The 141,885-nt window shown below is 41.7% G+C and overlaps 13 protein-coding genes, 1 non-coding gene and 3 pseudogenes across 20 annotated transcripts; 8 read left to right on the top strand and 9 right to left on the bottom strand.

Annotated features, from left to right (window-relative positions):
• Positions 1–10,327: 10,327 nt before the first annotated feature.
• Positions 10,328–16,789, bottom strand: si:ch211-216l23.2 (uncharacterized protein LOC565061 homolog). Its single transcript, XM_063896791.1, has 9 exons — positions 16,581–16,789; positions 16,365–16,448; positions 16,043–16,119; positions 15,693–15,834; positions 13,599–13,798; positions 12,033–12,311; positions 11,482–11,646; positions 11,057–11,302; positions 10,328–10,856 (listed from the first exon to the last, which is right to left on the bottom strand). Exons 1-9 carry the CDS (start codon positions 16,640–16,642, stop codon positions 10,819–10,821), a joined length of 1,293 nt encoding a protein of 430 aa, XP_063752861.1. The 5' UTR covers positions 16,643–16,789; the 3' UTR covers positions 10,328–10,818.
• A 1,508-nt stretch (positions 16,790–18,297) lies between these two features.
• On the top strand, positions 18,298–38,180 carry cnot1 (CCR4-NOT transcription complex, subunit 1). 7 transcript variants are annotated; one of them, XM_063896585.1, is made up of 49 exons: positions 18,298–18,421; positions 20,039–20,336; positions 20,453–20,560; positions 21,460–21,552; positions 21,873–21,941; positions 22,119–22,173; positions 22,978–23,181; positions 23,300–23,468; positions 23,609–23,735; positions 23,907–24,017; positions 24,200–24,370; positions 24,564–24,691; positions 24,808–25,048; positions 25,172–25,291; positions 25,557–25,679; positions 25,781–25,932; positions 26,087–26,237; positions 26,365–26,578; positions 26,783–26,908; positions 27,324–27,448; positions 27,563–27,849; positions 27,930–28,008; positions 28,138–28,371; positions 28,507–28,647; positions 28,850–29,029; positions 29,187–29,303; positions 29,389–29,499; positions 29,669–29,746; positions 29,983–30,160; positions 30,509–30,705; positions 30,799–31,095; positions 31,203–31,343; positions 31,453–31,557; positions 31,683–31,802; positions 32,774–32,968; positions 33,061–33,203; positions 33,404–33,512; positions 33,734–33,903; positions 34,127–34,358; positions 34,444–34,692; positions 34,777–34,940; positions 35,071–35,188; positions 35,296–35,397; positions 35,618–35,791; positions 35,992–36,141; positions 36,230–36,410; positions 36,649–36,781; positions 37,054–37,188; positions 37,270–38,180. In XM_063896585.1, the coding sequence occupies exons 2-49, from the start codon at positions 20,235–20,237 to the stop codon at positions 37,346–37,348; spliced, it is 7,188 nt and encodes a 2,395-aa protein (XP_063752655.1). In that variant the 5' UTR covers positions 18,298–18,421; positions 20,039–20,234; the 3' UTR covers positions 37,349–38,180. The 7 variants fall into 7 exon arrangements, with proteins under 7 accessions (XP_063752655.1, XP_063752641.1, XP_063752670.1 ...); XM_063896571.1 differs by having other exon boundaries at positions 28,129–28,371; XM_063896600.1 differs by having other exon boundaries at positions 21,454–21,552; positions 30,551–30,705.
• Positions 38,181–38,701: 521 nt separating this feature from the next.
• setd6 (SET domain containing 6, protein lysine methyltransferase) lies at positions 38,702–41,539 on the bottom strand. The gene is made up of 9 exons (XM_063896768.1): positions 41,412–41,539; positions 40,947–41,027; positions 40,693–40,837; positions 40,473–40,614; positions 40,067–40,261; positions 39,799–39,949; positions 39,395–39,575; positions 39,177–39,313; positions 38,702–39,086 (listed from the first exon to the last, which is right to left on the bottom strand). Exons 1-9 carry the CDS (start codon positions 41,436–41,438, stop codon positions 38,793–38,795), a joined length of 1,353 nt encoding a protein of 450 aa, XP_063752838.1. The 5' UTR covers positions 41,439–41,539; the 3' UTR covers positions 38,702–38,792.
• A 459-nt stretch (positions 41,540–41,998) lies between these two features.
• Positions 41,999–42,070, top strand: trnap-ugg (transfer RNA proline (anticodon UGG)). The gene has a single exon. It is a non-coding gene; the product is annotated as a tRNA-Pro (tRNA).
• Positions 42,071–42,954: 884 nt separating this feature from the next.
• LOC134880184 (zinc finger BED domain-containing protein 5-like) lies at positions 42,955–47,252 on the bottom strand (annotated as a pseudogene).
• Positions 47,253–94,026: 46,774 nt separating this feature from the next.
• Positions 94,027–94,728, bottom strand: LOC134873472 (histone H3). Its single transcript, XM_063897110.1, has one exon. It carries the CDS (start codon positions 94,589–94,591, stop codon positions 94,181–94,183), a length of 411 nt encoding a protein of 136 aa, XP_063753180.1. The 5' UTR covers positions 94,592–94,728; the 3' UTR covers positions 94,027–94,180.
• A 137-nt stretch (positions 94,729–94,865) lies between these two features.
• LOC134873500 (histone H2A-like) lies at positions 94,866–95,762 on the top strand. The gene has a single exon (XM_063897159.1). The coding sequence runs from the start codon at positions 94,918–94,920 to the stop codon at positions 95,299–95,301; it is 384 nt and encodes a 127-aa protein (XP_063753229.1). The 5' UTR covers positions 94,866–94,917; the 3' UTR covers positions 95,302–95,762.
• Positions 95,763–96,568: 806 nt separating this feature from the next.
• On the top strand, positions 96,569–97,013 carry LOC134873570 (histone H2B-like). The gene has a single exon (XM_063897320.1). It carries the CDS (start codon positions 96,579–96,581, stop codon positions 96,954–96,956), a length of 378 nt encoding a protein of 125 aa, XP_063753390.1. The 5' UTR covers positions 96,569–96,578; the 3' UTR covers positions 96,957–97,013.
• Positions 97,014–98,223: 1,210 nt separating this feature from the next.
• On the top strand, positions 98,224–98,850 carry LOC134873607 (histone H4). Its single transcript, XM_063897382.1, has one exon. It carries the CDS (start codon positions 98,240–98,242, stop codon positions 98,549–98,551), a length of 312 nt encoding a protein of 103 aa, XP_063753452.1. The 5' UTR covers positions 98,224–98,239; the 3' UTR covers positions 98,552–98,850.
• A 7,105-nt stretch (positions 98,851–105,955) lies between these two features.
• LOC134880154 (ubiquitin carboxyl-terminal hydrolase 37-like) lies at positions 105,956–108,945 on the bottom strand. Its single transcript, XM_063906892.1, has 12 exons — positions 108,737–108,945; positions 108,357–108,557; positions 108,160–108,228; positions 107,939–108,070; positions 107,579–107,702; positions 107,332–107,483; positions 107,104–107,203; positions 106,935–107,011; positions 106,685–106,793; positions 106,495–106,555; positions 106,149–106,318; positions 105,956–106,057 (listed from the first exon to the last, which is right to left on the bottom strand). The coding sequence occupies exons 1-12, from the start codon at positions 108,943–108,945 to the stop codon at positions 106,052–106,054; spliced, it is 1,410 nt and encodes a 469-aa protein (XP_063762962.1). The 3' UTR covers positions 105,956–106,051.
• A 4,048-nt stretch (positions 108,946–112,993) lies between these two features.
• Positions 112,994–114,418, top strand: LOC134873554 (histone H2B 1.2-like). Its single transcript, XM_063897264.1, has one exon. It carries the CDS (start codon positions 113,010–113,012, stop codon positions 113,385–113,387), a length of 378 nt encoding a protein of 125 aa, XP_063753334.1. The 5' UTR covers positions 112,994–113,009; the 3' UTR covers positions 113,388–114,418.
• LOC134873623 (histone H4) lies at positions 114,310–114,951 on the bottom strand. Its single transcript, XM_063897407.1, has one exon. The coding sequence runs from the start codon at positions 114,881–114,883 to the stop codon at positions 114,572–114,574; it is 312 nt and encodes a 103-aa protein (XP_063753477.1). The 5' UTR covers positions 114,884–114,951; the 3' UTR covers positions 114,310–114,571.
• A 704-nt stretch (positions 114,952–115,655) lies between these two features.
• LOC134873538 (histone H2A-like) lies at positions 115,656–116,128 on the bottom strand. The gene has a single exon (XM_063897220.1). The coding sequence runs from the start codon at positions 116,103–116,105 to the stop codon at positions 115,722–115,724; it is 384 nt and encodes a 127-aa protein (XP_063753290.1). The 5' UTR covers positions 116,106–116,128; the 3' UTR covers positions 115,656–115,721.
• Positions 115,722–118,813, top strand: LOC134873463 (histone H3). Its single transcript, XM_063897082.1, has 2 exons — positions 115,722–117,579; positions 118,078–118,813. The coding sequence occupies exon 1, from the start codon at positions 116,430–116,432 to the stop codon at positions 116,838–116,840; it is 411 nt and encodes a 136-aa protein (XP_063753152.1). The 5' UTR covers positions 115,722–116,429; the 3' UTR covers positions 116,841–117,579; positions 118,078–118,813.
• LOC134873674 (histone H1-like) lies at positions 116,955–118,310 on the bottom strand (annotated as a pseudogene).
• Positions 118,814–119,172: 359 nt separating the features above from the next.
• LOC134882622 (uncharacterized) lies at positions 119,173–121,547 on the bottom strand (annotated as a pseudogene).
• Positions 121,548–125,667: 4,120 nt separating this feature from the next.
• On the top strand, positions 125,668–134,299 carry tgm2l (transglutaminase 2, like). Its single transcript, XM_063910753.1, has 15 exons — positions 125,668–125,749; positions 126,770–126,940; positions 127,422–127,652; positions 127,870–127,988; positions 128,422–128,550; positions 128,691–128,868; positions 129,475–129,616; positions 129,709–129,812; positions 129,961–130,103; positions 130,201–130,300; positions 131,313–131,458; positions 131,642–131,771; positions 131,918–132,078; positions 132,799–132,935; positions 133,246–134,299. The coding sequence occupies exons 1-15, from the start codon at positions 125,734–125,736 to the stop codon at positions 133,391–133,393; spliced, it is 2,055 nt and encodes a 684-aa protein (XP_063766823.1). The 5' UTR covers positions 125,668–125,733; the 3' UTR covers positions 133,394–134,299.
• The last annotated feature ends 7,586 nt before the right edge of the window (positions 134,300–141,885 follow it).

The following is a 141,885-nucleotide window of genomic DNA, read 5'->3' as shown; positions in this document are numbered from 1 at the left end:
AGAAAACAAATACAAATAGTGCCCATTCTGATTGCAATGTAAACAAAACATGTTTTTCATTAACTACTTGTTTCATTAATTCAAATCTTTGAAACCTAATCGCTATATCCCATAGTCATCATTCATGTGCATTGGCAATGAAGATATAAGTCAGAAAATTGAGTCCAATTACATTTGATGATATTCACAATGCACACTGCCGGCCTTCTATCCAAATAAAGATGAAAATGCTCTTCTTCACTAAAGACACAAGCACAACATAATGGAAGTCAATTTAATAGGGTTGGTTCATGAATGTTAGAGCATTTTGCATAACTTTTAATTATTGTTAAGACGGCAATATAAGTTGTATTTGCATTCTTGAGGAACCATGGACATCTTACACCTTTGGCCATAGGCGTGCACACTTTTACTTAACTTAAAGACAACTCTGCTGTGAAAATAGTTGATTAAACAAGTCTGCTGAATTTCTTGTGAAGCCAAAGTAATTACAGAACACTTTCTTTATGTTTTTTTAAAAAACAAAAACGTGAGTAATTGAGTGTGTTAGACTGGTGGGCACACATACAATGACAGGTTTGCATTCCTTTGAGTGTGTCTCCATCTCTCAGGCTCCTGCCTGCCTCAGTCATAAGGGGTTGTTAAAAAGAAACAGTGGCAATGTGACAGCACTACAGCGCAAACCAAATCCACTTTCTTTCGCTTTCTTTCTTTCTTCGTATTCTCCGTTCTCATTGAGCGCTAGGATCCGAACAATGGCATGTTTCCCCCGACGATGTCTTTCTGCTGGGAACCCACCCCCTTCTTCCTAATTTCCCTCCACCTAAACAGAAAAGAACCCTGCTAAAGAGCGTCATTAGTGCCAGGCCATTTTTTTGTTTTCTTACTCTCAGAAGAAAGAGGAAGTGTTATCTGTGGCGAACAAACTTAACCCAATTAAGATCTGGTGGGGCGTAGGGGCTTGGCTCAGGACACAGCTGGGGCTTCCAGCTTGCCAACCAGGCATACAGCCAGCCAGTCAGTCAGACAACCAGCCAGGCAAGCAGGCAAGTAGCCAGCCGCCCACTCAGCCAGCCAGCAGCCAGTCAAACAGTCAGGAAACCAACCAGCTGCCTACTCAGTACACTCACCAGCCAGCCTATCAGACTCCTAGGCTCTTCATGCTAGGAAGAGATTTTGACTCTGTTTAAGGACTATTCCACTAGAGTTTGTAATGGCATTGTGAGGCTGATCTCATATTCCATATAACATGTATGTCTTTGCCAACTCTTTGCAGGAAAAAAAGATATTAATTTAAGCCTATCGGATTACAATGAAATATAATTACTATTATTAAACACAGGTGTTTTTTTCTGGGTACTTACTTATAAATGGTGTGCCCTGTATCTCTTGTCTGGTTGTCACTTTTAAGAGGATGAATCAATGAAACATAAACCTGCTTGATTTTCACAACAACCGTCCATCCAATGGAATGGTAACCGCTTATTAACTGTTACATCGCTGTACAGCATTCTGGGTACAGCTTGCTCTCAGTTGCTGGCTATGGTACACTCAAGAAAAGATTTATAGACCAACAATCTAAAATACTTACTCAGTTTTTTGGGGGTTTTTTTACGTGAATCGACACCAAATTTTAGGAATTCTCTGGGCAACTCTTTATCCTTTCCACTTCACACTAGACGAGTGTACTGCTCAGGACCCAGGAAGCGTTGAGTCGAGTGAAGTTGTTTGGATGAGCTGTTTTTGGGAAAGCTGCAGTACCAAAGGCCAAGCAATCTGCCTCTTCGGTAGAATTCTTTTTTTTGGCGGACATCTTATCATCTTTAAACTTGAGCATCCCTAGAGGCGGTCTGAATTACAGTGTGATCACTTTGCAAAGGTGTCGAATCAAAGTCCAAAACTCCCCCAATGTATATATGGGGATGTGAATGTTAATGTAGACTTGAAAAAAATCTGAAAGTACCCTTTAACTGACGATGCTAGAAGCCTTAAAGGTTAACACACTTCTTCAAAATAAGCACTCAGGAATAAATAGAGGGCTAAAATTAAATGTGCTTTTACTAAACCCCACAAGAGTTATCTGTTTATTTCTGTGTCTGTAAAGCATGAATAGATGTATTGCAGTGGTATCATTTCTCGAACAGATCATTCGTAATTAACCAAAGGACAAAGAGCCCTTGTCATATGCAAATGTGGATCGAGACTGAGACATCATCACCCAATACATGAGAGCGTACACACACATACACACACACAGCAGCATATTTCCAAATCATCAAACCTTCTTCCCCTGGTGCCACACCTCACACTGGCACACACACAAACACGCTCACCCCATGATCCATACACAAGTGCCAGATACACACTCCAACCGCCAAACATGTTGATAATTAGAGCCTTGTTATTGGAAGGTGTTATCACAACAATTAACACCCTAATGTGTGTATGCATGTGTGTGTGTGATGGGGGTGATGGGAGGCAAGGTGCAGGTTGTCATCTTTGTGTGTGTGTGTGTGTGTGTGTGTGTGTGTGTGTGTGTGTGTGTGTGTGTGTGTGTGTGTGTGTGTGTGTGTGTGTGTGTGTGTGTGTGTGACAAACTTTCACGTGATGCTGGTTGCTGAAGAATTGTGGGTGCATTCCATTAATTCTGCCATGCACCGACACACACACACACACACACACACACACACACACACACACACACACACACACACACACACACACACACACACACACACACACACACACACACACACACACACACACACACACACACTGTCACACATGCAGCGAGGGTTGGATGTAACAATGAAACAGTTCCCCAGTTTGATGAAGTTCCTGTGAATTCTGACACAATGGCAGCAGGAATATTTGGAGTGATAGATTCTGATTGATATCCAGTGGGGAGCAGAGAAAGGGGAGGAGGGGGAGGGCTGTTGGGGGGGGGGTGGGGGGGTGAAAGAAAAGATGAGCACCATAGGTAAAAGGAGATAGAATGACATTATGGAAGTTAGGGGAAAAACTGGACAATGCAGAAAAAGATGGAGAAGCAGAGAGACTTGAATTGTGTTTTTAATGCAGCGTGTGTAGTCTTTTCTTCTGGTTTCTACTTAAACTACACAAGCATCCGGACAGAGGCAATGACTGGAGAAGCGAGGAAGTGGAGGAGGAATGAAACAATGATGAAAGTGCAGACAGAGGTGGGAAAACAGGAGGAACAGTGTTGGCAGGGTGGGGAGGCAGAGGAAAGGATGGGAGACAAGATATGCGATGTGGGGGGGGACAGCCAGTTAAATCAAGACTTTTGATTTAACTGGCTGTTTTAAAATGTTGGTTTATCCAACAAATACAATCCTTAAAGGTTATTGTATAGTTTTATGTTTGTACATAACTCTCTTTTCTTTTTCACATATAAATTGCTGCAATGTTGTAATTTTTTGATGCAATTTTGTAATTTTTCCACTTAAAGTATGATTTTGTTATCAAACTAATCTGCTACCGTCACTTGTCCTCACTGTACTTAGTTGCAATGTTAAGACTCGTCAGGTTAGATATTTTAGGCATTCGAAGATAATACTCTGAAGAATTTTTTTATTTAAAGTCTCACAAATTAGAGAAAGAAGCACAATCCAGAAATAACTAATCGAATTTGTCTTATACATCTTCATTTACTGTAAAATAATTTTTTGTTACATAATTTAGTTCTAAAAAGGTTAATTCAGAGGATGTTGTTGGCACTGTGTAAGTGGACGAAGTCACTCAGAGTTCACTCTTTTTTTTTGCATTTTTGAGTTTTGGGCATTTTGTTTTTTTTTTCTTAACCAGGTGACATGAGAGGGTTTTGTTTTCCTATTGTAGGCCAGGTGCTGCGCTGGATCCTCTGAGCAACAATGACAGGTTCCAGACTTGGTGAAATTTAATTTGTATATTCATGCAGGTATTGAGGGGCCTTAAGTCTAGTGTGCTTATGTGTATTTACAGCCTTGTTAACCGTCACTGAAATGCCACATTCATTTCAAAGAATAGAAAAGTATTCTGTTAGTTTTCTATTTATTCATTATTTTAAGGGTGGGTGTGTTACTGCTGTATGTGTTCCCTGTTTCTTTTCCCCTAGTTCCTCTACCCAGGTGTGCTGCATTGCTGCAAATAGGTTCAGACTAGGTGCACCTGGAGAAGGTTAAAAGCTTCATCTCAGCAGCAGAAGGGAGAGGCCTCTGGCGTGGGGACTGCTGTGGTTCTGCCTCTGTTTAGGATGGATATTTCTTTGTTTGATTATGATAAATCCTATGGATTTGATTATTTCAAAGTTGTCTTCTGTGTTATATTTGGGTCAGGGGTGGAATTTGGTTAGCCCTATAGGGCCACCTAAGTTTGGGGCATAACAGGAGTTAAGTGCATTTAAACACTGAATAGGTAGCCATGCCCTTAAGAGTTACCTGCCTTACCATCAATTTAACTCAATATTTGAAAATTATATTTAAAATGAATATCATGCCATGTTGAAGAACACCACATTCAATCATTGACACCAAAACGTTTTAAGGGAAATGTTTACTAAGGTACCAAATACGGAAAAAGTAAAGTAATTTTTTCATAGACTTCTGTAGAAACAAATTTCTTTTTGCACACTGTGGAGTCACCCCTGCAGGATAATAGAGTTCATCCAGGTGTACAACATCTTTGTGTTAGCTTCCCATTTTAGAGCCAGTTTGCCGCTTGGCTGTGATTCTGTCAAATTCTGTCCCCCTGTCTGTCAACACAAATTACTGTAGACATGATCGGGTTTGTAAGTGTATCAAGCAACTCTCTGAAAGTTGATGTTCACAGTAATTTCCAAAAAACTCAAGCTAAAGAACGTAAAAATCATCAGACAAAACAGCATACCAAGTAAATGTAAATAAATCGTTAATCAACTTGAACACTCTTGTGAACACTTTTCTCTAAAAGAAAGATAAATGCTTCACTTTTAAGATACTTGAACACCAACCGTATGCTGCTGTTGTTTTTACCCACAAACAATCCCCTCACAAACATAGTGTCCAAGCAGAGTGTGTGTCTGTCTGTAGGCTGGTGTAATGAGGTGGAGACAGTTGTCCATTACTTCCTGAGTTGATGGGCTCCTCTCAGCAGTGCGCCCACAGCTGGAGGAGAGGAGGAGGCACCAACAAGAAGAGAATATCAGACAGTGTGTTTGTCTCTTTGACTCCCACTCTTGCTTAATAACAGCAATAATAATAATATTTATTTATGTTGCAGTTTCAGAGAAGTTATGAATATTATTATTTTTTAGAGAAAATGGAAATATTACAGAAGTGAACTCCATGAAAAACTTTTTTGTTCCATAGTTTTTTACCATTGAAAATAATAGATACACTACATTGAGAACTTATGTAAGCAATATCTGTATACAAGTCCTTAAAATAAGAATGTCTTATATTTAAACTGATATACTGTACATAGAACATGTAACAATTACATACGTGACATGTATATACTTATGTACCCTATTTGTGTAAATGTTAATAATATGACATAATTGTAAAATGTCTGTTTTTATGACGGAAGTTACGGTATATTTGCTTTTTGTTGTGTGTTTTAAAACATTTATTAATAAAAAATAAAATTAAAAAATCCATACATACAACAGAATGAGCAGTGTGCAATGTTTGGCTCATTCAGTAACATAAAATAAAATAAAAATAAACAAAGCCTCACCAGGAAGCTTACGTCTTTTTAAGAATAACCAAAATGCAAAAATAACATAATTCTCATAAAGTGAAGGAATTTCCCCCCCCAAAATACCTCAATTGGTTAAATATAATAAATAAATTAATCTAAATAATATAAGAAATAATAATACAAAACAAAATAGTAAAACTAGTAAATTCCCTATACAGTGTTAATCCAGCAGACATTTCTTAAACTTTATTGTTGACTCAAATATATCTTAACCATAAGCCTATTTTGGAGTTGTATGCATAACTATACCAATATATCAAGAAGTGGAGAGTACTGTGGTTTGATGGAGGATCCTGCTCACTTCAGTCAGGTCAGTCAGTCTTTCAACAACATTATCGAAATGTTGAAATTCTGTCTTGGGCAGGAAGCAAAAGAGCAGGTGTATGTCGCCATCTAGAGTTTAAAATGCATCATTTACATTGAGAAGGTTAGTGTATTTTTCTTCCCCCATCTGTTTTGAGTTTTAGAATCCCATGACAACAGGGCTTTACAGTGTTACAAGAACAAATGTCAGTAATATATCTAAAATATAATTTACAAATAGGAAAATCGAGTTTTGTGGGCTATCTCCTGAAACACCCATACAAGGATTTTCATCTATTTTTGCTTGATCAGAGTTCCTCAGAGGAGGCCCTGTGGATGTGTAAAGAAAGGTAGGAATATACGATCTCTCCTCAAATGTGAAAATGAAACTAAGTGGCCCATATTTTATTGTTTTATGACAGAAAAGACGAGAATGGATATCTACAACGGACATAAAACAAAAGCCCCACACACTACACCAACATTTTCACTATTTGTCCCTCACTAAACCTGTTCTTATGTACAGTGGTATGCAAAAGTTTGGGCACCCCTCTGAGATTTCATGACAATTTGCTTTTCCTTTATAATAGAAGATCACAGCAACAACATTTGTTTTCCTACAAAGATGTAGACGTTTTAGTGTTTTCCAGACCAAAATTCTTAGGGTAGCATTACATAGTTTTATTATAATAAAATAAAATGCAAAAAATGGGATGTGCAAAAGTTTGGGCACCCTTATAAATAGCATTCATTTCAACACCTGTACGGATTTATAGCTGACAGGTTGCTGCACAAAATTGCTTTGATTAGCTCATTAGACCTTCAATTACAAAGACAGGTGGAACCAATCATGAAAAAGGCTATTTAACATAGGTAATAGCTGGCTGTGCCTGGCCTAGGTTCTTTCTTAGGGAGTGGCAAGATGGGGACCTCAAAACAACTCTCCACTGACCTGAAAGCTAAGATAATCCAACATTATAAATTAGGAGAAGGGTACAAAAAATTATCTGACAGGTTTAAACTGTCTGTCTCCACAGTCAGAAACGTAGTTGTGAAATGGAAGGCCACAGGAACAGTCCGTGTGAAGGAAAGATGTGGTAGGCCGACAAAAATAGGGGAAAGGCATAGGCGAAGGATGGTGAAAATGGTCACAGAGAAGCCACAGACCACCTCCAGAGAACTACAACAACATCTGGCTGCTGATGGTGTAGTTGTTCACCGTTCCACAATCCAGCGTACTTTGCACCAGGAAGAGCTCATTGGAAGGGTGATGTGCAAAAAGCCTTTCCTGAGTGTTAATCACAAGAAGAGTCGCATGAGGTATGCAAAAGCACATCTGGACAAGCCAGAAGCATTTTGGAACAAAATACTGTGGTCAGATGAGACCAAGATTGAGTTATTTGGTCATAACATGAACAGGTATGCATGGCGAAAAAAACACACTGCATTCAATGAAAAGAACTTGTTGCCCACTGTAAAATTTGGTGGAGGATCTATCATGTTATGGGGCTGTGTGGCTAGCACAGGTACTGGAAAACTTGTTAAAGTTGAGGGCCACATGAATTCCTTACAGTACCAGGAGATTCTTGACAAGAATGTTCTAGAGTCAGTCACAAAGTTGAAGCTACGCCGGGGTTGGATTTTTCAGCAGGACAATGATCCTAAGCACCGATCAAAATCCACCAAGGAATTCATGCAGAAGCACAGGTACAATGTTCTGGAATGGCCATCCCAGTCCCCAGACCTTAACATCATTGAAAATGTATGGATTTATTTGAAGAAGGCTGTCCATGCACGGAGGCCAAGAAACCTGACTGAACTGGAGACGTTTTGTGTGGAAGAATGGGCCAAAATACCACCTGCCAGGCTTAAGGGACTTGTCTGTGGCTACAGGAGGCGTCTACAGGCCGTTATTGCAGCAAAAGGAGGCAATACTAAATATTAATGGAATTATTTCTTAGGGGTGCCCAAATTTATGCACATGCCTATTTTTGTTTGAATGCACATAAACATGTTTCTGTTTGACCAATAAAAGTTATTTCACTACTGAGATGTTTCTGTTACCATAAGGTATAACATATGTTAAAATGAAGTTGCTGCTTCAAAAGCTCAGCAAGTGACAAACTGATGCAGTGGTTTTCCTAAGGGGTGCCCAAACTTTTGCATACCACTGTATGTGTGTGTGTGTGTGTGTGTGTGTGTGTGTGTGTGTGTGTGTGTGTGTGTGTGTGTGTGTGTGTGTGTGTGTGTGTGTGTGTGTGTGTGTGTGTGTGTGTGTGTGTGTGTGTGTGTGTGTGTGTGTGTGTGTGTGTTCAACAGAAGTTTATTCAGGCAGAAAAAGGTAAACACTTATAAGGGTGTGATCAGGATTTAAGTCTACGTGGATAAGTGACACGCAGGGTGTCCGGATGGTTGAAGGTGCTACAGTCTCACATCCTGCAGCTGGTGCCCTCATACCTTTACAGTCTGTGTGCACTGCTTGTTTGACTTTCTGCCTCGGGAGGACATAGGGAACTGGTTAAACCTGAGTGAAGTAACTTTATCGCTCACATATCTCCAACTGCTGGTTTGGTCAAATATTGTTTGAATCCCACACTCGTCCATACACTAAATTCATCCTTACTTCTTGAGAAAAAATATATTTTGTTATTAGGAGGTAGGTCGTATATCAATAACTATGGCAGTTTGATCCCCTGCTCCTCCTTAAATATAAATATTAGTCCAGTCCTTTTATAAAGCTTAAGCAGTTTTGTGAAGAATGTGAAAAACATAGTAGTTTCACTCAGACTCAAAGTGTACATGTTCCTTAGTTCTGAAAATGACATTCACTCCCTTTCAGCGTTGTAAAATGTTATATCAGTGAGAAATACGTTTCTTTTATATACCGTATATATATATTTACAGTATGTATCTTATAATGACTATGCTTACACCTGGCTTCAAGCAAAAATAACAATATTTTTTAAAATGTTTTAAAAAGTTCCTTTAAATTCTTTCCGGTGTCTAATCTGTTGAGTTCTGCTTACTTGTTCCTGAAAAAAAAAAAAAAAAAACGTCTGTAAATAACTTTTCAACACATTCATAAATGTAACGAGTACAACATTTAAACGGATTTACAGTGACAGGGAGATTACTTTATAACTGGTTGCTTTATATGAATTAGTATAGCAATTAATATTAACAACCAAATCAGCCTATTCTACATTTTCTGGTAAGGGGGCAAAAGCTGTAAAAAACAAAAACAGCACAAAGCCAAAAGGAGAATATACGATTGTAGTTTGGTTTTTCTCCTGATCTACCATAAGGAAGAATCAATGTAATCCCCTTTTTTTTTTTGCTTCAGTGAAATTCAAACAGAACTGTTTTTCATATTTTAGACACCCAAAACAAATATTTGTCTACTTAGATTTTGCAACAACTACTGACACAATTATGACATTTGTATTATTTGAAGTAACCTGTCAAACATTACACCCCCTTTTGCTTTAATGCAATACACAATGGCCAACGTTTTATCTTGGATGTCAAATAAAGTGTCCCTACTCTTACTTGACTCACTTTTAACTCGCAAAAGATTGACAAAAGATACTGACACCAATTAAATAAATTTAACTTTTAACCCTGTTTATACACACTCCCAATAATTACTTCTAGTTATGAGTAAAATAAATATAGAAATCAAATGAAATTGTTCTCTTTTTTTCCCATTCATCTCCTGGAGGTGTAGACAGTGTGATGTGACTTCTGTTTTGTACCTGACAGAACCTGCTTCGAGGAATGGCTAGAGTTTACCTTCTTGACATAACGTCATGACTTTTTGGGTGAATATTGTAAACACGTATTGATTGTTGTGCTTTGTGATATTTTGTTTTTCCCCAACGGTCACCAAGACTTCAAAAGACCTATTTTCTGATGTAAAGAGTCTTGTAGACTACTTTTAACTGTGGCATTTGAATATGTTTCTGAGTGAGAACATTTTCGTCTTGTTTTTTCTTTTGTATTTATGCTCTACTATTTGTAGGTTCATGTGACATCCCTGCAACCTTCATAATCTGAAAGCTTTGCTTGTCATGAATACAACTTGAGTGTAACATGATTATACAGCACAGGGTTGATCCTTTAAAAGCATCTATAAATATATATATAAATATATTATGAAGGACTGATTTGAAAACACTTTAATATCATTGAAGTAAATATACTTTTAAACCCTGATTATACAAACTCCCAATAATAACTAGTTCTTATAATCAATAAAAAAAAAAATTGAACCATGGATACAGCATGTGAAAACAAACCTTTAATTATTTAAAATCTTTTTTCATGACGAAATCTTAAGCACCATCTTGAATCACCTTATACAGCTGGTAGGCTACTTGCTTTATTCATTATATACAACAAAATAAAAAGTCAGTCGATGTTTAACCAGTGCAGCGTTTCATTGAATCTTACACACCAAGTTTATGGAGTCCAGAATGGCAGACGAGAAGTAAGGAACATTTCTTTTATGGGATGACTCCGGGTGAAAAGCGCATAATGTTATAAAGAAATACATGAACAAGGATGACAGCGGGATCATGGAAACTTAAAGTCATTAAAGTACATCATATTTAAACAATTACGACCATAGTTGTCATCTAGCCAAGTATGTTTATTATAAAAAAAAAAGGGCACGCAGCCACCAGGAGTCATCTGGTCTCCAGTTTGGGGAAATGTTCAAACACTGCTGGTATTAGCAGCCTCCTTGTGTAACAGTGTGAGTGGATGTCTGTGTTGTTAGTGTCGTGGGCCACCTGGTCGCTGAAGAGGGCCACCTGATCAGGAAAAAGGGAGAGAAAAAACTAAGTAATTGTTGCATTGTGTGGTTAAATCGATATTCTTTTTTTTTTGTTTTTGTTTGTCAGAAAACAAGGCAACATAATAACAATAAGAGCTTCACTGCAGTCTTTAAATCTTGTGAAAGTGACAACAATCATTTTATTGCTAAGGTGAAAGGAAAAAAAAAATCACCCACCTGGAGAAGCGAGAAGTGGAGGACGTGAACTTTTTAGAGAAGGCGGGGCACCTCTGCCCATGTGAGGGCCCCTGGGGCCTTGGTGGTATGGGGGAACATGGTGGAGTAGGGGCCCACGGGGCACAGAGGGGCCACCATAAGGATTGTGAGAAGAGAGCAGGCCTCGTGAAGATGAGGCCCCTAATGACGGGCCGTTAGGTCGATGCAATGACAGTAGAGGAGGAGGCTTGGTTTTGGGATAAGAGCCTGAAAGTAAGAGAGAGTAGACATCATGTAAGAAAACATAAAGATCTTTCTGCAAGGCGATTGCATTTTTCTACTTGTTAACCGAGAAAGAACACGTTCATTTGGTTCTTACACCATTTATTTATTCAATGATTAAGAATACTCTTTAACTAGTCAAGTGTTCAACTCTGTGGACCAACCTGGTGAAGGCAATAGAGGAGTGGGGGATGGGGAGTGGTTCATCATGGGCCCTGCTCCGGATGAGGATTGAGGTTGAGGCGGCCCTGGTGGAGTGGGGAGCAGAGGAGGTGGTTTCCCCAAACCTGGAGGCAACATGTTACCCCTCTTCCCCTCAGTGGGTGACGCTAAAGACAGAAACAAACATTTAAAAAACACAAGGGACAGGAAAACATTCAGTTTCCTGATGAAACAACACAAGTGTGATGACCCCAGCCTTACTCTCCCTGTGGTATGTGACCTAACGATTCTCCTTTTTGTATTTGAAGGGGACACTTGATTGCAAGCAACTGGTCGCTGCACTGCCGGGGTTAAAGCCCTGCTCCAGAGTCTCTGTCTTTTTTGGCCGACCTTCTACCCCAGTCATTTGTTTGGCATTGTCTTTGGTTTTTCCATACAGAACTTTGCTCTACATTATGCTCACTCATCATTTTCAGGGCGCAAAATACAGAAATTGGCATGTGTATGGCCCCCAAGAATAAGACGACAAACACCAGCTTATTTAGCAGCCCACCTTCTGTGTGCTCCTGCCGGGAACGGACGTACTCTGAGATGGTTTCCAGCTCTTCGTGGTAGAGATGCACCCCGTCAGCTAACAGCAGGAGGAGCTGGCGGGTTTCGAGGGGAACGGTGTGGTGCTCAATTTTTTCCCGTTCCAGGAAGTCATCCAGCAGCTGTGACGCCTGTGCCGCAGTTTCTGCGGGATCTCTTGCTGACCGTTCTTTGACAAGTCCACGACCGTACTCGGCTGCAACGAAGTCCATGGCCTGGTCTTTGGGCATGTTGCGATGGACTAGGAGGGGGGGTGGAATTAGAATGTTAATGGTGAGGTGTCAGGGGACTGACGGGGAAGAAAAGGTGAAATAAGCCAAACAACTGCACATAGCAGTTAAATCAATGATTTACACGCCATATCAGGATCAACTGAAATCTGTTTGTTTGTGATGTTGAGTTCAGCTGGTAAATTTGTAAATTGGTTGGAGTTCTTTTGAATGAAGGTTGTGTTTTTTGTGTAAGACGATGTATGGGGCCTTCAATTTGTAGATTTGCATTTATCAGTATCTTTATATATTGCTGCATTATGTTCCTGGACAGAAAGTATCGGATTTGTAAGCTTTGTTTCTTTTTTCAAAATGTGAAATCAGACATGTGAACAATAATTATAATAAAATGTAGATATGAGATATTTTTGTGTTTAAATTATTGGGTGCAATGGATATTTCCTTTACTATATTAGCTGTAAATCTTTCATAAAACTGCATTTAATTTGGGTTGTGTTGGCAATGGGAATGTATTTATTTTTGAGTTGCACAGAGTAGCATCCTGCAACATCAAATCACTGCACTGGTTTGATGTTCTTGTTTCATAAAATGTGTATTTGTGCAATTTGTTTTATGCATATTTGTTTGTACATTGTGCACTATTTAAAACGTGTGGTTCTACGTGTTGAAATATAGAAAACATAGCTCTGCATGCTATGTATGGACTGTTTTAGATCAGTATTTTTTGCATTTCATGGTATAGATATTGATAATGTCTTTGTTTCACAAAATGTGAATAGCAATGTGAATGGATTATATTGGACCTTTAAAAAAACAAAATGTTTTAAAACAAATAGTGTTTTACACTACTTTCTTGAGTACAATTTTATCATACACAATAAAGGCACTGGCTTGAGCTATGTTGAGCTAAACTTAAGTTTTCCTTTTAAGACAACGTTTGAACCTGCCATATACCTTCTTTTACATTCCTGGGCTTCATTCATTTACGTGTACTATTATTTAACGTCAATTGCAATGGAAGCCAGTAAGTGAAGTGCCATTGACCTATGTAACAGAATGAATATGGATATGTAGCATACTGTTTTTGTTGACAATTGTGGCTATAGGACTTGAAATGTTTGTGTTTTAATGCGTGTAGTTCTTGATTTTTTTATTTGGTTTCATGCTAAATGTGTTTCAGATTTAGATTTTTTAAAAGATGTGAAATAACTGCTTTGAACTTTCATTTGAAAAGGGATGGAGGGTTGTAACCGAGGTGTTTTGGCTATGTTTGAAGATATGGAGGGGCAGGGACTTACTTTTGAGGGATTCTGAAAATATGATAACAGTGCAGGAGGACAGAGCTACGTTTGTGTGCTCCACCAGAATACATAACGGCGAGCCGACTGCTCGGACATCCTGCAGAGCCCGGGTCAGGCCTGACTCCGCCTGAAGGTAGAGCATTTCCACTGACAGGCCACGCTCCTGCAAGCACTGGCTTAGCGATTTGGGGTAATCCCTTTGAGAGGAAGAGAAACATTTTGTTAACTTGACATTTCTAAGTGGCATGGAATGTAGAGAAACCTAATGTTTACCTCAGAGTGTGACTGACTAAAATAAATGTATTTCATCACTTTTGTGTGGTGAAATCGGTTTGTGAGGAGTTTTAACTAGATGCAACCGAAAGTAGCATTGTGTAGAGCTTTTTGTGGGACTTTGTGTTTTTGGCTCTCTCGTAGATGTATTTAGTTGTATGTGCTTAGGTAAAATATAAAAAGGTAACACAGAGGGTCTTATTCATATGAAAGACTTGAGTGAATTGTGGATACATGTCTAGATGTGGCAGAATGTGGTGGCATTCTAAATAACATCTCTCTGAAAAAGTGATGGTAATGTCATATTTTTTTTTAGATTGGTACACATGAATCATCGTGTCAAGGTGTTTTCAAGATTTTGCTCCAACATTCAAAAACCACAGAAGGTGAAATTTGTTAAAAGAAGCAGAGATACCATTTCTGGTAAATGTGGGGGAAAAGTAAGCGACAGAAGCAGGGAAAGTTGTTTGAGGCAAAAATGGGTAAACAACAAAAAAACAGTATCTGCATGCTATTAGCACATTAGCAGTTTGTGTACACCGATATTTGTAGCTTGACAAAAGTGTGAGCAATTGGAATGTTCCAACCACAAAAAGGAAAGAGGAAAAATGTTTTATGTTGCAGGTTATGTTTCAGATATTTAGAGTGACACTTGTTTTCTTCATTGGATTCCTTGTTGATGCAAAGCATCCAACACCTTTCAGACCTATAGACGTTTAGTGTTTACTATTCATAACAGTTTTCTAAATTCCTTTAACACCTATTTTACATATTTGATTTTGCAGATACCATTTTTGTATGGCATGAAACCCTGGCTATTAGTCATTCGGTATTTGAGTGGCCTTTGGAATGAAATGCTCTGCAATGTTACTGTGTCATCATTGGAAAATGCAGCCACAGCTGCCACATTTGGCAGATTTGTAGTCTGCATTTGTGTTTTAGTGTTTTGAATGTGAATTATTGTTTGATGTTGCATTGTGTAATCAGTGTAAATGTTTTATGCACAATGACCATTACTTTGGGATGCAACAATATAACTATTCCATGTAAATACGACAATGATAAATATGTATTCATAGGGGTCGATTTGGCATGAAGTATGATAAGTGTTACATGTGAATAAAACTAGAAAATGTTATTTATGAGAAAAGGTTGTTAAGTTAATGCGCTGAGCGACAACTAAGACACAGATCCTGATGTTTGACCTTCTTCGCATGAGCATGAATGCCACATTTCTTTCTCAGACAAATAATTTACCAGCTCCCTGTCAAATCCCATAATAAGAACAACAGTTGTCAACGTGTTTTAGACATACAATAAAATGGTTCTCATTGGCCAAAGTATTAAAGTCAACTTGCATGCAAGTGTTGCAGCAATAAACATGGACAAATCAATCAAATCAGTAGTAAAAACTGGCAGCCTGCAGAGTAAACTCAACTTAAATATGAAAAGTATTATTGTTAAGTGAAACTTAATACAATCCTGGTCTCATTTAAGCATAACACTTTCCATGCAATCCTCTCAATGGGGGAAAAGGGGGGGGGGAATAGGTCAAGCTGTAAAACAATTAATTACCCTTTAGTACTGTATGCACAAGGAGACATTTCTCTTCTTACATCATTAAATATTATATTAGTACAAAAGGTCATCTGTCACTGGCAGGTTGTAGTAAACACACTTGCCGAATGCTAACGTAGTCCCCAAATCCAAAACAAAATCAACAATCAAACAATATTCCGAAGTATAACCACTCTCTTTTTATTATTAAGTTTAATATATGGAATTGCTTGATTTCGACCTTTGTTATGAAGTACTCACATGCACCGGTTGGTGACAGAGAGGACCACGCAGTCGGCAGGCGTCTTCTCCTCCTGCACCTGTCTGTAGAACTTCTGGTACAAGGCTTTGCGTCTGTCTGCTGGGGTGCAGCCATCTGCCTTGGGTGCTTTGGCTGGCTTGGCTATTCATAAGTGTAAACCAATGGGTTACCAGCTTTTAAGGAAATCGTTTTTATTTAATGTACGAATAAGCAGCACAATGACAGAACATGTATTACATACAGAAGAAGAAAAAAAACATATAGGGTATCTTGTTGTGCAAAGTTTCTGGGAGCTTCTTTAAAACTTGTTAAGGTGATTTTTGTGATCAAAATAAAGGAAATGTCTCACCATTTTGCTGATGCTTGTTGTACCCTTCGTACTTCACATTTCCGCTGTAGTTTTGGATTTGCTCTAGTTCTTCATAGCTGAAAGAGAAGCAGTGTCTTAAATACTCTTACTACTCCAGTTGTTATATTGAGTGTTGTTGTGCTCTGTGATCCGGTCCACGTTGTGCCCTGACAGCCTTGTCTAAATGTCACTCTGTTGTACATTATTTACTCAATTAAAATAAAGCTGGCTTCTTTTGGACCCACGTAATATCCATTACCTACCACTAAAACAATGCAGACTAATGTTATAAAACAGAGGTTTTTAATGTTAAGGCAGGTACCTGTCTAGGGCATCCTTCAGCTCCTCGTTCCTCTCTTCTCTGGAGTAAGGTGTTGCTCTCCGAAACATACGCAGTTGTTGAGCACTGCACAAAACCAAAAACATGTACCAACGTTAACATGTATGTTGAGCCTGCACCGTTTTGTTTTCTGCTGTGCCTGCTACCTAGCATATTCGCTGCTAATGCTAAACTTGCTACTGAGAACACTCGGCTTACCTTCCGTTTGGGTTAGCTGCTTGCCGTCGGGCAGCTGCGGACGACTTCGCCCAGGACGACATTTTAACTGGACTGCAAATTCAGCCAAAGACACGGAGGCTCCTTAAGCTTTTAATAACAGTGGGAGAAAAAAAAAATCCTGACGATACTCCACCAGTGTTCTGCTCATAGGTCCTACTACAACCCTCCCTGTCGTAAGGAGGAGACCGAGGAAGAGAAGGAGGAGCAGCTCTTCTTCTGGTAGTCGACTTTCCAGTTTACAGGCCCATTAGAGCCCCCTAGTGGACGTTAGCTGCGAATTTAAACAAAAACAGACTGTTATTAAACGGACTGTTATGCCCTCCCGTAATGCTGCAGAGTTCTCCCAGGCCCCTCATTTTTACAAATGATGTGTCATCCATTAGTTATTTCAGACAACCCCCCCCACACACACACAACCTTATAAATGTGTTTATAAATGCTTCACTTATACTTTTACTTTTTACTTCGCTATAATTATTTGGCAGATTTAGATTATTAATACAAAATATAAATGAACTAATAACTTATTTTATATTTACCTTAAGCTGCCCCATTGTATATAACATATTTTCAATAAACTCAAATTATACAAATTGCCACATTGAAGTGATGAACACATTGGTGCAACGACATTTATAAAACAATCATTTAAAATGTATGATGCTTATATGGGCCATTGTGCATCGCGAGTACTTTTGCTACTTATTTTGATGTTTATACTTTTGTGCTTTTCCCAAATACAATTTTGAATGCAGGACTTTTTGTAACTGAGTATTTGTACACAGTAGTAGGACTATTGCTTTAGCAAATCTGATGACTTCTTCCACCTCTGCCAATAAAGTTTTTTTATTTCAATATCTAATCATCTTGTTTTTTATTTTATCACCTTAAGTTTGGAGATGTGTGAGGTCCAGTTTTTCTAGATCCTATTGCTAAAACAAATTATGCTTCAAAAACAAACTTTTATCCTACTGAGATCTACTTGAGCCAGACTACACTTTAGATTCAGTCAACCCAGTGTTATATGATAATGGCTGGCATAAGAAGAGCATTACAGTACACAATGTCAACCCATAACTTTCGACTAAAAACAATGAAATTAAGCCCATAATTATTTAGTCAGGCGTGTGATTTGGAGAAAATATGTTGCTGTTTGTAACATGAGTAAGCATGTTATATAAAAAATAGCAGATAATTTTGCCTGCCACAACAATATCAGTAACATGGGTACCAGTGTGTATCAGATCATATCTTATTTAGTAAAGTTTAGAGCAATTATGGAAAAAGCTTCGGGTATTTCTCATGTATCATTAGTCCTACATTTTGTAATACTATGGCTTTTATTAACCTATGTAAATAAGGGAAATATTTAACATTTTTTAGAAATGCATTCTTTAGAAAAGCATGAGAGAAAAATGGTGGAATGCCGCTTTAACGGTTGTTTTAAAAAAATGTTGTACTGTTGTTTTTATTTTTGTTATCCTGGTTTCCCTGAATGTAACACAAAACAAGGTTCAGGGTATAAAGCAAAACAATAAACATGATTGATTTTCATTATCTCATTTGATAAAACATCATATTACTTGATGGCATGTAGCACTGACCCAGGTGTCTACTGGCGAGCACCTTGCGTTTGTGTCGCGCGGATAAACTCACGCACTCTTCTCGAACTCGACCCGTGAGCGCGCCGCGGTGGTGACAGTCGCCATTTTATTTTGAAAATCAAACTGAACTGGAGGCAGAGCGACCCTTCCATTTCGTCAAGTTTGTTGTGCGAAACAAGAAGGGATGAACATCTGAATTACTTTCTTGGGAGCATGGTGAGATGTACAATATATTTGGTAAACAACCGTCGACATATATATATTTTACACCAAAGTAACGATGTTGATACGGGGGATGGCCGTTAGCCACCAGTACGGGGGGGTCTATTTGCTGAAAAGCAGCTGTCATATTGGTCACATTTAGAAGTAATAATTCATTAATTAAGTTACATTTCTCGTGCAAAGTTGGTAACGTACTTCTCTAAGACTTTAGTAGTCACATTTTTGCCGGCGAGATTATTAACGTTGACTCAGTGTAACATTTACGCGTCGTTGCGAGATAGTTAGCACAGGCGACTAGCATAAAGTGTTAGCAATTCCATATATTAGCCAGAGCCCATAGAGATGAGCTAACGTTAACAAGGTTAATGCTAACGTTAGCTTGCACGATCGCGCAAAACCCATCCGCATTATTTGAGGCCTTCACGCTCACGACCGCTGTTTGTGTAACGGTCCCGAAACTGTAGTAAGTGTATAGCTAGCACAACGGACTTTTACAAAAGTAAAACATAATGAAATGAATTGTTCATGGGTTTTAGCAATTCATACAGACCAGCTCGAGAAGGACTGATGTTGCTAATGTTAGCTTCACGCAAATGCTAAGTTGATAGCATTAGCTCGTAGCCTACAGGGAGTTGGTAACATTTCACAGGGGTTAGTTTTAGATATTGACCACTTGGAAGTTGATTTAATGAGAAGATAAATTACTAAAGTGTGATTAAGTAAACGACAGTGTGAAACACATGTAACAAGAAACGTTGACTAAAGCTTTAATGCTTCGGTAAACATGTTGGCTAACGTTAACTTTAACTTCTCTCCTAGCAAGTGTTTATCAGCGTCATGGTAATGTTAGCTTAGTTAGCTAGGACGCCCGACTTGCCACAGGAGTATTGTCTTCTAAAGGATTGCTGTGAATCCATTAATTCACATAGCCATTTATCATATAGGTTGTTCTAGTACATATATGAATGCCAAACGTTAATTAACACGTAAGACATATCGCTTGCTGGTAATATTGCTAACTTACGTTAGCTTGCTCTTTGTTTCGATTGGTGATTTGAACTCTCAGTCCATTAGTCAATAGACATGTGCATTTGGCTGCATTTTAAATGCTACTTATTTCTAAATTTGTTGATAAAGCTGCGACAGTGTTTATGCAATTGTTAACTGCAATGTAGGTGGGTTCGGTAAGCAACTTAAGCAACGGAACCTGTGTACCAGATTTCTGGGTACACTCGAGGCCTAGTGACGTTATAAGCTATGGGTACGGCAGGTTTTTAGTATTACAATATCTCCGAGAAGCTACTGTACTAACGTAAGTGGCTAAAACCTCGTGTTGACCCTATTTTGGGATTTTTTTAGCAGATGAATATCTGGGCAACCAACGAACAATTGATTTTACTGCTATGCACGTAGGCCTCAACGCTTGTAACAAAACATTTTGTTGTCAAACCATTGTAAAAAAATGTGCTGCATGAAAGTAATACTTCAGAACTCAAGGTTTAGTGGTTAACACAGGAATTCCCCTTTTTGTTTCTTGTATTTTATTTGTGTTCCACAACTTTTGCACTGTTTTTAAAATCACATTTAACTTGTTTTTCCCTTTCATTACAGATGCTGAACTTGATTTTAAACTGAAGGACTTTACCTAGCACTGGGACCCACTGATCGGAAAACCCATTTGGAAGCTTATATATATTTTTACACTTTTGGGGGGGGGGAGCAGAAGTAACCTATCACTGAAGTGACAAAAGGGGAATAATGGTGATTTTGCGCCGTGCTCGGCCGCCTGCTTCCGCCCCGAACAGCAATGAATCTTGACTCGCTTTCGCTGGCTTTGTCTCAAATCAGCTATCTGGTGGACAATTTAACTAAGAAAAACTATCGAGCCAGCCAGCAGGAAATACAGCATGTAAGTGATGGCATTGGCATGAAGTACATTTTGTTCATCATTTATCTCCCTGAAGCGTGCTAATATGTATCTCATCGTGTCCACTTGTTCTGGATGTTTTGCCTGTATTCTCCCAGATTGTGAATCGTCACGGTCCTGAGGCAGACAGGCATCTACTTCGCTGTCTCTTCTCTCATGTGGATTTCAGTGGCGATGGTAAAAGCAGTGGCAAGGACTTTCACCAGGTAATTTTTGATTAGAAACACATCGTTTTTTGTTTTGTTTTTTTTACAAAGATCTTTCTTAGTAGTACTGCATCATACTTTTCCTGAAAAGCAACAGAAAATGGCTTTTCAGACACTGTATTTGTTGTTGGTTTCCTTAAAATGTACTTTTAGTTTCTTCAAAATTTACAATGGTTGTATTAAATTTGGCCTGCTGTTTTTTGAAGTGAAAAAAAAGACTTCCCAGGAAGGTCTCATATCCTATACGCATTTGTAGTAAATATAGTGGACATGCGCTAGGAGGACACTTTATTTTTGTGGGATGTTTATCCTTCAAAGCTTGGCAAACAAATGATCTCCTTCAATTTCAGGGGACAGTGTGTCCATTAACCCAGTGAGATAATATTTAGAAGATTGCAGCTGTTGGTATCGTTGCACTATTTAAAAAAAAACATAACTGATAAAACCCAGCTGATTGTTTCTTTGGGAGGCCTATTTCCAACTATCCTTTGGTTGAGTCAGCTATTTTAGCCCGGTGCGTCTGCTTAAAGTGTATGTGCTTATAAATCACTGGATTACCAACTGTGTTCTCTGCACTGAAATCTTTTAACCTCTGGGATATTGCTCATTTTGCAGCCATCAGTTACTACGTTTGTATTGCTCTTTAATTCTGGGATTTTTCTCCATGTTTGTGCATGAAAAGGGGAAAAAAATAGCATCAATAGGAAGTCTTTATTTCAGAAATGTTTTCATGTACAATATTTTCCCCCCTTATTTTGAATTTACTATAATTATACATTTACTCAGTACTGCTTATTGTTTCATCTGTTAGACTGTCGTATCTTATTCTTCACCTGCCTCTGTTCTGTTTCCTCTCTTCTTCTCTGTACGTTTCCCTTTTCAACTTGCCCAAGACACAGTTTCTGATCCAGGAGTGTGTGTCGCTGATATCAAAGCCAAACTTTATTGCTACTCTGTGTTACGCCGTTGACAATCCCCTTCATTACCAGAAGGTAAGGAGCAGAAGTCCGAATTTCTGTGTAATTCCTCCGGTTTCCCGGGTGTATGGCAGATCTGATTGATAGATTAATTCTAAGTTAGAAGTTAAGTTAAAACATACAACTTGAAGCAACTACTCACAGGTTAGCTAAATCAAATCCAATATCAGTTTGTCATAGTTATTAACGTTACATCCCTACTAAAAGGCTCTCTTTAAAATGACATGTTGGCCTTTAACTTAGTCAGCAACGCATGAGTGTACAGATATTTTGCAAGGGTTTATACATATTAAAATTAAAATGTATTAATGTGTTTGACACAAACTTTCTTTCAGAGTTTGAAGCCCTCGGCCCACCTCTTCACTCAACTGAGTAAAGTTCTTAAGCTCAGCAAAGTCCAAGAGGTAAGACTGACCTGCAATGGGCTTCATTATTTACAAGTGTGAATTGGACAATTTACAAACAATGCATGGTTTACATTTGGGCAAAAAGGGAGTATTGACTGTCAACACAAGGGACCCCAAGACAATCTGTAATGAGAAAACATTTCTGACTGTATTTTTAATTCATGTATTTCCCAGGTGATATTTGGACTTGCTTTGCTCAACTCAAGCAACGCAGACCTTCGTGGTTTTGGTAAGTAGATCTAAAGCCACGGATTATCCCACTCTTTGTTTTTAACTAGCCGTGATGTTGACTGTAAATATGAAACTTATCAAACATTTGAAGTACTGCAGATAAGCCTGACTTAAAACAAAAACTAGGATGGCCGAGTCCTGCTGCTGGCGTGGGCTTGAAATAAACCTTAGCTGAAATCTGTAGGCACCAAACATCCCTTATTTTCTATAACCAAAAGCTTGGGAACTTTTACACATGCCTGTTTTCTGGCTTCCAGTTTAACATCATATCTTTCTACTGTGAGCAAAATATGACTCTGCAGCGATAAATGAACCTGTAGATCACAAATACAATAGTGCGGAACTCTGATAAATCCGGTTGGGAGGTTGCTATAACCATGTCAGTGTCATATTGATAAATGCAAGTTTGGAGTTTCAAACCATAAAATAAGTAACATTGTTTAGAAATAAATCAGTAACTACTGACAACAAGTATTAGAAAAATAAAACATGTAATGTTTATAAAAGCCACATATAAGAACAAATAAATACTAAACTTTTTGAGGGGAAAGTTGTGCTAATTAATTTAATTTAACAAAAATAGCCCCCCCCTTTTTTAAATTATTTTTATAAGGGCGTATTGCTGAGTTGTGATACAGATTGGTTACACATGGGCAGACAGGCGCTATCTAAATGATCTCAGGAAGGTTTAGTGATTGCTACATCACTTTAAACACACAGTTGTGTTGGTTCATTATTTGTATAAACTGTATAAAAGTATGTCTTTGTTTTTTTTAACTTGATTGGTTTACCGTTTCCTCAGCTGCGCAGTTCATCAAACAGAAACTCCCCGACCTCCTGCGGTCATACGTTGACGCAGATCTCGGAGGAAACCAGGAAGGTGGCTTTCAGGACATTGCCATAGAGGTCTTGCAGTTACTCCTCTCCCATCTACTATTTGGCCAGAAAGGAGCCAGTGGGGTCGGGCAGGAGCAGATTGACGCCTTCCTGAAGACACTTTGCCGAGGTACGGGGCGTCAACGCAAACCTTTCCTTCAGATATCTACTTCTATTGAATATGTGACAGACTGAATAGAAATGCTACAAGTCCTGTACTCAAATGTTTAATGTCTGTTGTATTTCAGATTTCCCCCAGGAGCGCTGCCCTGTGGTGCTCGCACCACTGCTGTACCCTGAAAAACGGGACATTCTCATGGACAGGATCCTGCCAGACTCGGGGGAGTTAGCTAAGACCATGATGGAGAGTTCTCTCGCAGAATTCATGCAAGAAGTCGGCTATGGCTTCTGTGCTAGGTGAATTTATGTTTACATGGTTCAGTATGGTGTTGTATGTTGAATCAAATGTTTCTAGCCACATGTTTTGAACACAAGTATTACTGCCAAGAGCTAGAATGTTTAAGAAAATCTTCTGACTGTTTCTTTTTTGTCTCCAGTCTGGATGAGTGCAGAAACATAATCGTCCAGTATGGGGTGAGAGAGGTGACAGCCAGCCAGGTGGCCAGAGTCCTGGGCATGATGGCGCGTACCCACTCTGGCCTGACTGACGGTATCCCACTACAGGTGAGACGCTTTATTTGAATATATTCTTCGTAAGTTAGTGCTCGTGTATAATATGAAAGAGTTCCCTTGACGATATCATTGTGAACTATGGGTTCATGCTGGTACTGGCTTGTGGATTATTTTAAGCACACAATGGTTTAATTTTCTATTCTTTTGTGTTTTCCCTTGCAGTCCATCTCTGCTCCAGGTAGTGGTATCTGGAGTGATGGCAAGGATAAGAATGACGGCTCGCAGGCACACACGTGGAATGTGGAGGTTCTCATCGATGTTGTGAAAGAAGTGGTAAGTGACCAATCCGTTTCCATTTGATGACCGATGTATCCAACATTTCCCAGTGTCACTGTCATTTTAATCGGTCAAATTCTGCACCAGTATATCTCCCAATGCCATTCATTTATTTATGTAAAGGTTGTTTTTAAAAGCCTGCTGATGTTGAACTTGTGTTTCCTTTGACTGTGCCCTAGAATCCCAACCTTAACTTCAAAGAGGTGACCTATGAGCTGGACCACGCAGGATTTATAATCCGGGACAGTAAAGGCCTGCATATCGTGGTGTATGGCATTCAGAGGGGGCTGGGCATGGAGACCTTTCCTGTTGATCTCATCTATCGGCCATGGAAACACGCAGAGGGACAGGTAACTGACCGACATCTGGATCATGGGATTGGCATGTTTTTAATTGGGATGGGTAACATGATTAAAAATAGATGTTGCTGTACAAATATATCAATAAAGATGAATGATAATGCAAAGTGGGAATTGTCTTGGGGTTTGAAAGGTTAAGGATGTATTCCAACTTTAAATCTCAAATTGCTTTTTCTGTTTTCAGCTGTCCTTCATTCAGCACTCTCTGATGAGCCCAGAAGTGTTTTCCTTTGCCGACTACACTTGCCACACTGTGGCCATAGACATCCTGAAGGCCCCCCCGGAGGATGACAACAGAGAGATCGCAACCTGGTATGGAGCTTCGCTTTAAATCATTTATTTACCTTTCTCCTGCATGTCACTCAGCTGTAGTTGAATCGATATAATGTGGATGTGTTTTTGACTGATTTCCCCGGAACTCTTCACAGGAAAAGTCTGGACCTGGTGGAGAGCCTGCTGAGACTGTCGGAGGTTGGCCAGTACGAGCAGGTGAAGCAGCTGTTCAGCTTTCCCATCAAGCACTGCCCAGACATGTTGGTGCTGGCATTGCTGCAGATCTCCACCTCTTGGCACACACTGCGCCATGAGCTCATCTCCACCCTGATGCCCATCTTCCTGGGCAACCACCCTAACTCTGCCATCATCCTGCACTACGCCTGGCACGGACAGGTTGGTGATACAGCTCTCTGCTCTCAAGTCAGGAGGTCATGCGTTTGTCCTCGGTGCTTACTCTTCTGATTATTTGTTTCCCTGGTTTATGTATACTTATAAAACCTGGCGTTTTTTTTCCAGGGACAGTCTCCCTCCATCCGTCAGCTTATTATGCATTCAATGGCCGAGTGGTACATGAGAGGGGAGCAGTATGACCAGGCCAAGCTGTCGCGCATCCTGGATGTGGCCCAGGACTTGAAGGTTCTTCAGAAAATACTACATTTTCACCTACATTAACTTATAAGAAATAGCAGAATAATTAAGCTAGACTGTTTCATTTAATAATGTGACTCCGTATGTTTTTCAAATGTTTTAGGTTTCTCTAGTTTGTACTTAACAATGCATTAAAATAAGACCCATTTGAAGGATACAGGCCATGTTTCCTGTGCTTGTCTTCATGTATCTGTTGTATGTGTACTCTTCATGGTAAATAAGGCAGTGTTTCTGTTTTTTGTCCCCCTCTCAGTCTCTATCGATGTTGCTGAATGGTACTCCATTTGCCTTTGTTATTGACCTTGCTGCACTTGCTTCTCGCCGTGAATACCTCAAACTTGATAAATGGCTGACTGACAAAATCCGAGAGCACGGGGTAAGTCTTCAAACTGATTAGAGTTGTTCTAAAGTACAACGATAAGGATTGTTAGGGTTCCTGTCTCCTGTATTTTAAAATCCTTTTGTATGTTTTGTCAGGAACCTTTTATCCAGGCGTGTGTGACATTCCTGAAGAGGCGCTGCCCATCCATTATGGGGGGTCTGACACAAGACAAGGACCAGCCCAAAAGTGCCCAGCTGCCCCCGGAGACCTTAGCCACCATGCTGGCCTGCCTGCAGTCCTGTGCGGGGTGAGGAGACATATCATCACTGTCCTTTTATTCTCTTTTTAGAAAACAGTTTATTAAACTTGTGTTAAATGTCTTGCATATTAAAAGTTTTTTATAGACACCAATTACTATATATTTTTTAATTAGGTACATATTTGTTCTCATTCTTCCTCAGGAGTGTGTCCCAGGAGCTCTCAGAGACCATCCTGACCATGGTTGCCAACTGCAGCAATGTAATGAATAAAGCCCGGCAACCTCCACCGGGGGTGATGCCAAAGGGAAGGGCCCCCAGCACCAGCAGCCTGGATGCCATCTCTCCTGTACAGGTACCTTCACATAAAAATGATATCACTCCAGACTTCATAATGCCTTTTCATGTTGGAAATTGGTGTTAACAAAAGAGATCTGAATACATCTAAAAATAATAATGAATCTCTTTCTTACTTTTTCTAGATGGACTCTCTCCCCGGCATGGGGTCCCTAAATCTGGGGGGCACAGCCACCTCCCACACTCAGAGCATGCAGGGCTTCCCAACCTCACTGAGCTCAGCGTTCAGTAACCCCCAGTCACCGGCTAAAGCCTTCCCTCCCCTCACTAACCCCAACCCCAGTACACCATTTGGGGGCATTGGGAGCCTGTCCTCGCAGCTTCCTGGCATGGACTCTGGTAAAATGCTCTTCAATTTGTTTTCATTTATAAACGTCCACAACACGCATACATGCCTAAAGTCACACTGCATTGAAAGCCGTTTGAGCCTGAGCTTACTGTGGCACAGCTTGTGTTTGATGCTCTTGGAAAGCGTGTTGTAAAGGTTAACACAGGAGGTGACGTCCGTATGGATTGAAAAGACTGATCTTGTTTTACTTTCAGGTCCCCTGGGCACAGGCATTGGCTCCGGTATTGGCTCTAGTCTGGGGATGCCGACTGTGAACACAGACCCATTTGGCACCAGGAAGATGAGCACACCGGGCCTGAACCCACCCACCTTTCAGCAGAGTAAGAGAAGAGCCTTCGAGTTGTGGTAGCAGTGAGACTGTAGCACTGCATTTCTTCTGCAGTCATGTTGATTAGCATGGTTCATTCTGAGGCATCAAAGCGTGCCTCACAAATGCAGTTAAGGCAAAGTTATAGTATTCACCAAGAGCTTTTCAAAGGTTCCTGCAGAGTTTAACCTCTAATAAACAATTTATGAACTGTTTTGGTAATAAAGGAAAAGCAGATCAGTCTTCTGGTGTTAGCCGACAGCCGCACTTTAATATCATTTGTGTAATTTTTAAGCATCACAGGTTTGACTTGATCAGTAAAAATGCTATCTGTTTGCAACAATACTTTTCTCCACTAGTGATGGACTACAACATTCAAGTAAATAACAGGCTCTGTTTAAAATGTACTTTCCTGCTCTTTTTCCCAGCTGACCTTTCTCAGGTGTGGCCCGAGGCGAACCAGCACTTTAGTAAGGAGATAGACGACGAAGCAAACAGTTACTTCCAGCGCATCTACAACCATCCACCTCATCCGACCATGTCCGTGGATGAAGTATGTAGTGCTTTTTTTCTCATTAGTCCCTGCAGACATTGACAGAAGTTGATGAAACTATTCTCAGAACTGCGCTCTTTGAATTGACTCCTCCCCCAAACCACCTCTTCCTAGGTCCTGGAAATGCTGCAGCGGTTCAAGGATTCAACCATCAACCGGGAGCGAGAGGTGTTCAACTGCATGCTACGGAACTTGTTCGAGGAGTACCGGTTCTTCCCCCAGTACCCGGACAAAGAGCTGCACATCACTGCCTGCCTCTTTGGTGGCATAATTGAGAAGGGGCTCGTCACCTACATGGCCCTGGGTTTGGCCCTCCGATACGTTCTTGAAGCCTTAAGAAAACCGTACGGATCCAAAATGTATTACTTTGGAATTGCCGCCCTAGATAGGTTTAAAAACAGGTATATTGATGGCTTCTTTTTCAAAAGGAATATGAATGTAACGTTGTCTTGTCTTAAGCTAACGTCTTTTGTATTTCTAGACTAAAGGACTATCCTCAGTATTGTCAACATCTGGCTTCAATTGCCCACTTCTTGCAATTCCCCCACCATTTACAAGAGGTAATCAGGTTTCCTTAATTTATCTTGGCTCAGCAGCTTATCTAGTCCCAGCTGTCTGTATGACGGGGCTTACCGTTACAGCTCAATTAAATCTCCCGCTCTGCTTCTTCCGATATCCTGTGCGTGCAGTATATCGAGTATGGCCAACAGTCACGGGACCCTCCGGTGAAGATGCAGGGCTCCATCACCACGCCAGGAAGTCTGGCACTGGCGCAGGTCCAGTCGCAGCAACCCGGGGTCCCTAAAGCTCCACAGCCAGGTCAGCCCAGCACTCTGGTCACCACCACCACCACCACAACCACGGTAGCCAAGACCCCAACCATCACAAGACCCACACCCAGCACCTTCAAGAAGGATGTGCCGGTGAGTTTGGCTTTAATTGATCTCAAGACACCCTAATCTGTGCCTTGTCAATGCTTTAATTAGTTTTTTTTACCACATTAAAGAATTAGAAACTGTAAATCTTGTTTCAAATGTTGTTGTTGTTCCTACCTGCAGCCCTCTATAAACACAACCAACATTGACACCCTGCTGGTGGCCACTGACCAGACAGAACGGATTGTAGAGCCTCCAGAGAATGTCCAGGAGAAAATAGCTTTCATCTTCAACAACCTTTCTCAGTCCAACATGACACAGAAGGTAAAGTAAAATGTACAAAATAACATCATAACCACATATTCTAAGGCCTAGGTCATCGAAAAACAAGGCCTTAATGATCAAAGTGTCTTCAAACAATCTTTGAAAAGTCCTAACTCTAGTCTAACCTGAGCTCTAGAAATGCTAGGAGAAAGATAATGGTCAGGGACAGTTCTTTTTAAACGATATTTGCTTTCTTCTCCAGGTTGAGGAGTTGAAGGAGACGGTGAAGGATGAGTTCATGCCCTGGGTGTCTCAGTACCTGGTGATGAAGCGTGTCAGCATCGAGCCCAACTTCCACGGCCTCTACTCCAACTTCCTGGACACTCTCAAGAACCCTGAGTTTGTCAAGATGGTCCTCAATGAGACTTATAGAAACATCAAGGTAAACCACTGGGGGGTAACATATGTTTGTGTAGTCTGAAATGTCACGACTCCACCATTTTCCTACACGCTGCGTGCAATGTTGTTGGTTTGAAATCATAAATTGTTGTTGGCTGTTTTAAACTTGAGTCTTCCATACTGACACTCATTTCTCTCAGGTTCTGTTGACATCTGACAAGGCAGCTGCCAACTTCTCAGATCGCTCGCTGCTGAAGAACCTGGGCCACTGGTTGGGCATGATCACACTGGCCAAAAACAAGCCTATCCTTTACACAGTCAGTTTGAAACAGCTCTTAGATTGTTGTGAGATTTTCTCCTTTAATCTTTCCAGTTGACTAAATTACAGTGTCCTTTTCCCAGGATTTGGAAGTCAAGTCTCTGCTACTGGAAGCTTATGTGAAAGGCCAGCAGGAGCTCCTCTATGTGGTTCCATTCGTGGCCAAGGTTTTGGAGTCCAGTCTGCGAAGCATGGTGGGTGAAATAGGTGTCGACTGAGCGGTGTGCCAAAAATGTTTCCTAATGCCTCTGCCCAGTCCTGTCATGAAGTCATATTTACTTTAACAAATAACGCATAATTCTTCTCACACAGTTCATTACATTAACTGAACAACTGATGTATTTAATGTGTCTGGCATTTTAGGTCTTCAGGCCCCAGAACCCCTGGACCATGGCCATCATGAATGTTCTCGCAGAGCTGCATCAGGAGCATGACCTCAAGGTAACAAATTGCTCTTCCTATGCAGCAAACTCACTGTGGCATCTCATAGAAATCAGTTTGAATGATGAATATTGTTAAAAAGTCAAACATAAAGACAACAAATGGATTCATTCATCACAAAACAGAAATCATTGGTGCTTTGAATGCAAAAAACAACGATATTCCATACAGACCCAACCTGTATGCGTAAGCTGATACAAAAACAACTTCTCACGTTGTCCTCTTGTTCACTACAGCTGAACCTGAAGTTTGAGATTGAAGTTCTGTGTAAGAACTTGTCTTTGGACATCAACGACCTGAAGCCAGGGACCCTGCTAAAAGACAAAGACAAGCTGAAGAGTCTCGAAGAGCAGCTGTCTGCACCAAAGAAAGAGGCCAAGCCTCCGGAGGAGATGCTGCCAGTTTCTACCACAGGTAAAGGCTCCTTAGATACCCTTTACTTTGTTATTTTGCTGCGCTCTACGTACTGTGCATTACAACTTTGACAGATTTAAGCTACAACGTTTGTTTGAGTTAAAAGTGTTCACTTTAAACGTATGGTATAAAGGAAGCAGTAATGCCCGGCCCTCTGCAATAATTAAAGACATTACGGCCCATAGTTCTTTCAGTTCAGCTAAAAATACTTTTTCCAATTTCTTATTTTTTTTATATCAAATCTTAATTTAAAGAAAGCAATTTTAAGAACACATTTTTATGTAAAAACTGAAAGTCTGAAATACTGTATTACTTGTTCTTGTTGCTGATTTTTTGCTTTCTGTTTAGGTTTTCTGGACTTTAATCAAATTCCTGTTTTGCGACCAACAGGGGACTTTGTTCCTTTCGCTGCCCCCCCCTCAACTCCAGCAGCCACCACCACCCCTTGCACAACCACTGGCCCCCCCACCCCTCAGTTCAGTTACCACGATATTAATGTGTATGCCTTGGCAGGCCTGGCTCCACACATCAATATAAATGTCAATGTAAGTGATGGGCCCACAGACCACTGACGGAGACCTCTCTCTGGCTGCTTTTATCCCTTCAATCATTTTTTCTATTGTGTCTTTCCTCTTTAGATCCCACTGCTGCAGGCCCACCCCCAGCTGAAGCAGTGTGTACGGCAGTCAGTGGAGCGTGCTGTTCAGGAGCTAGTGCACCCTGTGGTTGACCGCTCTATCAAAATAGCCATGACGACCTGTGAGCAAATCATCCGGAAGGACTTTGCTTTGGATTCAGAGGAGTCCCGCATGCGTGTGGCTGCCCACCATATGATGAGGAACCTGACTGCCGGCATGGCCATGATCACCTGCCGCGAGCCCCTGCTCATGAGCATCGCCACCAACCTGAAGAACAGCTTTGCTGCTGCGCTAAGGGTGAGCGGAAGGTCTTTAAATGCTAAAGTTCCCTTGTACATGAAGAGGAAAAATCCTAGCAAGATTTCTGACCTTTTCACTATTGCTTCACTTGTCTATTCTCTCAGGCACCAACCCCACAACAGAGGGAAATGATGGAAGAGGCTGCAGCCAGGATTGGTCAAGACAACTGTGAATTAGCATGCTGCTTCATTCAGAAAACAGCTGTGGAGAAGGCTGGCCCTGAAATGGACAAGAGACTAGCCACGGTGAGACCTGAAGCACATGAGCGGAACACTTGTGAATATACATTTACTTCTAATGCATGAACAATGGCAGAAGCATCCAATTTCCTAACTGTTCCTTTAACTCTTCCAGGAGTTTGAGCTGAGGAAGCACGCGCGCCAAGAGGGACGGCGGTACTGTGACCCTGTTGTTCTGACGTACCAGGCTGAGCGAATGCCAGAACAGATCAGACTCAAGGTAACATCACCGTCACATGGACACATGCAGCATATCCAAAGATAATGACATTTTTCCTCAGTTACTAGATCTGTGACACACTCACAAAGCATGAGATGGTAACAAAATGCTTTGTTGTTTTGCAGGTGGGAGGCGTGGACCCGAAGCAGCTGGCTGTGTATGAGGAGTTTGCCAGGAACGTTCCAGGTTTCTTACCCAGCAATGATCTCTCGCAACCCACTGGCTTCTTGGCTCAGCCGATGAAGGTGAGCTTCACTTCTGAGAAACACAAAACTGCAGAAATAAAAAGACTAGGGAAGCCGGGGTTTGAAGTACAGATGCACTGTTTGACCGGTCGAGTCTTTGCTCCTCAAATTTCCAGTGTGCTGCATTTGCTTTGCAGTGAGTGATAGAGATGAATGTTACAGCCACACAACACACGGTGCACAAAGCAACAGCTGCGGCTCTGAATACATCATGTGGTTGGTGCCTACATTCTTCAGAGTGAGTGAAGAAGACATAAGCCGTGGACAATCAACCCTTAAAGCAAGGTTTAGACGAGCAAAATGGCCTACAACTTTGTTTTGGAGAAAGTTATTTTAATGGTCAACGTTTGTTGTGTGAACATACAATCGAAATGTGAAAGAACATCAGAGCAATCTTAAACCTCTGTAAAAAATAATTATACTGAAAATGTTATTATTAAAAAAGGAATTGGCTCAAAAGAGAATCAGTGATTTTAAATAAACAGTTTTCGTCCAGAGATGAACTGAGTGTTTGGTGCCAATCTGAACTTTGTAATACCTTTACTTTCAGCAAAGATGGCCCTATGTCATTCCTGATTGGGTAAATGTTTATAAGACACTAAAGCTGCCAGCACATCTCCAAGTGCCACATAGTAGTAATAATAATAATACATTGTATTTCAATAGCATACTTTAAAAACAGCAGTATCTCAAGGTGCTGCACAATGCTATGAAGGAGAAAAGAAACGCATTAAAATGAAATAAATATTTATCCAAGGATCATATTTAATAAAATGCATATAAAAGAAACCAAACTAGGGAGCTGAGCTTTAAAAAGAAAAAGGTTAAGAGCATAAAAGGTTTAAAAATAAAGGACGGTCAGTGAAACGTGGCGAGGAACACTTGTTTCAGTCAGGAAAGTCTTGCCACAGACGGGTTCTGCTGTTTTAAACCCTCAGAACTGAATTCTATCTCTGTATCCCCGTTAACAGCAACAGGCCTGGGCCACGGATGATGTCGCTCAGATCTACGACAAGTGCATGGCAGACTTGGAGCAACATCTTCATGCCATCCCTCCGGCCCTCGCCATGAACCCCCTGACCCAGGCTCTGCGCAGCCTGCTGGAGGCTGTGGCGCTGGCCCGGAACTCAAGGGACGGCATCGCTGCACTCGGCCTTCTGCAGAAGGTAGGACACTTTAGCATTTACTCTTCAGAAGTTGTGAGGGAGGCGATGTAAAGGATTTATTCATGCTTACTTGTGGTTTGTCTAACTCCCAGGCTGTTGAGGGTCTCCTGGATGCTACCAGTGGAGCTGACGCAGACCTGCTGCTCCGCTACAGAGAGTGCCACCTGCTGGTGCTCAAAGCCCTGCAGGACGGACGGGCCTATGGACCGCAGTGGTGCAATAAGCAGATCACCAGGTGAGCCACAACATGTCTGATTGAAGCTTCTCTATTAGCTCAGATTATACAATCTCGTTTAGCCTGGGTAAATGATTGTAAATGTGATCAAACGTTGGTTTGAGTGATGCTGAACGTGTTCTGTGTGACTTCAGGTGGCTACATGTGGAGGATGTTGTTAATATTTGCTCCTGGTGTTGACTTGCCGTGTTTGTTTCCAGATGTCTGATTGAATGCCGCGATGAGTACAAATACAACGTGGAGGCAGTGGAGCTTCTGATCAGGAACCATCTTGTGAATATGCAGCAGTACGACCTGCACCTGGCACAGGTACATTTACTGTTTCATCTTCATCCTGTAGTTTTGTGTGGTGGCAATTATTCCTATTCAGATCCAATAAAGTGTTTTTGTTTCTTTAACTCTGGTGCAAAAGCATGTTTTTTGGCTTGTCATTCTGGACCTTGATCTATAGATTTTTGATGTGTTTTTCTGGCCAAGTAACATTTCAAGTTCCATTATAATCTTAACCTTGTTTTTGAATTTTCTTCCAGTCGATGGAGAATGGACTGCACTACATGGCCGTAGCGTTTGCCATGCAGTTGGTGAAGCTGCTGCTGGTGGATGAGCGCAGCGTCAGCCATGTGACGGAGGCCGACCTCTTCCACACCATCGAGACTTTGATGAGGACCTGTGCACACTCCAGAGCCAACGCACCTGAGGGGTAAACACATTTAATTTTCCTGTTCATTAGGGGGATTATGTGGAAGAATGTGGTGCTTTTATAACCCACGTCATTCCTTTATACTCAAACAAATGTATGCCATAATTCACCTTGCTATAGTTTGTAATTTGTTATTTGGAAGTATTTACTACTCCACCTAGAACTCGATGTTAATCTTTAACAATGACTGTGAGACGGCTTAAACTGACTCTGTCCTCTCCAGCCTTCCCCAGCTGATGGATGTCGTTCGCTCCAACTACGACGCCATGATTGACCGGGCCCACGGAGGACCCAACTTCATGATGCACTCTGGGATCTCCCAGGCTTCAGAGTATGACGATCCTCCCGGCCTGAGAGAGAAGGCCGAGTACCTCCTGAGGGAGTGGGTCAACCTGTACCACTCAGCGGCTGCTGGCAGGGACAGCACCAAAGCTTTCTCTGCTTTTGTTGGACAGGTAAACACTTAAATCAGTTGTGCAAGTGATCAGAAGTCGCGGCACCCCTTATTTGCTAATTTTGACCTCCTCTTCTGTCTTCCAGATGCACCAGCAGGGCATCCTGAAGACGGATGACCTGATCACGAGGTTCTTCCGGCTGTGCACAGAGATGTGCGTGGAGATCAGTTACCGTGCTCAGGCTGAGCAGCAGCACAACCCAGCAGCCAGCGCAGCCATCATCAGAGCCAAGTGCTACCACAACCTGGACGCTTTCGTCCGGCTCATCGCCCTGCTGGTCAAACACTCCGGAGAGGCCACCAACACGGTGACCAAGATCAACCTCCTCAACAAGGTACAGAAACACTCAAGCAGAAACAGCTGTCAGGCTTCTACAGGCCAGGTCACCTGATTCTGATTTCACTCTGCGCTGCTTCAGGTGCTGGGTATCGTGGTCGGGGTGCTGATTCAGGACCATGATGTCCGTCAGACCGAATTCCAGCAGCTGCCATACCACCGCATTTTCATCATGCTGCTGCTGGAGCTCAACGCCCCTGAACATGTTCTGGAGACCATCAACTTCCAGACACTCACCGCCTTCTGGTACGACATCCGCACGGATATGATACCAGCTCCTGTGTTCAGAGTTGGAACAGAGAAGGCTCGGCTAGAGATAGAATTGTGCTCAAAATTAAAATGATTAAATATGTGTCCTTTTTTTCCCCCCCTGTAGCAATACCTTCCACATCCTGAGACCAACCAAAGCGCCCGGCTTTGTGTACGCTTGGCTGGAACTCATCTCCCACCGCATCTTCATTGCCAGGATGCTGGCGCACACACCGCAGCAGAAGGTATGCAAGACTAGACTCTCTGTCTTTACATACTCATTATACCTCGCATTTAGTCTTGTTGACACGTCACTGTCGCTGCTTTTTTCTAAAACTGGTTCTTCTTTCAGGGGTGGCCCATGTACGCACAGCTGCTGATTGATCTCTTCAAGTACCTGGCCCCCTTCCTGAGGAATGTAGAGCTCAACAAACCTATGCAAATCCTCTACAAGGTGCGTCTCATGTGTCCCACGTGCAGAGAGTGCTGCCACGTTTGATGACACTGAAACATGTGATGCACTATCATGACTGCTTATTTGGTTGTTGTGGAGTTTGATTTGGTCATTATGCTAAACTAACCCTTGTGAGCATAATACGTGTTGATGTTGATGTGTAAATATTTGGATTACTACAGCTAACCTTGATCTCTCCTCCCCCTGTCGGCTGTTTCAGGGCACCCTGCGAGTGCTGCTGGTCCTGCTGCACGACTTCCCAGAGTTCCTGTGTGACTACCATTACGGCTTCTGTGATGTTATCCCACCCAACTGCATCCAGCTCCGCAACCTCATCCTCAGTGCCTTCCCACGCAACATGAGGCTCCCGGACCCTTTCACACCCAACCTCAAGGTACACACACACACGCATCCCTTGAGATCCTCTGTTATTTACACATTCCCTGCGGTTCCTAAGTGTCTAAATCAGCAGAACCTCTAAGTTTGTGACGTATCAAACAGTCCATACCAGCAGCCTTGTTTGAACTTGTTTAGTTTGACAGCTGATGTCATAAATCGGTGTCTTTATTAACCTCCCCCTCCCCCCGGCTGCAGGTGGACATGCTGAGTGAGATCAACATCGCGCCCCGTATCCTCACCAACTTCACAGGCGTCATGCCTTCCCAGTTCAAGAAGGACCTGGACTCTTATCTGAAGACTCGGTCACCAGTCACCTTCTTGTCTGAGCTGCGCAGCAACCTGCAGGTAGGACCGGTGCCCACTTATTTTATTCAGTTAGCATTGTTGGTATTAGTCTTCAGTATATATATTTTTACCTTCTTTTGTCTCCCAGGTGTCCAACGAGCCAGGAAACCGCTACAACATCCAGCTGATCAACGCACTGGTGTTGTATGTGGGCACACAGGCGATCGCTCACATCCACAACAAGGGCAGCACCCCCTCCATGAGCACCATCACCCACTCTGCACACATGGACATCTTCCAGAACCTGGCAGTGGACCTGGACACTGAGGGTAAGCTGGCAGTGGACAAACCACATCAGTTTTTGTCCAATAGCAGGGGAGCTTGGTGAATCACAGCTTTTTACTGAGTCAGTACTAAACACTTCAGTCCAGCATCCCATGCTGCTTTGAGATATTACTTGCAGGTACATTTAACTTTGTAATGCGTGTTTGTTCTGGTATCAGATTGTTACACATGTGCTGAACAAAAGCCGAGCTCTGATCAGGTTTCTGCACGTGTGTTTTTCAGGACGGTACCTGTTCCTGAACGCGATCGCCAATCAGCTGCGTTACCCAAACAGCCACACCCACTATTTCAGCTGCACCATGCTCTACCTGTTCGCTGAGGCCAACACCGAGGCCATCCAGGAGCAGATCACCAGGTACAACCATCTCTATATAAAGCAGGGCATGTAAGAGTCCCAGAAAGGGTTTAGCATTTTACCACTTCTAGTTCCCTAGCCTTGAAGCAATCAGTCTTTGGTCTGAAATGATGTCTGGGGTTAACACAAGCTTAAGACATTTTTACTTTTGTTCTACGACATCAAACATGCCTGTATTATTTATGATTTGAGCAGAAGGAATACATCGAGCCATCTCAAGTGAATGCTCCTCCTAAATGTGCTGTCTGTTAATGCTTTGTTTTCTCTGCCAGGGTTCTTTTGGAGAGGCTGATTGTGAACAGGCCTCACCCATGGGGGCTCCTCATCACCTTCATCGAGCTGATCAAAAACCCTGCCTTCAAGTTCTGGAGCCATGACTTTGTGCACTGTGCCCCTGAGATTGAAAAGTACGTTAACGTTTGGAGCCGTTGTTGTAGGAAATGTTTTTGTTGCTCTTTGAGACGCTAACTCTCCTCCTCTCTCCTCAGGCTGTTCCAGTCGGTAGCCCAGTGCTGCATGGGACAGAAGCAGGCCCAGCAGGTGATGGAGGGCACCGGTGCCAGCTAGCCTGTGCACCCTCCCGCTCGTAGCCCACGGGAGAGATGCCGCGGCCTTGACCCACTCCCCCACAACACACCTCTCTTCACTGTCGGCACTGGATAAACTGGCAACCAGTCATATAAAATGTGGATGACTACTGCTCACGGATCTAAAGAGTTGGATTTTTGTTGATCCCTTTGGGCTGTGTTGAGATGGAGAGAATGAAGTGGGACATCTTGTTTAATATACTTTTTTTTGAAGCTTTGATGTAAATATTGGAAAAAAGGGAGAACGGGAGAGTAGATGTATGGAGAGCAATGCACATGTCGAATAATATGTATGCTGACATGTAAAGACATCCAAACATATTTTCACTCGCTACCAAAGTCCTTGGTTTGCTTCCCTCCCACATAAATCCTTTTTCCTGACTTTTTTTTTTGTTGTTGCTTTTTGAGGCTGAATGGTAGATTGAAGAAAAGCTGCCTGATACTTTCATTTGATTCCTTTTTTGTCCCAGAGTGGGACAGGAAGATGAAGTTTATTCTCCCGGGTGGGGTGGGGATGTGGGGGTCTTGTGTCGGTGGAGAAAGTCCATTTGAAACTGGCTCTGGATGTCTCTCCCTGGCACTTGTATATTGTGCAAAATGATGGCGACATCGTAACTTTACGATTTGTACAAAGATCCAAATTGAAGAACAACAATAGAAGGACCAATACAGCCCATTTTGTAACATTTTGAATGTTTTGTAAATGTATTGGTCCATGTGTTGTATTTTGTAGTCCTTTCTAGTTTGCCTTTAGTTCTTGCTACTTAACTGCAGTATGCATACATACAGGAAATAAAGCATTCAAACTGCAACGCATCTGTGTTCATTCAGAGACTGCCCCAGTGATGTGACGGGGCCAATACACCACCTGATTTCAGATATATAATCAAATATTCTTTAGAACTGTACATACTCTAATATGAATTACTTTTAAGGTTAAAACCTTGTTTTAACCTTGTTTGCACCTACTTTTGAAGCACTGTGCTTTTTGTTTATTAGGAAAAGAAAACTTGCGTCCAGACCATGAAGTGGCCGTGTCTTGAAAGCATTAGAGGATGACAATCTGGCATATCAAAAGATAAATAGCTAACGGACCCACCATCTGCACTGGTTATGTATTTAAGACGCTCGACTTCTATATGGCAACATTTGAATGCTTCCTCATAATTCAACTTGGTGCAAGTGGAGTCTGTGCTGTATGTCTGCATCAAGTTTAAATCTGCTTATATATGGGAAAAATGAAATCCTTTTTTGGGTAGATCAAATCATGCACATGTTTCATGTGTCAAACATCTATATAATATACATAAGTGCACACCATTTGACATGTTTTAAAAAAAAGCTTTTATTGATGGGGTGTTTTAGGAGACATTTTGTGTTGCTTCTTGATATAAAAAGGACTTTGGTCGGCCTCACTGCTGGAGTCACGACTTGGTGAGCTCCATCAGTCTGTGCAGGATGCTCCTCTGTCCGCAGCGCACCTGAAGGGCACGCTGCTGCCGGCTGCGCAGCCCTTCAGCTACAGCCCCTCCCTCCTCCCAGTCTCCGAAGGAACTCGCAGTCAGGCGGGCAGCTTCATGAATTAGCCATTTCCACGGAGCCTTTAATCCAGGGAGACCCTCGTTAGAGAACGCAAGGGAAATCTCGTCTTCCTCATCTTCCTCCCATCCTTCGTTTTCTTTGAACTCTGAGAACTCCTCCTCTGACATGCACAGCACCTGAAGACACAGAAACATTGTCCAATAAGCCATTCCTCAAGCTTGGTCAACAAAGTGCTCAGGTTTGTACAGGTAAGGTTCAGCTCTCACCTTGAGGGCAGAATGCAGCTCTGCGTCGGTGAGGCAGCCCTGCTTCCCAAACACAAAGACGGCTTTCTCTTGCATCATCTCACGCAGCATCTCCCACTTCTCCTCCACCAGCTGCCGGTCCTGATCGGACTGAATACCTGGGAAGAGAGGAGGCAGATGAGGAGGGAGGGTTCTTCACTTATTTCCTGTCAAACTTTAAATGCAAACCCTTAAAGTACCTTGCGTTGCGACTTTGTAGAAGTTGGTGATGGGGATGTCAGCGGTGTCGTTGGTGTTGTTTTGATGCGGCTCCGTGAAGCCATACATGTGCAGCAGCTGCCAGTTGGCCATCTGCCCGTAGGTGTTAAACACCTCCTCGCCTTTATGAATAGGGCGCACGCAGACCATCTTCAAACTGTCCTGTGAAAGATGGAGAGTTAGAGCCTCCTTTTATGTTAAAAAAAACATACATATTTTCAGATTTGTTTTTATACATTTTGCTTTAATTCTTTTTAATCTGCTACAACTACCTATACTAACTATGGTGGCAGTCAACAAGCCGATATCAATGTTCAAATCTGGTCATCCCTAAAATCTAGATGAGAAAGAATCCATCAAATGAGGCTTGGTTGTTTCCCCTCACCAGTGTAAACTCCAGATTAGCATTGTGATTAGACACATGGTTAAGCATGTCAGCCATTGGAACCATCATCGGTGGGTTAGGGGTTTTCTCCTCGTCCTCGTCGTCATCATCATCTTCATCGTCGTCCTCCTCTTCCTGTGGCTCTTGGAAACTACAGAGAGGGGGGAGGGTGAAAGGGATCTCAGGGTTGAATTTCAAATTTAGAGGGACAAAAAAAGAAACAAAGATCTTTACGTACACAAGTGTTTTTCATCTTGTGCTCACTAACCTGTAGGCCATGACAAAGGCCACAAGCTCTGTGTACAGCTCCAGTGTGTGTGTGCTGGGGTTCCACAGATCAGGGTGCTTTTTGATAAAGGGAAGAACCACATGTGTATATTCCCTCTGGATGTTCACCAGGTCTGTTTCTACAGCCTCTGGAATACCCGTTCCCCTCAGTAGGCCGTCTCTCTCCTCTTTAGACCTGAACAGATAAACTGTGAATTACTGTAAAGATCATTACAAATTCACATAACTCTTATGCATGGTCATTGTTCATCTAATAACACCTCCATAATGTAATGGTAACACCCTCTCTAGTTACCTAAATGTAATTCATACAAAAAAAGGAAGACATTGTGGCAGCCCTGATCTCTAGAATGGAGTTCAGATACTAATTTTAAAATGATTTTTACCAGAACATCGGGTGGTCCAGTGACTTGAAGTTGGTCCACAGAAAGAGGTAGGGTTTCCAGTTGGACTGTGAAGATGTATATTCATACAGCAGAGCCAGCAGCAGGGGAACCCAGCCAGAGGGGCTCTCCAGAGATGACCTCTCTGTGAAGGGTCAGAGAAGGGGTTACAAACAGAGAGGAGCTTCATTCCTGGGAAAGCCACTTCGTTATTATATATCACCTTTCTCCAGCACGGCAGAGACCATGGTTGTTTGCTGGTGGAGAAGAGCTGATCTTGGGATGGTGAATAAAACCTCCCCCTCCTCTATGTTGTCTTTAGCCAGCATCCCATACTCTGCCACTGTTCCCTCTTTACTCACACACACCTACACAGAGAGAGAGATGCTAAAATACCTGGCTAATATGTAAATACTATGAAAAAAGGCAGGGAATTGGTTTGCCTGACTGTCAGATGGCTCCAGGGCTTCAACATACCTTATGGCTGAGTCTCACGCCGACTATGTTGCACCACTGTAGAAAGTTCTGCAGCGGATTAATCTCTGAACTGTAATCCACCTGTCAACGCATGGATACAAACTTGAGCTATCAATATGAGCAGGTAATTGTGACCTAGCTACTTTGCTCTTAGTTTGACTGTTTCATACAATGACAGTCATCTCTACCGCTTAAAGTGGATGAGCAGCACCAACAGTGTAAACAGACTAATTGCGGGTATAACAATGAATAGACAACGTTATTTTTACGTCAATTGAGCCTAACTTCACCATGCATACCGTTATGAATAGAAACCACAACATGCACCTGAAGCAGCTAACGTTACTTGCACGTGAAGCTTACTCTACGTTGTATCTAAGTTATAACGTTAAACAAACACACGTGTAAAAGCAGCCCAAGATGATTCATCTTTGTTTTTTGGTTTAAAATGATTAAATGTGTCACCTTGTGTCGTTTCGCTTCAGTTGCCATCGCGTTAATGTAGTAGTTCAAAACAGAGTACTGGGTAACCACTGACGCTTCTGTTGAATTAGCCCAAAGCTAACTGGAGCATGCGCCATGCGGACAGTGGAGAAAAGAAAACGTGGGTTAAAGTAAGACCCGAAAGCTGACTTGCAGGCAGCTAGTTAATTTGCATGAAATGAGAGCTAAACAGATTTTTTTTTAGCACCATTGCTTTTTGAGGGGAGTTTGTAGTTTTTCAATTGGTTTGACCCATCTTGAACATGGAAAATCATTTTTATGACTTGTGAAATTCTTTAAAAAAATAAAAATTAAAAAAAATTGGTGGATTAGCTCAAAAGCTAAACCTTATCCGTATATGTGTAAATACAAATGTTGCTTTGATTTACAATTTGATATTATTAATTTATAAAATGTCTACATCATATTTATGATTATTGTGTTTTAAAATGTTTCCAGGGATAGTTTGCTGTTTACCTAATGACTACTATAAAGTGTTGTTCAGTCAGACAAGCTTTTCACCTCCAATCGGCGAAATCATGAAATCATCAGCTCTTTTAAGGACAGATGGCTCGTTGGTCTAGGGGTATGATTCTCGCTTTGGGTGCGAGAGGTCCCGGGTTCAAATCCCGGACGAGCCCTAAATTTTGCTCGGTGGTGTTCAAAATAGCATAGGCCATACATTACAAATTCTGATAGCACAGTCAGTGGTGCAATAAAGCTTATAACAAGTATTGTCAGATGTCAATTGCCCAATCAGTAAGAGAGAGACGAAAACAATAGAACACTATTATATAAAAGGTATGCACATCTTTAAAATAAAAAACCTTTTTTTTTTTTTTTACTGAAGTAGATCAGAAATCAGAAATTATTTATTCCTAACTGGGAAAAAAATAATAATGTTGCAGTAGCGAAATACTAAAAGAAGCAAAAACAATTAACAAATAATCACAAGCAAAATAAAATAAATGAGAAATATACATATGTACAAATAAGGCAAAAATATAAATCACTATAATGTAAATGTACAATGTTAAGTGTGAAGGAGTGCATGTCAAGTCCAGTTCACAAGAGAGGCTACGGAGCAGTGAGTTGTCTGCCAGCCAGAGGGGAATTATTGCACAGGGTTATTGCAGTAGGCAGGAATGTTCTCCTGGAGCTGTCCTTGTGACAGCGGAGCTGGAGCAGTCTGTTGGAGAAGGAGCTTCGCTATCTGTCCAGTAGCAGGTGGAGAGGGTGGGTGGGGTTATCCATGATGGACAACAGTTTGTTGAGAGTCCTCCTCTCCACCACAGCTTCAAAATGGTCCAGTTTGATGCTGATGACAGATCCAGCTTTCCTGATCAGTTTATTGATTCTGCTGGTGTCACCGGCCCTGATGCTGCCCCCCCAGCAGACGGCAGCAAAGAAGAATGCACTAGTAACAACAGACTGGTAGAAGATCTCCAACATCTTGCTGCAGACGTTGAAGGATCTCAGCTTCCTCAGGAAATAGAGTCGGCTCATCCCCTTCTTGTACACAGCGTCAGTGTGCCCTCCAGTTCAGTCCATTGTCGAGGTGGACTCCAAGGTACTTGTAATCCTCCACAACAGCCACATCCTCACCCAGAATGCACAGGGGCAGTGAAGACGTCCGCTTCTTCCTGAAGTCAATGACCATCTCTCTGGTCGTGGCCACATTCAGAAGCAGATGATTTGTATTTAAAACTTTCATCTAAGATGAAACTTAAGAGAATGATAGGCAAAGCTAAAAATGGCAACCTGTGTCTAAAATAGTGCTCCTACACAAACGTTGACCTACCTTTAACATGCCTCCACTTGAAATGCATTGGCTTAAATGTAATGGAGAAAAAAATAAAACATTAGCAGCGTAACAAATGGTGAAGTATCATTTGAAGTGTTATATATATTCCCGCAGATGTCAATATTAGTAAGCCATTACAACATTGATCACATAAAGCTGTAAAAGCTGAGAAAAAAAAGCTGAATGTGTTTTATAATGCTGTGCTGCAGAGGGTGCTCTTTCACCAAATATGTCATGGGTCTTCAAGCTGCCACATCACCATCAAAGAGTTACACTGCATGACTGAAGGAATGAGGGATTGAGGTTTTAAAATAAAAATAAAACGCAATTGCAAGGCTCGTTGGTCTAGGGCAGTGTTTCTCAAACTTTTTCAGACCAAGGACCACTTAACCAATAAAAAAATACTCACGGACCACCTAACTCCCCCAATATCCCAAAACAACATTCTGAGGGAAATTGAGGTGCAACAGTTCAATACAAAGAAGGAAGGAGAAATATACACTAAATATAACTAAATACACACCAAATATAACTAAATATAAACTAGAATAAATACAATAGGCCTGCTTACTACTCCAACAGTATATTAGAAATTACAGCCTAATAATAACAGCTTTATGTGACCTTCTCTATATCGCTCGTTCACACATTAAATCAACAATACAAATACAACTACAGATTCTACAAGCATTTCGTTCACATGCAATTTAAACGGTAAATGCTGATAGATTTTACACATCATATGAAACATAGACTACATTTATTACTGAGTTTATGTCCGAGCGAACAGAGAGATACGCAAAATGCACCGCATTTAGTACCACACAAACTTCTGCTGTGTATTTTCTAAAATAAAATACAGTAAAACTATGGTTGCAGGCCCAAGTTTAACAAGAATTTAACAATAAACACAAGGTAATTATTTACACTGTTACATTTACAAATAGCATTGTTTACTCACTCATACACTGCGTGTCTCTGTTGCTACCTAATGGGAGGAATGGTGCTGCTTGTGCTGAGACATCCGTGAAACAATGTCTGGATCCAAACGGGAGAGTTTTAGTCTCATATCACAGTCCACATTGATCCTGTTACGCTGCTTTGTTTTCAGACCAACAAGTGTAGAAAAAACAACTTCACAGTTGTAGGTGGTTGGAAACGGCATCAACAGTTTCAGAGCAGCGTCAGCCAGCTCTGGGTGCTCAGGCTGGACGTGGACCCAAAATCTGTCAAGCTTTTTCTCTCTGAAAGTCGTCCTCAGTGTCCCATCAGATGCGATGTCCACAAGGCTGTCAACCTGTCTTGATGGGAGCTTGGAACTGACGTGTTCGATGTGCGTTTTGTCCCCAAATGGATTCCTGAACCACTCATAGACTGCATCTAGTTCTGGGAAATATCTTCCCAGCTGAAAGTGAAGGCCTTGCAGATGTTCCTTGAAGGCTGCAACTGTGCTGCCGTCCAGCTCTTCATCTGCAGCAAGGAGAAAATCCACAAGCGTCGGAAAACAGTCAAACTCCTGGCGATCCAGACGGACACACCACAATTCCATCTTGAGGCGTGCGGCTTTAATTTTGTCCTGCACATTGAAGGCGGTGACGGCTTTTCCCTGCAGCGCTAAGTTCAAAGCATTGAGAGCGCTAAAGACATCGGCCAGGTATGCCAATTTTGAGAGCCACTGGAAATCATGCAGTCTGTCATACAGTTCATCAGTATGATGCAAGAATAACATCACCTCATCGCGCAGTTCAAATAGACGGGTGAGAACTTTCCCACGCGACAGCCAGCGAACTTCAGTATGGAAAAGCAGTTTTGTGTGTTCACTTCCCATTTCATCACACAGCTTTAAAAAGACGTGTGTTCAGTGCTTTGGTTTTTATTGTATTAACAATTTTCACAGACTCGTCCAGTACTGATTTGAGGCATGGTGGCATTTTTTTCACAGCCAGCTGTTCTCTGTGAATGCAACAGTGTGTTGCTGTGGCGCAAGGTGCAACTGGGCGTACGCGCGCTGCCAGTCCCTTGTGTTTCCCAGTCATTGCAGTTGCACCATCTGTGCAAATACCAACACATCGTGTCCAGTCGATATTATTCTGCAGGATGAAATCGTTGACTGAGTCAAAAATGGCTTCCCCTGTGGTGTTGGTCGGCAGGAACGACAAAACAGAAATTCATCCTGCACACCGCCAGCATAAATGTAGCCTACCTTACAAAACACAGCAGATTTGCCTCATTCCTGATATCAGTTGACTCGTCCAGTTGCAGTGTGAAAAACTGGCTTTGGCGTAAACGTGTGATCAGCTGATCTTTCACATTTTCGGCCATGGCTGTTATTCGCCGCTGGACAGTATCATTGGAGAGGGGGACCCTGTTCATTTCGTTGCTTGCTTTCTCCCCAAACAATACATTAGCCATAACCTTGGCAGTTGGTTTGACTAAATTCTCACCTATCGAATGAGGTTTCCCTGTTTTTGCGATGAGAAGGGATACCCTGTATGATGCCTCTGTAGCCTTCGCATTTTCCCCCGTCGCAAAAAAATGTTAGGGCGCCTTCGTCATGTGTTTTTAAGTTCATCACGTTTTCTCTCAAACAATGCTAAAGGTTTCCCGATGTAATCCTTGTGTTTGCTCTCAAAATGACGCTTGAGCTTGGCGGGTTTTATAGCCTCGTTAGCCAACGACTCGTAGCACAAAACACAGTGTGGATTGGGACCCTCTTCATCTCCAAAATCCAAATTGTATGTAGTCGCTGTGATATTTTCGCTTCACTTTAGCGCAGGACTTTCCGCAATCAAGCCGAGTTTCTAAGCTTTCAGCCCGGTGGTGGTTAGATGGCGAACCCGTCTCCTGGGACTCAGTAACACAGATAAAATCACTTGTCGCTGCGGCTGAACCACTTGTAGTTGCTGGATCTCCTGCATCAGGACGATGCACCTTGACTGTCACGTCAGATTTGTCATTTAATTTTCTTTTAACTGACCCTGTCTTTAGCCATCGATCCATCTTGTCAGTTGACAGCTCAAATTGACCACGTAAATCATTTATGACGTAAGATCGTAGGCCTAACCTACTTAGCTACGTGGCTACGAACCTACGTAGCTACGCTACATCTATTACTCTATACTAGTAATTTTAAGACAGTTTGAGAAACACTTTAAACTTATAATATATTAATTTCAAATGTGACATTTTACCAAAATATTCACGGACCACTAGGGGTCGCTCACGGACCACCAGTGGTCCGCGGACCACTCTTTGAGAAAGACTGGTCTAGGGGTATGATTCTCGCTTAGGGTGCGAGAGGTCCCGGGTTCAAATCCCGGACGAGCCCTTCTTTTGACCCCTGGAGTTCAAAGTTACAAGAGCCATGATACAAAGGACACAGACAACAGTTTGATGCAGGTGGCACAAGAAAAATAAAGTGTGTTATATTTCAATTACTATTTTTCAAAAATCCCTAAAACACTTTGAGTTGCACTTAACAGGGTTTCCAGGTTTTTATTATTCATGTTGTGTGCATACATCTCTCCATTGTGCATTGAACAACTTGTTAGCCTCCAGTACTTTGCTTGAATTATCATTATAATAATTTATATGCAACTGCACAGTATGTACTACATGCAAAAAATATATGATTTGTGCAAAATTATAGAGAATATAGAGCCAAAAAATATATGAATTAAAGCTGCAAGCAGCGATGAACCGACCCTCGCACGCAATTACATATTGTATACATTGTATCATAGTGTGATGCACTAAAAAGCAACCTATCCCATTAGAGCTAACTTAGATCTCCTTTGAAAACTGCATAGTTTGTCAAAGATCAGTTAAACCAAATATAGTTAAAACATTCTCCTTTACATGTGCCACCAAATTAACCAGATATGGGGCAACTTGTCGACTTACCATTATTGTCATTTATTGATGCATTTATTTTTAATATAAAGCAATAGTTTGTAATTTTAGCAGCACTGTTAAGCATTTTGAAAATGTGTCTGTCTGATTACCTACCTAATCTCCATACCAGGTCCTCGGATGTCTCTGGGAGTGTATCGACTACAATTGCCGCTCAACCAATATCATGGGCTGGGCCTGGTCTGAACAGTGTGGAGGAAGAGGGAGAGCCGTGGTTGCTGAAATGGTGTGCATCCTCGCTAACCCCCGAGGTCGCACGGCAGCAAATCCATTACACGGACGACTACCGAATCTTCACTGACGAGACCCTATGGATCTCCACACCAAGGGCGATTGTTTTCCAATCCCCGGGCAGTGCACAACCAGTCGATCTCAAACCAGCACACCAACTCTCTGCGATGGTCCAGGTAAGCGTGGGCCAATCAAGAACTCACTCAGAACAAGAGTCGGCGCCACTCAGCGGAAAGCCGCAGGATTAAATCCAGCAATAAAAAATTGCGAAAATTCAACTTCTTTCAAACTGTGAACAATGCCAGAGTGCTGTGGGACCATCATGCAAAACCCAGTGGTCTGCTGGGGGGGTCAGTTGAATATCCGCAGTCTTGTTCCCAAAAGTGATCAGATAAAACATCTCTTAACATCTTAAGATCGATCTGTGGGCAGGGGTGGGGGGTTACTGTTTTATATGAAAGACCAGATATCATGTAATGAGGTTCAATGCTCTGCTGAGAATGAGCTTGAGCATATTTGTCTTAATGTTAGCCTGTCACCACAGACGTCTTTCATTCTCACTGGAGTGTACAGACCACCATCTGTAAAAGCTATTTTCTTTGACAAATCAGAAATGATGCTTAGGGAATGCAGTTTTGCTAAGGAAATAGTATTATTGGGTGACTTAAATGTTAATTGGGAGGACAAAGCAAGCAATAAGGCATTAGAACGGGTATCAAATAGATTTGATCCCACACAATTAATTAAGGGGCCTACTAGAATAACCACATCCTCAAAAATCCAAATTAACCTGAATTTCAGCAACAAACCTGAAAGGGTGACAAAAATCTTCAATATTGTCACTGGTCTGTCTGATCATAACCTAACTCTCATTGCCAGAAAGCTCACTAAATCCTGCTTCCATTTGAAACTCAACACAAAATCTTACAAATTAAGAATACCCAAGAGTGATATTGATGAATTTGACAGGGAAATTAAAAACTGGAACATTAACTGGAGCCAAATTTGATCTGGTACAGATATGGATACCAACACACATGCTCTTATGTCAACAATCCAAAACCTATCAAAATGATTCCTCAGGAAAAGCAAATCTGTAAATAACCCCATGAAGGTATAATTCATTTTTAGTTTAATTTGTACTTATTTGCATAATTGTGAACACGGAATTAGTTTAAGAATTTTATACAGGCCTTATGCCATTCATTTTCCTATAGACTTTTATTTTGACAACGGTAAAGGTAAAATGTTAATCATACTTCACTTTGTTAGCGTGTAACTTTTTAGTACAGTGTATGATCTGGTCACGAACGGATGTACGTGTGTAAAATATAAGGATTTTATAGTTTTAATGGACCCGTATGAGGCCAAACAGTTCTTACGGTGGTGATAGTTTGAAAGTATAAGGAATGTAGTATTGAACAAGAGAAAATAAAACAGTAAATTTGAACCAGCAGTAAAGACTCAAACCAGTTATATACGGGGATCCGTTACAGTAAGAACTTATCCTCCACGGAAAAAGTAAGAACTTTATCCTCCCCTGCAAAAGCTTCACCTCTTCAGTAAACCTGCTGCATCGACGACTTCAACGGACGAAAAGGACAACTTCTACGGACGGAAAGGAACACTTTTATGGATGAAAGGGATACGTGCAGCGGTGAATTGAAGACGGTTTGGCGGTAAAGGCAGCAAGAAGACGAACAAAGGATAACAAAAATGGAGGGAAACGATGCTACTCTGCACGGCAAGGATAAAGAGGAGCAGATTGATATCCTTCAAAAGGTAATTCAGGAATACAAGGAAATCATAGAAAGGGAAGCAGAACAAGGTGCTGTTAGTAACGAACTAAAAGATTCATTGCAAATCAAGCAGAAAATTCTCGACGAACTGTTAAGCAATGAAGATGTTGATACAGATTTAGCCAGACGTTCTGACAGAGCGCGAGTTCCCACTGAAAAGATGCTAGCATACCGTGAAGATGAACAGTGCAAACGAGCAAAGAAACTTGTTAGCTTGTATGAACAGTGGAAAGCCCAAGCTCGTCAAACACGCAATGAACTCAAATCTGAGCTAGCTGAAAAATGCCTAACATCCCTTATAGACAACTTGGAAATAAGGAAAATGGATATCATGAATGTGTATGAAGAATTGAGAAAGCACGGCACGCCCGATACTGAGCTAAGGTGTAAAGTTGATGCTTGTGCAGCGGTGACGATTGACATTGTCAAAATCTTGAACGAAAGACTGACTGAAGTAAATGGAGAATATGATGCAGAATATGGAGGGCAGCGTTTGCATGAGCTGCTTAAGCATGACTATGCGCGGTCCATTTATGGCTCCACTGCTTCAATACTGACTGGCAGTCATCGTTCCACGCACTCAAGTGTTGCAGCCAAGCGAGCAGAAGCAGCGGCGGAGTTAGCTGCTAAGGAGGCTGAATATAAGGTGCTAATGGAAGAAAAGAAACAGAAGGAAAAAATTCGTGTTTTAGAAGAAGAACACAGAAGGGAATTAGAAAAGCACAAGGCCGAATTAGAACAATTACGAGCTGAAAAAGACTTGAAAGCTGCCCACGCCAGACTTGAAGCATACAACAGAGAAGTGAAAGAGGAGTCTGAGGCCCAGTCTTTTCAGTCATGTCATGATCCTATGCCACACAACTCTATTCCCCCTGCCATAACGCACCCTTACACGGCTGTCACTCCATCTCCTGCCATCGATGTATCCTGCCTAGCCCAAGCCGTTCAGGACAGCATTGCTATTAACAGACTTCCAATGCCAGAGCCCACAGTGTTTAATGGCAATCCAATTGACTTTGTTGAGTGGAAGGCTTCATTCACATCACTTATAGATAGAAAGAACATCCCCACTACCGATAAGCTGCACTACCTCAAGAGATATGTAGGTGGCTCAGCTCACAAATGCATAAAAGGGACTTTCTATCGTAGCGACAGTGAAGCTTACAGTGACGCATGGAACAAGCTCAATCAGAGGTACGGCCAGCCGTTTATCATTCAAAAGGCCTTTAGGGAAAAGTTATCCAACTGGTCAAAAATACAGTCTAAAGATGCTGAAGGACTGAGAGATTTCTCAGATTTCTTAAATGCTTGTCTGCAGGCCATGCCCCATGTAAAAGGCTTAAACATCTTAAACGACTGTGAGGAAAATCAGAAGTTGATGCGGAAACTGCCAGAGTGGATAGCCTCACGATGGAACCGGCAAGTGACAGCACGTCTCACGGAGGGAAAGGATTTCCCTAGCTTCAAGGACTTTGCCAAGTTCATGTCAGTGGAGGCCGAAACTGCCTGCAATCCAGTCACCTCTTTCCTCGCTCTCCATCCAGCAGAATCCTGTCAAGACAAGTGGAGCACAAGGGAAGGCAAAAGAAACAAAGCCAGTGCCTTCAACACACATACAGTGGTGGAAAATAATAAGCATACATCAACAAACGAAAAGGTCAAGCCCCCCTGCATGCTATGTCAGAATGTCAGTCACCAGCTTTGCAAATGTCCAGACTTCATGAAAAGAAAACTGGAATATAGAAGAGCGTACATCAAAGACAACAGACTGTGTTATGGATGTCTAAAACCTGGTCACAGCGCAAAGGAGTGCAGGCACCGCCACACATGTGACTCATGCAAAAGACGACATCCCACATGTCTTCATGATGACAACTACGGAAAAGGTCAAGACAAAGATTCAGCACAACGCAGTACAACGAACCCAACACCTGCTCTGTCCCTCAACGTCACCAGCCAAGGTCAGTCAGAAAACACCTCCATGATAGTGCCGGTGTGGGTGTCTAACGAAAAGAATCCATCCAGAGAAAAACTTGTGTACGCCTTGCTGGATACACAAAGTGACACAACATTCATCGAGCAAGATGTGTGTACAGAGCTGCAGCTGACTACTTGCCCAGTTAAACTGAAACTCACTACCATGATGGGTGAAAATATGGTCTTTAAAAGTGAACGCACATCTGGTCTGCGAGTGAGAGGATTCAATTCCACTGTGCACATCAAACTGCCTCCCGCATACACCAAAGACTGCATACCTGTGAACAAACAACACATACCAACACACGAAACGGCAAAAAGATGGCTACATCTCACGGCAATAGCAGACCAAATACCGCCCCTCCTTAGTTGCGAGGTGGGGCTACTGATAGGCTACAATTGTCCAAGGAGTCTTGTACCGAGACGGGTCATAACAGGAAAGGATGATGAACCCTTCGCCATTCTTACCGACTTAGGGTGGAGTATTGTTGGCTTTTCTGCACCTCACTCTGATTCGCACATGTCAAACAGTCACTGTCACCGAGTAACTGTGAAGGAGCTGCCTGCAGTGACTCCAATGGATGCAATCAGAATTCTGGAGACTGATTTCAGAGACATTCAAAGTGATGACAAAACAGTCTCGCAAGAGACCGTGCTTACCTGATAACAAGCAGCTTGCTGCCGTGAGGCTCAGTCACCTGAAAAGGAAGTTCATTGCAAATGAAAGTTACAAGAATGACTACATTAACTACATGAAAGACATCATTGAAAGGGGTGACGCAGAAGAGGTAAGCGCAGAAGGCACGTCTGGAGAAAAATGGTACATACCTCACCATGGTGTTTATCACCCCAAAAAGCCTGAAAAGCTGAGAGTAGTTTACGACTGCTCGGCAAAGTACAAGGGAAGTAGCCTCAATGAACACCTTCTCCCAGGCCCAGACATGATTAACAGTCTCACAGGTGTTCTCATTCGTTTCCGCCAGCATCACATTGCTATGATGTGTGACATTGAAAAGATGTTCCACCAGTTCCATGTCTCAGAGAAGGACCGTGACTACCTACGCTTCTTATGGTGGAAGAACGGCGATGTAAGCACACCTCCCGAAGAATTCAGGATGAAGGTCCATCTGTTTGGAGCCGTGTCTTCACCAGGATGTGCGAATTATGGACTAAAGCAGCTCGCCAAAGAACACAGTCACACACACCCATTAGGATCACAGTTCATTGCCAGAGACTTTTATGTTGACGATGGCATCACTAGTGTTGAGTCTGTTGAAAGGGCCATTCAGATAGCAAAGGAGGCACGTGAGCTGTGTGCAAAGAGAGGCTTACGCCTTCACAAATTCGTGTCCAATAGCTGTGCTGTTCTCCAGAGCATCCCCTCAACAGAGCACGCTATAGACATTAAAGCAAAGGATCTCAGATTCAATGACGCAGCCTTAGAGAGAGCATTAGGAATATACTGGAGCATCGAGAGTGACTGTTTCACCTTCAAAGTCGCACCAAAGAACCAGCCCGCAACACGGCGCGGCATCCTGTCATCTGTTGCCTCCATATATGACCCGCTAGGCTTCGTAGCTCCGTACCTTCTTAACGGAAAGAAAATTCTCCAGGACATGTGCCATCAAGGAACAGGATGGGATGACCTAATTCCAGAGCAGTTGAAGCCACGGTGGGAGAAATGGCAAGATGACCTTGTTAAGATGGAAAAGATACGCGTAGCTCGCTGCTACCAGCCAGCTGGCTTTGGAAAAGTGATCAAAACAGAGCTACATCACTTCTCAGATGCAAGCACCACAGGCTACGGCCAATGCACATACCTAAGACTGAAGAACGAAAGAGAAGACATTCACTGTGTTCTTCTCATGGGAAAGGCACGCGTCTCGCCACAGAAGGTCACAACTATACCCAGGTTAGAGCTTACCGCAGCAGTTGTCTCAGTCACAGTGAGCAATATGCTCAAAGAAGAATTAGGCTACTGTAATGTAGAAGAGTTCTTTTGGACAGATTCAAAAGTTGTCTTAGGCTACATAAATAATGATGCTCGCCACTTTCACACCTTTGTAGCAAATAGGGTGCAGAAAATGTGTCATGCCTCAGACCCCAAGCAATGGTTCTATGTACCAACTGACGAAAACCCAGCAGACTATGCATCTCGAGGGAAAACAGTAGATGAGCTACTTTCTTCTGATTGGTTCACTGGCCCTAGCTTTCTGTGGAAAAGGGAGATCGAAATGCCAACAGAGGTGCCTTCAGAGCTGCCTGTCGGTGACCCAGAGGTTAGAAAGGCTCAGACATTTCAGACAAAGACCTCAGAACAAGTTGACCTTGTAGACAGACTGAATAAGTTCTCATGCTGGTCTCGGGCAGTCAAAGCAGTGGCGCGGCTCATACGGCGTGCAAGAAAGGTAAAATCATGTGACCTCTCATCAGTTAGTGAAAGACAGAGTGCAGAGCAGCTCATCATCAAAGACATGCAAAGTCAAACATACGGAGAAGAGATAAAGCTACTAAGCAAAGGACATCAGCTACCAAAACAAAACAAGCTGTATCACCTCGATGTTTTCCTAGATGCAGAGGGTGTGCTCAAGGTGGAAGGTAGGCTCAGCCGCTCATCTTTCCCTAACACATTCAAGCACCCAACAGTCATTCCTCAGGGACATCACGTGACGAGTCTGATCATCGCCCACCATCATGAAAGAGTGAAACATCAGGGCAAAGGCTTCACCATCAATGAAATCAGGTCCAATGGCTATTGGATCTGTGGACTGAGCAGAGCAGTGGCAACCTACATCCGTCACTGTGTGACATGTCGAAGGCTGAGAAGGCCTGTTGAAAGCCAAAAGATGAGTGACCTGCCTGTCGAACGAACAGAACCCACCCCACCATTCACATACTGTGGGATGGACTGTTTTGGTCCTTTTTGGACTAAGCAAGGGCGAAAAGAAGAAAAAAGGTATGGGTTGCTCTTCACCTGTTTCTGTTCTAGAGCCATTCATATTGAAATGTTAGAGGACATGTCCACAGACACATTCATTAATGGACTGAGATGCTTTATTGCTTTAAGAGGTGCAGTGCGACAAATTAAGTGTGACCAAGGCACTAACTTCATTGGTGCAAAAAATGAATTGAATGCTGCATTGCAAGAGTTGGACATGAATAGGCTGAATACATTTCTCACAGAAAAGCAGTGCGACTTTGTCATGAATGCACCTCATGCCAGCCATGCAGGGGGTGTGTGGGAACGACAAATAAGAACTGTGAGAAGCGTTCTCAACGCCACTCTGCTACTCTCCCCTGGTAGGCTTAATGATTCTTCACTGCGCACCTTCTTTTATGAGACCATGGCTATTGTGAACAGCCGTCCACTCACAGTTGACGCTCTGAACAGCCCCAACAGTTTAGAGCCACTTACTCCTAACCACCTCATCACTATGAAATCCACCACAGCCTTGCCTCCACCTGGCAAATTTGAAAGAGAGGATCTTTATGGACGAAAGAGGTGGCGCCAGGTGCAGTACCTGACCGAACAGTTTTGGAGTAGATGGAAAAAGGAGTACCTCCACAGCATCACAGCAAGACAGTGCTGGCATGGCACTAAAAGGAACCTACAGGTCGGTGATGTAGTGATGGACGCTGAGGACACTTTACCACGAAGCAAATGGAGACTTGGGACAGTGACTGAAGTCATTCAAGGCAAAGATGGACTTGTGAGACGGGCCAAAATCTTGTTTGGAGAGAAGGAGCTGAACCACAAAGGAGAGCGCACCATCAGGACCTCTTTGGAGCGCCCTGTCCAGAAATTAGTTCTATTGCTAGAAGCTGTTTAGGCACTATGCAGTTATGAAATGCAATATAGTTTTCTGTGTGGTGTAGCCATATATATTTGAAGGGTTATCCCTATAAGTTGAAATTGTGTGTTTTAAATGTTTCCATTTTGGAAAAACACTAGAATTTGGTGGGAGTGTAAATAACCCCATGAAGGTATAATTCATTTTTAGTTTAATTTGTACTTATTTGCATAATTGTGAACACGGAATTAGTTTAAGAATTTTATACAGGCCTTATGCCATTCATTTTCCTATAGACTTTTATTTTGACAACGGTAAAGGTAAAATGTTAATCATACTTCACTTTGTTAGCGTGTAACTGTTTAGTACAGTGTATGATCTGGTCACGAACGGATGTACGTGTGTAAAATATAAGGATTTTATAGTTTTAATGGACCCGTATGAGGCCATACAGTTCTTACGGTGGTGATAGTTTGAAAGTATAAGGAATGTAGTATTGAACAAGAGAAAATAAAACAGTACATTTGAACCAGCAGTAAAGACTCAAACCAGTTATATACGGGGATCCGTTACAAAATCTAAGGCCAAAAATAAACACACCCTCCCCTGGATTAATACTGACATAAGGAAATTAATGAAAGAGAGAGATAATGCTCTAAAGCACTCTCTTAAATACATGTACATCAATGGCTTACTGACTCACAGCTTTATCTAAATGTTAAAAAGACAGTCTATGTGTGTTTTAGCAAGACCACCACTTTACCACACTGTGAACCCAAGGTCTATGTGTCTGGGGAGGTCATTAAAACAGTTTCACATTTGAAATATCTAGGTATTATCATTGACACTACTCTATCCTTCAAAAACGAAGTGAGAAAGATAATGCAAATAACTTAATACAATCTAGCAACTTTAGATATATAAGGAACTGCTTGACAATACCTTTAGCAAAACTCTATATGACTGCCATGATCATTCCCCACCTAACATACTGTATGGCCAGCTGGACCCAGGTGAATAGCACAACATTAAGGCCTATCCTATCACTCCACAAACAAGCTCTCAAAGTTTTGGACAGAAAACCTTTTTTCAAAATCCTGGACTAACACAACCTGCCCTGCTGGGGAAATCTTTTAAAACACACTGATGCATGTCTCATTTTTAAGATTATAAATGGCAAGGCACCCCCACCACTCTGCAATTCAAACAGCAGAACCACAAGGTCTGCCCTAAGAGGGGACTGTTCCGTCCCACTTAGGTCCAGTTCCTTCGGTAAACTGTGCTTTTCTGTGAGGGCAACAAAAGTATGGAACACAATACCAATACAGATAAGAAATAACCTCTCCTATCATACATTTAACCACTATCTTAAGAACTGGCTTTTAAGCAATCCAAAATGTGAACACTTTTAACTGTATCACATTATGATAGTATTTAAACTGTTTGCATGTTTGTCTGTTCCTATTTATTGTTGTACTGTTGTTGTCTGTTGCTGTGTGTATCTTTTAATAATGTTTTAATTTCTTTAGTCTTTTTGTGGTTATTTAAACACCTTGCCAAAAGGACAATGTTTGAAAATAAGCCTGCTGGCCAACACTGGCACGTTTACAGCAATGTTGATCAATGGGCGCTGTCCTTTAAATAAATAAATGAAATGAACGCCTCTGTACAAGACTCTGTCTTTCTATCTTTATAGCCAGTGGTGTAAAGAAACTTACATTTTATTAATTTCAAGACTTCACTACCTTCATCAGATGTTAGGTTTGTATATGTTATAGAATATCTTCTCTCTGTCCATGTTTAGGAATGTTTGCTCTTTAGCTTATTTGCTTATGCAACGGAGCGCTGAAGAAAAATGGGGAGCAGATTATCAGGTGTCCCTCCAATTTATACTGGAGGTGAGTATAGGTGGGGCCCACATCATGGGTGGGCGTGGGTAAAAAGTATTTCAGTGCTTTGTGAATGCGCAAAAGATTACCCCAATAGCGATAGCCTTAGAGGTCGAAGCCTATAGGAAATAGAACAAACTGTTATCAATCATGGATAACCCCACTCTACTAGCAGCTGCACAGACAGCAGAGCTCTATCCAACAGACTATTCCAGCTCCGCTGTGAAAAGGACAGATACAGGTAAATATTCCTGCCTACTGCTACTGCCATAACCCTGTACAACAAATCACCTCTGGCTGGCAGAGTATTCACTGCTCCAAAGCTTCTCTTTTGTTAACTGAACTTTAACTTCACACTGTATATTTTACATTTATTTTTGAATTTGAAACTTAATGTAAATAATATCCTGCTTTATTTTGTGTTTGCTGAAAATTCCCTTCAATTGTGTTTTATTTTATTGATCAGATAGTTTATAGACTTTTATTTCTACGTAGGTGCAACGCCTTGAAAACATTTCCTAATTTGGGATCAATAAAGTATATCTTGTCTTATCTTTATTGAATCAAAAAGGTGCTATTTATTTACAGTACATAAGACAATTCTCAAAATGTATAGAAACTGATTTCTGACCAACATTTGTTAACTCAGTGGCAATTTGAATAGATAATGTTTTCACCTGCACCCCAATGCAAACATCTAATGATGGAGCTCAGTAATTATGTAGAGGCTGGTTATTAGCTTCAGTTCAGTTCAACATTAAAAAGGAATATAGGATACTTAGAGTTTTAAATCCTGGTATGGGTACGCCACCATCCTGCCTCATCTCAAACCTATCACAAAATAATATATAAAAGAATATGCTAAATAAATAGTATAATTATAGCAGGCTACTTTTGGTATAATATATTACATATCATTAAGTATGGTTATTATTCAACAGTTGATTAGTTAGTTATTAGTTAAAGGTCCCATATTGTGGCCATATTTACTGATCATAGTTCCATTGTTGAGGTGTACTAGAAAAGATTTACATTGTTCAATGTTCCAAACACCTTGTCGGAGCCCCCTAAAATTTGAGGTAGCTAGCATCTTTATAAGAGTGCCTCATAGATGGTAAATGAAGTGATGCTAACTATGGCTTATTTAGCATCTAAGTTATCAGATAGCTATCTAGTAGATACATACATTTGTATGTGATATTTGCAATTTAAACATAAAATAAATATATTACCCCATAATATCATCAAACCTTACTTCCCTTTGTGTAGTCCACAGGTTCAAATGTGTGGCTTCAATAGTCTTGTGCTTTGGGCTCAAAAGTGTGGTCCAGTCTTCTAGAAATCATATGTGCATGTGATGGATGAATGCACAGTGCCGGTAGGGGGTGTGGTCTCAATAGCCATGCAGTAAGCAGTGTGCTATATGTGCATGTGATTGAGGAATGGCATGGATATTCAAGCGTACTTGAATGGCATCGGTTTGTTTTAGTCATTATGCTAAAATATACTTTCCCCAACTATTTAACTTCCCTATGAAGAGTCAACCTTCAATTTCGAAAATTCCCAGTTTATTCACTTAAATTCCCATTTAATTCCCACGTTAATTCCCATGGAAAGTTTCCATCTTGTTTGTTCATTGTTGGGTCCTGTGGTGACACACATACACACATGTTTACTTAAGTAGACAAAGCCGTTTAAAACAAGATTGGTAAATTCATGCAAAGTCCTACTCGAAGGGCTGTTGAATTTGGTAACAGAGCTCTCTGCTTGTTGAATCCACATCTGCTACGTTAGCCTATAGATCCATGGATATGCTCAACAAATAATTAGCGAGGAAAGTGAGAAGAATGTACTACAAATAAATTGCATTGAATACTTAAATATGCCAAGTGATGTGACTACTGTGGTTCCCTGAGGAACAGTGACCAGTTACTTAGCCATTTAATTTCACTATACCTGGTCATTTGGATTTTCATTATATATGCCCCTTTGTATTTGTTCTTCTTGTAGACCATGGACGTCATTCAACTGGACACCTCTAAGTCTCAATTGATGTAATGTTGTACTCCTGTGTTGAGATAAAACAGTAAAAAGAAGTAACTATATCCAAACTCGCTGTATTTTCTTACCTACAGTACACCCCAAGGCAAACATTACTAAAATCCTAAAACCTATAGTCCTTATGCCAAGTACAATACCTGGGAAGTACATTGCACCATAATTCAAACGCATTCTGGTTTTAACATGACATGTACACGAGATGTAATTAATGCATTACTAATTGGTGTTACCACAGTTAACACATACCACTTGGTAACAACTTACACATACACAAGGGTACACCGCAAAAACTGGAGTGTTGAATCAACTCCCACAGAGTCAATTTTAACACTTTTTCAGGGTTTATATAGCTCCACACTCTACAGAGTTAAATTAACATTTTCAAAATAGTTAATTATTTAACACTTGTGTCAGTTACTTTTTTAACTCACTAAACTGGGTTAAATTAACACTGAGCGATTTACATGAACACTATATCAGAGTTGATTTTTAACTCACTAAACTGGGTTAAATTAACACAACATAGTGTGAATAATAACTTAATCAAACAATTAAAATGACAGAATAATTAAATCCAAGAAACAATACATTTTCAAAAACACCATTTTTATTTTACTTTTTCCCCCCATGCAGTCAATTAAAACATAATAAATGAAGGTACAATGTACAAACTTTCATCTGCAGCACCATATGAGCTTTGAATATCAAACGGTTTGTGACATTTTAGTTCAGTTATTTTTAAGACACACCTTTCTTCAGTTGGTAATACTTTGAAGGCATGGTGATGTTGATCAAACTTCTCTGTAAATAGGTTCTGTGTCAATAAAAAAATGTCATCTTCAACCAGAAGTACATCAGCTATTTGAGAAAACACTGGCATTCTTCCTCCACTGAACTGCAAAAAAACAAGTCCACCTTTGTACTCTACACCATCAACTTTAACCCAACTTGTCGAGAAAACATCTTTTGACACCATCATTTCAAGCATTTCACTGTTGACCACATCTCCTACAGAAAATGATTTAATTGGCCCATATTCCTTCTGTTTTAGAGTGAAGGTTTCCCAGTGATAAGCAATGAACATTTGATGCCTTTTAGCTAGTGATTTGGTTATGTTTTTGAAATTTTTGAAATAATCTTTAAACAACTTATGCTTAGCCTCGAACCTCCTACACCAGACATATAACAAAGGACCAATTTTCCTAATTGAGGAGGGATAAAGGATCATAATATGATGCTTGGGTATGAGGTTTCTGTTTCCACGTATGTGGGCACTTACACTGCCATCTGGTGGTGTCAGAAGAGTACAACACACTACGGTAAAAATTCAAAATGGCGGCAAACAAGAGATAATTCAAGTGGCAGCTCCAAACACAAACCTTGACAAGGTAAGAAGTCCTATCATATTTCAAGGCTTTTTCTGATTTAGATATTTATCAACGCATTGTACGTTTGTCATGACATGCAAATTTGACAAAAAATGTGTAAAAATAACAATTTGGTATGCCGCTAAACATGAACACGTATGTGTACATAGGGACTTAGGTTGGTCAAAATTCTAATATGTTAGCAAACATGTGCACAAGTAAAATAGCATATAGCTAACTCTGGTGCAGCTAAAAAGCTGTACATTGTCCCAATGAAATAAATAACAATTAAATAACTAAATACATACATACATACATACATAAATTAGTTGGGTTAAACATGTTAATATGCTAGTAAAAATGTGCCTTGCTATAGCTAATAGCTAGAGTTGTTTATAGCTAACTCTGGTGCAGTTGAAAAGCTGTACATTGTCCCAGTGAAATAAATAACAAAGAAATACATACATATATAAATGACATTGGTTTGTATTTGATTTTTTCATGTTTTTATTTCCAGAGCGTTTTTCTGTGCAAAGAGCATTGGAGCTATTTTGGCTAATTGATGGAGACAACTCAGATTTGGAAGACTTGTCTGACAACGATGATCCCATCCTGGATGCCAATTACCAACCCCCACCACAGGAGCGAAGCAGCAGTGAGGATGAGGATGACAGTAGTGATGATGAGGACCCCATTCCTCAGCCCACTGAGCACAGCAGAGGTCGTAAACGTCTCCGTGGTGCGAATAATGGTTAGCCAAGACCCAGTGGATATTTGTTTATTTTAGGCAGGGCCTAAGGGCTAGGTGAAGGATAGGAAGCAAAATGCTTATTTACAACACTTGTTGACAGGTTCAGGGACAGGGACAGGGACAGGGACAGATACAGGTTCATCCCGCACTCCCAGACGGCGCCGTCAAACTCAGCAGATCGAGGCTGATAGCTCAGATGATGACTCGGAAGAGACAACACCAGGACCAAGCACTCAGGGACAGCCCAATAAAGGTAATTGTTATTATTTTAGCATGCCTTGAGGGTAAATCTTCAAATTTCATATAAACGTCCACTCGGATTCAACTAGGTTATGCACCAATACACCTCAGTGAATTGCTTGCATGGGTAAAAATATGTAACTTACTTTGCAATAAGTACTATTTTTATTCTGATTCTGGTTGTGCAGGACGTGGGTTGCGCTGGAAGGCTACTCCATTGACGCCAGACCTTGCCCAGTTTGAGCATGAGGACGAAACTGAGCTTGACAGAGATGGCTGGACCCCACTAAACTATTTTGAACAGTATATGGATAGAGATTTGATGAAAATGATTTCAGATTGCTCTAATGCTATGTCATTGTCTAGGAGTGGGGACCCACTCAACACCTCTGTAGATGAGGTTTACCACTTTTTTGGTGCCTGTATTTTGATGTCCTGCATCCGATTCCCAACAATCAGGATGTACTGGTCCAAAGCCTTGAGAATCACTGCCATCAATGACAGATTCACGCGCGACAGATTCTTCAGACTGAGGGGATCATTAAAAGTGCTAATTGATGATGATGTGCCAGAAGATCTGAGGAAGAGGGACAAATTCTGGAAGGTGAGGCCTTTTCTGGATCGGATTCTGCAAGGCTGCAAGTCTCAGAGTCGACCTGAATGCGCATCTATTGATGAGCAGATAATTCCTTTCACAGGAGCCTGTCCATGCAGACAATATTTCTCCGGGCGCTGCACAATAGCTGCCCACTGCTCCTAGTACTAGGATGGGTTAAATGCAGAGGACCAATTTCACTGTGTGTGCTCTGCTGTGTGCATGTATGTGACTAATAAAGAGGGTTTCTATCTAATATCTGCCAATGAAGCCAAACCCAGTTGGCATCAAGAACTTCGTTTGTGCTACAGCAGATGGCATTGTGCTGGACTTTGATCTGTATCAAGGTACAGGTGCACTGCTTGAGCAGATCGAAGAAGAAGAGGTGGGCCTGGGGTTGGGAGGCTTAGTCTTGGCAGTCTGTGTCAAACTCTGCATTGAGGAACGAAAGTGTATTGTGACCGGTTCTTCACAAGCATCCGAGGTGTGGAACAAATGATGAAGAAGGAGATATACATTACTGGTACAATAATGAAGAACAGACTCGCTGGCGCGAAGGAGAAGCTACCCTCTGACAAAACCATGAAAAACACAGGAAGAGGTACCTCATCAGAACTTTCCACTGAAGACGGAAAGTTGTGTGTAGTGAAGTGGTATGACAACAAACCAGTATTGATGATGTCTGTTGTTCATGGCACAGAGCCTGAAGACACCTGCCAGCGCTGGGACAAGAAATTGAAACAATATGTGACTGTCTCGCGACCAAGCATTGTCCGTGAGTACAACCTCAAGATGGGTGGAGTCGATTTGATCGATAGAATGATTAGCTACTATCGCATGAGCGCCCGTACTAAGAAGTGGACGATGCGGATGCTAATGCACTTCACGGATCTGGCTTTAGGTAAACCGCAAAGACCTCGCAATATGTGCTGCACCAAAGAAGAGCATCATGCAGTTCCTTGAGTTCCGTACGGAAATGGCTACGACCCTCTTGGCCCAGCATCACGGTCAAGGAAGCGATGCAGACCTCTCTGAACAGCCAGAGGAAGAAGACAACCTAAATCAAGGGAAGAAACGTCTTGTGACGGCAGTGCCCTATGTCTCGGTCCGCAGGAGGGCGAATGCCCATCTCCCAGAGATGATCAGCCTGAAGAACGCGGCGCGCTGCAGGGTAGCAGGCTGCACTGGAAGAACCCGAGTGCGTTGTGTGACCTGCAAAGTGTTCTTGTCCTTGCAAGGCGATCGCAACTGTTACACAGCCTTTCACACATAGACACACATACACTGCAGCACAACACACACACACACACACACACACACTGCTGCAATGCAAAATTTCACATAAGCCAACTGTGACTCTCCAAAGGGGGCAAAAATGTTTGGTTTTTTTTCATTTTGTTTTGTTTTTTCACAATCACTGTGTTAACTCATAGAAAACACCGTGATTCTTTTGGTTCACTTTACTAGTTCAACTCCATGTTCAACCGTACTACAATCACAGTAACCCCGGTAACCGCTTCCGGTCCGTATCAAAATAAAAGTATTTGAACCTGAAATACATAGTTAACAAACTCATTCTCTTTTTTTAAAGAAATAAAACTATGAGGATTACAAATTAAAGTGAGCACACCATCATAGGGCATAGCCAAAATATAGCCTGAGTATTCCTACAGTACCACAGTACCATTTAGGTTAGAACAAAATTTCAACAGTAAACATTTTGAAAATCATAGCCTGACCTGGTTTAACATTTTCTGACTGTACTTTAGTGCAACAGTATAACAACTATATATACAAAAATCAAGTTTTCAGTTTAGTCAAGCTTCCATTGTCCATCACTCAGTGCTTTGAGTAGCTGGTGAGCTGACGCGCCCTTTTTAGTAAGACAGTCTGCAAGTTGGTCTTTTGTGTTGCTCCACAGCACACGTTCAATCCTTTGCATTTGGACAAGTTCTTTGATGCTACTTATCTCCAGGCGAAGTCTTTTCTCAGAGACAGACTTTGTAGACTTAAGTGCATCAACAAGTGAATGGTTGTCTGTCACACAGATTATAGGTGGTGCGTGTGCAGCGCCACCTGATGTCAGTTCTGAGAACAATGTCGCTAGAAAAATTGCATTGTCTATTCCATCAGACATAGCCAATGTTTCTCCAGCAAGTGTACTTCGCACAACCCTTTTTACTTTCTTTGATTGCCAAGAGAGTGGTGAAAATGTACCATCTTCTCCCATCAAAACAATTAAATGTCCTCCTTGAGTGCCTCCATCTGAAAGATTTCCAAAGGAGGCATCACTGAACATGACAATCTTGAGAGCACTCTCACTTCCCAAGTGTTGGAAGCTTAACACGACTTTCTTGGATTTCAGCTTACACACTATTCTGTTTGCCTCGTGAATTGTTTGCACTGTTGCATTCTTAAGCTTAGAGGCCAGGTTGCTAGCATCAAACATGACGTCTGGTCTGCTTTGCCTTGCTACCCAGAGAATCTGACCTATCTTTGATCGGAGTTGATCCTTTTCCTCTTCATGAAGTAGAGAGTCTTGCTTGACAGCTCGCGAAGGAGCCATATGTATGGGCTGCATGTGTTGGATGTAATTCTCCTGGTGAACCTGCACAGCATTCTTAACAGTCACAAAGTCTATTCCAACATAGCAGAAACGATCATGCTCTTCACGTCCCACTTGAAAGACTGACCTGAGGTAGGGTATCACCGTTTCAGAGAAGCTTTGGGTGCCTCCCCATATGAAGTCGTCGACATGACAGGCCAGTACCCCAGTTACAGCACAGTCTTTGTCAGTCCAATAGAAAACAGCGGGGTCTACTTTGGACACTTTGCCCCCTGCTTCCAGCACCATCTCTTTCACTCTGTTGTACCAGTACAGTGAGGCATCTGCCAAACCATACACACATTTTTTGAGCTTCCATAATGTTCCTTTGCAGTCAACCTCAGGGGGAGGCCTGATGTAAATGTCACGTGACAGCTCTACACCCTGTAGGAACGCAGCTTTTATGTCCATGGAATGTAGTGTCCATTGTCTTTGACAGATAACAGACAAAAGTAGTCGAAGTGATTCAGTAGCACATGTTGGCGAATCTTTCTGTAGGTCTGACACTTTAAGCTCTTCAAAACCTCTTGCCACTAACCTTGCTTTAGGTACTATGCCAGCGGAGGTCTCTTTCAGAGTGCATACCCATCGGGTGCTGATGCTCCTTTGTCCTTTGTCTTGAACAGCTTCAAACACTTTGTTATCATTCCAATTCTTTATCTCCTCCTGTTTAGCTTTGTCAAATGACACATCTCTTGTTATTAGCACATCCTCAGTGTTATCTGTTGTCGTGACGGAGGGCTCGATCTGAAGATCACTCAACTTTGATACATCAACTGAATCATTCTTGCCCGCAACATTGCATGGTTCAATGTATAGCAAATTGTACCAGCTTTTGTATTTGCCCGTAGCTTTACCTGCTCGACCAAGAACTTCTGCTCTGTGTGTAGTTCCACTATGGCCGTCTCTGTAATTCAGAATTTGCCCTGTTTTCAGCGGGACATCGGTTCTCAGTTCTACGTCATTGTGTATCCCTGTGTCATCATCTGCTTGGTGTGTTTCAGTCTCCACCTGTGTGAGTACTCCTGTTCCTGTATCATCCACGCCACTGTCAACAGAAGTGTGATCATCTGCAGTGTCTGTCAGCAGGTTATGTCTCTGTCCAAAGTCTTTGGTACTTTCTGAATTGTCATTGACAGCTTGTTGTTCATCAGCTTCTTTTCTGTCTTTCATAAGTCTCAGGTAGTGCACCCGAACACATGCACCACCATGTCTGACAAACACCACTGCTCCATCTTGGCCTATCACAGTGCCTGGTCCTTTCCACTCTGGGCAATCTACTCTCTTGTAGTACACCTTGTCACCCATCTCGTATCTCTCATTTGTACTACGTAGCTGTTTACGCAGTGCTCTCCTTATTCTCTCTGAACACTCTGCCTCGGTAAATGCCCTTCTTGCTGCATGCAAGGCAGAGATGTGTTTTGCTACCCACTCACTTTTTGTACGGCCCTCTAAGGCTGGTGGCTTGTCAGTCAGCACAGAGGGCAAGTTAGGGTTCTGTCCAAACACCAACTGATGGGGACTGTAACCGTGAACATTTTGCATGGTATTCTTTGCCATAAGCGCCCAGTCCAAGGCAATGTCCCAATCACAGTCGTTTCCGTTTCTCAATTTCTGTATGATCTCAGTCAATGTTTGATTGTGACGTTCACAAAGTCCATTACTCCAAGGGCTGTACGCAGCTGTTGTCTTCACTTCGATGTTAAAGTTACCTGCCATATCTCTGACCTCATCATTGTTGAACTCTCCTCCATTGTCGCTGAACAGCTTCTGAGGTGGGCCATGCACGCTTATCCAGTCATGAATGAAGTGTTTAACAATCTCAGATCCTGCCTTTGTGGTCAGAATGCTTCCTGCACTAAATCTTGTGAATTGATCGATAATATGAAGATACCACAGACCTGGCTTTAGTTCGTGAAGGTCTACTGCCACCGTTTCATTGTGCTGAGATGCGAGAGGAAGACCAACAGCAGGTCTAGGTTTCATCTTACTGTATCTCCGACATGTCTCACACTCACTTACAATTTTCTCGAGAATGATGGCACATTCTGCATCTTTTGTGCCTGAACTAGACAGAAGCCTCAGCAATCGCTCAGCGGAGGCATGACCAAACTGTCTGTGAAGTTTCACTAGCATTTTTTGTTTTTCAGCTTTGCTCATGTTCTCTGTGACAGCCAGTATTTCTTCATCGCTGTGTTCATTAGAAGCGCCACCTCCAGTGGCTACAAGGACGCAGTCATCACTTTGGGAGAGTTCACCCCCAGTGTCCATAATGTTCACACAGTAATGCCCAGAGCTTGTAAAGTCTAATTGTACAGGTTGATTGAACATCACTGCACTGTCATTTTCCATGTTGAGAACAGTCCCTGCTTTTTTCATGGACGACTTGCTTAAGAGCAGTGGAATCTTTGCTGGAACAACTTCAATCTCAATGTTGCACTTTGTTTGGCCAATCTTTGCAGGAATTTTCAGTTTTCTGGTGGAGTGGACCACTTTGCCATCCCCAAACTTGAATGGTCTTTTACTGCTTTGCTCTGTCTTTTTCATTTTCTCTGACTCACTTTTGCTTAGTCCTGTAATATAGCTATCTAGCCATTCCTCTCCACACACAGTACGTGTGCATGCAGTGTCTATTATTGCAGAGCCAAAACATTCTGTCAAAAATATTTCTGCATCAGTGGGTGACTCTTTTGCGAAGAGAGTGATGTTACACTCATCAATGTCATTAGCTACACAGTCTTGAGTTAATTTGACATGCTCACCCTTGTGTGGACAGTCCCTAGCCCAGTGGAATGTACTTTGGCAAATGGCACATTTTGATCGGCGCCCGAGCTTGTCCAATGGGTTAGTGCCTGGCAGAGTTGATTTTGACTGTTCACCTTTTTGCCACGGCAATCTGCTACTTTGTCGCCTCTGTGTAGTAGTGACATACGCGATGTCTTGCTTTATTCCCATCGTTTGAGCAGGCATCTTCCCTCCAAAAATCCTTTTCAGCGCAGACTTCATCGAGGCAAATGTTAAATCCGTACATGCCGTCAGCGCTAACTGTCTATCTTTAACTTCGACACATGCTGTGTCAAGCAACTTGAAAGCTAACACAGCATCGGGCAATTCCATCTTGTACTTGCGCATTCTTAAGTAACGTTGCTCAAACTCAATTATGTAGTCAGTCATTGACAAGTTACTGTCTCTCGTTATCCGATCAAAATTCGAATAGGCTTCATACGTTATGTCCTTTTCTTCTTTCAGAAACAGTTTATCAAGTGCATCTAACAAAGTTTGCATACCAGCGTCTTTGTTCAGGTCATCAATAGGTACTTCCATAGCCGTTTCTCGCGCTCGCCCAGTTAGCGCCAAAGCCACCGCAAGAGCCTGTTTCTTTTTTCCAAGATCTGTAACTCGTGCCCACACTTGGACCTCATTTTTCCAGCTTTCATACGACTTTCCTTCGTCGAAGGTCGGCGGAATCTTGTAATTTGCGGCAACCATCCTCTGCTACCAATGTTAACTCATAGAAAACACCGTGTTTCTTTTGGTTCACTTTACTAGTTCAACTCCATGTTCAACCGTACTACAATCACAGTAACCCCGGTAACCGCTTCCGGTCCGTATCAAAATAAAAGTATTTGAACCTGAAATACATAGTTAACAACTGTTGCCTATGTGGTATTATTAGATGCAACAGTGACAATGCAAAATGCTTTGAATGTTTTATATTTTGTTACAGGCATATGATGTCTTCCTGCAACTGCAAAAATTCAGTGTTTTCATGTTGTTTTTACTCTCAGATGTTCAAAACATGTTGCAAAACATGCAACATTATGTGTGTATAAGTTATTACATGCAAAAGCAGCCAGGAAAAAACTGCTGTGTTCAAGGTGGAAATAAAAGAGTTTTTCACTCTATTACAAAAAGGTGACTTTAATGTGTTTTATGGAAATTCAGACCGAGTGTCCACATATGTGGATATCATTTTTCTCTAAAGGTACATCATGTCAAAAGATGATACGTAGTTTTTATACTTATCAGGTTCCAATAAGCCCAAATAGCAAAGAGAAATAAAAAATGCATATAAAAAAACAGCTCGGGTCTTAGGAGGATACAGTCATACCCAGAGTGAGAGAAGGTGAAAACACTATGTTCATTATTTGAAGTAACAAAAGTAACAAAGTCCAGTGTCTGTTTTCTGCAGGAATGATGTCACCAAACAAAAGTGGGATGTTTTTCACGAGACAGAATGTCTGGATAGAGTTCAAGCCAATGCCATTGCCAGCACTATCCAATATGATTTTCGTGGGCGGTTCTTTCTTTCTAAAAATCCATAATCAAAACCATAAATCCTAGAAAGCAAGTTCTGTTCTGATATGAAGTGGCGTGTGAGATATTCAAAAAGCAATTTGATCTCATACTGAGCCACACCTTCAAGAAGGTCGTGCATTATATCAAAGGAGTAGTTATTGCAAACATGGAAATACTGCGATGAATTAAGTGTAGAATTTATTTTCAAACCATACAGTGACTTCAACTGAATATTTTCCTGAAGAGACTGGCAATGCATATCAAACATTTCTTTCCCACGAAGAATAACTTTAAGATCATCCTCACTGTACACTGTTTGACAATCATTTTTCTCAATCAAACAAAGGCGACAGAAATGACAGCCACTGAAAGACTCGTTAAAACCAAGAATTGAGTGCATCCCTAGATTGTCTCCAGTGATCTGTGAGATTGTACCATACACCTGCTCATCAGAAAATGGAAGACTTAGTCCTTGGCTTTCCAGTTGTTTCACATCATTTATCAGCGGTTCCAGTATAACATCAAAACCATATTTTTGCAGATCTGGTGTGTGAAAAAGTGATACTAAATGGATGTTCATCAAAATCGAATTACATTTTGGAGGTTTCTTATGATGAAATAAATGCAACCAATTTTGTGAATTCTGCGTTTTGAGCCAAGAGGATTGGCTGTTTCAAAATCATCATAGTATACAGTGGGGAGAACAAGTATTTGATACACTGCCGATCTTGCAGGTTTTCCCACTTACAAAGCCTGTAAAGGTCTGTAATTTTTAATCATAGGTACACTTTAACTGTGAAAGACGGAATCTAAAACAAAAATACAGAAAATCACATTGTATGATTTTTAAGTGATTAATTTGCATTTTATTGCCTGACATAAGTATTTGATCACCTACCAACCAGTAAGAATTCCGGCTCTCACAGACCAGTTCAAAAAGACTCCATGAATAACACACTTGGAAGCGAGGATACCCGGCCTGGAGGAAGCCCGGGGTCCCCTTCTGGAGCCAGGCCCAGAAGGAGGACTCGTCAGCGAGCGTCTGGTGGCCGGGCTTGCCACGGAGCCCGGCCGGGCACAGCCCGAAAAAGCAACGTGGGCAACACCTCCGCTTCTCCGTCCCGCGGGCCACCACCTACGGGGAAAAAACGATGGGGTTGGGTGCGCTGCCAGAAGGGTGGCAGTGAAAGCAGAGGGTCTCGACGGACCAGACTCAGGCGACAGAAGCTGGCTTTGGGGACGTGGAATGTCACCTCTCTGGGGGGGAAGGAGCCGGAGCTTGTGCGGGAGGTGGAGCGTTACCAGTTGGATCTGGTGGGGCTTACCTCTACGCACAGCGTCGGCTCTGGAACCTTACTTCTTGGTAGGGGTTGGACTCTATTCTTCTCCGGAGTTGCCGAGCGGGTGTGGGGATACTCACAAGCCCCCGGTATCGTGCTGCTTTGTTGGAGTTTACCCCAGTGGACAAGAGGGTCGCCTCCCTACGCCTGCGGGTCATGGGGGGGAAAACTCTTGACTGTTGTGTGTGCTTATGCACCAAACAGCAGTTCAGAGTATTCGGCCTTCTTGGAGACCCTGAAAGAAGTCCTGCATCATTCTCCCAGCTGGTGCACGATCACCGGTCTTTGCTTTTGAAAGAGTTTGTGCGGTACTTCCCGACCACAAAAGACCCACGGACTGTGAAAGAATGGATCCGCGACGCATTTGTGAACAAACCTGGTGAATCGAGCCTGTCCGTGCAAGAAGATCAACTGCTCGACATTGCAAATGACGGTGGCCTTAAAAGTACGTTTCAGACCACAACTGTGCCAGAGTTCTGGATTAAAGTCAAGGCAGAATATCCAGAGATAGCCCAAAAGGCATTGAAAACCCTGCTTCCATTCCCAACCTCCTATCTTTGTGAAGTGGGATTTTCTGCAGTGACGGCAACGAAAACAACACTACGCAGCAGACTGGATGTACAGAACACACTTCGGGTGTCATTGTCTCCCATTACCCCAAGATGGGACCGGCTCGTTGCAGAGAAACAAGCTCAGGGCTTCCACTAATTGTCATTATTATTATTATTATTATTTTATTGACTTGTTATATAGAAGTTATTAGTAGGCCTATTTCTCCTACGTTGAATGCACTGATAAGTCGCTGTATTTCAAAATAAACCTCATCAGTGCAGTCACTTGAATCGAGTTTTTATTATAATTATTTCTTATTCGAAAGGATTTTCGTTTTAAAATAAATAATTTCGTTCACAGAGATGTTGTTGATTATTAATTTATTAACAAAAGGTTGTTTATTGTCTGTTGATGTTTGCATTTGACATAAAACCACTGCAGATGATTTATTATTAGACTACAGCCGTCCTGGCGATGCGTCATTAACGATTATCGAGCAAATGTAGGCCGGAGAAAATGAAGGCCGGTCCTTGAAAATATTGTCTTAGATGAAACCGGTCTGTGGCGCAAAAAAGGTTGGGGACCGCTGCTCTAGCCTCCTAAGGCTTAGCGGTCACATGCGTGGACAGCACTCTTTAGCTCATATGTCCACAATCGTGTTCACTGCTGAATTGGGGTTGTTATGGACATGTACGTGGGCACTTACACTGCCATCTGGTGGTGTCAGAAGAATCTAACATACTACGGTAAAAATTCTAAATGGCGGCGAACATGAGGGAAGATTCAAGTGGCCGCTCCAAACACAAACATCGACCAGGTAAGAAGTCCTGTGTTATTTTATGGCTTATTCTTATTTAGATATTTATAGAAGCGTTGGACATTTGTTGTGACAAGCAAATTTGGAAAAAAAATTGTAAAAATAAGAACTTAGCATCAGTGGCGCGGGAAGGGGGGTGCTGAGGGTGCTGCAGCACCCCCTGTTTCACCCTCAGCACCCCTCAGCACCCCCTGTTGGCAGGCGCTGGATTTTTTTTTTTTTTAATTAAAAAAATAAAATAAATTACTAATTCGCTTTATATTTTCGTATATCAAATGATGAGGCAAATAGCAAAAAAGGGATATGGATAGGTTCGAATATAGGCTGCTAAAAATAAAATTGACTTGTAGAGGTGAACGTGACGGTCGTGAGTGACCTCTCATGACATGACTTACTGAGTGAAAGCAAGCAGGCTAGTTAGCTGGAAGTAAGTATGTCGCAAATAAGAATACACGATTTTTTCAAACGCGCTAAAATTAGCAAGCTCTCACCTGATGTTGATGTTGATGTTTCCTCGTCCATCGCAAACTCTGTTGGGGCAGCAGCAGATGAAGAGCCAGAGTCAATAACGGTAGCAAGCAACTCCGCTAACGGTAGCAGCACAGTCTTAGCATCTAGCACCAGCAACGTAGAAAGATTCGAAAAGCCATGTCAGCTAAGTGACTTCAGTTATCCTGGAAGGAGGTTCGGGACAGAAACCTTTGAAAGGTCTTTCCAGCCAAGCTGGATTTCAAAGTGGCAATGGCTACACTATGTTACCGATAAGGATTATGTGCTGTGCTTTGTGTGCTGCAAAGCCAAAGAGAAGGGGTTCCGCCATTCAGAGGGAAAGAGTTCATTCATCAGTGGAGGATTCACGAACTGGCGCAAAGCTACAACCAAATTTGCCATTCATGACGTCTCTGACCTTCACCTGGAGTCGGTGAGAATGCTGGCATCTCTGAACCAAAAGCCGATATCCGCAATGATATCCGAACATGCAGCAAATGAACAGAAAGTAGCGAGTACTGTACTGGAGCTGCTGTTTAGATCTATTAGGCTACTTGCTCGTGAAGGAATTCCATTGAGGGGGCATAACCATCGGGATGGCGTGCTCTGGCAGATGATGTTGGAGAGAACGTACGACAATCCCAAAGTACGTGATTGGATGCGGCGCAGAGACAACTGGATGTCTGACACAATCCAGAACGAGATTTTGGAAATTCTGGCACACGCTGTGCAGAGACACATTGTGTCAGATGCTAGAGGAAGCGCTTTCTTTGGACTTACGGCCGATGGAACCACCGACGTAAGTTCCAATGAACAGTTTTCATGCAGCTTACAGTACGTGGGGAAAGATCTTTCTGTTAATAATGTTTTTCTTGGATTCTATAATGCGCCGGATTCCACTGCAGACACACTCTTCTCATGCATCCGAGACTTTTTTATTCGTCTTAACTTGCCCATGGATCGTCTTCAAGGCTTTTGCTTTGACGGCGCCAGCAATATGTCTGGCCGCTTTGCGGGTGTCCAGGCAAAACTTAAAGAACAATGTCCTGGTGCACTATACGTTCACTGTGCCAACCATGCATTGGATTTAATATTGCAAGAGGCTGCAAGGGAGGTACAACTAGTCGCTGACACACTCACATTTGTTCAGAATCTTTCTGTGATAATAGGAGAATCAGCAAAGCGCAAGGCAATCTTTCAGTCATGTTTTGGAGGTGATGACGTTGTCTGCAACCTGCTGTCACTGTGCCCAACAAGGTGGGCTGTACGCACAAAGGCTATCAAACGCGTGTGTTGTTCATATGGTGTGGTTTTAGAGACAATTAAAGTGCTGCAGCAAGACAAATCGATGAGAGGTGAATCACGTGCTAAGTTGGCTGGTCTTTACATACAAGCAACGAAGGGGAAGACCTACTTTGGCCTTGTCAGCTGTGAGGCCCTTTTTGAGCCATGTGAAGAAGTGGCCAAAGTACTCCAGCACAAGAAGGCGAATGTTGGGGGTGCCTTGGAGTGTGTCAGTGTACTTAAAAAACAAATGTGTGCACTGAGAGAAGATACATGTGTGAAAGACCTGATCAGAAAAGTGGAAATGTGTGCAGCACAGTATAACTTGAAAATGCCCCATCCACCCAGAACCAGCAAAACTCCAGCTCGTCTGAGAAACACACAGGTAGCGGAAGACATCGCACCACGCACAGGACACCAACAGTGGCAGCGGGAGTTCTTTGAGGCTGTGGATATTGTAACATCAGAGCTAGACCGTCGCTTTGACCAGCCTGGGATGAAAACAGCAGCCAAGAGAGAGAAAACTATCACTGATGCTGCCAGTGGACTTTATTCAGGTCTGGATGACATTGCCCCCCATCTCCCTACCCAGATAGACCAGTCTCGCTTGCACATGCAGCTCACACTGTTGGGTAGTCTTACCAAAGACAAAGGGCTCCGAACATCTACAGACATCGCAGAGTTTTTGGGCAAACTGCATCCTCAAACTAGAGAATTGATGAATGAAGTGGAAAAGTTCATGGAACTTTGTCTCTCGCTGCCTGTGTCTGTTGCCTCTTCTGAAAGGTCGTTCTCCACACTCAGGCGGCTAAAAACATGGTTGAGGAGTACGATGACTCAAAAAAGGCTCACACACCTGGCTTTGTTGCACGTCCATCAGGAAACTTTAGATATGTTGGACATTCAACCTTTGATGAAAGCCTTTGTTCAAAACACAGCAGAACGCAAGGCCACCTTTGGTATCATCAATTAAAAGTAAGCTGAGTCCCACCAAGTTGTCTCCCACCAATCAGTTTGATATGCAATGTATAGTTTTGTCATTGATGTCTTTATTGTGTGTTTATATATGCTTTTTGCACTATGAATACCTCTATATAGCATACCTCTATTGCAAATGATTTTGATGCATACCTTTGTGCTGCCACTTAGTTAAAATGTCAAATTGTAAATATTTTAGTGTTCAATGGATTTTACTGCTGCCTACACCAAATGTACTGAATAGCTACTTGTTAATTTTTTACTCAGTTGGCTCTCATCACTCTATATAGCATACCTCTATTGCAAATGATTTTGATGCATACCTATGTGCTGCCACTTAGTTATGATGTCAAATTGTATTGTTATTGTTTTTTTAGTGTTCAATGAATTTTACTGCTGCCTACACCAAAATGTTGTACTGAATAGCTACTACTTGTTAATGTTTCACTCAGTTGGCTCTCATCTCAGATCAGCTGGGGTGTGTTGTTATAAATATGGTTACATACCATTGGCTGGCTATATACCATTCAAGAGCTAGTTATTAACTCTTAATAAAAGTATTTGTAGCAAACTTGAAACAACTATTTGTTTAATTGAATCATCATTTCCCCAACATTTCCTTCATATACTGTTATTTACATGTAATATAATATGCAATGCAATAGAAATGCAGTGTCCATGAGGGAGTAGGCCTAATGGGCTATTATACTTATTTACAACACAATATTGAGAGACACAAGATTAAGAGACTGTTTTAATTTAAAATGTTTAGAATGTAAAGGTCATAAAGGTAACTGACAGTGCAGACAAGAGACTGGTGAGCTGTCAAAACGATGAAGATCAAGACAATTGTATTTATCATGGTCTTAGTAGACATGAATGATACACATTAGGCTAGCTGATGAGCATGAATGACAAGCCGTTTTTTGTATTAGAGTGCCATCTATTGGGCACAATTGGTAATTCGCTACTTGCATTAAGCTTTGTGACGTACTTCCGACTCTGTATTTTTACTGTAACGTTAGGCTACTTTTTAAACAACAATGCGTCTGCATGACACTAGGCTACACATTAACTTTTTGTATTAAGTCCCTGAACCGTCTGCACTGGACATGTATGCATCAGCTACGGAAGACCTGTCCAAAGAAGTAGAGGATCTGAGAAAGGAAATACGGGAGTTACGTGCACAGTAAAATAAAGGTCCAGCGAGATATTGGCGCAGTGGTTTGCTGGCTCCGACGCAGACATCAGATTCTACTCCAGGTAACGTTAGATCTAAGTTGTGCTAGTCAGCTAACTAACTGTCTGACTTTGACCAAAGTAGGCTAATAAACATCAGTTAAATTATAAAGAATCCTATCGTAAAACTATCGTAAAAAAAAAAGTTAATGTGCCTAGGCCTATGGTTGATGACATATGCCTGCATATGTTATCTGAGTGTAGAATATTGAAATTTGTGGCTGCAAAGGACATTTCTAAAACGTCTCACCCTCAACCGTACACCGCGCTAAAATTACGTATTTAGCAGTCAAAATTCAAAACATTTATAGGTGGAGAAATCGTTGGACATTCCTTATTTTTTTCTTATTCAGCACCCCTGGTCAAAAAGAGGTTCCCGCGCCACTGCTTAGCATATCACTAAACATTAAGTACACGTATGTGTACTTATGGACTAACGCTCCTCAAAACAGCTAATATGCTAGTAAACATGCACACATGTAAAATGAGAAAAAAAGTATCTCTGGTGCAGCTAAAAAGCTGTACATTGTCTAAATATAATAAATAACAATTCAATCACTAAATACATATATACATACATAGATTAGTGGGTTAAAAATGTCAGTAAAATGTAATATGCTAGTAAACTAAACTAGCTTGCAGCTAACTCTGCTGCAGCTAAAAGCTGTTCATTGTACCACTGAAATAATGTACAAATAAATAATGCATAAGTACATGAATGTCATTGATTTGTATGTGAATTTGTCATGTTTTTATTTCCAGAGCGTTTTTCCTTGCAAAAAGCTATGGAGCTACTTGGGTTAATTGATGGAAACAACTCAGATTTGGACTTGTCTGACAATGATGATCCCATCCTGGATGAAAATTACCAACCATCACCACAGGAGCAAAGCAGCAGTGAGGATGAGGGTGACAGTAGTGATGATGAGGACCCCATTCCTGAGCCCACTGAGCACAGCAGAGGACGTAAACGTGTCCGTGGTGCAGATAATGGTTAGCCAAGACCCAGTAGATTTTTGTTTATGTTATGTAGTTAGGGCTTCGGGCTACGCAAAGGATTGAAGGCAAAATGCTTATTTACAACACTTGTTGACAGGTTCATTGACAGGGACAGAGAGTACAGGGACAGGTTCATCCAGCACTCCCAGGCGTCAACGTCGAACTGAGACAATTGAGACTGATAGGTCAGAAAATGACTCTGAGGAGCCGACACCAGGACCAAGCAAAACCAAAAAAAAGAAAAAGGGAGAGTCCAAACAAGGTAATTGTTATTATTTTAGCACGCCTTGAGGGTAAATCTTCAAATTTCATGTAAAAGTATTTTATGCACCAATACAATTTTGCTTACATGGGTAAAATGTAACTTACTGCAATAAATACTATTTCATTCTGATTCTGGTTGTGCAGGACGTGGAATACGCTGGAAGGCTACTCCATTGATGCCAAACCTTGCAGAGTATCAGCATCAGGACGAAACTGATCTAGACAGACATGGCTGGAACCCACTAGACTATTTTGAACAGTACATAGATAGAGATCTGATGACACTGATTTCAGAATGTTCGAATGTAATGACACTGTCTAAGAGTGGGGACCCACTCAACATGTCAGTTGATGAGGTTTACCACTTTTTTGGTGCCTGCATTTTGATGTCCTGCATCAGGTACCCAACCATAAGAATGTATTGGTCCAAAGCACTGAAAATCACTGCCATCACTGACAGATTCACGCGAGCCAGATTCTTCAAACTGAGGGGAGCAATAAAAGTGGTAATTGATGATGATGTGCCTGAAGACCTGAGGAAGTCTGACAAATTCTGGAAGGTGAGGCCTTTTCTCGATCGGATTCTGCTAGGCTGCAAGTCTCTGAACCGTCCTGATTGCGCATCAATTGATGAGCAGATGATACCCTTCACGGGAGCCTGTCCATGCAGGCAATATCTGCCAATGAAGCCAAACCCAGTTGGCATAAAGAACTTTGTTTGTGCTACAGCAGATGGCATTGTGCTCGACTTTGAGCTCTATCAAGGTACAAATTCACTGATTGAGAAGGTTGAAGAACCCGAGGGCCTGGGTTTGGCAAGCTTAGTCATCGAGCGTCTGTGCCAAACTCTTCAACGTGGCACAAAAGTATATTGCGACCGGTTCTTCACCACAATCAAAGGTGCGCAAAAAATGATGGAGAAGGAGCTGTACATCACAGGTACAATAATGAAGAACCGACTCACTGGAGCGAACCACAAGTTACCCAGTGACAAAGACATGAAAAATGCAGGAAGAGGTACCTCAGCAGAAGTGTCCGCTGAAGATGGAAAGTTGTGTGTAGTCAAGTGGTATGACAACAAACCAGTATTGATGATGTCTGTTGTTCATGGTACACAGCCTGAAGACACCTGCCAGCGCTGGGACAAGAAGATGAAACAATACGTCACTGTCTCGCGACCAAGCATTGTCCATCAGTACAACAACAAGATGGGTGGAGTTGACTTGATAGATAGAATGATTAGTTACTATCGCATGAGCACCCGTACTAAGAAGTGGACAATGCGGATGGTAATGCACTTCACCGATCTGGCTTTAGCCAACAGCTGGCTACTCTACCGCAAAGACCATGCAATATGTGCTGGACCAAAGACAAGACACATCCAGTTCCTCCAGTTCCGTATGGAAGTGGCAAAGATCCTCTTGGCCCAGCATCACGGTGCAGATGCTGACCTATCGGAGGAAGATTCAGAGGAAGATTCAAATCAAGGGGTAAAACGTCATGTGACAGAGTTGCCCCATGTCTCCGTCCGCAGAAGGGCTAATGCCCACCTCCCAGAGATGATTGGCCTGAAGAATGCGATGCGCTGCAGACAACCAGGCTGCACTGGAAGAACCCGAGTGCGTTGTGTTACCTGCAAAGTGTTCTTGTGCTTACAAACCGAACGCAACTGTTACTCAGTTTTTCACACATAGATGGCAGTGATTTTCAAGGTGTGTACATGATCCTACATGAATCTCCACATGTACTCCTTGTGACATCATTGCTGTGTGTGTGTGTGTGTGTGTGTGTGTGTGTGTGTGTGTGTGTGAAAATGAAATGTTTCCCTGTTGTTTTAACTTTCTGATCAAAACATGTTCAAAAATGTGTGTCTATGTGAAAAAAACTGCTGTTCAAGGTGGAAATAAATAGTTTTTCATTCTATTACATAAAGGTGACTTAATTGTGTTTTATGGAGATTCGGAACAAGAATCCACATATGTGGACATCATTTTTCTCTAAAAGTACACCACATCTAAAGATGAAAATTAGTTTTTATTCTAATTAGGTTCCAAAAAGCCCAAATAGCAAAGAGAAATAAAAAATGCATGTAAAAAAACATCTTGGGCCTTAGGAGGCTAGAACAGTGTTTCCCAACCACTGTGCCGCGGCACACTAGTGTGCCGTGACAAATCATCAGGTGTGCCGTGGAAAATTATCCAATTTCACCTGATTGGTTCTAAGTGAGCGGCATGTAGTGACAGCAAAACAATTCGATGCTCTTCCAATAGAGGGCAGTGTATCAGAGCGATATGTCGTGACGGTAATGCTAGTTGTTGCTGGTTTGGTTGCCAACGGTCTTAAAAAATACAAAGAAGAAGAGTGATATGTCCCGCAGCAGCCGGAAGTTCATAGCCATGCTTCGAGTGAGACAGTGCAGGTGATAACTATGGATAAATATTTGAAAAGAAAAAGTACTCAATCTGACCTGGGTCCTGAAGAAAATTCCGACCCAGATGAAAGCCCTAGCACGAGTACTGGTCAGAAGAAAACAAAAAAGGTGAGCCCAAGACAGTACAGTGAAAGTTATCTTGCCTTTGGATTTACCTTTACCGGGGAACCAAGTGCTCCAACTCCGCTATGCCTGGTGTGCGGGGAAAAGTTGTCCAACAGTGCCATGGTTCCAAGTAAACTCAAACGCCATTTAGAGACAAAACACCCGTCACTTCAAAACAAGAATACAGACTATTTTGTTAAACTGCGTGAACAGACTGGGAAACAGGCAGCGTTATTGAGGAAAACCACCAAGACGGGTGAAAAAGCTCTTAAAGCTAGCTACCAAGTTGCTGAACTCATCGCCAAATCAAAACAACCACACACCGTGGCAGAGACATTAATAATGCCTGCATGCAAAATTATCTTGCAAGAGATGCTCGGCCCTGGCGCCGTTAAAGAATTAGCCCAAGTCCCCTCTTTCAAATAATACAATTTCCAGACGTATTCAAGACATGTCTGCAGACATTGAAAAGATTTGTGAACAGTACAGACCTGACCAGAGGAGTCCTGTCTGTGACCATCTTCAGTGTGACTCGGTCTGACAGCGGGATCTACACAGGTCTTGCCGTAGACAAGTTTACAGGCGACGAGTTCACCTGTTCTGCTGAATTGATCGTTGGAGCGCCTCTTCCTGCCACCACTCAGCGGATCCAGGCGGTGGAAGACCAGGACGCTACAGTCTGGTGTCGCTTCAATCGCCCCGACAACTTCAGCGCTAGAGCAGTGGAGTGGATATATAACAACTTCAAGATCGTCTTTGTTTTTCGAAATCAACGGATTAATCCTGAATCAGCAGATGCTCAATTCAAAAACAGGACTTCTGTGAATGCGTTTTGCTGCTAATTCACCCGACGGCTCGCAGCTTTTGCCCTCCTGCAAGAGAGGCAACGCTTTCTGTCCCGTAAATCCTCCCCCTGTGAATTTACGGCCGTCGCTCCACAATCCTACCTGCTGCCTCACTGCTGCCTGAGGCCTGCTGCTGCACTGCTCTGCTACACTGCTCTGTGGTAATCCTACCTGCTGCCTCACTGCTGCCTGAGGCCTGCTGCTGCACTGCTCTGCTACACTGCTCTGTGGTAATCCTACCTGCTGCCTCACTGCTGCCTGAGGCCTGCTGCTGCACTGCTCTGCTACACTGCTCTGTGGTAATCCTACCTGCTGCCTCACTGCTGCCTGAGGCCTGCTGCTGCACTGCTCTGCTACACTGCTCTGTGGTAATCCTACCTGCTGCCTCACTGTTGCCTGAGGCCTGCTGCTACACTGCTCTGTGGTAATTCTATCTGCTGCTTCACTGCTGCTTGCTGCCTATGGCGTGCTGCTACACTGCTCTGTGGAAACCCCATCTGCTGATTCATTGCTGTCCCATGCGTCATGTACTCCTCTTACCCTGCCTAGCCTGCTTGCTTGCTGGCCCTTTGGTTAATTAGCCTGCTTGCCTGCTATCCCTTTGATTAATTAGCCTGCTAGCCCCTTGGTTAGCTATCCACATTGCCTGCCAGCTAATCTAGCCAGCCTCTGCCTGCTATCTGCTCACCAGTGCCTGCTAATGTTTCTGGTGGTTACTTGCTAACACTCATGTAGACTATGGACTAACAAGTCCGTGACTGTGGATATACAACTTGTGGGTGAGTGTGACCTAACTTATCCAGCTAACTGTGCTAACTGTTAGCAGCAACTTTTTTTCCTCGAACCTAGCATGGCCTGCCTCAAACTATTCAATGTCCTCCTTCTCCTTGCTTTCCTCCTTACTGTCTCGCCCCCCTCATCAGTTGCGCACATGGGGAAGTTGATATTCTTCGACCCCCCTCATTTGCCGGACCATCAAACTGACTCAGTCAACATCTATAATAGAGACTTGGCTTCCCTGCTGTTTACACTGTCTCTGGGGTCACCATCAATTGTAAACATTACTATTCCTCCTCTGTCTTCATGTTATGTTATGAGTCTTCTCAGCAATATGATTATTTTACCTTCTAATCTTCCTACACTTGACAAATGTAAACACAATGACTCATCCTCCCTTTGCCGTGCTCTGATTGTGTTACTACTCATAATCTCTGGTAATGTTCATGTCAACCCTGGTCCTTTTGATACTGTTCCCCCCCTCAATGGTTTTCAGTCACATGATCTCTGTTTCCATGATTTTTGTGTTAGAAACAATATGGGTTTTCTGCATGTAAATGTAAGAAGCTTGGTGCCAAAAATGGACCAACTTAAAGTCTGGGTGGAATCCTCCAATCCCCATGTCCTTGTCCTGACTGAGACATGGCTCCGTAATTCTGTCTCCTATCCTGATACCAACATTAATGGCTATAATCTATTCCGCCAAGACAGATCATCTAAAGGTGGAGGAGTAGCAATCTACTCTAAAGAACAACTACACTGCTCAGTGGTACTTGCCAAGTCTATTCCGAAACAGTTTGATCTCTTGATCATTCAGATAAGGCTATCGAATAATTTTTGTATTACAGTGGCCGGCTGTTATCGCCCCCCCTCAGCCCCTGCATGTACTCTTGAGGCTCTTAGTAGAGCACTGGCACCTTTCACTAAGTCTGAGCTTGTTCTGCTTGGTGATCTCAATTGGGACATGCTTAGGCCTCCTGAGAAAGTCATACAGCAGTTAGACTCCCTTAATCTCCAGCAAATTATCACCCAACCAACCAGGCTCAACTCCAACTGTCCGGAGAAAGCTACCTTGCTGGATGTAATTCTTACTAACACTCCCCATATGTATCAATCTGGTGTGTTCTGCAGCGACCTCAGTGACCACTGTTTTATAGCCTGCATTCGCAAAAACATCTCCACCAAACAGCCCATTACCATCAGCATTAAGCGCTGTCTAAAGCATTTTAACACCCAAGCTTTCCTCCATGACCTGGCCAATATTAACTGGCACAGAGTCAGCCTGGTTCCCTCTGTGAATGATGCGTGGTCTCTGTTCAAAGACCAGCTTAGTGCTGTGGTCAATAAGCATGCCCCCCTCAAGAAACAACGGTTGAAAAATCGTCACAGCCCCTGGTTCACACAAGAGCTCACATCTCTTCTCCATCAAAAGAATGCTGCATGGAGAAAAGCCCGTCTATCAAAGTCTCCCACAGACTTCCTCAAATTCCGGCAACTCCGCAATAAGGCTACACAAGCCGTACGCCAGGCCAAATCTGGTTACTTCAAGGCTCAATTCACACAATGTAGCTCCGATCCCAATGCTTTCTGGAAAACAGTAAGAAAACTTCAGAACAAGCCCTCAGCCATGCCTGTTTCACTCAAAGTCAATGATCTTGTCATCTCAGATAAGACTGCAATGGCAGATACTTTCAATAGTCACTTTATAAAGTCTGGCTTTGTCTTTGAGAACACACTGTCCAAAGGCCCTACTATATCGCCTTCCACAGCCCATAGTCTTCTAAGCCCCCCACACCTGCACCTTCCCACACACAGCTTCTCCTTTCGGCCTCTTACAGAGGGGGAGGTTTTAAAGGAACTGTCTGCTCTAGACCCCAAAAAATCAGCTGGGTCTGACAACCTTCCCGCATTTTTTATTAAAACTGCAGCTCCCATCATTGCAGCACCCATAACCAAACTCTTCAATCACTCATTCCATACGGCTGAAATACCCTTTGACTGGAAAGAAGCCATCGTCCTGCCCTTGTTTAAAGGTGGTGAGCAGTCAGATCCAAATAGCTACAGACCCATCTCCATCCTGCCCTGTGTGTCCAAGGTATTTGAGAAGCTTGTGAACAATCAGCTCACTAACTATCTTAATACTTTTGGTATACTCTCTGACGCACAGTCTGGGTTCCGCGCTGGGTATGGGTGCACAACAGCCACTTTAAAGGTATTAAATGACATTACATCCACGCTAGACACCAAACAACATTGTGCTGCTATTTTCATTGACCTTGCAAAGGCCTTTGACACTGTTGACCATCCCACCCTCATCAGCAGGCTGAGTAGTATTGGGGTCATAGGTCACTCGCTGGCTTGGTTCTCTCACTATCTATCTCACCGGGTGCAACGCGTAAGGTTCGATAACTCACTCTCTCACTCCCTCTCTGTCACAAAGGGTGTTCCTCAAGGTTCTATACTTGGCCCATCACTGTTTTCCATCTATATCAATAACATTCCCCTAGCTGCTGGCAACTCACTCATTCACCTTTATGCCGATGACACCATCTTATATGCCTCTGGTCCTTCTCCCTCCTCTGTCCAATCCACGCTCCAGGATAGCTTTCTCCAGGTACAACATGCCTTTACACAACTGAAACTGTCACTCAACACAACTAAGACAAAAGCCATGTGGTTTCATCGGAAGGGTGTACCCTCTCCGTCTCCCTTAAACATCTCCACCTGTGAGGGGGCAATCTTGGAGCAAGTCTCCACCTACAAATACCTGGGTATCTGGTTAGACACTACAATATGTTTTTCACATCACATCTCCCAGTTACAGTCTAAGGTGCGGGCTAAACTTGGTTTCCTTTACTGCCACCGCCACTCTTTCACTTCCTCTTCTAAACTCACGCTTATAAAAATGACTATTCTCCCCACACTTGATTTCGGTGACACTATCTATAGAACTGCCTCTAAGGGCACTCTTGCTAAACTGGACACACTCTATCACTCTGCCATCCGTTTTGCTACAAACGCCCCCCTAAATACTCATCACTGCAGTCTTTACTCTCTGGTAAATTGGCCATCGCTTCATACTCGTCGTCATATTCACTGGCTCACTCTCATTTACAAGACCATCCTTCATCAGACACCCCCCTATTTGTCCCGCCTGCTGCATCGTCTACCTACCACATATAACACTCGGTCCTCTCTTCGCATCCTGCTAACAACCCCTCAAACTAGATCCTCACTCGGCCTTGCATCATTCCAGTCAGCTGCTGCCACAGACTGGAACGCACTACAAACACACCTCAAACTGGTCACTTTCATTTCCATTCCGGCCTTCAAACACTCCATCTCACACCATCTCACTGATCCCTGCAAGTGTTTCCCCTCCGTCTAATCCTTCAGCTCAGTCTCCCATTTGTGCACCTAGGCCCGCTGATTTAATGGTTTTAATGATTTTGTATAACCAATCCTTGTTTTCTATGTCTTTGTATGTTTTTTAAGTGTCACCTATTTTTGTTTTATGTCAGGCCATCTTTGTAAATAAGAACTTGTTCTTAATGATCTGCCTGGTAAAATAAAGGTAAAATAAAAAATAAAAAAAAAGATAGTTTTGGAAAAGTTGCGCATCAGTGCTAAATTTGCATTACAACTTGATGAATCTACGGATATCAGTGGACATGCGCAACTTATGGCAAATGTGCGCTTTGTAGACGGAGACACCAGAGAAAAGTTTCTGTTTTGCAAGGAATTGCCAGAAAGAACAACAGGAGAAGAAATTTTTCGAGTTGTGTCAGAGTACATTGAACAAGGAGGACTGAAGTGGCAAGACTGCGTAAGTGTGTGCACCGATGGAGCAGCTGCCATGGTCGGGCGCACCAAAGGATTTGTTAACTGGGTGAAAGAACAACATCCAGATGTCATCGCGACGCATTGTTTTCTGCACCGGGAAGCACTCGTTGCCAAAACATCGCCAGAAGACCTAGTTCCTGTACTGGGAGATGTTGTGCGCATGATAAATTTTGTGAAAACGAGACCTGTGAAAAGCCGCATGTTCGCATCATTGTGTGAGGAAATGGGAGCGGAGCATAAAGTGTTATTGCTGCACACGGAGGTCCGGTGGCTGTCCCGTGGCAAAATTTTAGCTCGTGTGTATGAGCTGCGGGAGGAACTTAAAGTGTTTTTGACAAATGAGAAGTATGATGACGCTAAGTTGCTCTCAAGTGATGAGTGGTGTGCAAGACTAGCATATCTGGCAGATATATTTCAACATCTGAATGACCTGAACACACGAATGCAAGGCCGAAATGAAAACCTGCTCACAAGTACAGATAAAATACAGGGATTTCGTTCAAAGGTGCTGCTCTGGAAACAACATGTGGAAAGTGCCAATCTTGAAATGTTCCAAAACACACAGAAATGGCAAGAGAAATGGCCGAGTGTCAACAGTGCTGCACTGTGTGAGACAATAGGTAAACATCTGCAAAGTCTTGAGCAGAGGTTGTCATTTTATTTCCCTTCACTTTCCACTGATTGCCTTGACTGGGTGAGGAACCCATATAGCTCAACTGCAGTTGGAAGGGACATGACATTGCAGGAGCAGGAAGAAATAACTGAACTGAGACAGAATCGTGGTCTAAAGCTGAGCTTTGCTGATCTACCTTTGGACAGTTTTTGGCTGACTGCTGCCAAGGAGTTTCCTATTCTGGGAAACAAAGCAATTTCAGCTCTTCTCCCTTTCTCCACCACCTATCTGTGTGAGCTGGGCTTTTCAAGCATGACTACTTTAAAGACTAAGAAAAGAGAGAGACTCAGAGCTGTTGAGGAAGATCTTCGTGTTTGCCTTTCTTCAATTCCTGCAAGAATATCAGATTTGTGTTCAACTAAACAAGCCCAGGTTTCACATTGAGTAAGTAAAATGAGACTACATTTTCATTATATTTCATTATATAAACTTTTTGTGACATTTTTATTTGGTGGTGTGCCGTGGGATTTTTCTAACGTGAAATATGTGCCATGGCTCAAAAAAGGTTGGGAAACACTGCTCTAGAACACCCCATTTTAGGTTGAAGTATTTATTTTGTTTCCATTCTGTATTCAGATGAGTGAAAGGGTTTTCAAATTTTTCAAATCATTCATTTACAACAGATATGTTGGGGTCAGTTGTGGGTAAGGCAGAAATAATGGCCTGCTTCGCTTCCGAGCGAAGCTGACTTGTTAATTCCTCCAAATCTCCTACAAGTGAGGACACCAAACTGTTTGAAATGCCACTACCCTGCAGTTTGTCCACAATGGATGCGCACATTTCTTTTGATAAGTCCCTGGTAAGTCCTGAATCACTGCTCTCTGGAACATTGGAAGAACTAGACACCGGAAGAACACTGGAGGAACACTGAGGACAATTTGAGGAGTTAAATTGGTCCTCCAAAGCATGTGAAACTGGATCACTAGAGCAAGAAGAAACAGCTGAAGTTTCAGCAATTAGCTCAACATTGCTGAAGACAGTATTGAGGTGCTTCCTAAAGCCTGCATAAGTTTCGAACTGAAGCCTGCAGCTTGGCTGACAACAAAACAGCTTAAACTTAGGTCCAGGATAGTAACTGTGTTCACTTCTTAAATGTGAAATCAACTCCTGACTGCTGGGGAAAAAATTCTTACACATAAAACATGTAAGCATTTTGCTCACAAGGCCTCTTAGAGATCTCTCAGGTTGTGAGAGGTACCTCCTGGTTGAGGAGTTTGGCTCTCATGTCTCGAACTCTTGGTGACTCCTTCATTTTTCCCATATCAATGTTATAGACTGTTGTCTGCAGAAATGTGTAAAAATTAACAAGTGCACCATCGTACGATACATTGAAAACAAAATGAGCTTTAAAAACCTCATCAAATGCCCCAAGGAAGCGATTTGCCTGACAGGGGAGGAGACGCTTGTCCATGGAGACATAAAAGCTGTCAATCTTCCTCTTCTGGCGCTCAACAGCCAGGAGGTATGGCTGCTGGCTCTGCTGATTCCTGAGATGCTCATCCAAACTGCAGCAAGACTGGGGTTGACACAAGGACATGGACATTAGACACAGTAGTAAGTCAGAAAATAGCATTACATCCTATATAAACTCGACTGAAATTTGTTTCATCCACCTCTTTTACACATGAAACGAAGACAAGACAAATTATCATACCTATAAATTAACTATAATTACCTTATGAAAGACCACAAGTCTTTCGACTGCATCAGCGGCGCCGATTTTTGGACTTTTAGGTCCTCCTGGTGGCGGCGGAAGTAGATATAACAGCAACAACAGGGAGGCCATCTCAGGGTCATAGGCTATGGACAAAGTCAGGAGAATGAATTAACTGCAAATACTTCAAAAGTTCTTTGAGTTTCAAAGAGAACTAGAAAGAGGATTTCCTGTAGAAAATGTGTGTGAATGCTCAAGGCTGAACACCACTGCTGCAGCAATGCTGAAAAGTATAAGTTGTTCACCTATTTTTCCTTCATGTTTAAAAAAAACAAGTCCAGTAAAATATTTTTAAATCAATTGCCCTTTATTTATAGAGTCACAAGACTATTTAACTGAAAATGCTTATAGCAAATTCTATTCGCCTTATTCACCTGGCGGCCATTTTGAAACTCGAACGAGGCTGAGGGGTACACAAACCCGGAAGTTTGACTCCGACGCATACGATCTATGGAAGATTCAGCAGCACCAGCAATGGAAACTCCAGTGTGGACCACCAACCTTTCTTGTTTGCCAGAATTAACAATTCAAAATGTGGAGCAGTGGGCCAGTACCGACTGCAACATCCCCCGGGCGGTGTTAATTAAAGGATACAGTAGCTGGATCGAAGGTTTTATCCACGACATTGAAGGTAAGAATGGACGCTAATTTACCTCAGTTTCTGCTAGCGTGTAGCAGCTAGGGGTAGTAAGCTTAGCTGTGATATGGAGTTGTTGACTGTACTATGTTTGATTTTATTTAAAACTTAACATGTATTTAATCGACAGTTAATAGGAGCCCAACACACATATTTGTGAGGGCTAGGTCTTTTCCCTCGGTGCGGAAAAATGAGTCACCGTACAACATACAGGTATCATAGTGCTAAGTGGGCAAACTGCTCAGTTCGCAGAGCAGTGCCACAGTTTAAACCAGCTTGCTAAATGTTCATTATGAGTTTTATCAACGATGTACCTTTCCCTGTCTGACTGAAAATAACATGTTGATTTTATCTCATTAACATGTTATCTCTGGTTGATGTAATATCACATAAGCCTCATTGATATCTACTCAAATACAGTATTATCTTGTTTCAAATTAGCAAAGCCAGACAGCGCTAGGTGCATGTTGCTATTGCTTGTTGACAATGATAGTATAATGACAGTATAACTATCAGGTAAGTGATAAGGTAAGCTAAGTATTAACATTCATAAGATAAGAGTTGCTCAGTTCTTGGAGCAGTGTATCCAGGGTTGAGGAAGGTTCACTGCACACTCAGTGTATGCGTGTGTGTGTGGAGCAGTCGGTACTGGCCCACTGCTCCACATTTTGAATTGTTAATTCTGGCAAACAAGAAAGGTTGGTGGTCCACACTGGAGTTTCCATTGCTGGTGCTGCTGAATCTTCCATAGATCGTATGTGTCGGAGTCAAACTTCCGGGTTTGTGTACCCCTCAGCCTCGTTCGAGTTTCAAAATGGCCGCCAGGTGAATAAGGCGAATAGAACAAAACTAACTTGTTGCCTCATCCAGATCACCCCCTGGTGGACTCTCTGCTGACTGCACCATTTGACGCAGCTCTGGTGTTGAGGTGAGCTTCTTGGCTGACATTATACCTGAAGATCGGATCCCATCTCTGAAGCAATCTGTTTGATACCTCATCAAACAGCAGAGTGAAGTCTTGATTCACCTATAGGAAAGAAAATATACTACTACCACATTCAGCACAAAATGTCAACACATTCTATGGCTTTCATACTTACCAATCCTTTTGTATCCAGGAATCTTGGGAAGATGGAGAAGATATCAAGACTTTTGTCGGTGTCGTTGATAAGCTTCTGACGATGCTGAAAGGTCTCTCTCATCTTCTGGAAAACCAAGGAAGTGTTTGTTGTATGGTTAAGCAAAGAGATTGCTTCCTGGCATGCATCCCTGTCAAGCTGCTGTTGAACAATAGGGGACCTTTGGAAATGTAGGCCTCCTGAAGAAAACCAAACACACACTTTCAAAAAGAGCCTAGCAGATAGGTAAATGGAAACAGAACAGTATTATCTAGTTTGTTACTTTCTTACCTCCTCCTGGGGAAAAGGCAGTGAGGCTATTTGGAGGTGCAGATCCTCTTCGAATCTTTCTCTGGATCGTCTTCAGACGCCAAGAAATGTATCCGGTGCTGCTTGCAGCATCATAGAAGTGTTCCTAAAATGGAAATACATTCAGAATTAGTCTGTTGTCAAACTTATTCTCAAACTCATAATTTCCTAAGAAATCTCAGAATTTAAATCTTACTGTACTGCACACAGAACCCAACCCAAAACATGAAAATTATGTAAACAAAGAGTACAATAATAATGAATATACATAGCCTTTCTTGGAGTATGGGTCTTTGAGGGACGGGAACATTGTCACTATCCCAAGAGCGTACTCTTCTCTAACAGGTTTGGTGGGGAGTTGCCTGAGAAGAGAGATTAAATTAGCATTCAAGGACCAAGCAAAAAAAAAAGAAAGAAGTATATACACAAAGAACACACATACCCGTGTTTATCAATCATGTGTGCCACTATTATATTGACCATTTTTTCTGGAAGCATCTGTTAGAGGTTGTGTTGTGTGATATTCTTGGAGGACTTTGTCACCCCCTGAACTGGTTCCAAGTACAACTTTACAACTTCAATCAATTTAAAAAGATAGCAAAGAAGAAAAAGTTGTGATGAACAGCTTTTCTAAAGATGACAAATGTTTATGTTTTAAGAAACCTGTGAGAACTGAGCTTTGTCACAACTTTTTTAGCAGATGCTACATCAATTGTACCCTCAACTCTTGGTTTCTTCCTAGGGACCTCATCTAGGAGTATAGTTGATGTACTTGCACATGAACTGAAGCCCGAGTCAGACCACTCAGATGGAGAGGACAAGGAGCTACCAGAAAATTCTAAAAAGAAAAAAAAAGTCATGGCAACAACAGCACACCAGACTTAACTCATTTAATCAACTGATATCAGTCTTGAGAGTTGATTGGTCAAACTTTGTGTTTTCCAGCCACATTTGAACAAAAGTCAGACTAAATGTCCCTGAAAATATCAGGGAGTGTACCCACAAATAATGATAAATGTTGAATATTTGATCCACTTAAAGTTAATTTAAGTGTTCTAAAAGTTGTTAAAAATGATTGTTGCATTGCAAGAGTAAATTACATTTATTTCACATTAGACTGCATTTTTATTATTATGTCAGTTGTATGTCAGTGTCTGTGAAAAAAATACAGGTTACACCATGTCATTGATCCCTTTAAATTTCTCACCGTCATTTGAGAAAACAGTTAGAACTACATTGCCTTGGCTGAAAAGGTCACTGAAAATGTCTTCGTCAACTTCTGTCCCTGTCGCATCTTTGTACACTACTTTTGCATCAGGTGGCAGGCAAAATCTCTCGATGACTGAAAAAGATAAGATACAGAGTACCCATTTTAAGCGAGCACTGTTGCCTCACAAATGATTTCACATTCAATAAATTAATCCACCACAGTATGATTAAACAGACTTGGAGAGAATCCCCTACACAGAATACATTCCCTTTTCAGTCCAAAATTTTAAAAAGTGGATGGTTCTTCACCGATTTTATTAAACAAAGCATAAGTAAGATAAAAACAAACCTTTTTCATGGAACCGCACAAAATCAGACTGTCCATCAACCTCATCCAACTTCACATACTTCTGCTGTTGACAGTACCGAACCTGGACCAGCATTTTGCTGAGACAAGCAAAACACCAAATAAAACAAAAAAACACATCAGTAATAAGCACTTAAAGCCCATGGTACAGGTTAAACACCACTGTCGATTAATGGGTACATAAAGCGCTCAAAATGTTTATCATTCTTAAAATATAAATATCATGTCTCAAAATGTCCTTTTTTGGTATAAGCAGGGTTTTTTTTATGCAATTCTGTTAGGATGTCACATGAGGGAGTCGTGGTGGAATGTTAGCCTCAGCCTAGTGCTAGAACTATGGCAAGTGACTGGGATGAGGAAGAGGTGGCAAGAACCAACAACATTTATGATGGCCCACAGCCGTATAATTTCGACCCTGTCAGGCGTGAGAGGGCGAATAAGGAATTGCCGAGAACTAATGGCCGTCAAAGCCAATTAAATGCATGGTCTGAGGAGAATGAGAGGAGAGTTGGTGAAGTCTTTGTGCTTTTGCTATCATTTAGCAAGTCAACGTTTTTCTTAAAGCGATTGTTCGGCGTAAAATTGACCAAGGTTCATTTCCACCATGACATCCAGCCAAATACCCCCTCAGAAGCATTTTTAGCGATGGTCAACACTGGTCAAGATAGGGCTATCAGACGAATGGCTTAGTACTGGCGCGAATGGGACAGTGCTTATATCTCGTAAATTACCCCACTAATAATGCCTGGAATGTTACCAAACTTCTGCAGTAGAACACATAGGGTCTTAACTCACAAAACAAGGCATTGGAAGGTTTGTAAGTACACCAGGAGTTTATTTAATAGAACACTTGCCTGATAGCTTCTAGAAGCTCACGCTAACAACAAGCTCTCCGGTTTATAACTATAGCTTTTAGACCGCAACCTGGAAATATACAAATGGGTGGCATCTTGTCCTACCTTTCAACTCAAAGTATATATATATATACATAAATATATATTACTGCTGAACACTCTCTTATCGTCTCTTATTACTCGTCCCTCGTCACTCTCAAGGGTCTCAAAGCCGTCTTTCGCCTGTGGTCTCCCTTATGTGACGTAATGCAATGCATTGTGGGGGGAAAAGAGAATCATTGCAAACCGCTGTACAGTCTATGGTAAAATAGCAACTAATTATCGTATCTCATTCTATTTGCGATACCCAACAACATTAAATACAATGGATAACAGTTTAAATGTTTATTGCCAACAAGCAAATTGCGCAAATTTGTTGGAAAATTAACCTGCACCATGGGCTTTAATACTAAACGGAAACTGAAACAATTCAAGCAAAAATGATTAACGGTAAAAATCTCACATAAACATGGTATGCCAGTATCGTACGTCATACAGTGGTGTAGTGAGAATCAGTAAAGCTTTAAACTTAACAGTAATGTTAAGTTAACCAAACAAACCCGTAGCCGGCATGCTCCCAACTCCAAAAAACACACAACTATTGCCATGCGAAAGTTAAAGTCATTGTGCTCCATTTTGCTTCATTAACCTTCAGTATCAGACAAAATGTGCACATCCAAAATTATGCAGGTGCCTGAAAAAGCATCATTCACGTCTAGCGCAAAAGAAGACCTAAAAACACTGCTCTTACAAACGTTTAACATTGCATTAGCATTAGGCAAAACGGAATTGTTGAAACACCTTCCCCTCTGTTAAAAGCTCCTTTTTAGCGACCGAATATGCCATTGGTGTCGGCCAAACACTACACAGAAAAGTTACCGGTGTAAGACCGTGAACTTCACGTTAGCTTGTTAACGCTGTGCTAACTTTAGCCCAAAACTAAATATGAAGCTTTATTTTTAATTTACACCCCTTGAAGCCTGCATGAGACTTGGTAAAATGCAATGGATAATGTTTGTTCGTCTTTTCAATGTTTAATTGTTAGCCAATGGTTACATTAAAAAAAGGGAAAAAAAGCTAACATTAGCTGTTCAGTAACGTTACCCAACCACAGAAAAGCTTAGCAAAGTTGCCTATATATTTTCAGCAGATATTTCATTCAATACATTGCGTTTCTTTTGATATTGTTCCCGTAAGTTGAATTTGTACTTACCGCATGTGTAAAACTCTCCGCTGAACTCTGCACCCATTCCTGAAACCAGTAGCAGCACATGGAAGATGCGCAGCACAGTCGACTGTTAATTGATGCATGGATTCACCTGGGTCGAAGCCCAGGGGCCTATCAAGCAAGTTAACTCTGTAGAGATACAATTAATCTGTTCTTTACATCTCTAGAGTTAATTTTCTTGGGCTCGACTAACACTGTTAAAGAACTCCAACAATGAACACTGTTTGAATCAGAATGTGTTAAAATTACACTTTGAAAGTGGAAATCAACTCAGACATGTTTAACCCTGAAATTTCAACACTCAAATGTTTGCCGTGTAGGTGTAAACCATAAAATATCAAGTTTGATAATGATGGAATGTCACTTGTTCCCCCTGCCAAACAGTATAACTTTTATTGCACAATAGTGAGGATTTATTAATAGTATATTTCAATATACATCTAGTTTACTTAAATAACCCCAGGATGAGTGGCTGACTGGATCCAATGGCCTATCAGTCATCAAATTTAAAAGCAGCATGGGAATCGTTTTAGATGGACAAATAGGTTTTGAGGAAAAAGCCCTTCAATGAAAAGTGAGGTGGCTCTTAAAGGAATACTCCGGAGTAAATTCACCCTAGGTTAATTTGAACCGTGACATCCAGCCAAGTAGCGCACCCGAAGTTTTTCCAATCTTGTCCGAACATCAGCCGAGTTACGGAGTTCTCCCAAATAGCTTAGTACACGCGCTAACGGAACCTCGACCTATCTCCAAAATTACCACACTACAATCACCTGTTATGACACCAAACTTCTGCAGTAGTATAAATGTGGTCTGTACTCACAAAACGATGCATTTCGAAGTTTGTACATAGTCCAGGAGTGTATTAGTATCAACACAAGCCGAATAGCTTCTAATCTGCTAAAGCTGCGTCGACGTCACTTCCTTGATCTGGGAATAGCCCAGTGACGTCGACGCAGCTTTAGCAGATTAGAAGCTATTCGGCTTGTGTTGATACTAATACACTCCTGGACTATGTACAAACTTCGAAATGCATCGTTTTGTGAGTACAGACCACATTTATACTACTGCAGAAGTTTGGTGTCATAACAGGTGATTGTAGTGTGGTAATTTTGGAGATAGGTCGAGGTTCCGTTAGCGCGTGTACTAAGCTATTTGGGAGAACTCCGTAACTCGGCTGATGTTCGGACAAGATTGGAAAAACTTCGGGTGCGCTACTTGGCTGGATGTCACGGTTCAAATTAACCTAGGGTGAATTTACTCCGGAGTATTCCTTTAAAAGAGCCTTTGTGTGTTGGTGGACTTGTTTTGGGTCCGTCTTAAGCCCTCTCTCCGCGGATGCGGCGGGCCAGCTGGATGTCCTTGGGCATGATGGTGACCCTCTTGGCGTGGATGGCGCAAAGGTTGGTGTCCTCGAACAGGCCGACCAGGTAAGCCTCGCTAGACTCCTGCAGAGCCATGACAGCGGAGCTCTGGAAGCGCAGGTCGGTCTTGAAGTCCTGAGCGATTTCTCTCACCAGGCGCTGGAAGGGCAGCTTGCGGATCAGCAGCTCCGTGGATTTCTGGTAGCGACGGATCTCTCTCAGAGCCACGGTACCGGGCCTGTAACGGTGAGGCTTCTTCACGCCACCGGTGGCCGGGGCGCTCTTACGGGCAGCCTTGGTGGCCAGCTGCTTCCTTGGGGCTTTGCCTCCGGTGGATTTACGTGCGGTCTGCTTGGTTCTTGCCATGCCTGTTAAGTCTTTCTCTAATATGGAGAAAATGTTGTGAAAACATAAGTCATGCGACTCTTATAAGCTTTGGGAAAGGCTTATGAAATGGTGACGCTGCTTCAGACCTCTGGCCCCGGATTGGTGAGTTTTCCTTCTTGAGCTCAGCACCGCTTAGAGGTGCAACCCACCCACCTGAATCTCCGCTGCCTATTGGTGGATTATGTTTTTTTAAAAGCCCGACTAAAACCAGAGTGTGACGTCACCTGATCTGCTGATATATAAAGCAACGTTGCTGTCTTCGTTTTACCATATATCTTGTACCAACCTTGTGATCACATCTCAAAATGAGTGGAAGAGGCAAAACCGGTGGTAAATCCAGAGCAAAGGCTAAGACCCGCTCCTCCCGTGCCGGGCTCCAGTTCCCGGTCGGCCGTGTCCACAGACATCTGAGGAAGGGTAACTATGCCCAGCGCATCGGTGCCGGAGCTCCCGTCTACCTGGCGGCTGTGCTTGAGTATCTGACTGCTGAGATCCTGGAGCTGGCTGGAAACGCTGCCCGCGACAACAAGAAGACCCGTATCATCCCCCGTCACCTGCAGCTGGCTGTCCGCAACGACGAGGAGCTCAACAAGCTGCTGGGAGGAGTGACCATCGCTCAGGGCGGTGTGCTGCCCAACATCCAGGCTGTGCTTCTGCCCAAGAAGACCGATAAGGCTCCCAAGAAGTAAACGAACCGAACCATCGTAAACAAACCAACGACTCTTTTAAGAGCGACTCGCTCCTCTGATAAAGACACCAGTTTCCCAACGTTGAAATAACCAGACTCTGTATATATCAACACTAACTCGTCTTTAGCGTTAATTGTATTAATGTTGGCATAATGCTATCTCATGTTCAGTTGCATAATATTCCTCTGACGCCACTGCTCAATTTAAGCATGTGAGAAATGAGCAAGAGCAAATTCAAAGCCGTATTTGTTTTCGTATTCAGTTTTCAATCCACTTTGAGTTTGTTAGAAATGGCCACGTGGAATGCTTTGTTCAGTCTAAAGACTTCAGACAACAAAAATGTTTTATTGGACATCCTCTCACCTAACCAACTCATGCAATAAACTTGTGGTTCTGAAGCCATTTATGTTATGTTTTCAATGATTTCCAGTTATTTAATAAAGGGAGTACATGAAGTAAAAGTTGTTTGTTTTGTACCTGCCTATTAGTGAGCATTCAGTAAATCACAATACCTGTGCTGGAAAATAATTTAAAACTTCTTTACCTCATTTGTTTATTTTAATTCTATAACCTTGTAAACATTACAGAATCACTTGTCAGATGTTATGGTATGATTGAGACCTGTGTCCCGATCTACAACATTCTAAAATCTACATTCACGTCTATTATTTGACATTGACAAACGGACATGGTGTAATTACCTCTACCCTTGGATTGATTATTCGAGATATCCTGCCAAGATGTCCTTATGCAATGCTCTATTAATGATTATCCTTCTGATATCCAAAAACAAATATCTTAAATATTGTTAGCATTGTTTTCCCCTCACCATTTGCATTTATGCAAATTCATGTTCTTTGTTTTACCTCTGGATTGTTGTATGGAGGGACTGTTTCTAAAACGGATTCGACATAGTCTACTCCAAATAATTGATTTAGGTTTTAAAATAGGCATAGTTCTTCCACCGTTTTAGATTGTACCTTTATCTGAACAAACAACATACTGTAATGTATCAAGAATTTTCTTTTTGCTTTAGTTAATTCTTTACATTTAAATAAATGTGTCTCTTCTCTTCTCTTTTTATTTAATAAAGGTGTTTTGATTCTGATTGTATTCTAAAAAGGATGGTCAATGGGTTATCTGTTTAGCGCATGCTCAGTTTCCAACCAATCGCCTGCAAGCAACAGCACAGTCTTATTTACATTGAATGGATATAAAATAAACTGTGATGTGGCCAGTTGAATACGTCTTACTGTGTCTAGCCTCAGTTACTAATCATGCCTGATGCACCACCCGTCAAAGCGCCCAAGAAGGGCTCCAAGAAAGCCGTCTCCAAGAGCGTCAGCAAGGCTGGTAAGAAGAGGAGAAAGTCCAGGAAGGAGAGCTACGCCATCTACGTGTACAAAGTGATGAAGCAGGTCCACCCCGACACCGGCATCTCCTCCAAGGCTATGGGCATCATGAACTGCTTTGTGAGCGACATCTTTGAGCGCATCGCCGGTGAGGCCTCTCGTCTGGCTCACTACAACAAGCGCTCCACCATCACCTCCAGGGAGATTCAGACCGCTGTCCGCCTGCTGCTGCCCGGAGAGCTGGCTAAACACGCTGTCTCTGAGGGCACCAAGGCTGTGACCAAGTACACCAGCTCCAAGTAAACTCTGCTGCTGATATACCAACAACACAAAGGCTCTTTTAAGAGCCACCCACTACATCTACAGACTACTCCTTTTCTTCGCTGAAGTTTAACAATATTTTAATCCATTAATGTTTTTTTTTTCCTTTTTATTTCATGAATAACTAGGGTATATAAACATTGCGGAGTCTTTTTAATCTGTAAAATATTTGTATTTAATTTCTAAATAAGGTCTATACTATAATATTTATAACTTTATTTTTTTTATTTTAGCTCCAAGCAATCGAACAGAAATGTCAGCTCAGATTTAAATAAAATGCATTAGTCACTTACCAATACCTACAGTCATTTATACTATTTTAATGCAGGGTCTCAGGTAGCTATGGACTGACCTTGGCCCCTGCTATTTGCTCCATGATTCTGTGTGTCATGTATTTGTCAAAATCCTGTTTTCATTTGACCCTACTGTAGTTTTAGACATGCAGGTGAATCTGCCACTTATTCTGTGATGTCACCTTTATTTATATGTATTAACCACCAGTTAAGTAACATATTCTCTTAGGTGAGACAAATCATATTTGATTTCTGTTTTTGTGTTTCTGTCCTTGCGGATCGATAATTCTTTCATTGCTTAAATGAAAAGAATGAATTGACCAACCTCATTTAATTTTGTGAGAGCTAAAACCTATACAGTATTAATACATTACTGGAAGAAGTGTTATTCTTATGTGTCTGTTACTTTAAATAGAACATCACTAAATATGTGGTACGTTTCTTTATTAAAAATATAATCATTGTTGTGATTGCAGCACAAATTAACTCTTAAGTAAATCAAGTACTGTGTATAAGATCCAGTCAACATATACAAAATATTGTTATGTTGAATGAATAGGAAATTATGTTTCCTGAGCCATCATAAACCGTTTACAATAAATGAATGCGCAATAACGTATAGTTTTTTTATCTCTAGACTTTTGGTCTACTGACTTCAGTAGACCAAAAGTCTAATATTCAATTATAAATGTTATTATGTATATATGATTTTTATTACAAGTTAACGAACGTTTTTATCCAGCCATTAGTATAAAGTCTCACCGTATTTCATAAACAATATTTTAAAGGAATTTGAAATATTTTGAAAGATGATGTGGATGGCTGCAGGGCTGAGGGCTGCAAGCGTTGGCCCCGCCCAGAAGCTTTCCCGCTCTCCTTCCTCTCTTAGGTCCGCAGTGAATAGTTAAATACTGCCTGTCAGACCAACGGGAGGCATTCGTTTACAACGACCCAAACTAACGCAACATAAATATGAGTGGAAGAGGCAAAGGAGGAAAGGGACTGGGCAAAGGAGGCGCCAAGCGTCACCGTAAAGTTCTCCGTGATAACATCCAGGGAATCACCAAGCCCGCTATCCGCCGTCTGGCTCGCCGTGGTGGAGTGAAGCGTATCTCCGGTCTGATCTACGAGGAGACCCGTGGGGTGCTGAAGGTGTTCCTGGAGAACGTGATCCGTGATGCAGTCACCTACACCGAGCACGCTAAGAGAAAGACTGTGACCGCCATGGATGTGGTGTATGCCCTGAAGAGGCAGGGTCGCACACTGTACGGATTCGGAGGTTAAACGTTTGACAGTTGGAGAAAAACCAAAAGGCCCTTTTAAGGGCCACCCACATCCTCAATACAGATCTAAATTCCTTAATATAATGTGGTGCTGGTTACTTGCACCCAAAAAATATCATCGTACTATGCAAGCATTGTATCTCTAATAACTTTTATATTAGCTGCTCTCTTCCTCACCGCTCTTGTCAATCTTAGTTTGAAAATATACACTACGTAACAAAGTATTTATGTTGCGAGGATTGGTAATATAAGAAAAGGCACTGTTCTAGAAATACACACATTCTAGATATTTGAAAGTAAATGACCCAGACTTGTTCAAAATAAAAGACTAGGTCTCTGTTCAGTGTCCAAACTGACCTAATGCAGAGCTTAATTGTAACATGGTAGTCAGAAAATATAAATTCACTTCTCATGCCAACTATTTAAGTGAACATAAAAGTCTACATACCTGGAAGATAATTGTTTATAGTCTTCTACATTCATGATGGTCTATCAATGCAAACACATGTTGGAAACTGAAATCCACAATGTTTTATTACATAGCACCAATAAACATTTAAAAGAACACAGGAAAATCTGTTCAATGCTGTTGAAACAGGATCACGTTTACAAGAGGAAAAACTGAATGCAGCAGCTGACCTCATTTGGGTAAATAACTGAGATAATTAACAGTTTTTATTTTGTTCTTTGAATACATTATACTGGTGTAGTTATAGATGAAAATATTGAGTTCTATCGGATGTATTTATACAGACCTGTGGCGAGAGAGAGTTGCAACTCTAAGCATGAAAAATGATTGTGAACAGCAGTATGATGACTTGTTTCTCTGCCATGAGGAGCTGCACTTGTGCCTCCATCTTTGTGGCCATTATTTCCATACCTCAACATTTCTACTGCCTGAGCAAAATGGGTTGTATATGTGGATCATTCAACACAGTGATATCAAAGATCAGTTGAAAAACTGAACAGAAGTTATACCAATAGTTGTATAAGTCGTAACTTATCACTTATTTTTACACAACCGATGATTGTAAATATAGCAAATAGAAGGGGGACCGTCTGATCTTTTTGCTTAATAATTAAACTAGCTACACTATATAGACAAAAGTATTGGGACATCTACACATTACACCTACAGGAGCTTTTATGACATTTGTGAGGTAACCCAGACACTGATGCTGGAGGGGAGGGGGAGGGCCTGGCTCGCAATCTCTGTTCTAGTTCATCCCAAAAGGTGTTCAGGTCAGGGCTCTGTGCGGGCCAGTCAAATTCTTCCACACCAAACTCATCCAACCATGCCTTTATGGACCACTTCATCCCATGTTTGGCATTGTGCTTGGCCACGTAAGGCTTGCCATGAAGCTCCCGGCGCACAGTTATGGTGCTGATATTAATGCCTGAGCTGGTTTGGAACTCTGCATTTATTGAATCAGCAGAGTTTCGGCCACTTTTACGCAATACATGCTTCAGCACTCGGCAACCCCACTCTGTAACTTTACGTGGTCTGCCACTTCGTGGCTGAGTTGCTGTGGCTCCTAAACATTTCCACTTTGCAATAATACCACTTACAGTTGATCGTGGACTATCTAGGAGAGAAGAAATTTCAAGGACTGACTTTTTGTAACAGTGGCATCCTATTACAGCACCACGTTCAAATTCAGTGAGGTATTTATAATGACACATTCTTTCACCTGCAGACTGCAGGGCTAGGTGCTTGATTTCATAGACCTTTGGCAATGGGGCGGAAGGAAACACCTGAATTCAATGATTAAGAGGAGTGTCCCAATACTTTTGTCTATATAGTGTATGTAGGAAAAGGTATCCTGTCAGGGTGAGCATGACCCCCTTGAAACAGCATGTGAGCCTATAGTTGCATATGTATTGATGTTAAGGTGTAGTTTGATTCCACTTGCCATAAAAACTCATCACACCACATATACAACTTAATTATTCTACGGTACTTTAAGGAAACACCCCTGTGGCTTAGGGTCGTGCACCCCGGGGGAGAACAGCAGTCGGACCTTGCTGTCTACCTGGTAGGTGAACGAGTTAGGAGCTCCACTATTGTTTTATATTAATGACTTTGATTCAATACTAAGGGGTGGTTTAAGTTTTATTTTATAAACGTATAGCTCCCGAACGGTCGAGCACTTCCTGATTCATAAAAAGTGACTGTTTTTCTCTTTTTTGTTTATAAAATGGTTAGCGCTACACGTGTAAGCTAACTTGCACTTTCTTTTTATTTTACTGTTTTCAGATGTGTGTGTGTGTGAGGACACCGGGAATGATTGTGTTAATTATTTTACCAGGTATATTACCCTTTGTTAGCTATTGTATGTTCATTTTAATACTTATACGTGGCCCGTCACAGTAGACGGGTTAAAGAACATAATAACAGGCCAGGGTCAAAAGAAATACTAATGACCATTCTGTATTTTGTAGGCGATCTATATCGTGGTCTATCCCTCCACCGACTCCGTCGTCCTCACCACTGTCACTGTCACTCCCAGCGTCTAACACAGCTGGCTCAAACATATATGGTTGGACTCCCAGTGGCTCTGCCACGTCGATTTCTCCATCTGATGACGGCTCAGGGGCATCAGAGAGCTCACTGACGCTTTCATCATGTTCAGCACCAACAGAAACAAACACATTTTTGCTGAAATCACTCTCACTAGTACTGCTAGCCATGGTTGCAACACTGGTACAATTACACTCGTGACTTCACGCGAAAGTTGTCGATAAAAATCGTTTTTTTCTTGTAAATGTTAAATGGACTTTTACTTATATAGCGCTTTATCCAGTCTTTTCGACCCCTCAAAGCACTTTACATACTACATGTCATTCATCCCATTCACACAGAGCAGTACAGTCTTTGTAACTACCTTTCACACACATTCATACACCGTTGGCCATGCCATCGGGAGCAAATTGGGGTTAGGTATCTTGCCCAAGAATACATCGACATGTTGACTGCTAGGGCTAGGATCGAACCCACAACCTTCTGGTTGAAAGACGCTGCGACGTAGTGCGGTTGCCCAAAGTCGCTCAATTATTCTGCTTGTGCTCCCCAAAAATACAAGAATTTCACCAAACAATCAAGTAATATACATAGAACTGAACTGCTATCCCTATTTAAGTAAACAAAACCCGTTTCAGTAGGTCTTTAAGTGCAGTACTTAAGTAAATGTACTTAGTTACTTTCAAGTTTCAAGGCTTTATTGGTCATATGCACAGCATATACAACGTATATGTTGGCAATGAAAATCTTATGTTGCGTGCTCCTCCAACAACTCAACATACATGGTGCAAATAAGATAAATAAAATATTGCAAAAAGAGAGAAGAATATTTACAATAACAACAATAAAGATTTGAGGATGTGAAATATATACATATGTGGAATACATTGAAAGTATTTAAATACTTTACACTGTTGAATGAGGAGGTATGGACAGATGCATATATTATGTATAGCAGATGTATATGGCAGATATGTATAATATATAGATATGTGTACTATAAACAGATATGTATGGCAGATGTGTATAATATATATATATATATATATATATATGTATGTGTGTACTATAAAAAGATGTGAGTAGACATTCACACAGCTCAGGAGTTCAGCAGTCTTATAGCCTGTGGTATAAAACTGTCTCTGAGTCTGGTAGTCTTGGTCCGGATGCTGCGGTACCGTCTGCCAGACGGCAGCAGACAGAACAGATTGTTGCTGGGGTGATTGGGGTCCTTTAATATCCTACCGGCCTTCTTCCTACACCGCTGGGTGTAGAGGTCCTCCATGGATGGCAGCTCCGTCCTGGTGATGTGCTGAGCAGTTTTCACCACCCTCTGTAGAGTCTTACGGTTGAGGGCGATGCAACTGCCATACCAGGCGGTGATGCAGCCAGTCAGGATACTCTCGATGGTGCACCTGTAGAAGTTGCAGAGTATCCTGGAGTCCATGTTGAACTTCCGCAGCCTGAGGAGGAAGAAGAGCCGCTGTCGAGCCGTCTTGGATATGACCCTGGTGTGATGTGTCCATGTCAGGTCCTCACTGATGTTTACCCCGAGGAACCTGAAGCTGCTGACTCTCTCCACAGGAGTCCCGTCGATGGTGATGGGTGTGTGTGCCTCTCTCTGCCTCTTCCTGTAGTCCACAATCAGCTCCTTTGTTTTGCTGACGTTGAGATGGAGGTTGTTGTCCTGGCACCAAGATGTCAGGGCTCTGACCTCCTCTCTGTACGCCGTCTCGTCGCCGTCTGTGATCAGGCCGATGTCGGTCGTGTCGTCAGCAAACTTGATGATGGTGTTGGAGCTGTGTGTGGCCACGCAGTCGTGCGTAAACAGGGAGTAGAGGAGAGGGCTGAGCACACAACCCTGAGGGGCTCCGGTGTTGAGGGTCAAGGTGGAGGATGTGATGTTCCCCATCCGCACTGCCTGGGATCTGCCCGTTAGGAAGCTCATGATCCAGTCACAGAGGGCGCTGTTGAGCCCAAGGTCCCTGAGCTTAATGATGAGCTTGGAGGGCACAATGGTGTTGAATGCTGAACTGTAGTCAATGAACAGCATTCTCACATAAGTGTTCCTCTGGTCCAGGTGGGAGAGGGCAGTGTGGAGGGTGAGGGAGATGGCATCATCCGTGGACCTGTTTGCTCTGTAGGCAAACTGCAGGGGGTCCAGTGAGTCAGGGAGGGAGGAGGTGATAAAAGTTTTGACTAACCGCTCAAAGCACTTCATGATGATGGAGGTGAGTGCAACTGGGCGGTAATCATTGAGGCAGATGGGTTTTGTCTTTTTGGGGACAGGGACAATGATGGACTCTTTAAAACATGTGGGGACTACAGACTGGAGCAGTGACCTATTGAAAATGTCTGTGAACACATCTGCCAGCTGAACTGCACACACCTTGAGAGCACGGCCAGGGATGCCATCAGGTCCAGGAGCCCTGTGTGCGTTGATCCTTTTCAGAGATATACACACATCTGCACTGGTTAAAACCAGTGGGCAGGGATCCTGGGCCTTCTGACCCTCCACAGCCAGGGGCCTCTCAAAGCGTGCATAAAATGTGTTCAGTTCATCTGGGAGAGATGCAGACACTTCCTCAACACCACTCGTTGTCCTTTTGTAGTGTGTTATTGTTTTTAGTCCAGACCACATATTTCTGGCATTGGAGCCCTTGTATTTCGACTCCACCTTGTCCCTGTATTGTCTTTTCGCACTGCTAATAGCTCTCCGGAGTGCATACCTGGAATTCCTGTACTCATCCAAATCACCGCCGCTGTGCGCGATGGCCCGTGCTTTAAGTTTAGCTCGGACCTCGCCGTTTATCCAGGGCTTCTCATTTGGGAATGTCCGTACAGTAATCCGCGGCACGACGTCATCGATGCATTTGCCGATGTAGCAAATGACCGCGTCAGTGTGTGTGTTTATATCGTCCTCCTCAAACACACACCACTCCGTGATGCCAAAGCAGTGGCGGAGAGCAGAGTCAGACTGCTCGGACCAACGCTGCACTGTCCTTGTCACAGGTCGGTCCCTCTTCGGTCTCTGCCGGTAAACGGGGAGCAGAAGAAGAGATATGTGGTCTGACTTGCCGAAGGGGGGGCGGGGGAGGGCTTTATATCCATGCCGGAAAGGAGTGTAAACATGGTCCAGTGTATTTCCACCGCGCGTGGGGCAGCTGACGTGCTGATAGTATTTCGGCAGGACTTTCTTCATGTTGGCTCTGTTAAAATCCCCGGCCACAATAAATGCGGCCTCTGGCCGAGAAGTCTCTGTCCTGTCGATAATCCCATACAGCTCCTCCAGCGCTGTGTTGCGTGCGGCGGAACATACACTGCTGTTAGAACAACCGATGTGAACTCCCTCGGCAGATAAAAAGGCCGGCATCCGATCATGATGTGCTCTAGGCTGGGAGAACAGTCCGAAGAAATGATCTCCACATCTGAGCACCACTTGTTGTTAATCATGAAGCACACACCTCCTCCCTTGCTCTTCCCTGAGTTTATTGTCCGATCCTGGCGATGAATGGAGAATCCGTGTGGAGCAATGGCGGCGTCCGGTATCGTGGGGTCGAGCCAAGTCTCCGTGAAAACCAAAACATTACAGGTCTTAATGTCCCGTTGAAATGCCACCCTGCTACGGAGTTCGTCCAGCTTATTATCCAGGGATTGGACATTTGCCAGAAGTAAACTCGGTAGAGGAGGCCTGTTTTCACGTTTCCTCAGCCTGACCAGGATCCCGGCCCGGGAACCTCGTGGTCTCTTCCTCCTGCGCTCCACAGGTAGAGCTCCAGCAGGTAAACACGGAGACTCTCCATTGTTTGCAGGTCGTCGTGGATTATTGCTGTCCACCAGCGACCTGATGTGTAAAAGTTGTTCTCTATCATATTGGATGATAGGGCTCGCTTGGGCGGTTTGCATGTTGCAAAAAAAGTTAAAAACAACCAACAAAGTAAAACAATAAAAACACTAACATGTGGAGTTGTTGAGGCGCTCGAGACACGGCAGCCATCCTCGGCAGCCATCCTCGGCGCCATCTTGCTTCTCACCTCTGCCATTTAATTAATGGAAAACATGTCATACATCTGTTTTTGTTGTGCAGTTGACACATTTGATTTAACATCAGATTTTTACCAGGTTTTTGAAATAGGGATAAGCATTGATAAACAATCCTTTGGCTTTGTCAAAGTTCGCAATGTATTTTTCTTTATATATTTAAGTGAATTCCTTGAAAATGAAAACGTATTAACACACCCCGTTATCATTCTTAGATTATATTAGATATACTTTATTCATCCCGATATGCGCATTTGACATAATATAATTTAAAAAATATAGATTACAAAAGTAATACAATAAAAACATAAATAGTAAACAAATACACATAAACAACATCAATGCAGTATGTAAACCATGCACAATAAATAAATATAACATAGACCAATTTACTACAAAAATAGAAGCATATAGATATAGAATATCATACATTACAAAAGTGTGCAAAGTAGCTGGAGCTTTTTAAAATTAAGATTTCAATTAAAATCTAATGAGGTAGAGTGAGTATAATAGCCTATGTACACATTTGCATATTATTCAGGGTTATTGACATTGAGATCACACATCACATGTTTTTAAAAATGTTATCACACTGTACACAAAGAGGACCATTATGCATCAAAAAACACAGCCTGTAAATAAACTCATTAGTAAACGTGATCCAAGTACAAATCAGTTATTGAACCATTAGAGTACTTGTTCAATAACCTTTAACTTAAAAACAAGAAATAGCACAGTCCTCCATGCAGGGAGATCATGTTTAATTTCTCAAGTTTGACAGAGAGCAAGCCAAATGCTAACAGTAAATATCACAGTGGTGCAGACACTGTGTGCAACTGGCAAGGGAAAACTCCCTCTGTGAGGAGAAAACCTGGAGTAGAAACTGTCTCTTCTTTCTGCCCATCCTCCTGTGGTCGGGATCTGCTGCTGGACCACCTCCTATTCCTGAGAATACAGTTAATCACTGCCGTTAATACCCTGATGTGCTCTATCTCCTGGAATTCAGTTAAGGTTGTGAACAGTGTTGTTTTCTTACCCGTTTTTTGTAAAACAGGATGTAGGCCGACTCCTTCCGCTGCTCACAAACAGATCCTCCAGTTGTTTCAGATACATGCGCGTCATTGAAGGTGAGCCAGCGGTCAGATGGCTCGTCGGGATGGGCGTCGGGATGGGCATCTGGATTAACCCCATCACAGATGTAGTGTCCTAAAGAGAGAGATCGTTGTAAAAACATTAAGATGCAGCTTCAGCAGAAACGTTGATTAAGTGTTTATTAAAATCATAAAAGCTTCTATATCTGCTTTCCTATCTTTTCAAGTTATACAGAATGTCTTCCTAATGACAACTAAACTGTAGGTCCAATCATTGTGTGATTATCTTACCTGCTTTTCCACTGTAGCCTAGATGGCTGACGACGCTGACTAGACTGTAGCAGGCGCCATCCTTTAAAGAAACATAGAGTTAGCCTCACACACACACAAACACACACACTCACAAAATCAGCAGCAAACACAGGTCAAATCATTTTCTAATTTGTTGCTGTTTGTTCTCAGGTGAGTTTAGTTTTTTTACCTCTTTGTAGGACACCACCATGTCTCTCTGAAGCTCGATGGGGTCGTGCACCTTCCTCAAATCGTAGGAGGAGGTGAAGCGGAAGCGCTTCATGTGCAAGATGAGCACTCTGCAGAATAAAAAGGATGGTTAAGGACTGAACACTGTTTTTTAAAAGCTTTTCTTTCATTATGAGCTTAACACATGTTTTAGGAATAGTAGGGCACAGCTTGGGAAAGGGGATTTTTCATGATGATATAATTTCACTCACTTGGGCAGGGTCTTAAAGCAGGATCTCTGGCAGGATGTTCTTCCTCCACACTCACACTTGTACTCCAACTCAGTTTCCTACAGAACAGAGACAAAGGGTGTTAAACACTACATACAAACATAACCTGTGTGTGTGTTCAGGCTGTGAGGATATGACAGGTGAATCTTACCTTGTGGTACTCCTGAATCATGTCTTCAATACAGCTACCAGGAACCAGATCCAGGGAAAGGTTTGTGAACACTTCCTGCCTTCTTGACTCAGCCCCACAACTGCACAATAGAATAACAACATGTTTAAAAATACAGCCACAGAGATCAAGACACAACACCCTGCTAAACTGGACCAGGGAGTTTCTTAGGTGACAATGTTTTTGTGATATTGTTCTGTAAGGTTTTACCTCATGCAGGTCCTGATGTTCTCCACCTTGAACACCAGGTTGCTTTCCACAGGGCACGTGTAGCCTGTTCCCATGGAAGCTGCAATGTCTTGCAGGAGGGGGGACACTGTCCAAATCTGGTCCAGGACCGAGGTCAGGAACTCGTGAGCATCCTGTAAAAACACGGAAACACCCAGAGGAGTTTATAAGCAGAGCAGAAACTACAAGGAGGAGGGGAAATAAGGAAACGTGAAACCAGCTGATTCACATTTTGCTCGTAGCCACAAAATTCTGGTGCCTCAACAGACACCTCGTCCTTGAATGACTGCAGGAGGCGCATTTTACTGTTGGAGTCTCTGGATGTGTGGGCGTCTCTGATGCTCATGAACTTTCTGCAGAGCGAAAAAGAGAAGAGCTAGTATTACATTTTATTCTACAGGTTTGTGTGTGTGTGTGTGTGTGTGTGTGTGTATGTGTGTGTGTGTGTGTGTGTGTGTGTGTGTGTGTGTGTGTGTGTGTGTGTGTGTGTGTGTGTGTGTGTGTGCGTGTGTGCGTGTGTGCGTGCGTGCGTGCGTGCGTGCGTGCGTGCGTGCGTGCGTGCGTGCGTGTGTGTGTGTCGTTACCGTACCTTATCAGTTGGGCATCAAAAGCTGAACACCAGACTTGCTTCTGACGCTGGAAGTCCTTGACAAAGTTCCCCAGTGTCAGAAGGCTCTGAAGGCTGGAGTTCATGTAACAAGTCTGTCCAATGTTGGGAAATCTTAAACAAAACAAAATAACAACAGTCAACATCATCACTCTCTGACCAATTACAAACTGGAACTCATTTTTGACAGACTTGTTACCTACCCGAAAGAGATGATGGTGGAGGTTTTAGCCTTCACACAATCACCGAAGCCATCTGCAGTGTTTGGGGTTCTAGGAGAGGAAAAAGAAAAACACACATGGTCGATGGATGTGACAAGAAGCTGTGAGAGTGAAATGGTCCTCTATCGTCCTTGGGAATCTAAGATCTTAATTTGGATTGTATTTTTTTTTTTACTCACTTTTTAAATTCCTCCTCAATGACCAACTCCTGTATGGCCTGCTCGTTCAGGGGCCTGTAGCTCTGCAACAAACTCTCTTCCATGAATTCAGGTTTCCCACCACAGCGGGAGATGATCTCCTCCACTGCTGGGACGACAGACACCACTTCATCCTGGTGAGACAGCTTCTGCTTGATCTCTTTTGATGTGCCAGGACTGGTGCTGGAAGAAAAACAGTTAAGATTATGGAATAGGTGACAGAAAGGCCATCACATATTATTGTATCATTATAGACAGACAGCACTTATCTGATAAAACATGACAACATGGTGGATGTGTTGCATTCTAACATTTAGATTAGGAGTTTACCATCAGTAAATGTGGAGGTATATTTTAATTACCTGTTCAGTTCTCTGGCGATTATGTCCTGGTTGATGGCCGGCTCTGTCTCAGAGTTGTCGGGCAGATCAAGAAAGTCGTCTTGAAAGCAGACGTCCTTCTCCAACTCAAGGAGGACTGGCACGAACTCTTCCTGGTGAGACACCGAGATCAACTCCTGTTTGTCTGTCTCTTGAGGAGTTATCGGTCTGCTGCTGGAGGAAGTACACATTCACCTTTAATGTTTGTTTGATTATATTGTTAACACATATGATAATAACGATATATTTAAAAACAGGTGACACTGACACAAATGTATTTCACTTAAGTGCATTTTAAATTACTTTGACTTACTCTTTGAGAGCCTGAACCGTGTCGCTTTTGCATTGAAAATCAGGCAACAGGTCCCTTTCAGACAAGTCTTCAGACAGCTCCTCATCCAGAACAAACGGCACCACCTCATCCTGATGAGAAAATGAACTTGATTCTTGTGGTGGTTTTCGACTGCTGCTGGAAGAATACAAATATGTTAATGTAATGTTTTTTATGTATTCATTATTGGCACTATAAGTGACTATTTAAAAATGTCCTTTGTTACAAAGTCCCTGCCAGATTTAATCTAAACCGGGTGAGATGAACCTCCTTTTTATTCATAAACTGAGCCAATGATCATATTACCAAGTGAGAAGAAAATGAGTCTCTTAAACTTAATGTAAACGTAAAGGATGATATAATGTTAAAGACAGACAAGTTATAGTTTACTTCAGGAATAACATATTAGTATGCCACTTTTTTATGTTCCTGGCGGACAGTGAAAGCAGCATAGAATCATTGTCCTTACCTTCTCTGTACTACGCTGGTTTTAGTAGATGGAGCGACACTACGTCTTCTCTGTTAGAGGACAAAACAACTTCAGTATGATTTTTTACTCTCAATTAGTCCTGTAAAGTAACTATCTGGTAAGTGTTGAGTTCTGGCTGTTATTGTGAAACAAACCTTGCAACATCTAAAAAGCCAATCCCAACATTGTGTATTCTTGGCTTTCCCATGTGACTGTGAAGAGGTGTCCTTCGAGGTGGTGACACAAGATCTAGAGAGAAAGATGGTTGGTTATTTCATTGTAACATTAATACTTGTTCACCAAAGTCAAACAAATTCATAGACACAAATGTGAAGGGTCCTGAGCCCAATGTTTTAAAAGCAGTGCTCTTGGGCACTTCTGAGTAAAATCATTCACTGAATTTATTTTGAAAAGACACAATATGACGTAACAACAATTGTCAAGTTAAATCACTTACAACAAATAAAATCCATCAATAAACTAAAAAAAGTAGCTAATCAAACTAAGGGTGTGTATACATCACTAGTTAAGACACATTTAAATTAACAGTTAACAATGTTCTTACCTCCTACAAGAGCTGAGGCATTGTTTGCCTTTATCACAAACATTATTAATGGCATGTTTGTGCTGTGAAAAAACACACTTAAACCAATGTACCCCAAACATCTTGATAAATTATTTGATCCCTTTTTTTTAACTTGAAGTTAAAATGAAGTCTTATCTCTGTTGTTCGAAAGCTGAAATGAACCTGAAGTCTAAGTGAGCTTTAGTAGTGGAAGCTACAAGAATTTTAGGGTTCCAGAAGGTAAGAATGTTTCATGTTATGAAGCACATTCCCTCATTAGCATATTTAGAACACAATAGAATTCTATGCACAAAAAACCCCACAAGATTACAGAAAAAATAAACATATTTTAACAATACAAAACTCATTACATGTATGTAGGTAGCATACTGAATGCTATGCAAGCATATAATTACATATGTTTGTGTATAAAAATAATCTGTCGTAAATACTTCAAATCCCCAACTGGCTACCTAATTACCATGACTAATATTTAGAAATAATTTCCAAAACTTTGTTTAAAATGTTATTAAAAGAAGGACTTCCATATTGTCTTCCATCTAGGTGGTGTTTAGCTTAGCTTAGCTTGACTAAAAGTGAAAATTACACTTTACAACTCTTTAAAAGTATACTCTATCTTGTTTATTCCTCATAAACTATGTATTAAACAATAACAAAATATGATTATAGTTGCACTTAAGAGTTGGAGCTTCATCTTTAATAACAACCAGCTACACACTGGCTAGTAAAACACGACACTGGTTAGCGTTGTGGTTCTCTTGCTATTGTAAGTTAAGTTAAATAAAATTGACATTATCTGAGTTAATTGAAGGTGTTTTTGTTTGTGTTCACTGGCTAGCCCCACTACCCCTGTTTTGATATGCTAGGCTCAAAATGTCATGAAAAGACAGATGTGAAATCATCAAGTAAGATAAAAATTTGAAATGATTCTTACCAAGTGTTGAATTCAGGGTCTGCCTGTTGATTATATCATAGTGGTGCTGTCGATGAAAACAGTATATTAACAATTTTGGACATTTTTGCACATCAGCATATGTCATAGTAGGAAAAGCACATGTTTTATTGATGACAATAACAACTCTGCTCTATTCAAATGTCCTGGGTAAGTCATGACTGATGGTGACTTTATAAAAGTCACAGGAATAATGTGTCTGGAAAAAATGCAAGAAATCAACAACGTTAGCATGTCCAGAAACACAGTTGCACGGCAAATCGAAGACTTGTCAGCTAACGTAAAACACCAAGTGGCAGATAAAGCCTGTGCTTTTGATTTTTACTCGATTGCATGTGATGTGTCCACAGATGCCACAGACACCACACAGCTGTTTTATTTTTTTTGTATTTTTGTGGGGAGTTGATAACTTTTGCATTACGGAGGAGCTTGCTTGATCTTAGGAGTCTAAAGGGCACGACAAAGGGAAATATCATATTTGAAGTTGTGTCAGATGCGATAGACAAGATGGGACTTAAATGGGACAAGCTGTGTGGAGTTACAACTTCAATGTTGCACATTTCCCTACGCTGTCTGAAATCAAATGTGCATTTCCACAGGCCAACGTTTCTTCAAAAAGGGGATAATTTAACATTGATCACAGTGCTCATGAAAGAATTCAGCCAGCGCTTCCAAGATATTTCTACCATTGAGAAATTAATCAAGCTGTCCTCGTCACCCTTCCTGATGGATGCAGAAAAAGTGGAAGAGAGTCTGCAATTAGAACTTATCGAAATGCAGTGTGATGATTCTCTGATGAATCAACATCAGCTTCTCTCCCTGTCCAAATTCTACTGAAGCTTGGTAAAGGCCAAGTTTCCTCTGATGAAACAGCACGCAAAAAGAATGATGAGTCTGATCGACTCCTAGATATGTGGGCAAACCTTTTCGATGTTGACTCTGAACAAAAGCAGATTGAGAACCAAAATGACCGATAGCCTTCTCTGTGATGTCCTTCGTATTTCAACCACTAAACTTACTCCTGACTTGCCAGCCATCCTTCAGTTCAAAGTGCAGCATCACTGCTCCCACTGAGTGCATTATAGGTGAGTTACAAATATATTACACAGTATTTATGTGTTAATAAGCAGAATTTCTCAATAAATTCAATCATTTAACGTTGTCAACTGTTCCTAACAAACCTAAGTTGATGTATTAGCAAGCCTGATAACTTATAACCTTATAACCTCATAAGAAGCTTGAGATATACCATCCCCTTTCCCCCCCTTTACACAGAGCTGTGAGGAGGGATCACCATCCTGATTAAGAAGCAATCTGAGGCTGAGAATGAGCTGCCAACACTTTTATTAACAAAATAAATGAAAACCCATTAATGGAAAGCTATAATGTAGCCAGTTTGTTTTGTTTTTTGTTTTTTTGTCTTTCTTTCTTTAAGCATATCCAACTATCAAGCATACTTTACTTACATTTGATTGGTTTGATAAGTTTTACACACTAGAGGTGGGGGGATGTGTGGCCCAACCGTCATAGATTTTTTTGAATGTGAAAAACGTTTGGACACCCCTGGTGCATGTGTTCATTTTATAAACACCAATTTAGTATCTTTACAGCAATAACTGCTTCTTTAAATACCAAGTATTTCCATTATCATTACTTATTATTTTATTCTATTTATTGTCAAAAAAACAGGGGGTGCAGAATAGTGTTTAAACATTTTTTCCCCCTTCTTATATTCAAATAAAGCAGATAAATCTGCTCAGTATATCATCATTTTGTATGCGTAGGCTCGCTCAGTCATGCGCAGACAATAACCAATCCCGTGCAAGCAACAGCACAGCAGAATTTGCATGGAGTGGATATAAAATGGCGGCTCTGTTCCCTAGCAGCAATCTGACTGTCAATCCCCGACTGATCATCATGCCTGATGCACCCTCCGTAAAAGCGCCCAAGAAGGGCTCAAAGAAAGCCGTCTCCAAGACTGCCAGCAAGACCGGCAAGAAGAGGAGAAAGTCCAGGAAGGAGAGCTACGCCATTTACGTGTACAAAGTGATGAAGCAGGTCCACCCCGACACCGGCATCTCCTCCAAGGCTATGGGCATCATGAACTGCTTTGTGAGCGACATCTTTGAGCGCATCGCCGGTGAGGCCTCTCGTCTGGCTCACTACAACAAGCGCTCCACCATCACCTCCAGGGAGATTCAGACCGCTGTCCGCCTGCTGCTGCCCGGAGAGCTGGCTAAACACGCTGTCTCTGAGGGCACCAAGGCTGTGACCAAGTACACCAGCTCCAAGTAAACTCTGCTGCTGTTATACCAACAACACAAAGGCTCTTTTAAGAGCCACCCACTACATCTACAGACGTATTTCTGTTATTTTTATAAATATGTTTACAACTCATTTAATCACGTGCATAATTCATGAATAATGTAAACTCTTAAATTGTTGAGGGCAGAAAGTACAGTAGAGGACTCAAAGACTTGGTGTGCTGGATATAATGTCTATTTCAATTAAACAAGTGATGTCATTATTGATTGAGAACGCCTGAGTCCTCAAGGAAAGAAGGGTTTTAATAAGATATCCGTGATATCAGAATGTTTTATAATGTATGGTGGTGACATCAGTCCAATATGATACATTTTTAAATGTTATATTGAAATAATTCAAAAGAGGACATATGCAATGATTAGAAATATGTTAGCACTGTTTGAGACCAGCAGTATAAGTGGGCAAGAAATAATGACCGTGAAGTATTGGTGTGAATTAAATGTATTCCCTCAAACCAGTTCAGAATCAAAAGTTCTCCTGATTGGAGATTTTTTTTAAATCATAAATATAATTGTTTTTAATGAAACTGGTTACAAAAGTAAGCAATGTCTGGTATGCTTTAACGTTTTTATTTATCCAGTTCTGGTATGTGGCTCATTGTATTAACGACTGAAACGAGATACTAAGCTCTTTCATAAGAGGCTGTCAGGATGCTACCTTCCTCCTATTGAAATGGTGTTCCTTTCCACATGCATCTGAGACATGATGTAGTGTAATAATCATTTCAAAACAGTTACGTTGTAGTGACTCTAATATACATAATTCACCTCCTTCTTAAGTGTGGTTCTACACACTGTTGTTTCATGCCTGTAAGTATGACCGTTGGTTTATGCTTAAAAGTACAACTGTAAAAAGGGATCGTGGTCCCTTTAATTTAATAATCTGTGTTTACGATGACGTGGAGCCCCATGCTTGTTGGTTTACAGGACAGCGCCATCTTGTTTTGTTATAACTTTGACTGTGTGATTAAACGAGAGCCGCATTCGTGTCCTCAACTTTAATGAACGTCTCCTGCGTTTCAATACGATCTCCACAACCTGACCTTAATGTGATTAGTCATAGTGATTAACGGGGAAGAGGAAGTCAGCTCCTTGTGTTGAGGAATTGGGTGGCCCTTAAAAGGACCGTTGTGGTTATTAACCGAAGACTAGTATTTAACCTCCGAATCCGTACAGAGTGCGACCCTGCCTCTTCAGGGCATACACCACATCCATGGCAGTCACGGTCTTTCTCTTGGCGTGCTCGGTGTAGGTGACTGCATCACGGATCACATTCTCCAGGAACACCTTCAGCACCCCACGGGTCTCCTCGTAGATCAGACCGGAGATACGCTTCACTCCACCACGGCGAGCCAGACGGCGGATAGCGGGCTTGGTGATTCCCTGGATGTTATCACGGAGAACTTTACGGTGACGCTTGGCGCCTCCTTTGCCCAGTCCCTTTCCTCCTTTGCCTCTTCCACTCATATTTATGTTGCGTTAGTTTGGGTCGTTGTAAACGAATGCCTTCCGTTAGTCTGACAGGCAGTATTTAACTATTCTCTGCGGACCTAAGAGAGGAAGGAGAGCGGGAAAACTGCTAGGCGGGGCCAACGCTGCAGCCCTGCAGCCATCCACATTATCTTTCAAAACATTTCAAATTCCTTTAAAATATTGTTTATGAAATACGGTGAGACTTTATATTAATGGCTGGATGAAAACTTTGTTAACTTGTAATAAAAATCATATATACATAATAACATTTATAATTGAATATTAGACCACTAGTTCCATTGCACACAACCCTGGCTCATAAATGATGAGCAGCAAATTATGATTGATGATTATATAAAAAGTCACTTACATTCAATACTGTGGGCAGTCCCCACAGGAACAATTTGGGGTAAAATGTCCTTGGGCCAGACAGTGTTTCAAGATCAATATTATATAGGAAAACCATTCTTTATTAGAGATAGTAATACTTAAATACAAATTAAAGTGTGCAATTTCTCAGGATGGGATATGGTTAAAGCCTTTAGGTTATTTATTGTATTGATTTATCTGTAGTGAAAATAAATAAGGCTTTGCATTTGCTCATTTCTCACATACTTAAAATTGAGCAGTGGCTGTCAGAGAAATATGATGCAACTGAACATGAGGGTAGCATTTAGAAACATGAATACACTTAAGCTAAAGAGTTAGTGTAACTATATACAGATTCTGGTTATTTCAACTTTGGGAAACTGGTGTCTTTATCAGAGGAGTGGGTGGCTCTTAAAAGAGCCTTTTTGGGGTCTGGCTTGCAACAGACAGCAAGTATCAAGGTTTACTTCTTGGGAGCCTTCTCGGTCTTCTTGGGCAGAAGCACAGCCTGGATGTTGGGCAGCACACCGCCCTGAGCGATGGTCACTCCTCCCAGCAGCTTGTTGAGCTCCTCGTCGTTGCGGACAGCCAGCTGCAGGTGACGGGGGATGATACGGGTCTTCTTGTTGTCGCGGGCAGCGTTTCCAGCCAGCTCCAGGATCTCAGCAGTCAGGTACTCAAGCACAGCCGCCAGGTAGACGGGAGCTCCGGCACCGACGCGCTGGGCATAGTTACCCTTCCTTAGATGTCTGTGGACACGGCCGACGGGGAACTGGAGCCCGGCACGGGAGGAGCGGGTCTTAGCCTTTGCTCTGGACTTACCACCGGTTTTGCCTCTTCCACTCATTTTGAGATGTGTTTACAAGCTTGGTACACGAGAATGTGATGACCAACGAAAGCAATGTTGCTTTATATATCAGCGATCAGGTGACGTCACACTCTGGATTTAGGCGGGCTTTTAAAAAAACATAATCCACCAATAGGCAGCGGAGATTCAGGTGGGTGGGTTGCACCTCTAGGCGGTGCTGAGCGCAAGAAGGAAAACTCACCAATCAGGAGCCAGAGGTCTGAAGCAGCGTCACTATTTCACAAGCCTTTCTAAAGCTTATAAGAGCCGCATGACTTATGTTTTCACCACATTTTCTCCATATTAGAGAAAGACTCAACAGCCATGGCAAGAACCAAGCAGACCGCACGTAAATCCACCGGAGGCAAAGCCCCAAGGAAGCAGCTGGCCACCAAGGCTGCTCGTAAGAGTGCCCCGGCCACCGGCGGTGTGAAGAAGCCTCACCGTTACAGGCCCGGTACCGTGGCTCTGAGAGAGATCCGTCGCTACCAGAAATCCACGGAGCTGCTGATCCGCAAGCTGCCCTTCCAGCGCCTGGTGAGAGAAATCGCTCAGGACTTCAAGACCGACCTGCGCTTCCAGAGCTCCGCTGTCATGGCTCTGCAGGAGTCCAGCGAGGCTTACCTGGTCGGCCTGTTCGAGGACACCAACCTGTGCGCCATCCACGCCAAGAGGGTCACCATCATGCCCAAGGACATCCAGCTGGCTCGCCGCATCCGCGGAGAGAGGGCTTAAACAGAATCGAGATCAGACCATAATAACACAAAGGCTCTTTTAAGAGCCACCTCACTTTTCAATGAACAGCTTATTCCCAAACTTCAACAAATGATTGACAAACAGATGCTCATCTATTTTTAAGCTCTTGTTTATTCTAAATTCTCAATTACCTTCCAGCTTGATTCTTGTATACATTTGAAATTTTGAATAACACAGTTAAGTCCACTGTTTTATATTGTGTTAAAGATTAATATACTTTTACTTGAGCGTAATATCTAAATAAAGGGACATATACTTCACAATTATTTACAAAACATAAATACAGATGCATATATTAATTACATAGAATAAATACATTGTAATGTTAAGGGGTAGATTTGTCAGTTCTTCCTCCCAATCCAAACAACTTTAAATAAGTTATGAGGTAATATCTCGACTGCCGTACTGATGAATATGAGCCTTAGCCTAGAATTCTGTGATGAATCATGGAAAAATAAATGAAAACCAAGCTTCTTGAATATGTTGCGAAATCCATTAGAAATCTATACAAGGATTGTGAGATCTTATCTCCCCATCCAATCAACTTTCATAACAAAGCTCTTAAGTTAACAAGTGCTGTTTTCATTCATAAGTATTTACTTTAATTGTGTTGTATGTTTATGTTTATTATAAGTTAATAAAAAAGACATAACTTGGGCTTCTCGTCTGTCTGCAGCTAAGGACCACAGTTATAAGGGAATACTCTTTAAAGGATGAGGTGGGTGGCTCTTAAAAGAGCCTTTTGTGGATCTTAGCAGATCAGACTGATGACAGCTCACTTCTTCTTGGGTGCTGCCTTCTTCGCTTTGGGCTTTGCAACCTTCTTTGCGGGGGACTTCTTGGCTGCAGGGGCTTTTTTCACCACCTTCTTGGGGCTCTTTGCCACCGTCTTTTTGGCGGCCTTCTTCGGGCTCTTGGTGGCCTTCTTGGGGCTCTTGGTAACTGCTTTCTTGGCTGCTGCGGGTTTCTTTGCCTTCTTGGGAGACTTCTTTGCTGCCGCCGGCTTTTTGGCCGCTGCTGGTTTCTTGGCTGCGGGCTTCTTGGCTGCGGGCTTCTTGGCTTTAGGAGCGGCTTCTTGGCTTTGGGTTCGGAAACCTTCTTGCTCATTTTGAATGATCCGGATGCCCCGGTGCCCTTGGTCTGAACCAGAGTCCCCTTAACGACCAGGGTCTTGATGGCGGTATTGACGCGGAAATTGTTCTTCTCCACATCGTAGCCTCCGGCAGCCAGAGCCTTCTTAACGGCGGCTAGAGACATGCCGCTTCGCTCCTTGGAGTCGGCCACAGCTTTGGTGATGAGATCCCGGACGCCGGGACCAGCCTTCTTCGGCTTGGACACCTTCTTCTTGACGGCTTTGGCCGGTGCGACGGCTGGAGGTACTTCTGCCATTTTCTGTTGGATTTTCTTCCTGCTCTCACTAACACGAGACACTGACTGAACTGGTGAAGAGAGCTGCGCAGGGGGCTGGACTTAAACACACCATGAGAACCGTGAAGACTCAACTAAGCCAGGGGTTCCTCTCTGCAGTCTGAAAACTTTGCAACTTGTGTTTTCTCTTCATAGATAATACACTCTAAACTAAATGTGGAAAACGTGCAGAAGTCTGGCAGTCAATGGAGCTGATAGCAGACATGTGTCTCTTCATATTAAAGTCATTTAGAGGTCTGAGGCTCTCTGAATTATGTTTGTGTAGCCTCAAAACCTCACAAATACTCCACCGTGACAAGCACTGCACAGCGGCTTTTCCGTCTCGTTTCGTTTTATTAATTATTTAAAATGCATTAGAGAATCATCAGAAAATGTTTTCCAACCGACCAAAGGGTTTATTCAGCAAATCCGTGTAAAAACAGACATTTGCCTCTGATGAAATTCTAATAAAAGGACGTTTTCTGCTGTCAGCAAACACACCGTTTGCTTGTTGCGCAGTTCAGCCTGCTCGCTAAGTCCACTCATGAAGACTCTTGTTATTATTCATAATTAACAATTCCACTATCATTGGTCCTTACAGATAACACATTTTATTAAGGGTTTCACAACAGCTATTGTGTGTATTCTGTTGAGTTTGCACTCTTAATGCTGTGCAGTTAGGCCAAATACATTTAACCCTTATGTTGTGTTCAGGTCTGCCATGAGCCCTTTCAAGTTTAAATGATATAATATCTATCCTCTAGTTTTTTTTTTGTTTTTTTTTCTTGGAACAACGCTTCATGATATTGAGGTATAGCCTATCTTGTAGCCATGTTTGTGAAGATGATGAAGAAGTCTCCGGAGACACCAGCTTGTATATAATAAGGTTTATTACAACAGCATAGTATCATACACCAACACGGGCAATACGAGGTTCCCAGAGCCAATTGTGGAAGTCCCCCCGTAATGTCTTTGTGCATGCAATTTATAGAAGAAAATGTGTGTGCGTGTCCAAAGTGTGTGTCCTCACAGGAGGTAATCAATGACAACGTATGCCTCACTAAGTGACATGTGTTGTTATACAACCTCCGATTGCCCACCATATGGCCCCTGAACGACATCTTCCCTGCACTCTCTATGACCTCATGACAACTTAACAGATTTAATACACCACATATATCCTCCACTACAGCTATGTAAACACTACAAAACTGATTCTACCATTTTAGCCCATTCTGAAGGTCCCTCTAAAAAAAGTGTATAGTTTGGTGTTTGGGTCTGGGAAGACCCAGCATCATGAAATGTTGTGGGTAATTAAGGGTCAAATTTGGCTCAATCAAGATTCATCTTTGACCTCAGACAAAACTCTGTCTGATGCTTTGTTCTGGCTGTTGCTTCTTGCTGGCGTATACAGGTGAGTAGTCGCTGTGTAATGTTATTCTCGTATGAACTGAAATGTCTTTTTATGATGTCTTCCTTTTGCCCTTGTTGGTAGAATCTTTAAAGACACTTCTATGAAAATCTTTTGTCTACATGATTTACCCTTTGTTACTATAACATATTGACATAACATATCATGAACTATCTGTAACATAGCTCATTCAATGTTACAGAGTAAATGTGTTTATATTAACAAGGAATATCAATACAAATATACATGTGTGTATGCATGAATGTCAGCTGTCAAGGCAACAATACCATCCTTACAACCTGGAAACTAACAACCAATAGTTAAATATTCTGGTGTTACTTGTGTAAACCTCTCTTGCTGTAAGTGTTCATTTTTGTTCGGGTACTGATGGATTACTCAAAATGTTCATGCTTTTTATCTCTTGCAAACTGCAGCAGATGCTCTCTCTCTCTATCTATAGTGTGGTATATATGGAGATTATTTTTAAAAGAAAGACAATAACTAAATCCACTTTAGAAAACTCTCATTTACCCACAGCAATTACTATTACTATAAGTTTACATGAGTTGAACTATCTCGATTTCCGTATTGATGTAAATATAGCCTACATTCTATCTAACTGGATCTAAAGAAATCTGCAAGGAATTATTTGTTAAATGAAAAAGGAAAAAAAAGAGAACTCCAAGTTAGTGTCCTTGAGTGTTCTGGATCATATTGTCAAACAAATTATAAATATGCAATACAGGGCATGCAGGATATTTCTGTATATGCAAAATATACATCAAACTGGCTTCACTGGTTGACATGGTATGTGAATCAATTAACTAGATTTTAAACATTGTTGATATAGTTGGTCCAAACACATGTATATTAGTTGCATTACATAGCATAAACAAGGTTTTGTCACAGCAGCATGTAAAAAAAAGGGTTTGCCCATGAACACAAGTGAACAGTTAGAATACATTAACAATCTAACTAGAGTATAAAATGTAAACACATTTGAATTAATTTCTATGTACCAACCAAACCTCCACTTATAAAGGAAATGTAAACATGGGGTACACATTGTCTGTGTAAAGAAGTTGATTTTAAATTAAGATGTACATGCAGTGGGTACAGTGTGTACAGGATTCTGTGTGACGCAATTTGACAAAAGCTGAAGTAGTATGTTAAAGAAAGTGTTGCTCTCCATCTAGTAGCTCATGGAGAATAGTCAGGATTATTATCCAGAATCGATAACAGTAACAGGTCAACCTCCAGCATAACATCAAAAGCCTCTACCACCTTTCATAACAGTTGGGGAGAAGAAAGTTTCTTTGACAGTGTCAAGATTGGATTTAAACAGGCAGACATGTTGCTTCCTTCCTCCTATTGAAATGGTGTTCCTTTCCACATGCATCTGAGACATGATATAGTGTAATAATCATTTCAAAACAGTTACTTGACCTTAATGTGATTAGTCATAGTGATTAACGGGGAAGAGGAAGTCAGCTCGTTGTGTTGAGGAATTGGGTGGCCCTTAAAAGGACCGTTGTGGTTATTAACCGAAGACTCGTGTTTAACCTCCGAATCCGTAGAGTGCGACCCTGCCTCTTCAGGGCATACACCACATCCATGGCGGTCACGGTCTTTCTCTTGGCGTGCTCAGTGTAGGTGACTGCATCACGGATCACATTCTCCAGGAACACCTTCAGCACCCCACGGGTCTCCTCGTAGATCAGACCGGAGATACGCTTCACTCCACCACGGCGAGCCAGACAGCGGATAGCGGGCTTGGTGATTCCCTAGATGTTATCACGGAGAACTTTACGGTGACGCTTGGCGACTCCTTTCCCGAGTCCCTTTCCTCCTTTTTCTCTTCCACGCATTTAAACAGATCAATGTATTTAAGTTGAGTTACAAATCCGGTTGGGTTCCGCCTAATCTATCATATCGGTCTTCTTCTCTATTTTTCATGGATGTTAAAAACATACATGGTGAATTGGCGCCACCTACTGAACAAGTGCATTTTTTTCAAAGATAGAATTGCTGCCACTCCTCTCCAAAATGCACATGAACAAACGTTATTATATGGAATCTATAAAAGTGCTCTCTCTTTCTGATGTGTACAGATCAGTTTTCAGTCTGCACAACCACTAAACCATTGTTGTCTTTTGCAGATAATTAAGATAGACCTTTTTTGATCCTTGTAGTCACATTCAGATGTTATACAGCAACCGAATAAGAGATACACAGATACACATGAGAAAAAACACAGGGATAATACGAATAATACAAAATAAATACAAATAAGAATACAAATGTAGTAACAGTATAAGTATACATAACATCAATAACATTAATTCAGTTGATCAGGTAAGTGAACATATAGAGATATGTGAACAAGGTTAAATATATATACATTTAAATGTGCAGGTACCAAAGCGGGTGAAGGTCGTGTGTGCATATAGTGCAAATATAAATATTCAGTGAATTATCTTTCTACCACAGACTGGTAAACCATCAATTTTTTTATTGTATTACCAATACATAATTGACACAAACACTACATTGATAATACACAAAACACAAAATACATAAATACATATATCAATAACCTAAACACAAAGGAACAAAGTATTTCAGTGAGCAGAAAGTGCATTGTCCGATGTGTCTTAGTTCAGTTACAGACTCAATATGTCCCATGGCACAGTCTGTGACTTGTCCAGGCTTCGTCTCTTCAATTCTGTCAATCCATGTGTTATGATGGTGCTGCTGTTTATTATTGTTTGATTTATTATCGTAGTGCATCTCATTTTCCAAATGTGCATACTAGTTATGCAAATGGTAAGTTGAAAAAGTGATTTGTTTTTTATGTCTATCTTTTCTTTCAAAATACAATACAGTATCAAGTTATATTTGACATCGAACTTTAGTCCAAGCACGCGCAGGGCCGACCAGACTTCCTGGGCTCTGTAACAGTCCATGAAGAGGTGTTGGAGAGTCTCATCCTCCTCACAGTTAGTCATTGTACATCTTTTAGTTGTGACATAGCAGCTCCATGACACTATAGCTCTGACCGTCTGTTTACAGAGATGAGCCACCTCATGTCTCTGGCTCTCCAAAAACTGTTTACATCTTATTCATTTTAAATCTTCAGTACCTTCATAAAATGATAGTTTTTTATATGTAATATAGTCACCCTAGTTGAAGTCATTAATCATTTTAAGAATCAATTTTTTCGGTAGTCCGTTCCAATCTATCTTTAAGTGCGTAAATTCAGTTATGAAATCAGCTTACACTAATTTAGCTCTGTCCTTTCCTGAAGAGAGCATCAGTGTTGTCTGTCCTGTCCAGTTCATTGTTGAGGTGCACTCCCAGGAACTTGTATGTGTTTACCACCTCAAACCCCCACCCCCTCATGCTGAAGGGTGTTATGGGCCTCTTTCTGCCCTGCCTTTAGTCCACAACCACTTCCTAGGGTGAACAGGAATGGTGACAACTCAGTTACTTGGGGGGGCTAACCAACACATAAGACACACTCACTTCTGAACTATTTTGTGAGTCATTGGCACCATTCCAACAAATCCCCTACACCAAGTGCATCAGCACAGGTCCACAATGGCTTAAATTGTGGCAAAGCGACACTAAAAGCCACAACAAGTAAATCACCTGGATAAACAGAAACTTGGAAGAGACCTTGGATGATCTGACTAGTTTCTGGATCTACAGTTGTTCCATTTCTATCAAAAGCTCATGTCAGATGTTGTTCTTTTCCTAATTCAATTTCAATATTGCACATTTTTCAATTAGTGCAGGTTCTGGGGTAGATTAACTTGCTTAACTAACTTAACTAACAGTGTGTCACTCTTTAGACAACTTGCTGCATTTGCGAAGGTTAAGGTAAGTCAAACACCAAAACATGATCATTCCACTGCTCAGAATCACATTTTGTACAAACACAGTTTTCCAGTCACAAGTGTTTGCTCTTGTGCTAGATATCACTACCTACACACAGCCGAAGGACAGAACGCCCTTTTGTGCTGGGCACTGAACATGAAGTCTCTTCCTTCACTCTTCCGAGTGGCCACCAGAGTCTTGGCAGTGCCTGCCTCTAGTACTCCATTGGAGCGAGTTTTCAGCTATGGTGGCATCATACTACGTCCCCATCGTGCACAAATGACTGACAGACTTTTGGCCAATTTGATCTTTTGCAAATGCAATGCAGCATAGGGCCCTGACATAGAAAAGCACAACTCTGTTCATTGTCATGTTCATGACAATTCACATCTAGTCCCCTTCCAGACACACACACACACACACACACACACACACACACACACACACGCACACGCACACACACACACGCACACACACACACACACACACACACACACACACACACACACACACACACACACACACTATTTTGGGAGTGAGGATATCTTTTACAAAGTGGTGACATGTTTGAAAAGGTTAAGGTTACACTTGGGTTTTGAAATGAGTTAAAAAGACTGAAAATATGTTTTATAAAGTGGTAACACATTTGGAAAAGTTACATTCAACTGTTTTTGTGATCCTCCAAATACCTGTTTGAGGGTGAAGACATGTTTTTTAGTTCAAGGCTAGATTTAAGTTTTAAGGTGAAGAGTGTTTTGCAAAAATGAGGATCTTTTGAGACAGTTATAGTGCAATAAGCAATGGAAATACAATGTCAGCACTTTCTGTGGAAATTACATTTGCCTTTGTTTATTTCAGATGTGTTTGAACAATGTTCTTGGTTTGATAAATATATACAGATCTTAAAAGCATACATGATTTGTGTAAATATTATTTCTCCGTTGTTATAAGGACCCGGAAGGACTTGAAACTCAAACGGTAGGACTTGGGACTTGACTCGGGACTTGCTTGTCTTGACTCGGGACTGGAAAGCAAAGACTTGAAACTAACTTGTGACTTGCAAAACAATGACTTGGTCCCAGACGAGAGTTTACAGACAGGCCTGTCTGTGTGTGTGTGTGTGTGTGTGTGTGTGTGTGTATGTGTGTGTGTGTGTGTGTGTGTGTGTGTGTGTGTGTGTGTGTGTGTGTATGTGTGTGTGTGTGTGTGTAACCAGCATTACAGGCAGGCAACTGGCTTACAGTGGCCACATGACCACAGTAAATTCTTATGTGGCCTTTTCACTTTGTCAGTTTTTACTTTTCTATCATTTTTATCTATACCTTTGTTAATTAAGACTGAGTTCACGGTGAACAGCCATAGTAAGGTCAGGTTAACCTTTATCGTGTAACGTGTTCATCTGAATCAGTTAACTAAAAAACAATTAATTATCCTTCTTTTTCCTTCTCTGAGCCAGGATAAGGATTGGGTGTTTAACAGATTTTTTTTTTGTTGTATTAAGCAAGTGCAATGACAAATGTAAAAGCTCTAAAACACAGTTTTTTCCATGGATCGCCATCCCTCCTGACTCACAGTTCATCTTCCAGTTAAATCTAGGTGGGGCAAATGACATCTTCATGATAAAACAGTGTTGTGACAGCTGATATGATGCAAATTATTCTTTCCTCAAACAAGCCCCCGTATAGTTACATCGAATTAGTAAAAATTTAGTAAGAGACAAAAAGGACTTGACGTTTCGCCTCCGAGGCTACATTCAGTAAAAAAAAAAAAAAGAAGAAGATATATTTAGCACGTGAACTGACCGACATGTGCATATACGTACACCAGCAACATCCACCCCTCAACTTATACAGCAACAAAGACCCCAGTGTCTCAGAAGGGATGACAAACTCACTTTAAACTTTAACTCCCACACCGCAAACACTTCCCCACATGCACAAACACATAGAGGACTGTAGACTTTTGGTAAGTGATGTCAGAGGTCACTGAGGGAGATGAGGTGGAGAGAGTTAGTGAGTGTTTCGGGGTCAGTGTATTAGAGAGGTGGGAGGGACAGTCTTGTGCGTATAAATATAGGACCGTGATGAAAACCAAGCATGAATAGAAGAGTGTAGATGCACTTGAGGACACTTGGAGCAACATTTTTTATAGATTTGAATAATAGGAAGATCTGCGATGGCCAACCACAATGGTAAGTGATTTTCTATCTATCTATCTATCTATCTATCTATCTATCTATCTATCTATCTATCTATCTATCTATCTATCTATCTATCTATCTATCTATCTATCTGTCTGTCTGTCTGTCTGTCTGTCTGTCTGTCTGTCTGTCTGTCTGTCTGTCTGTCTGTCTGTCTGTCTGTCTGTCTGTCTGTCTGTCTGTCTGTCTGTCTGTCTGTCTGTCTGTCTGTCTGTCTGTCTGTCTGTCTGTCTGTCTGTCTGTCTGTCTGTCTGTCTGTCTGTCTGTCTATCTATCTATCCATAGCTATCTATCATTAATATTTAATTAATGTATACATCTTTTTCTCCACTTTTCTCTACAGCCCATAAACGTTATATTACGTATATTATGGAGTGTGTGAAAAATGTGCTGATGCACGATTCGACACTTTGTGTGATATGACCCATCCTCATTCCTGTAACAAGTAAAAGAAATAGCTAAGAGACAAATCATACTGGCTAAAAGAGGCTGCATTTGAAAACAGAATTTAAAAAAAAACTTCAATATGTTTGGAACAGACTTATTCCCTCTCTTGAAGTATGTAAGATGAGATCAACAAATAGCACCCATAAAACAAAACAAAAATTAACATGTTAATCAGTAAGCTTACAGGTGTTGGTTGGCAGATTGTGTTAACTTTAGCAAAGTTTATTCAATCTTTTCAAGTCTTTATGCAACGCTAAGCTAACAGTTTCCTTGCCGCCGCTTTATATTTATTTAACTTATTTGTTCATTGTTATTGATGTTGTCATTTAACTTCATGTTGAAAGTGAACAAGTTTATTTCCCAAAATGGCCTACGACTTTTTTTAAAGACAATACAAAATATCCATCAAGTTAACTTGCGACTTTTAAACTCAATGCAACTCTTTGCCAACTCTGAGTGAGGTCACAACTCCGGCGAAACTCTCCTATCAATGCCAACATTTTATTTAGCAACCAGACATCTGTGGTGTATTCCAGACTGATGGATGAACTTTGTTTCTGTTAGGTTTGATTACTGATGTGGATCTGAGGAGTCATGAAAACAACTTGGTTCATCGCACCAGGGAGATTGATAGGGAGCGCCTGATTGTCCGCAGGGGTCAGTCCTTTTCCATAACTTTACAGTGCTACAAGTCTTTGCCCCCGAAACACCATCTCGAACTGATCCTGCACCTTGGTGAGTACAGCCTCATTTAGAAGATACTGGGGAGTTAAAGAAAACATGTATTCACTATATATATACCAATCAAAAAAGTGAAATGATCACTTTTAGCTGCAACAACGCTATTACAGAAAGGAATACGCTATATCAGATTTTCGTAAAACAGGCTTGTTAGTTACTTTTGGGTTGGTCCTTAGGATCAGTTGGGTTTTGTTTCCAAGAATATAAAGTACACACAACTACAACCTGGCTTGGATACACAAATGTTCACTTGACATTTTGAGAGGAATAAAAATAGTTGGGAAAACACTTTTTTTTGTCACAAACCGCCATTTGTTCATGGTTTAGCATAGAAAACCTTTTTTTAATTGTATTTCATCGATATCCTCCTGAGCTGAGCAATATGTCGTGTTGAAACTGAGATATAAAACAAGACGATTAGCTGTAGTTGCAAAACATGTTTTTTTATAAATCATACTTTTTTATGTTTCTTCAGGAAGTAAAGACGAGTTGGTGATAAAAGTTCAGAACGGCCGTGGGGCCGGGGTCAAGTGGTGGTTTAAGCAGCAGAGAGTGCAGGATGAAATGTTGCTAACTCTGCACAGTCCAGCGGACGCTATCATTGGCCATTACCACATGACTGTGTTGATGATGTCACCTGATGGACACATTTTAGAGAAAACGGATACATTCAGTTTCCACCTGCTCTTTAACCCTTGGTGCAAAGGTAAAGCAAACGCCCTATGATAAGTGTTTCTTCCAATTGGCCAGATTAACAGATCACTTTTATAAATAAATTAGGTAGTTAGGTTGATACAGTACAAATATATAGTACAGAAACAGATTTTTTCTAATTGAGGCAATTCAACAGTCAAGCTATATAATTTCTGGATTGAGGTTTTTTGCTAATGTCGCTGCTTTTTCCTGTTGCTCCTGTCTGCCAGATGATGTAGTGTACCTTCCTGATGAGAGTCTCCTTCAGGAGTATGTTATGAATGAAGATGGGATCATATTCATGGGCACCTGGGATAACATCAACAGTATTCCCTGGAATTATGGACAGGTAATTCTCAAACACCCACACACTGACACACATTGTGTGAAGGGGAGTGTGTGTGTGTGTGTATCTGTTAAGCCTGTATGTGGCCTGTGTCTGTGTAAATTGTCACAGCAGTGTGACAGCGAAAACTTGGAGGTATTCTGCCGATAGAGGAAATGTGTTTGCTGGACAGAGGAAACTTCTGGACAGGAGGAGTCAGAATGTAACCAAACCACACAAACAAGAGCTTGCTCCTTCACAGCTCACTGTGAGGTCAGAGAGGATGATAAACAGATAGATGATAAATAGACAGACAGGTGGTGTTTCACAGATATATAGACCAACGATGGGAATGAAATATGAAATAAAAAGGGTGGAGAAGCCTTTCCTGCTCAACAACACATTTTTGTTTGTCTCTCATGTTTCCTCTCCCTGTTTCCCTTTGAATCCCTCTCAGTTTGAGGACTATGTGATGGACATCTGTTTTGAAGTCCTTGATAATTCCAAGGATGCCCTGAAAAACTCAGAAGTGGACATTAAGCAGAGATATGACCCTATCTACGTCAGCCGGATGGTGACTGCAATGGTGAATATCTCTTTTACTTGCTTCAGAAAGAAAAACTGATGGTTAAATAACAGTTCAAGACAAAACACATCATTTCTTTGTCCGGCTGATACACATACACACTTTAGTGATCAAACCGGATGTTATTTATAACTGTCTAGGTGAACTCTAATGGAGATAGGGGAGTGTTGACCGGTCGCTGGGACGACTCGTACAGTGGCGGAGTCGCACCAAACAAATGGACCGGCAGTGTGCCGATCCTCCAACAGTGGAGCAAGGCCGGGGCAAGAGCGATCAAATATGGCCAGTGCTGGGTGTTTGCTGCCGTCGCCTGCACAGGTGAAGCTTCTGTCGAATTCAATGTTGCATTGCATGATGCTAAAGTGTTATATTTATGAAGATGAGAAGAAAAAAATTGTTCTTTGTGATTCCGTCTTTCATTATTTGGTACAAGAATATGTGGATTCACCTTCTGACCAAGAGGTTGATAACAAAGACATCCTTTGTAGTGAATGATGCTCCAGCCAGCAGCCAGCTAACTTAGCTTAGAATAGAGTGTGTCTCAAATACCTATTATTATCAACAGAAAGGAAAGGAATGGAGGAATGAGGGTTGGATATAAAGATGTATTTCATTATTTTGCCTTTTTTCATCATATGTCATAAAATTATAAAGGCCATCTTAAGTCTAAGGTAACCTCTTAAAATATGTTGTCTATCTAACACCCAAAGATGATCTTTTAATATGATTTCAAATAACATTTTCTGAAATGATTGCATAAAAAGTACATTAAAGATGAATCATTTATTAGAATGGTTGGCAATTTTTTTCTGACTATCAAATTAATCTATAAATTAAGTTATCGTTGCGGCTTTAGATGGAAAAGAAAGTAGGCTCGAACAAATTAAATATTTGCTCCGGTCTGATGTGTATTGTCTTTTACAGTGCTGCGCTGTCTGGGAATCCCAACACGCCTCATAACCAACTTTTCTTCAGCACATGATGTTGATGCAAACCTCTCAATAGATGTCCTGCTGAATGAAAAACTGGAAAGCCTTGACGGGAGAAACAAGAGAGACAGTAGCTGGTAAGAGCATGCACACAAACACCGATTTGAATAAAATTGATGTTACATCATCTAATGCCATGAATTATTTCTTCTTCTCCCTGTGATTTTAGGAACTTCCACTGTTGGGTCGAATCCTGGATGAAGAGAGATGATCTCCCCAAAGGAAATGATGGCTGGCAGGTTTTGGACCCCACCCCTCAAGAATTTAGTGATGGTGTGTTCCTAAGTTTTAACCTAATTTGTGTTATTTGACCTCTTTCTTTTTTAATTATCAGTCCATTGGTGTTTTTAAGACATTTCTTAAGTTATCCACGAGGAAAACTTGACAATGCTGTTGGTTGTTTAACTGCTATGCCCTTCAGGTGAGTTTCGCTGTGGTCCGTGTCCAGTGACAGCCATCAAGGAGGGAAATCTGGGAGTTAAGTATGACACTCCTTTCGTATTTGCTGAGGTGAATGCAGACATCGTCTACTGGATCGTCCATGAAGATGACCAGCGGCAGAGGGTGATTAACTTTTGTTCTGATTGTCTTTGATATTTGCTCAATTCAAAAGCTACAAAGAAGGATGTAATGATAATGATGCACATTTGTATTGCTACAGATCAGAGTGGATCAGGCAAGTGTGGGGAGGAACATCAGCACCAAAAGTGTTTATGGCGACTACAGAGATGATGTCACTCAACACTATAAATATTCAGAAGGTAAATTAAGAATAAGTACACAGAGGAGTAGATTGAATAGGATCAGAGCTTTTACAAATTTCTGAACGGCTATAATCACTGCTTGCTTAAAAATAAATAATTTGAGCCTGTGACTAATAGAAGCTTTCAAAGAAGCATAATGTAGAATTTAGGAGTATTAATCCCCGACTGTATCACTGTGATATTTACTTGTACACATCTGTCTTAAATATGGACTTTGCTAACACGGCCAAAGATCAAACAAGTCAAACAACTCTAGACATAACAAGCCAGCTCAAAATTATTACTAGTAAGTAGAGGCTGCTTAACCCTATACGTTCACAGTGTGAAAGCACGGCAAACTTACCAAAAGCTAACTAGCTGTAACCATAGCTACTATTAACAGCATTTAGCTGGTACATTTACTTTGACAACAACTAAAGCTAAACTAAATCACTGAGAATCAAGGTAGGGTCGACAGTGGAAATCAAATGAAAAGACTGACAAAAATAGCCATCCAAAAAGTATAATCAGGGAGACACCACTTTCTCCATTACAAGTCAATAAAATCAAAACTATTTTAAAGCTGCTGTTTGAAAATATCTAGGTGTAGATGCTTTAAGCTATCTATTATTTCCTCTGTTGAACTTGTTTAATATCTGCTTAGAATCGGAGGATGAAACCCTCTTTATTAGTCACATACATGCACACAGCAGAGCACACACAGTGAAATTGGTCCTCTGCATTTAACCCATCCTAGTACTAGGAGCAGTGGGCAGCTATCGTGCAGCGCCCGGGGAGCAATGGGGAGGGGGGATTGGAGGTGTCCAGTGCCCTCCTCAAGCCTAGGAGGTGAACTGGGACCTCTCGAAGTAGCAGTCCACTTTCCATATTTCAAGTCTGTTCGGGGACTTGAAATATGCGACCCTACGATTCCCAGTCCAAGCCCCTACTGACTGAGCCACTGCTGGACAACTTATAGTCATCTGACAGAATCATGGCTCATTTTTATGGACCAACATTTTCTCCACAGGCTCAAAGAAGGAGAGAGAGGTGTACGAGAAGGCGGGACACCGGGTCACAGAGCCGACCAATGAGATCACAGAACAAGGACAACTGAAGCTGTCAATCAAGCCTTCCAGGCCTGTACTTGGGACAGACTTTGATGTGATTGTTGAGGTACAGGGTGCTTAGACTGTAGCTGAATGGACAAATGGATGGATTAAATGATAAAATCAGTAAATAATGTCATACACAGGCAAAACGGGGCTCCCATTGTCGGAATGTATCGCATATTTTTTCTTGTAGTCTGATGGACCTTTTGTGAAACAATTTCCAATCATAAATCCATCATATCCGCAGGTGAAGAATGAAGAAGCCAGAGAAGCTCATGCTCAGCTCACCATTCTGGTCACGGCTGTAACTTACAGTTCTCTACACCAGGGAGAGTGCAAAAGACAAACAATGAGTGTGACGGTGCCAGCTCACAAAGGTCTGTAACTCAAATAAACCCACAAAGGTCACTATTAAATACTTGAAGCTGTGTCTAACCTGCACGCTATTTCCACCTTTTATCTTGTAGTAGCATGAACAATTCTGCTGTCTAAAGTTATACTCTGTGTGTGCATGTGTGTTCAGCCCACAAGGAAGTGCTGCGTCTGCACTATGATGACTATGTTGGGTGTGTTCGCGATCATCATCTGATCAGGGTGAAAGCCTTGCTAGAGGCTCCAGGGGAGAATGAACCCATCATGGCTATGGCCAACATCCCGATGAGTATGCCTGAACTACTTGTAGAGGTGCGTTCACTCTGAGCATGCCCAGAGGTCCTTGTTAGACCCTGAAAGCATGTATACAGTTAATAATGCTAGTCTGATGTGTGGATAGATTAAAGGTAGAGAATGACTGATTAGAATGATACTATGAGCTTTCAAGTGTGTGTGGGGCTTACTCAATAATGAAATAAGATACATCAAGACTTTCTCGTGGAAAAAAAAGTACTGCAGGAAAGCATCCCGCTCTTGGAATAGTAAGAAAATCACAGATTTAAAAGTCACACAACATTTTTTAGATGTTCTTCAATGATGAAGCCTGGTTGAAGTTGACATGTAAAACCAAACCTGGGTGTATTTTCAATCAGCTGAAAGCTCCTTGATTGTAATTTCCACCACGGGTACCGTATTAAGAACTTAAAGGTCCTATAGGTTACATGAAAAAAGTTGCCTTCTCTGGGCATAATATTTTCAGACTTTACAATGATTTGTGTGTGACATTATTGTATCAAACAACATCTGTTTTAAAATAAATTAAATAATTTTACAGTTCTTCAGGTGCGGACCCAAAAGGGACTGTTATAGTAATAATTTGACAGTCTAGTTACTGCCAAAAAGCAGAATTATTATTCTATTACACTATTCCGTCTATTCCTTTAGTGTGTTGTGTTTCCAGATTGGAAACTGTAATGTCCTGTGACAATTTAAATGCTGGCCTTAACATAGAGTTGCTATCTGTTTTTCCAGGTGCCTGGGAAGGCTGTAGTATGGAAACAAGCGACTGCCTTCATCTCCTTTACCAATCCTCTACCAGTTCCTCTGAAGAGTGGCGTGTTCACTGTGGAGGGGGCCGGCCTTCTGTCTGCCACTGAGATCTATGTTAAGTAAGTACTGAGTCACTCTGCTTCACTACATGTGAAGGCATGTGCAATGAATCGACAGCAAATATACACATTCCTTACATCATTGCATATATCACAGACTACAATAAGCGATGGTTGTTGGCTCCACATCAACGGATCCTCGACCTTCACCTACAAAATGGCGCTTAAAGAAACATAGACCAAACAATCAAATCTTGATTGTCATTCATGCTCCATTGAGATTTACTCTCAATGACCTCTCATGTAGCAATAACAGCATTGTGGTTCATGACAGAAAAAATAGACTTCAAGCATCTCTCTTTTTTTTCAGAGGGGCTATAGCTCCAGGCCAGAAAGTGTCGGTCAAGCTCTCGTTCTCTCCCTTGCGGAAAGGGGTCAGGAAGCTACTGGTGGACTTTGACTCAGACAGGCTGAAGGATGTGAAGGGAGTTGCCACTGTGATTGTCCGCAGAATATAACCCGCTGTAATTCCTGGATGTCTTTTAAAAAAAAGTAGAAGTGAATGAACCAATGTATTATGAGATGAATCAACATTTCATGGATGAAAGAGGAGGAACTCCCCAGTTTAAATATAGACCTTATTGGCAAATAAATACCAGACACGGAGTTAGTTAACCTTAAAGCCACTATATAATAAACTTAAATATCTCTGACTTTGCATTATGTCTGGCACTAGAAGCCTGCATTGAAATGCACAGAAAGACGGCCTTTAGATGATAGACTAAACATTGGTTTTTTTTATGTTTCTCCTCTGTAAAATTTCTGTTAATTCTTACTTGACTACATGGCCATGTTTTTTCCTGTCTTCATTCCCTTAACCTCGTACAAAGAGCTGTGTTTTAGACCCTGATTGTGAAATTAAAAGAAACATAACCATCAGGGCCCTCACTCTTGAGCTGCAGGGTTAACATATTGTGCTTTGTTGGTTGTACTTGTGGAAAATTATCTGCTGTATGTTTTGATTCTTAATTACCTTTTTTGCACTGTTTCCAATCCCATTTAAGTTTAAACATGATTGGAAGAAACTATATTTTTTTCATTAAATTAAATCCTAAATGTATGTTTTTTGTTATAATCTTGTGTGTTCAAGCTGTTATGATAAACACTGCCGGCCAAAAACAAAGGTCACAAGCCTGTGGGGGCAGTGCTATGATCTGGGGTTGCTGCAGTTGGTCTGGTCTAGGTTCAGCAACGTTATGTGCCCAAAGAATGAGGTCAGCTGACTACCTGAATATACTGAATGACCAGGTTATTCCATCAATGGATTTTTTCTTCCCTGATGGCACGGGCATGTTCCAAGATGACAATGCCAGGATCCATCATAGCAAATGCGTGCCGTAATCAAAGCTAAAGGCGGTCCAACAAATATTTGGCCAGGCAGTGTATGTGCACAATATGCTTTCAATAAAGTTTTTTTTTCATCCCTTTAACTTGATTTGACATGTTATTAAAATGAATGTCTGAACAAGATGATGGGTTGGCTGAATGGAAATTGTATTAAAACTATAAAAAAAATATATTGAACATACAGCCAGTAAGAATTTAAAATTGAAATGACTAAAAAAAATGTTTCTTAAGTAAACTGGTCCTTAGTGGATATGTTTTAGTTTCCTCTGCAGAGAGTGAATGCAATTGAAATTGTTCAGTTGTCAGCATTGCTTTAGCACAAGTAGAAAGGATCTTCACCATCATAGCTGATAGACGGTATCATATTGTATTGCTGCTTAATGTCCACTCCTGAGATGTCCATCACATGGTCCTCAAAATGAGAGATAAAACATTAAGGTAAAAAAAACCAGCGAAATGAAAAAGATTGAAACACAGGAAAACACAGGATATAGTTCATACAAAGGTAAATAAAAAATAAATTACGTAAATTATCATAGGCCAATATAATAAAATATCAACTCTCTATCTGACATCTGTCTGCTTGTCATCCTCTCTTCCCCTTTCTGAGCTGTGAAGGAACAAGCTCTTGTTTGTGTGGTTTGGTTACATTCTGACACCTACCATCCAGAAGTTTCCTCAGTCCAGCAAATAGATTTACTGATCTCACAGTGCTGTGACAATTCACACAGACCACCTATAGGCCTGACAGACAGACAGACAGACAGACAGACAGACAGACAGACAGACAGACAGACAGACAGACAGACAGACAGACACAAAGTGTTTCAATAGTAGAAAAACATATATTGTTAATCACCACTTTTCTTCTTTCTAATCACCAGTTGTGTTTGTGCAACGAAAAAAGAAATAAGGAAATACTTTTTGAAAGATTTAATTAGAACCCACCACAAAAGTACAATAAATATAACAAAGACTTAAAATAGAAATAATTAAATAAATACTGACATAACTATTAACAGCAAACAAAGAATGAATTATTACAAATTACCGTACAACTATAAGTTTCAAGTATTAATTAAATTACAAAATAATTATATTCAAGTATTAACACTATTACCATTTACAAAACAACTATTATTCACAAGTATTGAATGTAAAAAATGCTTTTGTTAATTTGCATAAACCTTAAAATAAAAGCTGGACTGGTGGTGCTGTGTGAGTCGCTGTCCTGGACTCAGCAGCCTTTGTAAAAAGAAGGGGGTAAAAGAGCATAATGACCCACATACACTGAAGCTGTCGGAGAGTGTGCAGTCTGTAAAAGCACGACACAAAGGCTTAAAGTAGTTCAACACTTGTATCATTCACTATAGTAAGACTCACCATGTTCAGAACGACTTGTATACTTTAACAGCGTCCGTGGTTTACCAAAAAAAACGTCTGAAAAACAAACCTAGCAGCTATAACGCTCCCTTCTATGTTTCGACATTTGTCCTCCGTGATTGGTCAAATGTTGGACAAATGTGGAGTCACCAACGTAATTGGCCGACGGGTGTTGGAGTTCGCACTCTCATTGGACGATATTATTACATATATTTCAGAAATGTGGTGGCAGTCTCTTTTGGAGGCGTGGGTTCGACTCCCACTTCTGACAGAAATACTTTTTTCTTGTCACGAAAACTAGGAATGACTTGGTTTGTAAAAACATAACACACGATGTTAAGACCATAGTCTTTCACACACGTCCAGACCATCACACATAATTACATTACAGATACAAATGGAAGTAGACCTTTTATGTCGCAGCATGTAGGCTACCGTCATAAAATAAAGGACAAAAAGTTGCACAAATGTAGGCATGAAAAGACAAAAAAACATATGACATTGTGATCTAAGTATTGTATTATATACTCATAGTATAATTATGGTAATAACAATATGTACTGAAGTGATGACCTTGAGAGTGCTGTTGTGAGAGCGCATGATGGTTGTCTTATTACATTTTCTCTAAATACAGTAAATGTAATTGGAGAAATTAGATTAGAAGACTGTGTTCCACTCTTCAAGTATAACCAGATTAACAAAAGCACACACAAATATTACTCATCGCTTCGGACCGGTTTCTCGTAGAATTTAAATTTTGATTTCAAACAACAGCAACAGATCATGTCATTTATGAAACTGCAGCGGCACATGACTGCTTTGCCTTATCTTGATACAAGTGAAGGCCAACTATGCACATACAAAAGCTGCCATATACCATGAGGGACTGTGTGTGTGTGTGTGTGTGTGTGTGTGTGTGTGTGTGTGTGTGTGTGTGTGTGTGTGTGTGTGTGCGCGCGCGTGCGTGCGTGCGTGCATGTGAGAGTGTGTCAGGGACCTAGCAGTGAGACAACAAGTACACAGTAAGTATTTAAATAAACTGGGCTTTTATCAGACCCAAAAATAGAAGAAAAAAACATTAGTTATCAAGAAACTTTACTAACAAGCCCTAAAAGATGAGGTCAAATGAAAATAACTGTCATGATCCTGGTTTCGTGTCTGTCATGTCCTTGTGTTGTGTTTTATTTTGAAATGTTTTCCCCTCTTGTTTCATGTTTAGCTTCACTTCCTGTCTGCGTTTCCCTCCTGTGCCTGATTGTGTCACTCATAGACTGTATATATAGATCAGGGGTCGGCAACCTTTAACACTCAAAGAGCCACTTGGACCCGGTTTTCACAGAAAAAAAAACACTGAGAGCCGCAAATACTTTTTGACATCTAAAATGAAGATAAGACTGTATATAGTTTGTTATTATTATAATTATTATTACTATTATTATTTTACCTTTCCGCTTTGTATAAACAAGTATAGTGTGTTGCTTATGAAATCCATGAAGTGCTGCAGAGAAAAAAGAATTGTATTCATGTAATGAACACATTTTGATTTCTTAAACACTAATAAAAAAACACAACAAGTTCAGGGTCTCTTTCAAATGAAATGAAAGGTTGAACTTAAACAATACAGCATATATGGCATTATATTATAATACAAACAAAAAATGCCGTGAGCCGTCATCATATCGCCATTGGGCTTTTGGGGCGTGTATCGGAGCCTTGACCTGAATTTAAACATGAACTATTAAACTATTTCACATAAAAATAAAGATTTTCTAAATGTCTGCATAAATATTTATTTTACCTGGTTAATGGGACTTCTGCTCCTGAACCTCTGCGCACAGCGTCTCCAAATCAGCTCTGTAGGAAGTCACTTTCATCTTTACGCAGGACTGTAAGCTGTCATCAGTGAGGCGTGAGCAGTGTTTGTTTTTAACAAAGTTCATGGTGGAAAATAGCTGCTCACATACATATGTGGATCCGAAGACGGACAGGACTCCAAACGCATATTTCTTCATGTTTATGTAGGTGTCGGGGAGGCTATTCCATGTATCAAACACAAGTTTGTCTGGTCTTGGAAGGTTCTCAATATCACTCCATTTGTGATTTTGAGCAAGAGTGGCCTTCTGACGAGAAACATCTTCGAGATCACCTGTCAAGAGTTTGAACTTGGACACCCATATATCTTTGTCGGCTATGTCAGCCAGCTCCAGCTCAAGATCAGGTTGACTTACACCTGCAAATGCAGTCACATTTAACAGGGTTGGATCGACGGTCAGGGGAGTGACCGGGAAGGACAATGCCACTCTGGCTGTTCCAGTTCAGGAAAGGTGAGCCCTTTGCTGCTCATGAAAGTTTTCACCTCTCCCAGACATGCAGCAAAGCGTTTTAGCACCTCTCCTCTGGACAGCCATCGGACACTGTTATGCAGCAGGAGATCAGAGTACGTGCTTTCCACCTCATCCAGTAATGATCGGAACTGACGCTGATTTAAACCTTTTGCCATTATTTTATTGACAATCTGAATGACAACATTCATGACCTCTGTGCATTCTGGAGGAAAGGTTTGGGCACACAATGCCTCTTGGTGCAGGATGCAGTGAAATGTCAGCAGCTTTCTGTCCAGTGACTTCTGCAGTAAGGCCACAAAGCCCCTGTGCGCTCCGGTCACACTCGGCGCGCCATCAGTAGCCGCTGACACCAGGTGGGTTGTTTTTATTTCTTTGGCTCTTAAACAGTCAAGCACAGCCTCACAGATGTCCTCCCCCCGTGTCTGGCCTTTTAGTGGTATCAACTCAACCATTTCTTCCTGTGGTCCATCGGTGTTCATATATCGACAGAACAGCGCTATTTGTTCAATGTCACTTTTGTCTTTGGACGCATCACAGGCGATTGAGTACGCTGCAGCTGAATTGATGTCTTTAATTTGCTGTTTTGTGATATTTTCTGCCATTTTTATGGTCCTGTCTTTGACAGTCTTCGCAGAGAGAGGCATCTCTCTGATTTTCTGCATAATTTGACTCTTGTTTCCAAAGTCCGCAAATAGGTGATCTGAAATCTTAATGAATGACTCTTTCATATATTCGCCATCTGAGAATGGCTTCCCACGCCTGACTATTTCCCGAGCGGCCACAAAACTTGCATAGGTAGTTGAATTTGTAGACTTCATCCATTTCTTGAATTGATTTTTCCTCAGATCAGCTTTCCGCAGTGGTGTAGTGGGGATTTTTTAAGTGAGGGTACGCTATTTGTGACGTCACCCCCCAAACACACACACACACACACACACACACACACACACACACACACACACACACACACACACACACACACACACTCCCACCCAAAAAGCCATACATATATTCAGCTTCATCACATCCACGTTCTCGTTGTTTTTTTTTTGTCTTGTTTTAAGTGTCAGGTTGATGACGATTATCGAATGTTCATGTTATGTTCATGTCGTAGCCAATATAGGTCACGGACAGATACTGGGGATGTCTTATGTAGCCTATGTAGGTTGTTCTCACCATTGCCAATATCTCCGGATTTACATTTGAGTTGTAAGCTATTTTTTTTATTTTTTTTTTTAGTTGTAGCCTAAGCTATTTTATATTTATTATTTTTTTATATATCACGTCGGGAGAAGTGGGTGGACGGCGTACCCCCGCGTCCAACGCCCACTACACCCCTGGCTTTCCGCTTCAGTTCCAAAACAGCATGTTTTCTCTCTTCTCCCTCTGGATATTTTTCAGCAAAGGCAGTGTGTTTAATTTGGAAATGTCTTGCGACATTTGATCTTTTATTGTTGGCAAGTTTCTCACCACAAATTAGGCATACTGGTAAGCCACTCTCGTCTGAGGTAAATGCAAATGAATCTGCCCAGGCATCATTAAATATTCTATTTACTTCAGATATTTTTCTCTTCTTAGATTTCTCCATAGCCTACCTGGGGTTGAAAGTCTCGATAGATGCACAGCGTTTGGGCGGGCTAATAGGCTTCCGACTTCCGTGCGTCACGCATATTTTGAGCGACGAAAACTAAAAATAATAATAATAATGTAGTGAATGTAATATACATAATTCACCTCCTTCTTAAGTGTGGTTCTACACACTGTTGTTTCATGCCTGTAAGTATGACCGTTGGTTTATGCTTGAAAGTACGACTGTAAAAAGGGATCGTGGTCCCTTTAATTAATCTGTGTTTACGATGACGTGGAGCCCCATGCTTGTTGGTTTACAGGACAGCGCCATCTTGTTTTTGTTCATTTTTACTGTGGGATTAAACGAGACACGCATTCGTGTGCTCAACTGTAATGAACGTCTCCTGCGTTTCAATACGATCTCCACAATAACATATTAATACAATAAAATAATTTTATTTTAATATTTCACGATCACAATAATGTTCAAATTTAGAACTACAATAAAAACGGACTAACAAAAATAAAATGCACTTCAAGCCGCACAGAGCCGCAGCATAAGGATGAAAGAGCCGCATGCGGCTCGGGAGCCGCGGGTTGCCGACCCCTGATATAGATGGACAGAGTGGCTCCATTCAGCTGTGTTCTATAGAATTGAAGCAACCGAGGCGACGCCATCTTTGAAAATTTGGAGCCAGTTCGAAGTACGCTTGCGCAGTAGAATCTGAAGCATGCGCAGTGAAGAGGAGGTCGCGATCAGACCCGCCCACTCATCGGGTGAAACACGCCCCTTATCGAGTGAAACACGCCCCCTTCTCCGTCCGTTCCCCACCACACACACAGGCCGAGTCCGACTCTCTGGGGCTAAACTGGCTGAAACTACAGTGCCCAGTTCGGTCTGGGTATTTGGATTTTCTCCGGTAAGTGTAACGTATGTAAAACAAACCTCTTGTCTGTGTTTGTGAAATACACCTCAGACAGCTTATATTTTTTAATGATTAGACTAGTTCTATCTTTAAATTAATAATGCATAGTACCGCTGAATGCTGAGGTAAATTAACCTGGTAACGTAACGTAACAGATTGCCAACTAGATCGCTATTCCTGGCACAATGTCAAATAAGATACATAAATAATAACAATAATAACCATCCTTCTACCTAATGTCACTAAGAATAATGTTATTTGTTAATTTCACCTCATGTATTTCACAGAGCACGTCAAACACCCTCATCGCAAAGCCAGCTGTGACAGCTGTCATTAAATATTCAGCCTAGAATATTTAAACGTTAACGTTAACTTTTTTCTCATTAGAAATCTCGATGTTTCGAGCGTCTTCAACATACAAATCTATCTGTTTTTCGTTGGTATATGACCATAATCCTTTCAAGGATGTCCGAAAATCTATAGATTACTGTCAAATTAAGTTAACTTTCTAACGTTAGCGGCTAAGCTATCGCTACCGTCATTTTAATGAGTTCGCTAGCTAATATTAAGTTAATATTCACTTACCGAAAAAACTGCACAGAGCTCCCCTGAGATGGCCTGTTAGTACAATCAACAGCACAACACAACATGACTGTCAATATATAAATGTAAAGTAATAACAGCAAATAAAACAAATATGAGTTGCCTGACAAAAGAACACCACTACAGCCGAGCCTACAGCTACTCTGAATGAAATGAAATGTTGAAGGAGGTTGCAAGCGGCTGCACTGTCAATCAAAGTGTAACCACGCCCCTTTTATATTTATTAAAATAACATTAAAGAAAATAATTTCTCGGGAAAAAGAAAAATGGTGTGATGTGAAGCACCTTGAAAGCTATTTTTTCGAATAAAAAGTTGTGGATGCAAAATTTGTTTTAGGTGAGAAAAGTGACATAGAAAGTTGGTTACTTGCCCATTGAAAATACATGGGAATGGGCGGAGCTACGCATTGTACTGCAGCCAGCCACCAGGGGGCTCTGGACTAGCGCTTGCTTCACTTTTAACGGACGAACCTCTGTCCATCAATATATACAGTCTATGGTGTCACTGTGTTCACCTGTTGCCCCAGTGTTTATCCTCCCCCTTCCAGCTGTCTTTTGTCTTGTGATTACCTATGTGTATTTAGTCCTTGTTTCCCTTTTGTCTCTTGTTCGGTCGTCGTCATTTCTTCCCTGATCTGTTCCTGTCGCCCTTCATGTCTGAAGCTAAGAGTTTTTCATGTCCTGTGTTCCCCTTGCTTCGTGCTTTCGTCAACAGCGTTTGAATAACGCTCACTGTTTTTTCGACCCTTACCTGCTTCCCCTTGATTTACTGCACTT

Source organism: Eleginops maclovinus, chromosome 2 (genome assembly GCF_036324505.1).
Source record: "Eleginops maclovinus isolate JMC-PN-2008 ecotype Puerto Natales chromosome 2, JC_Emac_rtc_rv5, whole genome shotgun sequence".
Taxonomy (NCBI): Eukaryota; Metazoa; Chordata; class Actinopteri; order Perciformes; family Eleginopidae; genus Eleginops; species Eleginops maclovinus.
Note: the sequence above shows the minus strand (reverse complement) of the source record. Positions and strands in the feature narration are given on the sequence as shown.

Coding starts and splice junctions, on each gene's coding strand:
- si:ch211-216l23.2 (XM_063896791.1), bottom strand. CDS start 16,642: ATGTCGTCCTGGGCGAAGTCGTCCGCAGCTGCCCGACGGCAAGCAGCT. Junction 13,799..15,692: donor TCTGTCACCAACCGGTGCAT/GTGAGTACTTCA, acceptor TTCCTCTCAAAG/GGATTACCCCAAATCGCTAA. Junction 12,312..13,598: donor ATTTTCAGAATCCCTCAAAA/GTAAGTCCCTGC, acceptor CCCCCCTCCTAG/TCCATCGCAACATGCCCAAA.
- cnot1 (XM_063896554.1), top strand. CDS start 20,235: ATGAATCTTGACTCGCTTTCGCTGGCTTTGTCTCAAATCAGCTATCTG. Junction 21,942..22,118: donor AGCTCAGCAAAGTCCAAGAG/GTAAGACTGACC, acceptor TGTATTTCCCAG/GTGATATTTGGACTTGCTTT. Junction 31,096..31,202: donor GCTTTGCTGCTGCGCTAAGG/GTGAGCGGAAGG, acceptor CTATTCTCTCAG/GCACCAACCCCACAACAGAG.
- setd6 (XM_063896768.1), bottom strand. CDS start 41,438: ATGGCAACTGAAGCGAAACGACACAAG. Junction 39,950..40,066: donor GCCTTTGTCATGGCCTACAG/GTTAGTGAGCAC, acceptor CCCTCTCTGTAG/TTTCCAAGAGCCACAGGAAG. Junction 39,576..39,798: donor CTAATCTGGAGTTTACACTG/GTGAGGGGAAAC, acceptor CATCTTTCACAG/GACAGTTTGAAGATGGTCTG.
- LOC134873472 (XM_063897110.1), bottom strand. CDS start 94,591: ATGGCAAGAACCAAGCAGACCGCACGTAAATCCACCGGAGGCAAAGCC.
- LOC134873500 (XM_063897159.1), top strand. CDS start 94,918: ATGAGTGGAAGAGGCAAAACCGGTGGTAAATCCAGAGCAAAGGCTAAG.
- LOC134873570 (XM_063897320.1), top strand. CDS start 96,579: ATGCCTGATGCACCACCCGTCAAAGCGCCCAAGAAGGGCTCCAAGAAA.
- LOC134873607 (XM_063897382.1), top strand. CDS start 98,240: ATGAGTGGAAGAGGCAAAGGAGGAAAGGGACTGGGCAAAGGAGGCGCC.
- LOC134880154 (XM_063906892.1), bottom strand. CDS start 108,945: ATGTGTACTTCCTCCAGCAGCAGACCGATAACTCCTCAAGAGACAGAC. Junction 108,229..108,356: donor ATTGAGGAGGAATTTAAAAA/GTGAGTAAAAAA, acceptor TTCCTCTCCTAG/AACCCCAAACACTGCAGATG. Junction 107,204..107,331: donor AACATCAGGACCTGCATGAG/GTAAAACCTTAC, acceptor TCTATTGTGCAG/TTGTGGGGCTGAGTCAAGAA.
- LOC134873554 (XM_063897264.1), top strand. CDS start 113,010: ATGCCTGATGCACCCTCCGTAAAAGCGCCCAAGAAGGGCTCAAAGAAA.
- LOC134873623 (XM_063897407.1), bottom strand. CDS start 114,883: ATGAGTGGAAGAGGCAAAGGAGGAAAGGGACTGGGCAAAGGAGGCGCC.
- LOC134873538 (XM_063897220.1), bottom strand. CDS start 116,105: ATGAGTGGAAGAGGCAAAACCGGTGGTAAGTCCAGAGCAAAGGCTAAG.
- LOC134873463 (XM_063897082.1), top strand. CDS start 116,430: ATGGCAAGAACCAAGCAGACCGCACGTAAATCCACCGGAGGCAAAGCC.
- tgm2l (XM_063910753.1), top strand. Junction 129,813..129,960: donor CCCTCAAGAATTTAGTGATG/GTGTGTTCCTAA, acceptor TATGCCCTTCAG/GTGAGTTTCGCTGTGGTCCG. Junction 130,104..130,200: donor AAGATGACCAGCGGCAGAGG/GTGATTAACTTT, acceptor GTATTGCTACAG/ATCAGAGTGGATCAGGCAAG.